The sequence below is a fragment of the Mauremys mutica genome, chromosome 1 (assembly GCF_020497125.1).
Source record: "Mauremys mutica isolate MM-2020 ecotype Southern chromosome 1, ASM2049712v1, whole genome shotgun sequence".
Taxonomy (NCBI): domain Eukaryota; kingdom Metazoa; phylum Chordata; order Testudines; family Geoemydidae; genus Mauremys; species Mauremys mutica.
In genome coordinates this window covers 211,889,481-212,033,659 of record NC_059072.1, presented here as the reverse complement: position 1 = coordinate 212,033,659, position 144,179 = coordinate 211,889,481, and the positions used below count along the sequence as shown (strand labels likewise).

Here is a 144,179-nt window from a genome sequence, read left to right as displayed (position 1 = left end):
CCCTCCTGCACCCCAATCCCCTACCCCAGCCCAGTGCCTGCACTCCAGACCTCCTTCCCCCACCCAAACTCCCTCACAGAGCCTTAGACAGGTGCAGGGGTGGAGTTTAGGGGGGGGCGGGCTCTGGGCATTCTGGGCACCACCAAAATTTCTACAAACCTGCCGCCCCGATCTCTTCTATCGCCACCCAGGGTTAGATATTTTTACCTCATCACTTTTTGATTAAAAGACTTGTGTCATTCCTGATAATGCAATTTGGACAGTGGAGAAGAAGGTGTTTCTTCTTGATCCCTTTGGTTGTAGTCACTACTCATCTTTGGCCTTGTCTACACTACAAGACTATTTCGAATCTACTTAAGTCAAATTTGTGGATTCGACCTTATGAAGTCGAATTTGTGTATCCACAGTAAATACACTAATTCGAATTTCTGAGTCCACAGTAACGGGGCTGGTGTCGACTTTGGAAGCGGTGCACTGTGGGAAGCTATCCCACAGTTCCCGCAGTCCCCGCTGCCCATTGGAATGCTGGGTAGAGCTCCCAATGCCTCCTGGGGGAAAAATGTGTCGAGGGTGCTTTTGGGTAACTGTTGTCATTGAACCGTCAATCACGCCCTCCCTCCCTGAAAGCTCCGGCGGGAAATCTGTTCGCGCCCTTCTCTTGTCAGTTACAGCGCGTACGCCACAGCACTGCGAGCATGGAGCCCGCTGCGATCATCGCTGCACTTATGGCCGTTGTCAACTCCTCGCACCTTATCGTCCACCTCTTCCACAGTCAGCTGCTGAGAAATCGGGCGAGGAGGCTCCGGCAGCGCGGTGAGGAGAGTGGCGCAGACCTCTCACAAAGCAGGGTACGCCGCGCCGTGGAGATCATGGTGGCAATGGGTCAAGTTCATGGTGTGGAACGGCGATTCTGGGCCTGGGAAACAAGCACGGACTGGTGGGACCGCATAGTGCTGCAGGTCTGGGATGAATCACAGTGGCTGCGAAACTTCAGGATGCGTAAGGGCACTTTCCTTGAACTCTGTGACTTGCTGTCCCCTGCCCTGAAGCGCCAGGACACCCGGATGCGAGCAGCCCTGAGTGTGCAGAAGCGAGTGGCCATAGCCCTCTGGAAACTTGCAACGCCAGACAGCTACCGGTCAGTAGCGAACCACTTTGGCGTGGGCAAATCTACCGTGGGGGTTGCTGTGATTGAAGTAGCCCACGCAATCGTTGAGCAACTACTCTCAAAGGTAGTGACTCTCGGAAACGTCCAGGACATCATAGATGGCTTCGCCGCGATGGGATTCCCAAACTGCGGTGGGGCTATAGATGGGACTCACATCCCTATCCTGGCACCAGCCCACCAGGCTAGCGAGTACATTAACCGAAAGGGCTACTTTTCAATGGTGCTGCAAGCACTGGTAGACCATAGGGGACGGTTTACCAACATCTTCGTTGGGTGGGCAGGCAAGGTTCATGACGCGCGTGTGTTCAGGAACTCTGGTCTGTTTAAACACCTCCAGGCAGGTACTTTCTTCCCGGAACACAAACTAACGGTTGGGGATGTGCAGATGCCTACAGTGATCCTCGGGGACCCAGCCTACCCGCTAATGCCCTGGCTCATGAAGCCCTATACAGGCGCCTTGGACAGAGAGAAGGAACTCTTCAACTACCGGCTGAGCAAGTGCAGAATGGTGGTGGAGTGTGCTTTCGGACGTCTCAAGGGGAGATGGCGGAGCTTACTGACTCGCTCGGACATCAGCGAAAAGAATATCCCCGTAGTTATTGCTGCTTGCTGTGTGCTACACAATCTCTGTGAGAGCAAGGGCGAGACCTTTTTGTCCGGATGGGAGGTTGAGGCAAATCGCCTGGCTGCAGTTTACGCTCAGCCAGACACCCGTGCCGAGAGAATATCCCAGCGGGAAGCGCTGTGTATCCGGGAGGCTTTGAAAGCAAGTTTCCTCGGAGAGCAGGGTAACCTATGACTCTCCACTTGCTTTCAAGAGAAACTGACCCTGGGCCTGTGTCTCTATGTGTTGAGTGAGATCTGCGGTTACATACCCCGTTCTCCAAGTTTCCCCCACTTCCAAAGCACGTTTTAAAGCAAATTAATTGTTACACTCATTATTAATAAATGTTTGTTTTACTTTGCATTTCTGTTCAGGTGTTGAAACATGGACGCATACTGTGCTGGGCACGGTGTGCACTGATGTACAGACCGTTTGTTCCATAGAGGAATGACATCCTCCTGCTCCTACATAGGTCTCTGGGGTGGGGGACGGTTGCAAGTGGTTGTGCATGGAGGGGAGGGATTGCAGGAAGGGGTGGGTTTGCAGGAAGGGGCGAGTGGTGCCGCCTTTGGATAGGGGTTTGGATGACGGCAGTGGGCTGCGGGTTTGGGCGTAGGAAGGGGTGAGGGGTGTGGGGGAAGGGTGAGTATCTGTCCGTGGATGAGGGCTCTTGTTGGGGCTCAGGGCAGCGGAGAGGCTCGTTGCTACGGTGGAAGTGCATGGTAAGGGCAGCGTGCCTTAACATTAAGGGGGTGGCAGGCGCTAGGACCCTGGACAAGCATACACATCACAGAATGACCCGGGGCAGCATACACCACACAGAGTGACCCTGGTGCCTACTGACTGCAGTGTGTGTGTGCCCTGCAGTTGATCATGCCCCCAAGTCTGTACCCTGGTAATGTAGGCTATACCGTGCAATTATAAATCCCCTCCCCCCCCATACACAAAAAAATCCTCTGACACGAAAGACATGACCGAAACAGTGAATAACAGCAAACAGCTTTTAATAATCTAATACACAGTGGGGGGATGAAACTTGGATTTGGGACTGGGTGAGCCTGTAAGGGAAGCACTTCTACAAATGTATAGCGTGAGAGGTGTGGGGTACATTAGCGCTATGCAGTGGTGCAGTGACAGTTCTCACGGCCCCTACCGCCCCTCCGTCTTGTACTTTTGGGTGAGGGGGGGGCAGGACTTCTTGGCGGGGGAGGGCGGTTGCAGATACACTGCAGGGGGGCTCTGTCCTCCTGCCTGTGGTCCTGCAGAACATCAACAAGGCGCTGGAGTGTGTCCGTTTGCTCCCTCATTAGCCCAAGCAGCGTTTGAGTCGCCTGCTGGTCTTCCTGCCGCCACCTGTCCTCCCGTTCACTGTGTGTGCGATGCTGTTGACATAGGGTCTCCCTCCACTGTCTCTGCTCTGCCGCCTCGGCTCTGGAGCAGGCCATCAGTTCCGCGAACATCTCGTCCCTAGTCTTTTTCTTTCGCCGCCTAATCTGCGCCAGCCTCTGCGAGGGGGATGCCGGGGCAGTCCGGGAAAGAGCCGAAGCTGTGTGATGGGAAAAGTAACTGATTTCCTTGAACAGATACATGTTTGCGAACAGTGAACACAGTCTAGTCAGTTTCTCTGAACAAGACCATACAGGGCAACAAGTCTCACGAGATCTCAGGACAAGTTCGAGATTTCGGAATATGCTCTCATTGGCTGCGGCATTGCACAGGAGAGCGGACAAGTGGGGAGAGACAGCTGAATCCGTCTAGCAGACAGTCCTGGTAAGCCTTACAGTACATTCTGCTTATCAGTTAATGGATAGCTGTGCCCTCCTGCTAAAGGCAATCTGGAAATCATATACTCTGACCCTTTTCCAGCCACTCCCGCCAGTGCACGGGAAAGATCAATGTATGCTTTTCCTATGTGGCCTACAACACGTGGCTGTTAAGCGAGGGTCATTGTTATGCAAAGTAAAAGTCAACCATTCACAACAGTAACAATACACTAATTGCCCTAATTAGATGCAGCATTTCATGAACGAGATCACCCTGATGCGGGTCCCTCGGAGTCACAAAGAGCGGATGCTAAGGGAAGCCCTGCAGAGACCAGGACCATATGCGGCCATGCTTGTGGAGGCGATAATTCCCATCTACATAAGGATGTCCTGGCGCGGAAGAGTGTGCTTCCACGGAGCACCCAACAAGGCACCTCTCCCCAGGAACCTCCTGCGGAGGCTTTTCGAGGACCTAAATGAGACCTTTCTTGAATTGTCCCTGGAGGATTATTGTTCAGTCCCTATATGTGTGGACCTACTTTTCATATAGTTTTTCATTGAAAATTTTATATATAGTATTTCTATTTTTTTATACCTGTTTTATAAAAAATAAATGTTTACATGTTTAGAGCACTTACCGCCTGATCCTTCCCCTGATTCAGAGTCCGGGTTAACGGCCGGGGAGGGTTGGTAGGGGATCTCTGTGAGGGTGATGAAGAGATCCTGGCTGTCAGGGAAAGCGGTTTTGTGTTCGCTGTCGCCTGCGCCGTCCTCCACAGACCCTTCCTCATCTTCCCCATCGGCGAACATCGAGGAGGAACTGTCCAGGTTCACTATGCCATCCACTGAGTCCACGGTCACTGGTGGGGCAGTGGTGGCAGACCCACCTAGAATGGCATGCAGTGCCTCGTAGAAGCGGCATGTCTGGGGCTGGGCTCCGGAGCGTCCGTTTGCCGCTCTGACTTTTTGATAGCCTTGCCTCAGGTTCTTGACTTTCACGCGGCACTGCATCGCATCCCGGCTGTATCCTTTCTGTGTCATGGCTTGGGAGACCTTCTCGAAGGTCTTTGCATTCCGCTTGCTGGAGCGCAGCTCCGACAGCACAGACTCCTCGCCCCACACAGCGATCAGATCTAGGACTTCCCGGTCTGTCCATGCTGGGGACCTCTTTCTATTCTTGGATTGGCCGGACTCCTCTGCTGGACAGCTCTGCATCGTTGCAGGTGCTGCGGAGCTCGCCCCGATGTCCAGCCAGGACGTCAGATTCAAAGTGCCCAGACAGGAAAATGAATTCAAATTTTCCCGGGTCATTTCCTGTGTGGCTGGTCAGAGAATCCAAGCTCGGACTGCTGTCCAGAGCATCAACAGAGTGGTGCAGTGTGGGATAGCTCCCGGAGCTACTAAGTTCGATTTGCATCCACACCTAGCCTAATTCGAGCTAGCCATGTCGAATTTAGCGTTACTCCACCTGTCGGGGTGGAGTACCAAATTCGAACTAAAGAGCCCTCTAGTTCGAATTAAATGGCTTCCTGGTGTGGACGGTTGAGCGGTTAGTTCGAATTAACGCTGCTAAATTCGAATTAAAGTCCTAGTGTAGACCAGGCCTTTGTTTCTCCGTAGTTTCCATCTCTAGTTTATGTTCACTGGTTCTGTATTTGGTGAGAATGTCTTGTACCTTTGCACATTTTATTGCAATGGGGTAGTCTGCTAATGTGGGATCTGTAGCAGTCTAGGTTGTTGTTTTTTATTTGGTCTTCCTAGTATTTGTTTCTTGGTTGTTTAGATGTCTAGTGTCTTGGTCATTTTTCAGTTGACAGCAGAGTTGCTTGCTGCATTGGTCAGAAAGTTGGTGTTGTTGAGTCCAGGAAGTGATATATGAATGGATCGTGCTTTCATGTGGGTTTAAGTTTTCATTCTCTGGTGCTTTGTGGTGGAGTGAGCATGCGCTGCTTTGGCTGAGAAGACACTAAACATTCAGGCTTCATCTACCCGAGAGATCTGCGCTGAGATTTTGTTCTGTGCCTCCAGGATGTACAGCACAGAATGCAGAGCCCAGGGGGTTGGTGGGTTTCAGGCCACCCTTGCACCCCTCTAATTCTGGACTGCTAATTCTGGGCCAGTAAAGCTCCCTCTTTTCCACACAACAACCCCCCTGACATAAATTATATAAGTTGATTTAGCTGCCCCTGCTGCTAGCTCAGAGTTACATTCTGAGCCAGCAAAGCTGCTTTGATAAAGAGACGGATCTGTGAGGGATAGAAATAGGAGGCGGAGAAATTTCTGGAGAGGGCTTTCTAGGGGAAATTGCTATTCAGCTGACTAAATCCCTCTAATCTCCCAAGGGGCTGGGGTCAGTGGGGCCTCTCCCAAGCACACATCTCCCTGACCCCCACCCCGACTCCAAAACACACACGTTGTTTGGAGAGCATCTTGCATAGGTGATAGTATGAACCAGTTCATAGATATACGGTAGGCATTTTATCTTTGAGTTGTTTAGCGGGAGTCCTGGATGTGGAAATTGTTCCAAAAGGGTTGATAGGTCAGTGGCATATATATTGGAAAGAGTATGGTTGGGGTTACATCCTTGTTTGCTCTCTCTTAGACAGCTGCTTATTTTTAATGATGCCCTATGTTTTTCCACCAAAGCCATATTGTGGTAACTTAAGGGTCAGTCCTGAGGGTCAAATTGAGTCAAAAGCAGTTTCTTTGTCTATCTATGAAGTTGGCAAGTATCTTTGTTTGTTTGTTTTACGTTTGTTCCTGATCAAATGTAAGGTAAACATGTGACCAGTGGTTCATTTCTCAGGGAGAAATCCAATTTGACTGGCAGGAATACATTGTTGTTAGTCAGATAGTGCATTATTAGCATGCATGCTAGTGAGATGGTTTGGTGGTTAGCATGCCTGCCACACACTTCAGAGACCTGAGTTTGTGTCCCTGCGGTGCTGCAGACTTTGTGTGTGACCTGGGGTCAGTTTGTTAGTTCCCCGTCTGTAAAACAGCAATAAATATTTCTTCCCTACTTTCCAGGGGTATTGTAAGGATGAATACGTTCGATTGTGGTGCTTACATATTACAGCAATGGGTGCCTACGGTAATAACTACCTAATAAAAGGACAATCTATTTTAAGGATGCTACAGGTGTAAATGCAAACACAGATTCCTCTATAGCTATATGGACTGAGGACATTTTTTGTGTATTTAGTTCATCCGACCATTATCTCAGAGAAATGTCTGGACTGGAGTACCATCCTGAGAACATGATAGCATGATCAGGTCATCTGAATGAAACAGGCAGATACCCCCTCCCACAAACCACATATGAACTCTTCATACCCCCCATATTCCATGTGCACCCACGGGCATGTCAGTACATCCTATATGCACCACATGCACACACCCAATATTTATCAGAAAGCACTATCATGTATGTAACCCAAATCTTCCCACACACAACACAAGCACCCTATATGCACCCCATACAATCTCCATATACCCCTTTCAACATGCTCCTTTTACATCCCATACATGTGCACCCCACATAAAGAACATATGCATGCTTCATACATGCACATACATTACATCCCCTCTAGCTGCTAACCCACAGAGAACAGCCCCGTACTGTTCTCAGCTAATGGCATTACTTCTTCAACTCAACTAGTAGAGGACTGTACTTTGGTGTTGAAAGTTCCCTTCTGCTGACCACTGAAGGGAAAAATTAAATATGTGTTCCCTATAAACCCCAGCACATCCATACCCTATACCTTCTATAGGTACATGCATACTGTACACTCCCTCTCTAGTACATAGGGAGTTTCCCTCTCTGCCATTTGAAGAAAATCCTCCATCTAATTTATATATTTTATTTTTAAATCAAGAAGACAATGTATCTGTTGAGATGAGTTCCTGTCTGCATCCTATAGAACTTGCCCATACCGGTATTGCCCTGGCCTCTTCTTTTGTCATTCAGTGTTGAACGCATTCTAAGACAATATGCATTTCCTCACCTTTTGGGGGCGAAGCCAGACTTTAAGGCACCTGCTCCCCTACATGGTGTTAACTTCGCTTGTGCCAATCAGAGACAAACACCCCCGTCCCCTATGACACTTCTATGATGTCATAGTGGGTACTTTATGGCCTGCCTGCCATGTGCAGGCAGGGAGAGGAGAAAGAAAAACGAATCCTGTGTATACCCGTGTATCCTGTGTATACCCGTGTATCCTGTGTATGCCCGTAACCGAGCCTGATCACCTCGAAGCCTCTCTCTCAGCTCACGTGTTTCAAACAGAGCTTCTACGTTTGCCGGTCGTTATGCGTTGGTTTGTATTTGTAAGTATCAGTTATTACTAAATGCTGCATCTTTGTTTATAAATATTGTTAGTAGATATTTTAGTCATTGTGTGTTTTAAGTTTCATTAACTCTATTAGCTAATCATACGCTGCTCCCTTACCCCTTGTAATTATCCCCAATAAAACTTTAAATTGATTAAGTTTAGTGTGTGTGTGTGTGTCTGCAGTTTGCATCGTGACCCACACTCTCCTTGCATCCCTTACCAATATAGTCTGTTGCCACGTGCAGCCTGGTAAATAACAGGCCTGCATTTTCTTTCGCCCCTGCGAGCCCGTGGCAATCCACAGTATCCTCTTCGCTGAGGTTCAGGGACAGGAAAAGGAATACAGTGAGAAGATGTGGGAGGCAGGGCTGGGAAAGATATTTCTGGGGTTGGGCATGTGGATTCTGGGGGCCATTGATGTCAGCTGGGAAGCGAGAGAGACAAAAGTTCAAAACACTTCCCTGCAGCTGGGAACACCATGGCCTGCTTCCAAAAGGGGCTTCACATCTGGGAAGAAACTGCCTGCGGGAATTGAGTTTGCTAGAGTTGCCTCTCTAATTAATAAGTGATTTGACTTGGAGATTGGAAATAATAGTTGAAATGATGGCATAAGCACAGGGCATTGGGGCTGCTGCTGCACTATTAAGAAAGGCCTTTCCTGCAAAATCTAATGACACTATATGGCAGTTTGAGGAATGTGAAGTTGTTTGCCCAGGAGACCAGCAATGTGATAATATTGGCATATAACCTTCTAGTATTTGAGTAATTAGTTGCTTAGCTACTTTGGATAGGTCATTATTTTGCAAACTGGAAACATTTGCAAGTGGTGATATTTTCCTCCTCTATGGTGAAAGAGCTAAACCTGTTCTGGCAGCGTTCAACTCCTAGAAATATATATGCATAAATTGTTTCTAATGAGACCATCTGCCTTTTATAGCCCCTTTGGAACTAAATAGTACCCAAAGACCACTCTGTCTTTTAGATAGCTGTGGTCAGAAAGCCTGCTCATGCCAGTAAAAGTATATAGGATTTTACAGATAAAGTAGCTATTTTTATTCCTACAATTCTAGAAGGTTTGTATGTGTCATACTACTCATGTTTATTAAAATTATTAGAAATCACTGGCCCAGATCTCTTTAGAGACAGTATCTAGTTACTACTCTGCTAAATTAGGTAGTATCTCAAAGCTAGCACACATTCTGATAGTTCAGTTATGGGGGGGGAGCTTTTTTAAGGCTTCTTTATTATCTCAATATGTCTCTTTATAAATGAAATGCTTTGTTTTAAAGGGACACTCCATTTAAAAATCATGGCCCAAATTTTCAAAGTGGGCTCCTAAAATTAGGTGCTTAAATTTAGGCACCAAAATAAAAGTAGCCTGATTTTAGGAGGTGCTGCCTATCTGCAGTTCCCATAGAAGTCTATGCCATTCCTCTGCAGTCAGTTGGGAGCTGCAGGTGCTCAATAGCTCTGAAAATCAGAGGTGCCTAAATATGGCTTTAGGCACCTAACTTTAGGGAACCAAGTCTGAAAATTTTGAACATGATTTAAAAAAAACGCTTTTCTTGACTTGTGTTCAGAACTGTCTACCTGTGAATACAGACATAATTTCAAAGCTTACCACTCACATTGTTTGTCTAGTTTCTGCATTTCCCTTGGCTTGAACAATTAAAATAAATTAGTCAGTTTTACTTTTGTTTATGGTTAATTTTTAGTGAGTTTCACATACAAGTTCTTACTCAGTAACAGAGATGTAATGTTACAAAGAAGGGTATTTATTTGTAAAAAGCTTCCACTGGATATTTTTGTTTTTTAAATTGTGTAAATGTTTGTATTGATCTTAGCGTTTACAAAAGGTTATTTTTATAAAACTTAAATTTTGGTCTAAATTATACTTGTACAATGTCTCTCTCTTTCAACATGCTTTGCAGTTTTCCTTGGAGAAGATATCCATTGTATGTTGGCTGTATCCTAGAGAGATGATCTGGTAAGTAGAAAGTAAACATGTTGCACATTTTTTTCAGAAGCTCTGAGAGAAGTTAACGAAGCCTGCCAAGGGCAAAACACCGTACTTTCACTTAGACACATAAAACAGTGCATTATCCTGGTAACTTGAATAAACATGGCATCTAGTTTATTTGTATCAGAATGCAAGTATCTTTGATTGGTTGGTTAGATGTCGTACACTGTGTCTGGTATTTTTCTTAAATCTCCTTTCCTCCCATTTCCCCACATTGTATTACCATTGCTTCTGCTCCACTGGTGGTAACAAAATTGGAAGCATCAGTGGCTGGATTACTGTAATTCGCTGCATCTGAAGCTGAATGGGAAGACAATGCACTGGCTCCAACTGATACAGAATGCAGCTGCCCACCTCCTCCCTGGCCTAGGCCCACTGTGAGCAGGTCAGGCCTGTGCTCAAATCCCTCCACTGGCTCCCCATCAGCTTCTGATGCCAGTTTAAGGCCTTGGTCCCAATCTTCAAAAGCTATTAATGGCTAAAACCCCAGCTACATTAAAAACGGAATTTCAAGCAACAAACCACTGAGACAGTTGTGTTCCTCTAGGACAAGATCACAAAGCCCAGGACACAGCACGTGAGAGCTGGAGACAAAGCATTCTCTGTTGTGGGGATCTGGCTATTAAACAAACTTCCACAAGAGATTAGGCAAATCCAGAGTCTGACCATCTTTAGAAAATGCTGCAAAACCTTCCTCTGAAAAACCTTTTCACCATTGCAAGTATGACACTCACACCATTGATAGGCCCTTTTACCCAGACACTGTCTCACCAAAAAAAAAAAAAAAATTACCCTTGAAACAAATACATCAACCAACCCACAAATAAATACATAAGTAAAAACCAGGCAGAGTTTGTTTGTTTTTACCCCAAAAAGAGAAGTTCCAAAGACTCCATGAAGTCCACTAAGGACTTCACTATTGCTATCCATTTTATATATAAAGAGCCCAAATACTATGGTGATGGGTGCAATCTAAAACCCTAAGATAGATAGGTAGTATAGATAGATCAGCATCTAACTGCTCAGATCATGTATAGATGACCCAGTGGTCATTTGTGGCCTGTCTACACTAGTGCTACCACCAATGAAACTGTAATTAAAGGGACATTTTTAGAAAAATGGTAGCATAGACAAAGCCATAAAGTCCACTTCTGGATTATCTCTATTAAAAGAGAGATGCAGACACTGCTAGGTATGGAAATGCACAAAACTGGGTTTTACGTGGATGATTAGTAGGTCATCTTCCTTGAGTAAGTCGGATAGTTCCGTGATACTCTGTGTTGTATTAAATATTACCTGCCAGGTCATGTTAATTAACATTCCATCTGTCATAACGCAGCAGGATGGCGAACGGAGGGTGGAAAGATAAACACTTTTCATATTCACTGCCTGCTGCTAATTAGGGTAGTTTATAAAAAAAAAAGGGGGGGGGGTCTTGGTGCTGGGGTGGAGAGAAGGAGCTTAGCAGTAACTGAGCTTCCGTGAGCGAGTCGGGTATTTCTAGCACACCTATGATTAATTCAAAACTTTAGACACTGAGCCTGGTGTAGTCTAGTCTTACTTATGGAAGGGTGGTAGCCATTCTACAGTTGAGGCTGAAGGTAGCTTCCCATCATAAGTCTGAATTTTCAGTCCTTCCCCCACCTCAGAAAGAAATGGCTCTCCTTGAAATTTCACTTGCCATATTTCATTCCAGAGTAGAATTTTACTGGACAGTCTGGTAAAAGCCAAATAAAGGAGTTTTAAAGTTAGTGTTTAAAATATTACCTCACCAACTTTTTTTGGCTGATATTAACTCTAGAACAGCTTGGCCTAGATGTGGGGGGGGGAGGGGGAAGGAGAGCGAATGCTAATGAAGGTTTGTGATTCCCAGTTCACATAGACATATCTGCTATAGCTTGACTGGAGCTAGTGTGCTGAAAGTAGTGTAGCTGGCATAGCGTGGGCAGCAGGTAAATACTTGGACAGCTAGCCCGAGCCGCTACCCTGGCTACACTGCTATTTTTAGCACACTAGCTCTAGCAGAGCTGGCATGGGTACACCCATGAGAGCTAAGAATCACAGCTCCCAGCTCAAATGGAGACATCCCCAAAATTATATTTGAGTGATGCTACAAGGTAGACTGAGAGTGAGTGACAAAAGATTGGCAGTGGGAAACAGGCTGGATCCCTTTAGCTCAGAGGTGGGCTAACTACAGCCCACAGGCCACATCCAACCCACGGGACCGTCCTGCCTGGCCCCCGAGCTCCTGGCCCAGGAAGCTAGCCCCCGGCCCTTCCCCTGCTGTCCCCCCTTCCCTGCAGCCTCAGCTCGCTCACTCCACTGCCGGTGCAATGCTCTGGGTGGCGGGGCTGTGAGCTCCTGGGGCAGTGCAGCTGCAGAGCTGAGGCCTGACCTGGTGCTCTGTGCTGTGTGGTGGCAGCGATGGTGTGGCCCAGCTCCAGCCAGGTGGCGTGGCTGTAGCACCACCAGCCACCGGTGCTCCAGGAAGCATGGTAAGAGGGCAGGGAGCAGGGGGGTTGGATAGAGGTCAGGGGAGTTCGGGGGTGGTGGTCAGGGGGAGGGGATATGGATATGGGTCGGGGTGGTTGGGGGGGAACAGTGGGATTGATTGGAGGCAGGGGTCCCGGGGGGGCAGTCAGGAAGGAGGGGGGTTGGATGGGGCAGCAGGGGGCAGTCAGGGGCAGAGGTTCCATGGGCAGTCAGGGGACAGGGAGAAGGAGTGGTCGGATGGGGCGGGGTCCCGGGAGGGCCGTCAAGAATGAGAGGAGGGGTTGGATGGGGTGGCGGAGGTCCGGGGGGGGTCAGGGGACAGGGAGCGGGGCTGTGTGGATGGGACCAGGCTCCCAGAGGGGCCGTCAGGGAACGGGGGGGTTGGATGGGGCAGGAGTCCGGGGGAGCAGATAGGAGGTGGGGGCTGGGCCACGACCCCCTCCCCTAACCAGCCCTCCATACAGTTTATGAAACGGATACGTCCCTCAGGCCAAAATGTTTGCCCGCCCCTGCCTTAGCTGTTCATTTCCAGACAACAGGATTTTTTAACGGTGCGGTATTGTTTTAAAAATGGAGCATATTGATTGTGGTTGTAATTGCTAACTGAATTCCATCAAAACACATTTTCAATGTAATTATTTTTTTAAAGTATTTTTTGTTTCTGAACACACTGTAAATATCAGCATGGTTGGCCTGCTGCAGAAATGTACCTTAATGTGTTTGGAGGCCATCCATACACATGCACAATGCCACAAATATTGCCGTCTGGTTTGGAAACCAGAACTGCTGGGATCAGAGAGAGACTTCTCTTGCAGCTTTTGCCATGGTTCCAGATTGACTTTGCTACAACACAAAACGGCAGTAATTTTGTTTTGCACCTTTTATTTTTAAATTAGAGAGGGGAGGAATTCACGCTTTGATCAAGAAAAGAGGCTAACTCTCAAAATAAATCAACCTGTGCAAATTGTTTCATTTACATTTAGCACATTATGGGCAAAGTAACTGTTATAGACACTGATGAAATAAGGGCACCCAGAAGCTGGGAGGAAAAATTAAAAATAAAAGCTCATGAGAAAACCCCAGTAAATAGCTTTGAAGGCCCAAAGGTGTTAGCTCGAGACAGTTGGAACTAGGTTTTCCTTTACAGAAAATGGGCTAGCTGCAGTCTTCTACCCCCTCCACATCTATCATCAGTAATTGTGTAGTTAAGACAGGGGTGGGAAAACTATGGCCTGGGGGCCGCGTCTGACCCTCCGGCGCTCCATCCGGGGAGTGGGGTCAGGGGCTTGCCCCACTCCGCGTGTGCTGTGGCTCCACGTGGCTCCTGGAAGCAGCAGCATGTCCCCACTCCGGCTCCTACGTATAGGGACAGCCAGGGGGCTCCGCACGCTGCCCCCGCCCCAAGCGTCGCCCCTGCAGCTCCCGGTGGGCTGGAACCACGGCCAATGGGAGCTACAGGGGTGGCACCTGTGGACGGGGCAGCACACATTGCTGCCTGGCTGCCCCTCTGTGTAGGAGCCAGATGGGAGGCATACCGCTGCTTCTGGGAGCTGCTTGAGGTCCGCACTGCCTGGAGCCTACACCCCTGAGCCCCTCCTGTGCCTCAACCTCCTACCCCAGCCCTGATCCTCCTCCTGCCCTCCAAACTCCTCAGTCCCAGCCCAGAGCACCCTCCTGCACCCCCCACACCCTCTCATCCCCAGCCCCACTCCAGAGCCTGCACTCCTAGCCGCAGCCCTCACCTCCCGCACTCCAACCCCCTGCCCCAGCCTGGAGCCCCCTCCCACACCCTGAACTCCTAATTTCTGATCCTACACCGGAGCCCACACCCCCAGCCAGAGCCCTCACCCCTTCCTGCACCCCAACCCCCAATTTTGTGAGCATTCATGGCCCACCATACAATTTCCATACCCAGATGTGGCCCTTAGGCCAAAAAGTTTGCCCACCCCTGAGTTAAGACAAAGGCAGACTGAGGTTGCAAACAGTCAGGTGGTATTTATTAAGAGTAACAATAACAGGCTAGGACTCCCTGCAAATTAAGATAACACAACAACAGCTCGGTTGTTAACATCAATGATGTAAATGGGAATGAACCCCACAGCCCCAAATCCTATACACAATGAGGAACACAGGACTAAACAAGAAGGACTATACCATATCTTGCAGACATTGGACAGGAGAACAGGAACACAGACGAGAACCAGGATCTGAGGGACAGGTGGCAGGAACAGGAACACAACAGGAACCGGACCTCAGGAACTTCAGTGACAGGTAAGTAGATCTTCAGTATGTTGTCTTCTGTCTTCTATTCTTGATCTTGTCATCCTGCATGCTGAATGTGAATGCCATCTCACGTGATGATGGAATATGTGAGTGGAGGTAAGTTAAGGGAACCTTGGTAGATGTTACTGGTTCACCTCAGTCCTAATCCCTCAGGGCTCTAGCTAATAGCAGGACTGGTGCACTGTGGGAGGGCTTCTATGCCTCACTGGGATGACCTACTTCCATATCATCCAGAGACACAGAGCGCCTCTCAGAGGGGGACACTCCCTTATATGCATTCTCTGTTGCTAGACTGATTCTACTGCCACGAGACACTATCTTTCCCGCCTTTTCCTTGTTTTGGCGCCAAACTCCAAAAACAGCACCAAAAGTTGAAGGAGAAGGGACGCCAAGATGGAGGACAGGTTGTCCTTTTACCAGTCCAAAATGGCAACTATGTACACTTAATAAATGGAACCTTTCCTACCCAACAAAGGGTCCACTGAAATCATCTAGTCTGAGCTCCGGCCTAACATAGGACATAGGACTTCCCTGAAATAATTGCTTTTTGCACATAGCTTGGACGTGGGGCTAGCCCATGCAGTGTTGTCATAAATGTACAGCATATGAAAAGTCAAAAAGTGTGACTGGGGGAGATGTGATGATGCTGCAGCTTTATCATTCATTCATTCTAACTGGGATTTGTGCATGTTAAGAGGGGCTTTACCTTTTAAAGACAGCTAAAGCAGGTGAACATAAGATCATAAATACAGGGTGAAATCCTAGCCCCATTAAAGTTAATGGCAACATTCCCACTGAGTTCAGTGGGGCCAGGATTTCACTCAAGGGAACATTATCTATGGACAAGAGACACTTGCCATCAGAGAAAGTGTTTAGCACCCTTTTCAAAAAGAAGGAAGAAATGTGAGAGCTCCCTCAAGACAAACCATTTCATCCACTTCAGTAGGTTTAGGCACTGAACAGTGGAATCCAAATTTGAGGGGTAATTGCTATCTCTTGGTATTTCAGAGGTATACACAGCAAGTATTAATTTGACTTCCTACCATCTCTACTGCCTACCAGAAAATATTTACTGAAGTGTCTGTAATATCGTATATTCTGGGAAGTGAATAATATAAACGTTTTTTAGAAAATATTTCTCTCTTATATGGTGCTACAGACAGGTTGGCAGTCTTACACTGAAGGAAGTATAATGAATACTTCTGAGTAACAGGATGGCTGTGGCTGTATACTTCTGGCAGGTAATATGATGCAAGATTACAATTCTACACTTCAGCAAGCACTGGACGCTCATTGTCTTAGTGAGTCCCATACAGTGTCATCTGAATACCAGAAGGTGAATTCCTGAAATTAAACAGACATCATGGAATGTTAAAATTGTCTTCATCTAACACCTTTTGTATTACGTCCTATTTTCCAGGCAGCAGATAAACCAAAATGGCCTATGTACTTAGATAGTCATCAAGTTGTGGACAGATAAAGCAAAGCAATCACAATCTGGCTAGCAGCATTAATGGGTGAGTGTCCTTAGAATCAGCTTTTTTAAATCTTTCACTAATAATTTTTACTTATATTCAATCAAATACACAATGTAAGAGCATTGTGTATAGGGTGCTTCATTTCCCCTCCTTCACCCAAGCCTCTTTTGCATATGTGCAATACATATGTGTCAACTTTTCCAAAAAGAAAATTATGTTGCTCTCTAGCATCCCTGGTCGGTTCAAAGCTGGAGAGTGTGTGTCATGACCCCTCACCTGCCAATGCTGGCAACATTTGCAGATTTATTTTTAAATTCTAAAAACAGCCAAACCCCCATTAAATCATAGCATCAAAATATTGCATAAAATAAACCCTTTATAAAATAAAGTAGCTTGCAACTATTCTTCACTTTTATCTCCATCATGATATTGTCACTGTTTTCAGTGTTTCTCCTACAAATTCTTCAAGAATTTTTCATCCTCTTTAAGATGTTTGTCTTTATTCAAAGACTTTTCTTTTTTGATTTGTCCCTTCTCCCCTAACTATTTTTTTCTTTGGTGTTTTCTCTGTTTTACCCTTTCCCTTCTAATGGAGTTTCTCCTTCCCCAGACCAGTGTTCCCTCCAGACTCCCATGAGCACTCTGGACCTCTTGTGATGGAGGCCAGAGTGTGATCACCTTCTACAAGCAGATAGTATTTTGAAGAGTGAATGGTTGACATTGGATTTGAGAGTGTCATCCTCCAAATGCTGATCAGTGCAGCCCTTAGTATGGAAGTACTTACCCTGACGTCTCATAATTTGCGATTGCCTTACAGCTTCCATGTTTGGTAGGAGATGTGTCCTTAGCTTTTTCTCTTGCTCCAACTGCACTGTCCCTCTGAAGCTAGCAGTCTACCAAAATAGACTGGGCACCAAGCTTGAACTGACATTATTGACTGCTACTTGTCCAGAGGCAGGTCACTGGCTTCTCCCTGGTTCTAAGGTGGATCTTTCTTTTTCTCCATGTTCCTTTTACCATTGTAGATATAGAGAATTCACAATTGCTTTCCCCATTGTGTTAATAAAAGAGCACCAAATCTGTTCATTTAATAATTCACCATTATCTGAACAGATTCCAGTTGGCTCTTTAGACTCTCAGTTTCCCTTGGGACTTTGTGGATAGCAAAGAATCTATAAAACACATTATTTAAAAACATACATGCTCACACCCACCATCAGCATTGGTAACTGTCCCATAACTGCTCTTTTGCTTGTTTTGCTCAGACTGCCTGTCAGCACCCCTGCTTCTGAAGCCGTGTAGCTGGTGCAACTACCCCTTTAAGAGCTGCAGCCTCTTACAGCTGCCTCCTCTTTGAGGCTATACTCTGCCTCCTCCAGACCTTTGATTCTTTCTCTGCAGGATGTCAGCTGTCCTCCTTGTCGCCTCTCTTCAGTGGGGTGGCCTCCTTTGCTCTCACAGTGATAAGAGGTTTTGGTTTTTTTCTCTCTAATATACCCTCTAAGAGGCTGTTACTGCTCTCTGCATTTTTCTGATTTATACCTGCATTTATTTTATTTCTCTTCAGATCACACTGCCTTTCTTTCTTCACACAAAGCCGTCCAAAAGAGCTCAGCTATAATACAATTACAACTAATAATATTCTGCTGGCTAAATGAAGCAGTGTTCAGTCTATCCCTTACATCACAGGAACTAACTGGTATTTAGCATAGGCAAAAAATGCTAGTCTAAGATTTACTTGTGACTTTATTTGTTTAAGTGGCTTCCTTAATTCATTATTTCCAGGGAATTGTCAAACTAAGGAAGTGCATGCCCTGTCTGACACTAATTCTGACTCCATTAGCAAACACTTGTTGTCACGTGTTACATTGACAGGTAAATCCTAGAATGAATGTCTTCTAGCTGACCCTTGAGCCCTGTGGTTGTACTGTGATTGGTTCTGTTTCAGAAACAATGGACCATCAGGCTTGGAATGCCTCACTTTCCCAGTCTGAACAGTGGCAGCACTTTTTGCTCAAGAACAGAGTATGGCAGCAGCAGATTCACATGGCCATGATGTAGTTATGGTGGTGCACAGAATGGACTTCCATCTTGGCAAGGGTCAGTATGGGAGGATTTAGATTTCATAAATCCGTCAAAATTGCATCTTCCAGCCAGGGGCGGCTCTAGGGATTTTGCCGCCCCAAGCACGGCAGGCAGACTGCCTCCGGCGGTTTGCCTGCAGAAGGTCCACTGGTCCTGCGGCTTCTTGCCTGGAGCCGCCCCTGCTTCCAGCCTAGGTCATGCTAGGCCTTGTACTCTGCTTCCCTGGGCCTCTTCTGCACATGGGGCATGACCCCACCACTGCAGTCATCTTGTTCAGGATCATCTAAATATCTCCTCATTTGTGACAATATCAAACCAACGGATGGTGAGAATACACCATAACTGTTGACAGTGAACATTGTTTAGTTTACTCTCCTCAGCTGTTTTTAATGGCCATGTTTCTGCTCTGCTCCATATAACAGAGTTGTCATCACTACTGCACTGAACTCTCATATCTTATGAGCACTCATATCTTAGTTGTCACATAGACATCCCGCCACCCAGAGGCCTTTGAAGAGTCTGAAATATTATTGATGCAAGACCAATCTGATGTGTGACTTCAGATATAGAACCTCCTGCTGTCAGCTGACTACCCAGATAAATAAAACTATTCATCCACTCAGTGTCATTGCCAGCTACATGCAGTGTTGGCAGGTCATTCATTTCCATTTTGTAGGGGGCATGCATAGCTTTGGTTTGATCACCATTGATCTTAAGTCCCATAGATTCTGCAGTTTTCGTAGCTCTTCCAGCTGTAGTTGGTCTCTTCAAGTAAGGCAATACCATACACATACACAAGATCCTCAAAATTATAAATGTCCACCTCCTACTTTGGCCTCAATCAGATTTGTCATCAAATAGTCTATTAGAACATTAAATAATGTAAGTGAAAGAATGCATCCCAGGCATACTCCTGATTCTACTGAGAACCCGTCTGTAATACATCCCTTGACCCATACCCAGCTAAGTGTACTGTGAGAGAGTTCCTCTCCACTACTCACATTAAGTCCTCTGGCACACCAGACTGGCATAGCAGTTTCCAAAGTCCTGGTCAATGCACTGTATCAAAAGTGGCTGCAAAGTGTATAAAAGCTTCTTTTTGTTGGTCTAGTCATTTCTCAGTAACATTCTGCAGAGCATACATAGCATGGACTGTAGATCGACTTGTGTGGAAACCACACTGGTTATCTCTCAGTTTTGGGTTGAGACACTATTTCAGTCAGTTCAGTAGTATGAGCATAAACACCTTCCTTGGGACTGACAGCAGCACTATTCATCTATAATTTTTTTTTGAAAGGGATGATGCAGTCCCTTATCCAATCTTCTGGAATGTGACCTGTTTCCCATATTTTTAAGACAGCTCTATGAAGCCAGTGAACTAAATTCAGGCCTCCACTCTTTAGCAATTCTGATGACATTTTGTCACTACCAGGCGCTTTATCATTTTATAACTGTTTGACTGCAAGCATCACTTCCTCTGATGTTATTGGTCTATTTTCTGCTGGATTCATTTTTGGATTAAGTGGTAAATTTACATCTTGGTGGGGATCTGTTCATTAATTCACAAAAGTGTTCATCCAGTACTTAAGTTGTGCATCAACAGCCTGGCAGTATTCTTCATTTTTGTCCTTAACTGGCAGAAACCGTAAGAATGGATGCCCAATTAGCACCTTCAGAGTCTCAAATACACATTTCTGGTCATGTCTTTCAGAGACTTCTTCCACCATACTATTTCACCATTGATTATGATCATTCTGACAGGTCCTCTTGGCTGCTTGTTCAAGACATTTATTTTCTTCTACTGACTCAAATCTGAGCTTATTGTGCATCCATTGTGCACACACTTCTTTTTCATCTCCAGTTAGATGGTATAATCTGTAATCCAACGTTGCTTTTTCAGTTTTCTTAGTCCCAGCTGTCCTCCAGCAATCTCTGCAATAGAATCCTGAAATAAAGTCCACTCTTCCTCTGGCGTGGACAGCTAGTCATCTACTTTAGAATATTTGTTGGAACTCTCTACTGCATAACTATTAGCAATCATTTAATCATGAAGCATATCAGCACTGAAGTGTTTCTATGCAACGGATACCCATCTCTGGAACTTTATTAAACAGAACATCACTGTTGCTATTAGGAGTCTATCAGATTCCAGAGCAAGGTCAGTACTACTAAACACATGTACATCCGGGATTACTTTAATCAAGGGCTTCCAAACTAGAATGTGATCCAAGGTTGCATTTTGTCACCCAATGGATATCCGAATGTATTCTTATGGCAATTCTTGTGCTGGAACCAGGCAGCCATTAAAAATAGTCCGTGTGTGGAAGCAAATTCTGTAGATGCACACTACTATGTGATCTCAAACTCACAGACTTTAAGGTCAGAAGGGACCATCATGATCATCTAGTCTGACCTCCTGCACATTGCAGGCCACACAACCTCACCCAGCCCACTACTATAATAGACCCCTAACCTCTGGCTGAGTTACTGAAGAGCTCAAATAATGATCTAAAGACTTCGAGTTACAGACAATCCACCATTTACACTAGTTTAAACCTGCAAGTGACCCGTGCCCCATGCTCTCTTCTGCTCAGCTCTGTGATCCCAGTACCAGTTCATATCTAGTTCTGTTATGGACAGTTCTTGAATTCACATCTCCTTAAGGTTTAGATGACAATATGAAGTTAGGGTGACATTCTAGTTACGCCACCTAACATGACACAAAAAGTATCTTTTCCAGCATCAAGCCTTGCATCATGTGGCACATATCTGCTAATAACTACCTTGCTGTGGATTGCCACGGACTCGCAGGGGCGAAAGAAAAATGCAGGCCTGTTATTTACCAGGCTGCATGTGGCAACAGACTATATTGGTAAGGGATGCAAGGAGAGTGTGGGTCACGATGCAAACTGCAGACACACACACTCTAAAATTAATCAATTTAAAAGTTTTATTGGGGATAATTACAAGGGGTAAGGGAGCAGCGTATGATTAGCTAATAGAGTTAATGAAACTTAAAACACACAATGACTAAAATATCTACTAACAATATTTATAAACAAAGATGCAGCATTTAGTAATAACTGATACTTACAAATACAAACCAACGCATAACAACCGGCAAACGTAGAAGCTCTGTTTGAAACACGTGAGCTGAGAGAGAGGCTTCGAGGTGATCAGGCTCAGTTACGGGTATACACAGGATACACGGGTATACACAGGATTCGTTTTTCTTTCTCCTCTCCCTGCCTGCACATGGCAGGCAGGCCATAAAGTACCCACTATGACATCATAGAAGTGTCATAGGGGACGGGGCCCAAAACCTGTTTGTGTTCGTTTCTGATTGGCACAAGCAAAGTTTACACCATGTAGGGGAGCAGGTGCCTTAAAGTCTGGCTTTGCCCCCAAAAGGTGAGGAAATGCATATTGTCTTAGAATGCGTTCAACACTGAATGACAAAAGAAGAGGCCAGGGCAATACCGGTATGGGCAAGTTCTACAGGATGCAGACAGGAACTCATCTCAACACTTGCGTCCTATTTTCAACCTGAAAATGGCAGCTATTATGCATGGAGAATAAGCCTGACAAGCCAGTTGTGCAGGTTGCACCCTCAGGGACAAAACCAGAGCAACTGCAATGTGTCCATCAGCTGTATCACAGGCATGCAGTAATCAAAAGTTCTGACCACTATGAGTCAGAGTTGTGCTCTCAATGTTCAAATTCCACCATGTCTCCTGCACACCACAGTCATTGTTCCACCGCTCTTAATGATTGAACATTCCACAATCCCATTTTCAGATACTGACGTTGCTGAAGACGTAAACATACACTCTTTATATCAGATGTTTTCCCTCCTCCCCCACCATCATCATATAGTCCAACTCCTCTACATATCACAGAACAGATGAATCTTGGAGCTTAGTTCTGCTGTGAGTAGCAGATAAAACTGCTAAAGCAGATGAAGCAGGTGAAACCACTTAAGTTTTATGTCCATTTTTTCCAACATTGTCTGGGCTTGGAACCGGCACTAGAAATACGGAACTCAGTGGTTTGGTTCCAGACCAGAGTAGAGCTACTGGAAAACAGCCATTACGTCTGTGCAGGCTACTAACCATTTGTAGTGCTCACATGGATTTTGTGCAGGAGTAATACAGCAGTGAGCCACAGACCCACTGAGATTCTTCTAAAACCAAGCGCCATTAGAAACAATCCACTTTTATGCCTAAAAGTTAAATATTTTGAAATGTGTACAAAAGCTTTTGTGGCCTGCAGCTGATATGCGAAATAGCCCTGGATTTTATCGTGCATATATTCATATCTTCATATTAAAGGATACATTCAAAATAATGAAAATTAGACTTGACTTTATACGCATTCTATAACAAAATAAATTGAGGGGAATGTGTTAACTTTTGTTTAATTTAACTTTGCCAACTTTCAAGTCAAATCTCAAGCACCCATAAGGTTTTAGAAAATGTTTAATCTAGCTCAGACAATTTCCTGTACTCCCTTACTGGACCACCCCATTTTCTGAAATGCTGCCAAATCGTCTTACTTACTCGATGGCTCCAGCTTGCTATTCTTTCACAATTTCTTGTGTACTCTAACCTCCACCCCTAAACTGTTGTGTGCTCCTTAATATAGTCCAGAAAGAGGAACCTCCTAGAATTCTCTGTAAAAGCCTGATTAAACAAACCACTAGCAATAGCCACCAGTTCTCACACAGGCTGTATCTGCTAAAGAATTGCACCAGCATAATAGCCTCATTAAACTCATGCAAGTGTGTCAGGTTAGTGTGTCTACACCAGCCATCCGGTTTCGGGTAAACACAATGCAGCATGGCTACTCAAAGCTCTCCCTGCCAACACTGTGGGCCTGTGAATTGTTGCATCTATCCCATAATGCTTGGCAAAGCTCCCTTGAGCACATGCATAGTGTCTGGTTCAGTAGTCCCTATTTGCACCTGTTCACATTCGTGGTTTGTTCCAATGGATGCTTTGAATGGTTCTGTCCTGTACCAGGAGCTACACATGTGCTGTGAGGGACAGAGGCCACACCCGTCTGCCTCACGCTTTTAGTGCAGATACTCTGGTGAAGAACCACTTGTCTGGCCCCTGAGCCACTGCAGGCCTGAGATACATAATGAGGAGCACCACTCCTTTTGGGTGGCAGGAGTCAAGGAGGGAAGGGGCCTGGTTTCATTCATTTTGCTCTTTTAGTCAGTAATTCTTAGCCTTGTGTTTGATTTTCTGTTGTTTGTTTTGCAGCTAAATTAAAAGCTTCCTTCTTCCCCTCCTCCCCCATCCTTCCTATTAGCCCAGGTAGTTCCACTTAACTCCCCAGGTGTGCTACCGCCCATTTGTCATCCCAAGTCCCCTCTGCATTACATGTGGGCTAGAAGAAAGAGGGAGAGTTCTGGAAGGCAGCACTCCCTCCAAATGTGGGGCTGGCTCACTCCTCTTTTTGGAGCTTAGAAGGAATCACAGGAAGGACAGTTAATTCAGCTGCAAACCAAACCAAAAACTTGAAAACACACCATTACAATGAAAAGAATTACTGAAGAGATGAATTAAAAGAATGAAATCAAGCCCCTTACCTCTGCAATCCCTCCCACCCAAACCTGGTAGCCTCCCTTCATCATAGCAGGCCTCCAGGCTCAGAGCCAGTCCAGCAGGGAGGCCAGTGACCCTCTACCAAGGCATCTGCAGAGGATGTAACTCCTGCCCAGCATGGCACATTCACAGCTCCTCATGCAGAACAGAAATAAGCACTGAACCAGTGCAATATGCAGCAGTTCATTCACCCCAATGCAGGCAGGAAATGGGGCATTTCTATAGTGAGATGCAGCCAGAGGAGGACAATGGCAAGGTGGGGTCCTAATGGTGAGTGCCCTGCAGGGGCAAGGAGGTCTCTGGCAGCAGTGTGGATTTGCAGGTCTCATATTCAAATACTCAAAATCCATAGATTTCCCTTTGGAGCTGAGAGCGCATGCACTGTTAGATGACCACACCCCTGCCTCTTCCATTCATCTGCAAATCTCTCCCCTGAAAGGGCTGGTAGGTTGGATTTCCAAAGCCTTGTGGGTTTTTTAAAATGTTTGTTTTTTCATTCTGCACAAAATTTGCATGAAAGGGGATTAGCAGGTCTATACTTTATAAATTGGCTTAGCAGAATTCAAGTTTATGTTTTCATAATTTTGACTAGGGTGACCAGATGTCCCGATTTTATAGGGACAGTCCCAATTTTTGGGTCTTTTTCTTATATAGGCTCCTATTACCCCCCACCCCCATCCCAATTTTTCACATTTGCTGTCTGGTCATCTAATTTTGACAGATAATATTGCTGTTTATTTGTAAACATTTTTTAAATTTTTAGCAATTTAAATTTTCACAGTTGCACAAAATTGTTCATTTTTTAAATTTTTTATTGATTTACATTTTCATAATTGTGAGAAATTATGAAGGAGGTCAGACAATAATTATTTAATGACAGTAGCTGTTGAGATTTAAAAAGTTAAAGCTTGGTAACCATTAAAACACAAATTGTCAACATTCCATGTCAAAAGATACAAAGTAAACATCCTTACTTCAAACTCTAATAAGCGTCGTTTTTCTTATTTTTGCTCATCTCTAAATTTTGATCATTATTGACTGAACTATTTTTTCACTGGTTTGTATGTGTATGAAATATATGTTTATTAATATTTACAAGTAAAAAATAATCCTGCCAAGCCTATTTGTAATGCATGTTTGGATGAAGGATATGATATAAGATATTACTGTATTATTACTAATCAAGCTATCAGATATCTTTAAAAGAAATTAGCATATTTAATAAATAAGGAACCCACCTTCCTCCTTTAATTGATTAAGGTGCACTATTCACGAGTTTTCCACATTGATACTACAGAATCATATTCTAAGTTATTTAATGCCCATCCCTAATTTGTAAATAATTCTGATTTTAATTACATTGATTTTTTATTTAGATATTTGTATTTGATCAGTCAATAGTGTTGCAAAACTGAGGGCATGGTAAATAAGAAACTTTATCCACTGTATGTGTTCCTAATGCTCCCATCCCTAGGAGCCACATGTGAACATTCTTCTTTTAGCTCCATAGGATCCAGAAAATAAAATAAATTAATGGAGATATATCTAGCTCCTGGAACTGGAAGGGATCCCAAAAGGTCATTGAGTCCAGCCCCCTGCCTTCACTAGCAGGACCAAGTACTGATTTTGCCCCAGATCCCTAAGTGGCCCCCTCAAGGGCTGTACTCACAACCCTGGGTTTAGCAGGCCAATGCTCAAACCACTGAGCTATCCCTCCCCTCTAATGCCATCCCCAGTTCCCACTTTTGATTTCAGAAAACACTCTGAAATGTATGTTAGTGAAGAGCTAATTTGGACCTGTTTACAATAGCATTATTACAAACTTTTATTTTCACAGGTCTTGTGTATCATGCCAGCCCAAAGAGATACGTGTAAAATGCACTGTTAAAATGAATACCTGGAATCTGTAGCTGTTGCCTTGAAGTTACCCGGGATACATCATTAAACCTGTAGCGCTGGGGCTGGGGTTTGCAGACTCTGACTGCTATGGTTAGTAACTTTGAGAGGCTACATTTTAAGGTTAGTACCAGGAAATCAACTCTCCTGGTGTCATGGGGTTAAACAAATACCTGATAAGTAAATTTATTTGACAGGTTTATTTCTTTTACAGAGAGGTCTGGCACTGGAGGAGTCCTCACTGTGTATTTTAAAAGTATATCTTACATGTTCTCTCACAGAAATTGACTGAGATGCTGAATCACTTTGGGGGTTTGAGTGAATAGTGACAAAAATGGTGAATTAAGATAAGTAATAAACTAGCCCTTTTTTGTGATTAAATAATAACTATTGGAAAGGGACTATCTGTTGCACTGTGGCAGCAGTGCCTAACACACTTTGGGTGTTTCTGAAGAGACAGTAATAATATTGCAAATGTTGTACTGCAAAACACAATAGCCTTGTTAAAAAGCAACTTGCCCCCTCAAAACTCCACTGAATTTATATATGTATACCTGAAAAGGGCAGAATAGTGTATTTTAGCCCTGAACACTCATCTCAGAAGTAAGCCCATCCTGGAACTGGACTTTTTTGGGGCTCAGTCTTGTTTCGTTTTCATTGAAACACCTTATACATTCTGGAAATAATGAAAATATGAACATTTCAACGGCCTGGTGCCCAAATGGGTAGATTTTATTTACTTCAAACAGCAGTTGTGTGCTATGAAATAATCTTGGGCCTGGTCTACACTGCGAGGTGGGGGGGTCGACCTAAGATACGCAACTTCAGCTACGAGAATAGCGTAGCTGAAGTCGACGTATCTTAGTTCGACTTACCTCACGTCCTCATGGCGCGGGGTCGATTGCCGTGGCTCCCCCGTCAACTCCGCTTCCACCTCTTAGGGTGACCAGACAGCAAATGTGAAAAATCGGGACGGGGTGGGGGGTAATAGGAGCCTATATAAGAAAAAGACCCAAAAATCGGGACTGTCCCTATAAAATCAGGACATCTGGTCACCTTACCCCCTCTCGCCAAGCTGAAGTTCAGCAGTCAATGGCAGAGCAATCGGGGATCGATTTATCACGTCTACACTACACACAACTACACACAATAAATCAATCCCTGATAGATCGATCGCTACCCGCCGATCGGGCAGGTAGTCTAGATGTACCTTTTGTGACAGATAAACTGTTTTGTCTACATCAAGATAAGATCTGGTCTGAATCACCAGTGTCTCCCAAATAACACACCCTTTCCTCTTCTGTACTTTCCAGCACCAACAATCACTGCTTGCCTCGAGGAAGATAATGTGCCTTTATAATGCATTGTATTGATATCTATTTATTGACTTTGCTAATCAAACTTACTTTTAAGGCTTTGAAAGCAATCATAATCAAAGGCCCTTTGTTCTCTGGACACAGCTGCCATTTCAATCACTGTAGAGACTGCACACCTTGCACCACTGGAGCTCTGACAATTTACACCAGCTGAGTCTCAGGTCCTTGCAGCACTCAGAGTCTAGAGTCACTTGTGACATGGTTCTGTTTTGATCCCTTGGTGTTGACAATGGCCATCCCCTGGTAAATTGCCTTTAATGGTGAGGAAGACTACGTGAAGCCAGCTAGTGTCTGATGTCACTGGTGAAGTGGCTGTGCTTAACTCTAGCCCTAGAGTTAAGGATGTGAATTCTGAAATGCTTCTAACAACATCCAGGGTATCTCAATGCCCTGGGGTAAGGCTGAACTGTAATTGTAGTGCTCCACCATGATGAGTAGGTTAATGAGATCAACTGACAACTTGCCAACTCCACCTACATAAAGAACTCAAATAAGACCCCACACCGCAATTTACTAGAAATTTAGGGATATCATCAAATCCTTCCCCAAACAACCGGAAGAGAAACTCTACAAACTCATCCCCCACGAACCCGCCCAGGGACTTTCTACATGCTTCCCATGATACACAAACAAGGGAACCCAGGATGACCCATCGTATCTGGCCATGACACTCTTACTGAAGGAGTATCAGGACTCGTAGAAATCATCCTCAAACCACTCACCACACAAAGGGCCATTTTCCCCAGGACACAACTGACTTCCTCCACAAACTCCTCAACATTAACAACCTTCCTCAGAACACCAGCCTCACCTCCCTATACACCTACATCCCTCACAATGATGGCATAGCTGCCAGCTTCAAATATTTACAAGACAATGGACAATCCTCAGATATCAACCCCAAACACATCATCAAACTCATCCATTTCATCCTCACCCATAACAATTTTACATTCAACAACAAACACTTTTTCCAAACCATGAGAACCGTCATGGGTACTAAGATGGCTCCCCAACATGCCAACCTCTTTATGGGCCACCTTGAAGAAGAATCTCTGGACAAATGCATTACAAAACCAATGAGATACCTGAGATACATTGATGATATTTTTAGCTTCTGGATGGACGGCTTAAACTCCTTCATAGATTTCCACCACAATCAGCTCCCACAATGGAACCCTACAAACAGTTATATAAAAGAAACCCACAGATCACCACATCTACCTGGCTAGATTCAGTAACCACCCTATGCACACCAAGAAATCTGTGATCTACAGCCAGGCACTCAGATACCATACCACAGAATATGCTTCCAGGAGAAAGTCTGGGATATACACCTTAACACATGTAAAACCACCTTCACCAAACAAGGACATGCAACCAGAGAAGTAGATCACACCATGGAATGGGACACCCAAATACTCTGCTTCAACACAGAAATAAAACTTTTTCCGATTGCACACCTCTAGTTGTCACCTATCACCCCACCCTGGAACCCACACGGGGTATCATCAAACAACTACATACCCAATAGGGGGGCTGCATCCTGAAATAAATCTTTCCTGAATCCCCTCCTCTGGCCTTCAAACAATCCCTCTCCACCCCCCAACCTTTCCAAGCTCATCCTCAGAAGCAAGCTCCGCACCACCCAGGATGCACCAACTCAAAGGTGCACCAGATCCTGCCAGAACAACAGATGCAAAACCTGCAGACATCTCTCCACTGCTACAACACCTCCCACAACACACCTTTCAGGATCCATGAGTCCTACACATGCCTGTCACAACATGTGGTGTACCGCATCCAGTGCACTAAATGTTCCAATAACAACTATTTGGGTAAAACCATATAATCACAACGCTCTTGAATGAACTCACAGTAAAATGATAAAAGACAAAAAAACCTCTTGCCTGTCTTTGAACACTAGTCACAAAGCAATCATGCTACATCTGACCCATTAGTCCTCATCCTCAAAGGAAACCTGCACAACATTTTCGGAAGATAAGTCTGGGAGTTTAAATTCATAACTCTGCTAGACACTAGAAATCATGGGCTGCACATAGACACTGGATTTATGGCTTATTACAACACTCCATCGCCCACTAACCCCTGCTTTTTGTCCTAGAATTGCAGTGGTGTTAAGGGGGCCCTTCTACCTTGAATGGGCCCTTAGGCTATGTGTTAACTACGTATGCTAAACAATCTGCTACACCTTGCATTTAGCTGTGACACTCAGTCTTGAAGAAGAGTTGCGTGTGGCTCAAAAGTTTGTCTCTCTCACCAACAGAAGGTGATCCAGTAAAACATATTACCTCCCGTCTCTTTGTCTCTCTAATATCCTGGGACTGACACAGCTCCGACGGCACTGCATACTGTAATCACATAAGGCAGTGTCAATCATCTGCTGCAACCTTGTGGCTGTATCTACAAACTCATCACTGGCATTGTGACTGAGAAGAATAAATAAAATATGAATAACGCTGTCATAACTATAAAGGGAAGGGTAACAACCCTCCTGTATACAATTCTATAAAAATCCCTCCTGGCCAGGGGCACCAAAATCCTTTTACCTATAAAGGGTTAAGAAGCTCAGGTAACCTGTCTGACACCTGACCCAAAGGACAAATAAGGGGACAAGATACTTTCAAATCTTGGGTGGGGGGGCGGGGGGAAGGCTTTTAGTTTGTGCTCTTTGTTTTGGTGTGTGTTCACTCTTGGGACTAAGAGGGACCGGACATTAATCCTGTTCTCCAAATCTTTCTGCATAAGTCTCTCATATTTCAAACTTGTAAGTAACAGCCAGGCAAGGCGTGTTAGGTTTATCTTTGTTTTCTCAACTTGTAAATATTCCTTTGCTAGAGAGAGGTTTATCCCTGTTTTGCTGTAACTTTGAAACTAAGGCTAGAGGGGGTTCCTCTGGGCTCTTTGAATCTGATTACCCTGTAAAGTTATTTCCATCCTGATTTTACAGAGATGAACTTTACCTTTTCTTTTAATAAAATTCTTCTTTTAAAAACCTGATTTTTCGTTGTTTTAAGATCCAAAGGTTTTAGATCTGTGTTCATCAGGTCTAATTGGTGAGGGTATACTCTCAAGCCTATCCAGGAAAAGGGGTGTAAGGACTTGGCGGGGAGGAATTAGTCTCAAAACTTCCCAGGAAAGGGGGGATTGGGGACTTGGGAAATATTTGGGGGAAGGCAGAGTTCCAAGTCGCTCTCCTCTAAGATTTGGAACACGCTTGGTGATGGCATCTTACTGTTAATCTAAGCTGGTAAATAAACTTAGGGGGTCTTTCATGCAGGTCCCCACATCTGTACCCTAAAGTTCAGAGTGGGGAAGGAACCTTGACAAACTCAAAGCCTCACTTTAGGTTCAATTTTTGTACTTTACTGTGCAATGTCCTGTGGTAATATGGCCAGGAGCAATATGGGAGGAGTGAAGTGGTACGTGTAGATGTGTGCTTGGACCTAGCCATTGCTGGGCCAAGTGTTAAGAGGCAGGATTTTTGGGGCTAAACACAAAAGTATTTGGAACTGATCATCTCAAGGGGGGGGGGGTCATGTGATGTCTCAAACCGTTTAAAGCCAGGTGTGTGTCTTTGTAGTGTTATAGCAATTACCAGCCACAGCTCTCAAAGCCAACCATTGCTATCCCCATTGTACAGAAGGGGTATCGGCGGAACAGAAAGGTTACATGATTTGCCCAAGAACACACAACAAATCCATGGCAAAGTTAGGCTTAGCAACTAACTCCCAACACCATGCTCTACCAAGAAAAACATAGTTGCCCTTTATGCAGGCTATTTAAGGGCTATTCAAGACTAAGGCAGACTATTTAAGCCCGCATCTTTTGAGCATTCTAGCTATGGAGTTACATTTGCATAGTTTATTTGCCAAGGGTCATTAATGTTGATGAGTTGTTAAATAATCTGCCCTTTTCATTTCAGAGGCTGTCAGGACAGGCCTTCATGTAAATTGTACATCAGCAACGGTTTTACGGCACACAGGCATAGGGCTTTCATTATAGAGCCTTTTCCCTGAAATGTCTACAGCTACAAATACTGAACTGTAGCTCTGACATCATGAGTGGCTGCTCCCTGTGTTGACTAGCTCTACATCTACATCCGCAGTACATTAAAATGGCTCCAACCAAGGAGCCCAGGATTCAGCCCTTAGAACCACTGATACTGAACAGGCCTGAGGAACAGCTCTGTGTCAGCTCAAAAGCTTGTCTCTCACCAACAGAAGTTGGTCCAATAAAAGATATTACCTCAACCACCTTGTCTTTCTAATAAACAGGCTGGAATTCCTGCCTCTGCTGGAGAAAAACCTAGCCGATAAGATAAAGATAAAACCATCTGCACTTGAAAACAAAATTATTCTCTTTTAGAGAAAGAGCATGGAGATGTAAAGGTTGAAAATGTTCCTTAAAACTGCCCCACCTTGCACCATGCCCCCAGGGATACAACCACTGAGGGAATGCCTACACTACAGCAGCATGCTAGACACTTCCTACATAGATGAAAGATTTTTTTTCCCATCAGCATAGTTAATCCCCGTCTCTGAAAGGTGGTAGCTAGATCAATGAAAGAATTCTTCCAGGGCCCTGGCCTCATCTACACTGCAGGTTAGGTTAACCCAAATACAGTGAGTAGTGTGCACAATTTTTCACAGCCCTGAGTGATGTAGCTAAGTAAATCTAATTTTTAAGTGTAGGGTAGGCCTGAGATTACAGTTCTAGTATATGTTCTTCATGGAGAGTGAAACTACATCCCACCAGGGCCATAAAGTCCTTGGGTATCTTGAGATTAGCCAGCAATAGACTGGGCTTGGTTTCATGTCCAAAAGAGACTTCACTTCAGCCTTTGACCCGTGTCTGGTACGGAAATGGTGGGGGCTAAGTCAGAGGGTATCAGAAAAAGGAAGAGCTATAGGGCCCGCTTTCCAGTCAAATAGTTGGCTAGCTCTGTAAAATCATCTGGAAATTCTAGAGAGAGAAAAACAACATGTGAAGATTGATTACTGCAAAGTTCTGCTCAATGTGTTCCCATGTGCCTAGTAATACTCATTACCTTATCAAATTCACAAAGCCAGAAAGCAACTCAAATATAGGCTCAATGAGGTATTTAAGAGGGATTTCAGCATGCACTGGGGCAGTGAAGAAACCGTCCCATCACCCTCATTTCTCACCCTCAGTGGAGTCAATTTTTGTTCTTCTTTCTCTGCTTCTAAAATGCCGGCCATGCTCAGGGGGAAAGAAAGCTTGTGTTTCTCTGTGTTTAAATAGGCCCACAGAAAAAGAAAGTGTAAGTATGCTGAAAGTGACTAACACAGATTACTAGCTGATGAACCACAATACAACTATTCAATACATAGCCCTTCATACGCATCCCATCTCCTCTCCCCTAGAATGTGTCAGTAGAGTTCAAGTGGCTATTGAATTTCTGAGTTTTTAAATTGATTTTCTGCAGAGCATAAAATAATAATGGTGCGTTAATAGCATATTCTTTGCACATGGGCATTTTCCCTTATTTCGCTCACCCTCCCTTGGCATGTTATCAGTGGTCAGGGATGAAACACAATTACCCAGTGTCCTGTGAGTTAGAAGGGGCGCTGCAGCTAGCACCATTTCCCCAGTCCTGACTGGTGTATAGGCCTAAGATCCTACCTTTGGCTGAACCTTACATTTCCGAATGGCCAGCCACTCTAAAAAGCTTCACTTTATTTTACACTGAATACATTGCCACACCACACTGGTGGTCTAGTCCTACCCCCCACTCTTCCTATGGGGGACTGACTTAACAGAACACTAGTAAATGTCAACAGATTCCATGTGGGGAGTGCCTGACTGCAGAGATAAGGGTGAGTGGTGCAGGTCCCTGCTTAGCTGTGATTGAAACGTTTCCCCATGACAGCAAAGGACAGGCTATGGTGAAGTGAGAGTAAGATGAAACTGCGGAAACAAACAGTGCATGCTGAGCCAGTCAGTTCAGTGGTGAGTAGCTTCTCATCAGCAGCTCTGCGTGCTGCAGTCAAGCTCCTGGATGTGTGTGTAACTGTCTTTTTCCATTTTAAAAACAGACACCGCACTGAACATGTAACATCTGTGAGAACCCTGAAAAATGTTTGACAAGCGAGATGGACGTGTTACGCTCGTCTTCCTCTGCCCTCCCAGCACTGGTGGACATTTTAACCACCCTAGACAGGACAAAAACAGTACCAAACTTTTGACTGTAATTTCAGTTTGCCTGTCTGAAACATACAGTACAGTAGCAACTAATCTGCCTATTGCCCACCCCACTGTTGAAGAAATTCTGCTGTACTCTTGCTGACGTTGCCAGTATAGCAGTCATTAGCCAAAGTTAAAATGTATAAATTGATTCTTGTATTAAATAGATATTCCTGTTCAATTATTGACAATTTTGTGACTGGCTTAGTATTTCAATTATTCTGATTTTATAGATGCATATTTACTTAAAAAAAAAACCCACACAACTGCATCTATTAACATATTTAAGAGAAAATAAACCATCCAGGCTGCTGTAATGTACTGTGTAGCATTACTTTGGGTGCTTCCTAAGCTAGGAAAATCTTATTTGTTTAATAATAATTTCCTCATGAATATGTAAATCTGCATCAGTGCAATACTTCACTTCTGTCACTATTAATGAGTTGCAAATTAATGTGACAACAAAAGGAAAATCTATTTAGTGGCAGAACTGTACTTCATATCTGGTGAAAGAGAGCAGCCAATTCCCATCACTTCAGTCTTATGGAGTGTGTGTGTGTGGTGGGGAAAGTTAACATCTAGACCAGGGGCGGGCAAACTTTTTGGCCTGAGGGCCGCAGCCGGTTTCGGAAATTGTATGGAGGGCCCGTTAGGGGAGGCTGTGCCTCCTCAAACAGCCAGGCATGGCCCAGCCTCTGCCTCTGCCCCTGCCCCACCCCCACTGCTACTCACCCCCTGATGTCCCCCCCTGGACTCCTGCCCCATCAACCCCCCCCCATTCCTAGATGGCCCCCACAGGACCCCTGCCCCATCCAACCACCCCTTCTCCCTGACCACCCCCAGAACCCCTGCCCCTGACTGCCCCCCACTGCCCCATCCAACCCCCCGTCTCCTTCCTGACTGCACTCCAGGACCCGTGCACCCATTCAACCCCCCCATTCCCCACCCTCTGACCGCCCCGACCCCAATCCACACCCCCACTCCCTGACCACCACCCCAAACTCCCCTGCCCTCTATCCAACCCCACCTGCTCCCTGCCCCCTTACCGCGCTACCTGGAGCACCGGTGGCTGGCAGTGCTACAGCCACACCACCCTGCTGGAGCCAATCACACCACCATGCAGCACAGAGCACTGGGCCAGGCCACGGCTCTGCAGCTGCGCTGCCCGACCACGCAGCGCACTGAGGCTGCAGGGAAGGGGGAACAGCCGGGGAGGGGCCAGGGGCCAGCCTCCCAGGCCAGGAGCTCAGGAGCCGGGCAGGAGGGTCTCATGGGTAAGATGTGGCCCACGGGCCGTAGTTTGCCCACCTCTGATCTAGACTAATGCCCTACTACACTATTTACCCAGCTGTGAGTTAACACTCATATAGCACTTTTCACCATTTCCAGAGCCCTTTACAAAGCATTATCATTCCCATTTTACAGATCAGGGAAACTGAGGCACAGGCATTGCTGGGAGGAGAACAGGGAAATGTACCATGTAGAATGAGGTAAGAATTGCAGCTGTATAAAGCATCAGAAGCAGCAAAAGGTTTCTGAGAGCTCTTAGTGAAATCAAAGTTGAAAGGCAGTGCTTCTTGTACCAGTTCATCATGGTTGTCACTTGCAAGAAGATACAATCGCTCCACTCTGCAGTCAAAGTGAACCAGTACAAAGCAAACAAAAGATTGGAATACAAAACTAGCATGATTAACCTAGGAGTGAACATTATACACACACACATACATGCTGAGAAGCATTACATGCAACAATTCTTTTAGATCTCTGGGGGTGTTTTTCATCCCTTAATGAGTCAACCCAATCTCATGGTGTGTGTCCTGTCCCATTCCTCCCCAAAATAGGTGTATCTCCAGAATATGTAGAAATGAAATAGTGTAAATACAAATCTGTTCCAATAAAATATCAAAAAATTATACAATCATATTTGTGGCATCAAATCTTTTACCAAAAATTCCCCTTTTCTGCCTGTGAATCAACATTGACGTAAAAATATAGTGCTCACAGACATAATTTTAAACTTAGACACTATTTTTAAAACTACTTTATATTGTACAAGTTAAAAATAGTAATGCCTTCAGTTTTCTTTTATAAACCGAAATAATCTTAGCCCTGGTCTACACTACGAGTTTAGGTCAAATTTAGCAGCGTTACATCAATTTAACCCTGCACCCATCCACATGACAAAGCTGTTTTTTTCAACTTAAAGGGCTCGTAAAATCAATTTCTGTACTGAATTTGGGGTAGCGTAGTCACAATTCGAGAGTATTGGCCTCCGGGAGCCATCCCAGAGTGCTCCATTGTGACCGCTCTAGACAGCGCTCTCAGCTCAGATGCACTGGCCAGATAGACAGGAAAAGGCCTGCAAACTTTTGAATCTCATTTCCTGTTTGGCCAGCGTGGCGATCTGCAGGTGAGTGCAGATCTCATTAGCAGAGGTGACCATGATGGAGTCCCAGAATCGCAAAAGAGCCCCAGCATGGACTGAACGGGAGGTACGGGATCTGATCTCTGTATGGGGAGACGAATCTGTGTTATCAGAACTCCGTTCCTAAAGACGAAATGCCCAAACATTTGAAAAAATCTCCAAGGGCATGAAGGACAGAGGCTGTAACAGGGACCTGCAGCTGTGCCACGTGAAACTTAAGGAGCTGAGACAAACCTATCAAAAAACCAGAGAGGCAAACGACCGCTCTGGTTCAGAGCCCCAGACATGCTGCTTCTATGATGAGCTGCATGCAATTCTAGGTGGTGCAGCCACCACTACCCCACCCCTGTGCTTTGACTCCATCAATAGAGTAGCACACAACAGGGATGCAGGTTTTGGGGATGAGGAAGATGAGGAGGAGGTGGTTGAAGATAGCTCACAGGAAGCAAGCGGAGAAACCATTTTCCCCGACAGCCAGGAACTGTTTCTCACCCTGGACCTGGAGTCAATACCCCCCGAACCCACCCAAGGCTGCCTCCTGGACCCGCCAGGTGGAGAAGGAACCTCTGGTGAGTGTACCTTTGTAAATATTATACATAGTTTAAAAGCAAACGTGTTTAATGACTAATTTGCCCTGGCATTCGCGGTCAGTACAGCTACTGGAAAAGTCTGTTAATGTGTCTGGGGATGGAGCAGAAATCCTCCAGGGACATCTCCATAAAGCTCTCCTGGATGTACTCCCAAAGCCTTTGCAAAACATTTCTGGGGAGGGCAGCCTATTCCTTCCTTCATGGTAGCACACTTTACCACGCCAGGCCAGTAGCATGTAGTCTGGAATCATTGCATAACAGCATATGGTCCCAGTGTTTGCTGGGATTCAAACAACAACATCTGTTCTTTATCTCTCTGTGTTATCCTCAGGAGAGTGATATCATTTATGGTCACCTGGTTGAAATAGGGTAGTTTTATTAAGGGGACATTCAGAGGTGCCCATTCCTGCTGGACTGTTTGCCTGTGGATGAACAAAAATGTTCCCCGCTGTTAGCCACGCGGTGGGAGGAGTGATGAAGCAATCAACCCAGATAATTGGGTGGGGGGGGGGAGGGGTTAGTTGGGTTTGTGCTGCACGTTAACTCAAAAAACGCAGCCCCTCCTCCTTTTAAATGGCCAACCCAATAGCTTCTTGGTATGGGAAATGAGGGTGCTGCTGTTTGAAACCATTCCCACATGTTATGAAGGTTAAAGAAGCCAAAAGACTGTGTCTTACCATGGCTGCCTGCAAGCCAAATTCTGTTGCCTGGCCCTGCATGAAAGATCTCTCACACCAAACCAGCATACCCTCAATAAGAGGCAAAATGCGACCGTGTACTGAAAGCACATGTGCTATGTAATGGTAAAAGCAATGTTTACCATTAAAGAGTCTACCCATTGTTCTCTAAAATGTGTCTTTTTAACTACCACTCTCCCTTTTTTTTCCTCCACCAACTGCAAATGTTTCAACGCTTACACTATCTTCTCCTTCCCAGAGGCTAGCGAAGATTAGAAGATGAAAAAAACCACACTTGCGATGAAATGTTCTCTGAGCTCATGCAGTCCTCTCACTGAAAGAGCCCAGCTGAATGCGTGGAGGCAGACAATGTCAGAGTCCAGGAAAGCACAATATGAGCGCAAGGACAGGTGGTGGGCTGAAGATGATAGGTGGCATCAGCTTGGTGACAGAAGGCAAGAGGCAATGCTGAGACTACTGGAGGAACAAACTGATATGCTCTGGCGTATGGTTGAGGTTCAGGAAAGGAAGCAGGAGCGCAGACCACCACTACATCCCCTGTCTAACCAACCGCCCTCCTCCCCAAGTTCCATAGCCTCCTCACCCAGATGCACAAGAACGCGGTGGGGGGGCCTCTGGACACCCAACCACTCCACCCCAGAGGACTGCCAAAGCAACAGAAAGCTGTCATTCAATACGTTTTAAAGTGCAGTGTGGCCTTGTCCTTCCCTCTTGCCCCACCCCTCCTGGGCTACCTTGGCAGTTATCCCCCTATTTGTGTGATGAATTAATAAAGAATGCATGAATGTGAACCAACAATGACTTTATTGCCTCTGCAAGTGGTGATCAAAGGGGGGAGGGGAGGATGGTTGGCTTACAGAGAAGTAGAGTGAATCAAGGGTTGGGGGGTTCATCAAGGAGAAATCAATAGAACTTTTACACTGTAGCCTGACCAGTCATGAAACTGGTTTTCAAAGCTTCTCTGATGCGCACCGCACCCTCCTGTACTCTGCTAACCACCCTGGTGTCTGGCTGCGCGTAATTAGCGGCCAGGCGATTTGCCTCAACCTCCCACCCCGCCATAAATGTCTCCCCCTTACTTTCACAGATATTGTGGAGCATACAGCAAGCAGTAATAACAATGGGAATATTGGTTTCACTGAGGTCTATCCGAGTCAGTAAACTGCGCCAGCGCGCCTTTAAACATCCAAAGGCACATTCTACCACCATTCTGCATTTATTCAGCCTATAGTTGAATAGTTCCTGCCTGTGTACAGCTTCCTGAGCCATGGCATTAAGGGGTAGGCTGGGTCCCCAAGGATAACTATAGGCATTTCAACATCCCCAACGGTTATTTTCTGGTCTGGGAAAAAAGTCCCTTGCTGCAGCTTTTGAAACAGACCAGAGTTCCTGAAGATTCGAGCGTCATGTACCTTTCCTGGCCATCCCACGTTGATGTTGGTGAAACATCCCTTGTGATCCACCAGTGCTTGCAGCACCATTGAAAAGTACCCCTTTCGGTTTATGTACTCGCTACCTTGGTGCTCTGGTGCCAAGATAGGTATATGGGTTCCATCTATCGCCCCACCACAGTTAGGGAATCCCATTTCAGCAAAGCCATCCACTATGACCTGCACATTTCCCAGAGTCACTATCCTTGATGGCAGCAGCTCTTTGATTGTGTTGGCTACTTGGATCACAGCAGCCCCCACAGTAAATTTGCCCACTCCAAATTGATTCCCGACTGACCGGTAGCTGTCTGGCGTTGCAAGCTTCCACAAGGCTATCGCCACTCGCTTGTGAACTGCGATGGCTGCTCTCATCTTGGTATTCTTGCACTTCAGGGCAGGGGAAAGCAAGTCACAAAGTTCCATGAAAGTGCCCTTACACATGTGAAAGTTTTGCAGCCACTGGGAATCATCCCAGACATGCAACACTATGCGGTCCCAGCAGTCTGTGCTTGTTTCCTGGGCCCAGAATCGGTGTTCCACGGCATGAACCTGCCCCATTAACACCATGATGGCCACATTGCTGGGGATCGTACTTTGAGAGAAGTCTGTGTCCATGTCCTCATCACAGCACTGCCATCGCCTCCTCACCTGGTTTTGCTTCTGCAGGTTCTGGTTCTGCATATAGTGCAGGATAATGTGCGTGGTGTTTACAGTGCTCATAATTGCGGTGGTGATCTGAGCGAGCTCCATGCTTGCCATGCTATGGTGTCTGCACTGAAAAAAGGTGCGAAACGATTGTCTGCCATTGCTTTGATGGAGGGAGGGGCGACTTGACTTACAGGGAATTAAAATCAACAAAGGCGGTGGGTTTACATCAAGGAGAAACACACACAACCGTCACACAGAATGGCCCCCTCAACGATTGAACTCAAAACCCTAGGCTTAGCAGGCCAATACTCAAACCACTGAGCTATCTTTCCCCCCCACTATTCATGGAGGGAGGGAGGGAGGAGCAAATTAATACAAAACAAATCTGGTCTCTTTCTTGTTTTGATCCACTCCATCTCTCTCATACATCTTAGGCTGGCAGCAGACTGTGCAGTACGACTGCTAGCCATCGTTGTCTCCTGGCTGCTCACCAGAAGACAGTGCAGTACGACTGCAGGCAGGACTGAATCTCCATGAGACAAAGCTTAAAAAGAGAATGACCTGGAGTCACTCCCATTTATGTCCAGGCGCCCCTGACCAACCTCACCGAGGTTGGCTACAAAAGCACCCAGGAGATGACGACGGCGGCTACCAGTCTTAATGCACCGTCTGCTGCCAAAAGGCAATGAGTTGTGTAGCAATGCAGTGCCATGTCTGCCAGCACCCAGGAGGCATATGGTGATGGTGAGCTGAGCGGGCTCCATGCTTGCCGTGGTATGGCGTCTGCATGAGTAACCCAGGAAATAAGGCTCGAAACAATTTTTTGCCGTTGCTTTCACGGAGCGATGGGGAACAGAGGGCCTGACAACATGTACCCAGAACCACCTGCGACAATGTTTTTGCCCCATCAGGCATTGGGATCTCAACCTAGAATTCCAATGGGCAGTGGAGACTGTGGGATAGCTACCCACAGTGCAATGCTCTGGAAGTCGACGCTAGCCTTGGTACTATGGATGCACTCCGCCAAGTTAGTTGTCTTAATGGTGTTAAGTGGGGACACACACACTCGACTGTACTAAATCAATTTCTAAAAAATCAACTTCTATAAATTTGACCTAATTTCGTAGCGTAGACACATTAGTGTTTAAAGACCGTTTCAACAAGTATTACAGAATCCGTAAGGGACTGCAGCTACTGCTGCCTGTATTTACCTTACTCTGACTTACTGATCAGTTAATGTTAATGCTTAGTCCACAGATCGGTTCTCAAGTACAACTTGTGCTTGGCACAGAAATGAAAGGGGGGAGGGGAGTAGCCATCTTCATGCTTTCTCTATTATGGGATCAGCATGGCCTCTAGCTGCTGTTAGAGCAGATTCATGGCTGCTCTACTTTACCCTCTGCTTCCTGTGGCCCTGAGTTCTACACTGGGAGCTACTATAGGATTGCTTCAATAGCTGTGTGGCGGGGGTACTCCCTTACATGGAGTGCACTCCCCAAGGGCCATTTTCACCACCTTTAAGCCACCAGATACCTCTCTCAGATTCTTTTGTGCCAGTTACTATGTCTATAGCTAGAAGTATTACTTTCAAAGCTCTTTGGAACAGGGCTTCAGCCAGGCCGCAGGATTCTAGAGCGTGTATGGATGAAAAAAAAAACAAACAAAAAAAACCAACGAGCCAGCAGAAAGAAGGGCACCCTTTTCGGGGAGAAAGATCTCAAATGGAAGACTGAATTTGTACTCAGGGACCTAAAGAAATATTCAGCCCTGTTGGGAGCTAAAGGGGGCAAAAGGTAGGTTTAAGCATCACAGACCTGAGGTTTGTGCATCACTCTAAGGAACCATTTCCAGGATCAGGCTTACTCCTCACCTAGCCTGGAGCAGGGTGTTTTCTAGACTTCCTCAGCCATCACCAAGTAAACACCAACCAAAATAAACTGTACATTGAGAGATCTGAGAGAGCAAAAGTAGCCACAGGCACCACCACAGTTCCCATCTGGTTTGTAAGCAGCTGAATCTGACTAATTACTGATGGGAATTGAGGGAAACTGTTGTGGACAATGCCAGATTCCAAGCAACATGATTCCAGACAAGCAGGTGGGCAGATTCAGAACTAGAGCGCAGCTCCACTGCCTCCGAAAGATGTTGATCGAAGACAACTGGGCCAGCAAGGTCACCACAGCACATTCTGGCAGGTGTTTGGAAAGGAAGTAGTCCTACATGCTGCATCATAAAAGAGAACAACTATTTTTTTTCAAAACCACATCAGGGGATAAGTGTTATAAGGAATTCCCCTACCATTGCTGTATTTATATAGCATAGACAGGTCCTTAATGTGCACACAAACTTTGTTACAACAGAGCAGGTTTCTAACTGTATTTGAAAATAAAGTCCTGATGTGGACAAGGCGTGGGTGTATACTGAGCATTGTGAAAGGACCCCATTGGCTGATGCTGAAGGTTCTGACTAGGCAGATATTTATTCTGAGCACATTTCAGACCATTCCAAAGGAGGTGGTTCAGAAAAGGAAATATACTTCCATTTCCTGTTTACCCACTGAACATGAAACCCACAGATTTCCCTCCTTTGCGCTCCATGCCCAGAGATGTGGTCTCTGCCAATACACCATAAAGTGGTATACAGCTGATGAATACCCAGAAATCACCAGCCAATCAGCAAGCAGCTGACCAGAGAAAACCGGTCCAAGAAACATTTGTTTTTAATACTTACACACAACATAATTTCTATGCTCAAACCCTCATTTCCACGCAAGAGTAGAAATGTAACCAGCAACTAAGAACAAGAACTTGCCACTTTCAGCTGTTAGCAGACAGCCGAGCAAAGCAAAATGCCTGTTTCCAAAATCCAACTTCAGACTATGCATTCAAAAGAGGAGCTCTAAGACGTGTACTTTTTTTTTTTTTTAAATAAGCAGGGGAACTTGCATTTTAAGTATAAGTTGATTTTGTGCAAAGTGAGTGCATTTCTGCTAGATATCCTATGACCTTCTAGAGCAGGGGTCGGCAACCTTTCAGAAGTGGTGTGCCGAGTCTTCTTTTATTCACTCTAATGTAAGGTTTTGCGTGCCAGTAATACCTTAACATTTTTAGAAGGTCTCTTTCTATAAGTCTGTAATATATAACTAAACTATTGTTGTATGTAAAGTAAATAAGGTTTTTAAAATGTTTAAGAAGCTTCATTTAAAATTAAATTAAAATGCAGAGCCCCCCGCACCGGTGGCCAGGACCCGGGCAGTGTGAGTGCCACTGAAAATCAGGTTGCGTGCCGCCTTAGGCACGCGTGCCATAGGTTGCCTACCCCTGTTCTAGAGGCATCTTGGCTTCCGCCACCCACAACATGTGGGTGTTGGGCCTATTTCTGATCTCACATTGTCATAACTCCTCTGACGGGGGGTAGTCTAGATTTAAATTGGTGCCCAGATCAGAACCAGCCCATTATGAGTAACACCACTCCTAGTTGGGGGGAAGGAGTCAATGGGGGAAGGTGCCAGAAGAGGCTTTAACCCTAATGCTTCACGTATTCTCGGCCCTTTTAGGAGTCAGCCAACCTCTAGCATCAGTTAGTGCATCTCTGAGGTTGCACTAACTTCACTGCTTCTCAGGGAGCCAGCCACAACCTCTGCATGCCACTAGTCGTGCTTCCCTGTACATCTGGGGCTGACGCTGAGCTCTGTGGCGATTGGGGAGAACACTCAAGGGTACAGGAGGTATTCTCAGGAATCCATTTCTGACCTCCTTTTCAGTCCTCATGCATTTAGAGAAATTTAGATATTCTTTTTCAGGAAAAACACTGAGTTATAACTTGCAGATGGCACAATATGAATCTTTGCTTTATTTCCCCAAATCTTAATACAATGGAGGAAGTGTCACAGTGCAGTAGTACAAAAAAAAGAAGCCAATCCAAGAAAAAATAAAAACCTTACTGTGTCTATAGACAGTCAGATGTTTGTATGACAGCCCTCAACAGTTCCTTTAGATGTCAGTCCTGGAGGCGTTTTACTTGGTTTGGCTAACTGCACTGCTTCTAATCCTATCTAAGCACATTATGGTAGTACTGGTCAGAGATCACATCCAATAGATTGCAAAACAGACGTATGAGGAGGTTTAAGTGTTTGATTTTCACACAGGGCTGACTTTAATATTAGAGATGGATCTGAAACAAAACTCAGGATCTGGTTCACAGTGGGAACCTGTTCCTCTAACATACCAAACTTGAACACTGAATCAAAAGACCAAGACAATTAGGAAGGTTTAGATCTACATTTGCAGGCCAAAACCCCTGATTTTGAAGGATTTGGGTTTCAGGATATTTTGGTAAGGCACTTCATAAAGGTATGAAGTTTAGAACCAGGAATTTGGTTCAAGGCTGTCTCTAATGTAACAGGAGAGCGCACATGAAAAGCCCACAGTGTGCCCACATACCCGATGCCTCTATACAGAAATTATCTAACAGAACATCTATCCTTTCTGTCCCCCCGCCCCCTTAGGAACCACTGAGAAAAAAAATTCAATCAGTCCAACTTTAAAGATGACAAGTGGGAAAAACGTATTAAATGGATTAACCGTTCTTTAACTAAAATGTACCCCAGAAAGTCTTGAGACTACTGGTTTTGAAATGTCTGACCCTGTAAAAGGCTCATGAGATATTTTTCTTTTGACCTTGCTAGTAGAAGGCTAATATAGATTCCACATCATATTTTATAAATTGCTTCCCAGCACCTGCGCCATTCCTGCTTGGCTCCAGTAAATGAGATCAGATCCTCCTTTTACAAACTTGAATAAGTCAGTTTGTTTTATAATCGTGCAGAGAATAAAACTCATTTCAACATCTTAATTTTCTCAACAGTTTTATTGCCTTTAAGAAAATTTTTGTAAAATATAAATACAAAGGCAGGAGAATTTACTTACAAAGTTAAAACACAGATCTCAAACGTAAACACACAATTCAGAAAATTTTAGTTTATGTACAGTTTCAAGCAACTTCAACATATGTTAGTTTTTCAATATTTTACAAGATACAGAAAAAATAGTTCAAGGTCTTCTTTAAATAAAGAGCATAAAATGTTTAAACATATATAAACAATCCGGTTTGATGTGTGAAAACTAAATTTCACAGTTTTTAAATTAGGATATAAAAGTTCATACAATTAGTTGGTGTATATGGATATGGTTTTAATTTATATTACAAGCTACTGAATTATATTCAATAGCGCTTACCTGGCCAAGCAGGTAATTCTGTAAACAAAAATAATATCATGAAGTGCCTTACCAAATTCTATCTCCCAAACAAGCCACATGACTTTGATCACATCACCTATAAAAGTATGTTCTGTGTAATCAGTGCTTTGTATGAAACAAAGTCAATGTGTGGATGTGTTATATTTTTTAAATGTGTTCCAAGTAAAAACAAAAGTATCCCAAAGCCTGTGTGCATTTAAAGAAACATTATATAACAATTTTGTAAAAACTGATTAAACTTCTTAAAAAAAAAAAGTTCCAAAGTCCATCAAACTGGAATTCAAATCTCTTATATAAAGGAAAGATATTTTAATATTTAATAGTGTCCTTTCTTTACAGAAACAATTGCATTTTTAACACATATACATAAAGAATTAACTTTATATGGTACTATACATTAAATGGCCTGGTGGCTCACCAATGGATATCAGAGAAATTATCATCATCCGGATGCAACCACTCAAGTGAAGATCCAAGTAAAGTCTGAAGTTCACTCGTAAACTCTACTAAGTCCAAGAGTTCCTTGCTTTCTGGATTAAAAGCTTCAAGGTCCTTAGCACAAGAGAACAACTGACTCAAAGACGTCTGTTTGTAAAACTCTGCCTCAGTGATCGTGACAACTTCTACATTAGGGAAATTGCAACGGAATATGCGGGATGACATTTTCAGCCTCTTTACTATGTCCGACAGCAATACCCAGTTTCGTGGTCTGCAGAACAAAAGAAAAGGGGGGGGGGGCTTAAATAATTGACATGAAGTTATAATCATCCTGGTTATGTAAGCAGTAGCTTACATTGTGTGTCAAATCCTGCTCACCATACTCCTGCAAACACTTTCACTGGCATCAATGAGAGTAGCTGTGGGATTAGAATTTAGCCATGTCCAGATGCATGTAGATAGACATATACGCATACTAATGTCATCCATGGCTTTTGGATGACAGGCTGGTTGTATGATATACCAACATAGGCCCTGACCCTGTAAATTGAGGTACATAATTTTACATAGGTGAATAGTCACACTGACCACTACTCACGTGTGTAAATGTTTACACGATGAAGCCTTGCTTTTTATTTAGCAGTCAAGAATTAGCTTACAGTTAAACAATCAGTATCTTGGGCAGGTATGAATTATAAAGATGCAATTAATGAGAAAAAACACTGGATTTTTCAGATTAATATTAAATACTAAATATTAAATTCAATTTTCATGTGTGTCAAATTTTGATTAATGGGCATTTAACCACAGTCAAAAAAGCTAATCCAACATGGCTTATAAACTCTTCAGAGATAATAGGTTATGAAGAAACACTGTAGTTTTAAGTTATGCAACTGCTGCAACTATGAACAGTTGTTTACTGAGCTAATTCACACTTAGGAGAGACTACACAACTGAAACAGCCCAGGTATCTGCTTGTGATTAACAGTGTTCCAATATCAGTATACAACCAACATGCTATAAGCCATTTCTCAATATGTTTGATTCAATGCATTATTCATGGGTCAAATCCAGCTTTGCATCTGAGCGTTAAAACTGTAGTAACGCTGCCATGTCACTCATAAAGTGTCTATTAAGTGATAAAGAGATGCAAATTCACAAGGAAAAATTTCAAGATAAAATGTTAAATTACTTAATATTAATCTGTCAGAAGCAAATGTGTTATTTTGGGACCGTCAAGATCCTTTTTTGGGTGGTGGGAGGACGTTTGATATGTCTTGGGTTAAAACAGTAATTCACTCTTTTCTGGGATGTAAAACCAGCTGTCTATGCTAACAGCATTTTGTAAAGCACTTTATACTGTGGCAAATACAGTTAGCACACGCAGAATGTTTAGACTGCAATATCTTTGCGTACCCTTACACTTTTGGAACTCCACCCTAGAGCTGACATATGACTTTCTTCCCTACCACCTCGCACAGTAGCACACTGTGTATGAATAATTGTACAGAAATACAACATACAGTTTAAATTGTGCTATTCTAAAAGCAGCATTCAGGCACTGACTCCTGCTACCCCAAACAGATTATTTCATAAAGTTATATCAGTTCTTACCCCTGAGAAAGAGACACTTGGATGTTGTAACATGGCAAGAGAGGCCCATCTGAAAATTCAAATTCAAAGACATCGCTAAAGCCATCTTCATCCTCATCACTTGGACCAGGGGGATTTGCCAGGATGTCAAATCCAGATTCATCTTTTGGATCTAGTTGGAGGGTGGAGGAAAAAGAAAAAGAAAAAAAGGCAGGTCCAATCAGCATTAGGAACATATTGCAAGTCTTTCTTTATCATCCTGTAACTGATGCAGTAAATAAAACTAGACACTTCCCTTCAAAACTTCCTCTGGCATATAGCAAAAGAAACCCCCCCACATGATAGATAATGTTTTGAAACGCCTTCACATACAAAAAATAAAGGATAACATTTGCTCACCGCACACAGAGCTGCCATAGAAATCCCAGTACAAACCAGGGTCATCAACACTTCGACCTTGCAGGTCAGTTAAATACTCTAGAGAGGGGAAACAACAACAAAAACAAACTAATCAGAATGGAAAGCTGTATGATACACTGCCTGCTAAGCTTGCCAGAGTCCCAATATGCATATTTCATATCTCCTATCTAAAATCCAAAACATATTCTTGATGCACATACTATGAAGAATACCATTCTTGTGAATATTCCTGGAATACATTTTTCTCATCTCCCCCTAGCCCCGGTGGGTCCCTTCCACCCACTCAAAAACATCAACAAAACCCAATTCTTTGCAGTGACAGATTTTGACCCATGGATTCCTGAGCTTGAAGCTGCAGCATCTTAATTTTCTGAGAGATGCAATCCTGACCCTTGAAAAAGTTCAAACTTTTCATGTTCAAACTTTTCATCTGCCACAATTCTAGAAGATAAAGGAATGTGGGAGGTAAGTAGCAGACATGAGGAGAAGGGAAAAGGTTTTCACACTAAGGGCTGGTCTTCACTAGGGATCCAGGCTGCTGCGATCGATGCAGTGGGGGCTCGATTTAGCAAGCCTAGTGAAGACCCACTAAATCGATGGCAGAGCACTCTCTGGACGACTCCAGTACTTCAGCTCCCTGAGTAAGGTAAGTCGATGGGAGAGCATCTCCCATTGCCACAGTGCAGTGAAAACACCGGAGTAAGATGACCTCGGCTACGTCAATTCCAGCTACGTTATTCACATCGCTGGAGTAGCGTAATTTAGATCGACTTACCTTGGTAGCGAAGACAAGCCCTAAGGTTCCATCACCCAGAGGCAATATTTAGTTTGTTTCTAGCCTTAATTTTGGGGCATTTACCAGAATAAGATTGAAGTACATAAGGATTAATTTGGGAACGTCAACCCATTGGACTCCAATACAGTCCTAAAGCAACTAACCATTCCACAAACAGTACCATTTTGTATTTATACACAAGTACTTAAACTCCTTCGTTACAAACAATAAAAGGATAGGATATTTTTCAGTTGTGAGCCAATGAAGTGACAAAAGGATTTTCAATTGTGTTTACATTAAACAGGGAAAGTGAACTTATTAAAATGATTCCACACTCACCCACCACATTTACATGTTCAACTTCTTCATATCATAGCTTTTTAAAAAATAAAATGGTAGGCTGAACTTTTATAAAGGTAAAAACTAAGAGGGGGAATTAAAAAAATTCTCTAAAACTTGACACTAAAAGGAAAAAATCTGTATCACCTCAATAGCTGTAACTATTATACTTAACATACTGCTATTATATTTGGTAATTTTATTTTAGTTTCAAGCAAAATGTTATGTACTAATAGAAACTACACTGATCAATGTCCAATTAGCTGGTCTCCAAACAATAAAATCTGATGGCAGCATATCATACATCCCACATAGCTTATAAGGAGACAGTATCCATAGACATGCTTCTAATTTCTACTACTCTGTGTTTTCTTGGCTGGCAAAATATAAAGTCACTTAAGTGTATTCTAGTAATTGTTATTTACATTGAACAATAAAACTTTGGCTGTTTGGCACCTAGGAGGCAGAGACAGGAAATGTCACATTACATTCACAATAGCAGACAGAGTATAGAGTTACTCACCTGTTAGAAATGTTTCCATCAGTTCACTGTGTGTCATTTTCACAATAGTTCTACCTGAGTAGGTAGCAAGTGTTGGATCAGCGCCATAAGAAAGTAACAAGCGGACAATTTCTAAGTGATCGTTTTCTACTGCATCATGGATAGGCCTAGAAAAACAATGTCTTAGTGTTAAAATTTTAGAAACAGTGTGCCAAGTTTACCCCCCCCCCCCCCCGTTACCCCAGCGTAACTAAGGAGTGACTCCACTGACTTCAGTTTGGGGTTATATATATAGTATACACACACTTAATATATACACAAGACAAATTTAAAAAAAAAAACATAGAACTATCAAGAGATCTACCAATCACTGCCTTGTACAGTTTGCTTGTGCATCATTGTTTCATCTTTCCCCACACTTCGTCTTTTCAGAGCGAAAGCAATTTTGAAAAGGCACTTTTGCTATATGCCTGTACACTGCCTAGCACCTCTCAGTTGCTACTATAATAATTATACTGATATAATGGAGCGCAGAAATCGAACAAATTTGTATCACCACAATATACTTCACTATAGGCAAACCACAATAACATTCCAAATTTCAGCCAACTTAACTTAATTGGATGGGCTGGGAAGGACACACTTACATATCTACCCAGAGGATAACTGAAAGTCAAAGTTACCCAAAGGTTCTAACTTGTGTACATAGGAGCCATCTGTGAAAACTTGCCATGAATTAATATGGCATAGTATATTTATTTAAGTGGTAGTTTATATATTCACACCATGATTAATAAATTCTACTTGCAGAATACTATTAATCTAAAAATAAAAAATGCTCCATTAAGATTAATACATAGTTAAGTTATTAAATAAAGTTAGAAGTTTTACAGCAACAAACATTAAGGGTATGTCTACACTATGGGATTATTCCGATTTTACATAAACCGGTTTTGTAAAACAGATTGTATAAAGTCGAGTACACGTGGCCACACTAAGCACATTAATTCGGCGGTGTGCGTCCAGGTACCGAGGCTAGCGTCGATTTCCGGAGCGTTGCACTGTGGGTAGCTATCCCGTAGCTATCCCATAGTTCCCGCAGTCTCCCCCGCCCATTAGAATTCTGGGTTGAGATCCCAATGCAAAAAGAGTGTCACGGGTGATTCTGGGTAAATGTCGTCACTCAATCTTTCCTCCGTGAAAGCAACAGCAGACAATCATTTCGCGCCCTTTTTCCCTGGATTGCCCTGGCAGACGCCATAGCATGGCAACCATGGAGCCCGTTTTGCCTTTTGTCACTGTCACCGTATGTGTACTGGATGCTGCTGACAGACGCGGTACTGCAGTGCTACACAGCAGCATTCATTTGCCTTTGCAAGGTAGCAGAGATGGTTACCATCCCTATTGCACTGTCTGCCATGCCATTGTAAATTGGCGATGAGATGACGGTTATCAGTTGTTCTGTACCGTCTGCTGCTGTCATGGGTGCTCCTGGCTGGCCTAGCTGAGGTCGGCCGGGGGCGCATGGACAAAAATGGGAATGACTCCCCGGGTCATTCCCTTCCTATGTTTTGTCTAAAAATAGAGTCAGTCCTGCCTAGAATATGAGGCAAGTGTACTAGAGAACCAGAGAGCACAGCCGCTCCGTGTCAGAGCCCCAGAGATCCCACAGAAATGATGAGCTGCATGCCATTCTAGGGGGTGCCCCTGCAACAACCCCACCTGTTGTTTCCCTCCTCCCCCAACCCTCCTGGGCTACCGTGGCAGTGTCCCCCCATTTGTGTGATGAAGTAATAAAGAATGCAGGAATAAGAAACACTGATTTTTTAGTGAGATAAAATGAGGGGGAGGAAGCCTCCAGCTGCTATGATAGTCCAGGCAGTACAGAATCTTTTCTTTAGACATGAAAGGGGGGGGGGGGAGACTGATGGAGCTCAGCCCCCAGTTGCTATGATGAAGATGGTTACCAGCCGTTTTGTACCATCTGCCGGGAATGACCGGGAGTCATTCCCATTTTTACCCAGGGGCCCCCGACCGACCTCACTGAGGCCAGCCAGGAGCACTCATGGGCTGATGATGACGATGGATAGCAGTCATATTGTACCGTCTGCCACCGGGAAGGGGATGCTGGTGTTCAGCGCTGCAGCACCCCGTCTACCAGTAGCATGCAGTAGACATAGGGTGACATTGAAAAAAGGTGAGAAACGTTTTTTTCCCCCCTTTTCTATTGGGGGGGGTGTAAATTGACAACATACACCCTGAAACACCCGGGGAAAATGTTTTTGACCTTTCAGGCATTGGGAGCTCAGCCAAGAATGCAAATGCTTTTCGGTGGCAGATGGTACAATATGACTCCCCATACAGCGATCAGATCCAGTATCTCCCGTACGGTCCATGCTGGAGCTCTTTTTGGATTTGGGACTGCATCGCCACCCATGCTGATCAGAGCTCCACGCTGGGCAAACAGGAAATGAAATTCAAAAGTTCGCGGGGCTTTTCCTGTCTACCTGGCCAGTGCATCTGAGTTCAGATTGCTTTCCAGAGCGGTCACAATGGTGCACTGTGGGATACCGCCCGGAGGCCAAGACCGTCCATTTGCGGCCACACTAACCCTAATTTGACATGGCAATATCGATTTCAGCGCTACTCCTCTCGTCGGGGAGGAGTACAGAAATTGGTTTAAAGAGCCCTTTATATCGATATAAAGGGCCTCGTTGTGTGGATGGGTGCAGGGTTAAATCGGTTTAACGCTGCTAAATTCGGTTTAAACGCGTAGTGTAGACCAGGCCTAAGAATGTGAAAAAACCTAAAAATACCCTTTGAGCCTACAGATGCAGTAATTATTATGCATGCATATAATTCTAAGTTAAGACCTCTCTTAAATTGTAATTAATTTCTGTCTTTAAAAATATTGAGTACATGTAACTGGAGTTATTTTAAGTCAACATACTACACCATAGCATCTAATGAGAAACATGTCTTAAAATCCCAGCTTTTAGAAGGAAGCAGGTAGAGGAGGCATGTGGATCCAGAAGAGGTGTTTACATTCAACAGACTCTAGAGCAGAGTAAATTCGCTTTCTCCAAAAAGTAAGAGTCCTTTTATAGACTTCCACTTTTAGACTCCCAGGTAGGAGCATTGTTACGACTAAACATGACACAGAAGAGAACTTAAGCTTTCAAACTCAAGTATTTTCAGACAAGAAAAAGTAAGATACTGTTTATAATTAGTATTGCATATAATCATTACTTTCCAAAACCTTCAGAAGATTATAGTAATTAAAAAAAATGTGAAACCAGGAAAAATAGCAAACATTCTTAACTCTGACTCTGCATCCCGACCTGCTGTGCACCCCTCACTAGTAACTGAGTGTGAAATTCACCCCCATGCAGAGGGCCAACGAAAGTGCTGAGGGCCATTTACATCCTCAAAATGGGGCTCTGGTGATGCACAGGTCTTGTGCTAACCATCCACACAGGGGTGAAGTCCTTCCTGAATTAATACAGTCATCTTATGATGAAGTTTCTAAGTAACTTCAGGAGAGGACGTGGCTATATCATAATAGTGTAGCATCAGAAGTGCTGGAAAAGGAAGGTAAAGTGGTGACTTCCAGCAACTCCATCGTTTTTCTGGTGGATGAAGTTAATTGAGTTGTCCATCTTAGGGCTTGGCTACACTGGAGAGTTGCAGCGCTGGTGGTGGGTTTACAGCCCTGCAACTTAGTCACCGTCCACACTTGCAAGGCACATACAGCGCTGCATCTCCCTGGCTGCAGCGCTGGCTGTACTCCTGCTCTGCCTGGGGTATAAGGATTGCAGCGCTGGTGATGCAGCACTGCTCCGCAAGTGTGGCCACCAAAAGCGCTGTAATTGGCCTCCGAGGTATTCGGAGGTATCCCAGAATGCCTGTTCAGCCACTCTGCTGTTTTGTTGTGAACTCCGGGCTCCCGGAGCTGCTTATCTAAAAAGCAAACACAGCTACTGTTTGCTCCAGCAGAGGCAGGCAGGGGGATTCTTTTGGAATGTTCACAGCTAGTGTTTGCTTGAGGAGAGAAGCAACATGGTGGGCGGGGGGAGGGGGAGTCCATTTTGGAGCAGTTGCTTATCTGGTCTGAAGGCTATTTGCATTTAGTGAATAAGAGAGGGGTGGGGGAAGGGTCCAAACTTTTAAAATGATTGAAGGTTGGTGCTGTGTATCTTCCAATCCTTAGAACTTGCAAGGCAGGGAGCTCACACAGTGTCAGCTCCAAAAATCCACTCTCTCTTCTGTCTCCCCCACTCTCCCTGTCACACTCCACCCCACCCCACTCTTTTGAAAAGCACATTGCAGCCACTTGAACGCTGGGATAGCTGCCCATAATGCACCACTCCCAACAGCGCTGCAAATGCTGCAAATGTGGCCACACTGCAGCGCTTTCCCTAAACAGCTGTACGAAGACAGCTGTAACTCCCAGCGCTGCACATCTGCAAGTGTAGCCAAGCCCTTAGAGTGTAACTACCAAAACTGTGTGCGCTTTTTATTCAATTCTACATTATACAATGTCTTATACTGCCCTCATCACGGTAGCATCCAAGTACCTTCCAGAAGCACACGATGCAATGTGACTAACATCCGTCACATGTGATTCATTCTCGGTCTCATTCCCCAGATGGAAAATTGTGTTAGTGTGGTGTCTTACTTTTATAAATGTTATGTACACTATTCTGTGTGTTGATATTAGACAAGTAAGCGGAAGATATGCACCTTAGACTTGGTGTAGAAGCTGGTGAGGTTTGAGGTGGTTCTTGGTTCCTATGGAAACTTGTCCCACTTTTTTTTTTTTTTTTTCAGGCCTCTTAGAAAATTCTGCCTCTACTATACAAACAAATTGTGCCGGAGGAATGGAGTTGTCAACTCTGGTCCTCATCCCACAGCTTTATGAGATCTTTTAAGCTATCCTGGTCCCAAACCAATGAATGCCTTGAAAATGTGGATAAGACCATTAAGTTGATATGGTATTTTATGTCATATCATAGATTTTTAAAGTCAGATGGGACCATTATGATCACCAACTATGACCTGCATAGCACAGGCCATAGAACATCACCCAGTAATTCCTACTTCAAGCCCGTAGTGTAGTGAGCAGAGAACCAGTTCAATATGCTTCTGGTGGCCCATGCAGCTGAGGCTACTATGGGGAAGAAGAAATTTTGGAGTTGCTTGCTTCTACGCTCCTCTGGCACAACGAAACTCTGTACAATAAGGGCAAAGCTTGTCTGTGCTGGAGAGAACTTTCTCAAGGGCTGGTCTGAGACAGTGGAGTGAGCTCCCCCAGAAAGCAAGTATCACCGGCATGTGCCGCTGGCAAGCCGCGCAGGGCTTGAATCCCGGTGCCCCGGGCATAAGCCCGCACCAGGAGCGGAAGAAGAGGGCTAACCCCTCTAATTCCCTACTATATTACACTATACAACTATATTTACAACTACAACAACTAACTTAACTAACTACCAACAACTATGTACACTAGAGCTATGGAGAACGCTAGGGCTGTGGAGGCAAGGGAGCACTCCACTGTTCCTACTGGCCGTCACGGGCGGGAAGAAGGAACTGAGGAGCGGACGGGCCGGCTGGGGTATATATCCAGCGCCATAGCGGCGCCACTCCAGGGGGCGCCCAGCCGGCCCACCGGAGTTGCTAGGGTAAAAATGTTCCGGAGAGCCGTGCACGCACGGCACGCACACCTAAATGGAATGCATAGGAGCAATCACTCGAAGAAGAACTCACCACTTTCCACTCCAAGCACAAGGCACATTTCTTTGACCTTGCCTTCTCCAACACAAACACATAGCAACAGGCATTAAAAAGAAACAACCAAGTGTAAAACCCTACCAAAACAAGACACTCCACTACCCATGCTTTTCCTGCTGGGGAGGATGAGAGAACAAACAACATGTGACAGATGTATAGCCAAGTGGCTTAATGTACTACTATAAGGCATTCCAATACTCTGGTGACGAGCATGGTATAAGAACGTATATAGAAGAGAAGCTGAAGTCTGAGTCACTGGCCCATATGTGATTGTTGAGCTATTGTGTATATCTATATTGATAATAGCAGAAGGGACAACCTCTGAACTATGATGAAAATGCACACAAGGTCTGATACCTGCAGGGGAGTAAAGCGGATACTTGTTGCCTGGGGGGTGGGATGAACCCTGATAGCAGGTCAGAGTCAGGCTGTTTGCAGACATTAAGTACAAATTTTCTATTTGTATAAAATTAGTGAAATTTATTGGAGCCTTAAACTTTGAATTCTTTGTCTTTCAGTGGCTTTTATCATTATGATTTTCTAACAATGATTTTATTGAAGTGATATTTATTTACAGTCTTAACTACATTTTAAAGAAGTGATTTGTCTGAGATGTCCCTGAAAGCCTGTCTACATAAGGAACATTGTCCAAAAGTTGCACTAGTGTCACTAAATTAATGTAGTGGCCCTGAGAGGGCCTACACAGGGGAAGCAGTATCACAGATCTGCTGTATCTTCTATGGGAGCATGCCGCTCCTGCTCCATGGATCACCTAGATTGTGAAGAGGTCTGTCTGAGCAGAGGAGAGGTCTGACTGAGCAGAGGAGAGATCAGAACACCTGCTGCATTCATTGTCACTCCTCTGGGGGCAGGCTTGGCTCAGGCCACTAGAGATGGGCTCAGAGGGCCAGCCCTGCTCCTCTATCGCCTCCTTAGTTACCGGCCTGTGATGACTGCAGCTTGCTGTGCAAAGCAGCTGCCTAACTTCCCCCACACCAGCAAGTGACCTGCAGGAACTGTTTCCCTTACTTTAGTGCTGCAGGAAGCCTGCACAGGAAGCAGCTGCACTTCAGCACCTCAGAGCCCTATCTTTTTTACGCACACCCCCCCCAGTGGCAAATAGAACTGTTTGAGCTTCCTAACCCTCCCTGCTTGCCACCGAGAAGCGCCTCTTTTTTGTCTCCCTCAGCTGTCTGCAGTTGGGTGAGAGAGTGTGCCCAAGTGAGGGAGGTGAGGATGCTGCTTTAAAAAAAAAAAAGTAGCAGGAGTGACAAGTTAAGGTGGCTTGAGGAAAAAAAAAAGGGGGAGATAAAAGACCATGAAGAAGGGGAGGGCACAACACAGGGAAAGGAAGAGAGAGTGAGAGAGACAGGAGGAGGAAATGAGAAAAGGAAAGAGAACAACACTCAGAACAAGAGGAAAATATACCCAGAGACAGGGTAGAAAAAGGAAAATTAAGAGGCGGAAAGATGGGTGAATAAAATATGGACAGTTGTAACACTGTCAGCATATGGGGTTAGCAAATGAAGCCCCTACCAAAACAGTGTAAAGGCACAAGCAGGTACTAATATTTATACTGATGAAGGGGAGATATAAGGAGATTTCCTGTTTCTAGTGGAGTTTATTGCCCTCTCTGTAAGCTGCTAAAGGCCTTCTGCCAGGGATGACAACTTTTACCTCTGGTCCATAAAGATACACCAGACTACATGAAATAATAGTTATTTTTAAAAAAGTTCCCTTGGAATCCCCATACAGGGCTTTATTCACTACCTCCAAGTATTTATTTTATGGGAATTTCAAAAAGAATTGCTACCTATACCTACGAGTACAATTAAAGTGGTACAACCTGTGTGTAGACAAGCCCTTACAAAAGCAGGAGGCCCCTCCTTGGGAACAGGGGTGGGCTGCCAAAGCAGTAGCATCCTACACAAAGCATGGATTCAAATTCTCTACCATGTATCACCTCTTCTTATCTCTTCTTAAAGGGAAATTTGCAAGCAGGGGCTTATAATTCCATCACTGGGTTCTGGCAATATGCAAGCCATTCAAATTTTGTGCTCAGTCTTTATGACACCATCAGAATTCCCTTGCTGCACTGATAGCTCTGTAATTTAGTAGTTTGTTATTTTATTAGGCACTGTAGTGTCTCTGTGCCAGATTTTTATTTAAATACATACGTTTATATAAGGGGCTGCCCTATAGAGCATATGAGAGGTGCAACCTGCTTGGAGGGTGGCTACTCCAGTTGAAGTTCCTCTAGTAAAATTAGCTGTTACAGGAGATCATCTTGTCAAGATTAACACAGGAAAAAGCATAGGAAGACACCAGTTTTGGCATGGTCCTCTTAGGAAGAGGACTGACTAAATTCCGCTGCTAAAACAACAACAAAAAACTAGCTGTGAAGAGCGAATCTAATGTCCTAAAGAACTGACCACAGAATCTGTGATAAGAGATAGAGCCTGGTAATAGAGATGTATGGTTGCAATGTGCATCAAACTTCAACATCCGAAGCCTAAAACTTTTAGGTTTAAAACAGCCTGCATCTCAGCTGAAGAATATCTGCTCCTCATGAAAAAATGGAAAAGTGCACATAGGTTCTTACAAATAAGAAGGATGAGATAAGGCCAAACATGCCAACAATAGTACTTGCAAATATCAGATGGCTGTCTTACATCCATTGTTGAGCAAATATATTCCTATCTGGGAAAGAAAATGTTCATCAGAACCCCTTACGCATAGTCTCTCTACTACTATTATTTACAGGGAATACAGTTAAGAGTGTAGTTGAGACATAACTTAAAGATCTCAACGTTTTCTACAATAATCTTTGATTAGCCAATAGTTTAGCAACAAAATAGACATGTATTACACACTACAGCAAAGACAAGTATTCTAGTGAACATTCACATAGCACTGGATTTCTAAAACCACATTTAACATCCAAAATCACTGTATTCAATACAGGCTAGATTCTGCCACCTTTGTTTTCACTGAATGATACTTTAATTCACAAGCAGTATCACTGATTTAAATTACTACTCAGTCGGAGTATGAGTAACATGACTGTGCCCTCTCATGACACCAAAACGCAGTTGCACCATCTAATTTCTTCTGTTACTCAGATTTTTTTAGTTCAGCAATATTTCAAAGGATTTGGACCCTTCAAAAATATATAGATAAGTAATAAACAAGAACACCCAAGTATTACTCAGGAAACTTTCTTCCATTCATGTTCTTTGCCTTATTTTCTATCTTAAATATGTATATCTAAAAATGCCAGAGACAAGAAGAGACCACCCAGTGACTTATCAAACCTAAGTTATTTTTAAAAGTGCACATCACTATAGTACCCAGGCACTGAACATGAGGGAAATTATATGCATGACAATTGTCCATAGCAGACTTTACAGTGATTTCATAAAACCCTCAGATTTCAGGAAGACACAAAGAAAATATCATATCGTTCAGACTCCAGCAATAACCTCAGCTGTCACATCTTTTCATTGACAGAGGCAACCAACAGAGCTGACCAAAGGTAGAAGGCAATAACTAATTCAGATCCTACATTTGGTTAACAGGGATCAGTTTGAAAGCCAAGACAGGCAGACCAGAGAAACAGATAGAGCACGTAGATGTGTCACTGTGGGTTGGCCTTAACAAACTCACTTCAACAATGTGATGGAACTCTGAGAATCATTGGTTGGCAACAACAGCGTTCCCCATCAGAGGGCAATGATGCATATTTAGTTCAGTAAAAAATAAGGCAGTCAACATTTTGTATTTGACTCTTGTTCCTGGTCTGATAAGTGAAGAACATACTCAGCAGCAGAAGAGATGAAAAACACAAGGTGGCGGAGAACTTTTTTTTTTTTTTTTGCGCACATACAAGCTTACAGGGAAAAATACAGTTAAGGCTCCAAAGGAGAAATGGTATTTATCTTATACTCAGATACAAGCTTGGCTATACGAGCCAAAGAGGAGGAGATGATGATCCTCCTCAAGGAATCCTTCACAGAAGCCTGCGCTCTGTATCCTGCTGAACTCCAAGAAACAACCTAAGCAGATCTGATTTGGAATACACTATCCTACTCAGAAGCCTTTGAAAAAGCTAAGAGAATCTCTGCCACCAGGAAGCAAAGGGAACCACAAGATGATTTCTGAGGGCAACGCCTATGAGTGAGCTGTTAAACAGACAAGATGATGATAAATTGTATTTTAAGACACATTTTTTCCAAAACACGGCAAAGAAATATGATTGGCTCCTGAGTGCATATGTAGTAATATTTCTTCCCTGACATAACTGGAATAATCTCCATTTGTGAATTTGAACTTATACATACTAACAACTGTTTGGAAACTTTCTTAAGACATTTTTCTATACGGATTATCCTGGCAAGTGAGCTAAAAACCATTTAGAATTCTTTTTTATGGCAACCTTACTTATGCGTGACTGATTTAGGGAGTCACAGAGATGATAGGAAACAGTTTGGTGGAGGGTTTTTTGTTTGCATCTTTAAGATCTCCCCCTTTCTCTCTCCTTTGTATTTTTAAGAGGTGGGTCATGGGAAAGGAATTTTTACTATTCAGCCCTAGATTCAATGTTTCTCCAGAAACATCTTTCCAAACTGATGGGCTGGTAATGACAGACCATCATGGACTTCTAATGGACCATCTCTAGCAGGACTCTTGGAGCTTTGTTTTTCTGAATCCTCCCTCCAACAATTTCAAGTTGATATGCAAAAACTTTTGTTTTTAAAGAGACAGATTCACAGTTATGCTAATTTTATATCCTGGCTAGAAGGTGAGATCTGATAAAATATTCAAGTTAACTAACTGCAGTAGCACCTTACCCCCTAGATTTTTAAAAGTAGAAGACTAAATATTGCAGATTATGTATTCCTTATGCCACCCGATCTTAAACCAAACTTTGCACCCTCGATAATCTGTATGTTATTCCCTGATAATCAGAAACTTCTATGCTTAAACTCTGTACTGTTCACTTTTTTTTTAACATCTTAATAAAATTTTTCAAATCTGATAAAATAACCTGTCCCCAAGAAATCATGCTCCTTAATACATTTAAGAAAAGTTGTCATCAGATCAGTTCCTCCAAAACAGTAGAGGATGAACCATTTATGATTAAATTAGATAAAGAACTTTCTTAGCACAAAGAGATATACATTCAAAGCTTGAGAAATCATGCATGGTAACTTCCTCAACCCCACATTAGAGAAAGAGGCTCAACATCTACTCAAAACAGGAACTAAATGCATACGGGGATTCTGAGGAAGGCAAAATATGGAACCATCAACTCAAAACACCAAAGGAACAGACCTCCTTTAAAAAAGAGTCGTGTTTACTAAATTAAACGCAATTTGTTTTAAATTAAAAATAAATCAAAACTAGAGTATCAACACACACAAATACAGCTAACTCAAGAGGGGCTCTCTTGGGCACAAATTTTAATGGAGGAAAAACACAACTTTAGCAAAAATAAAGGATGTGGAACGTATAAAGAGGATCATAGCCTTCAGGTATTGTTTCCTCTGGCTGTTCAATAAGAAACTTCATAAAGCTCCAGAAAAGCAAGTATACTATTTCCTAGAAAAATATCAGTATATCAAACACTATTAAAATTCACAGGTAGAACAGGCAGTAAATCAAACTCAAGCCACAATACAAAAATGTGTTTCCCACAGTGCAAAAGAAAGTGATATGAGAGTGAAGATTCTCTCGTCAGTTTTGGACAACAGAAAAAAAAATGAACTGGCAGTTAGAGGCTATATGTGCTACAGAAACATGGCAACTATTTCAGAGGAGTTCTAAATTTTCCTGTGTATAAACTTTAGCTAACTCCAGAACTTACAAGACCAAAAAGAGTGAGAGATCTAGAAAGGACACCAACTTTTGGAGAAATGTATTTCCTTTAATCATTCTTTCAAAACAGCTAATACCATGTATGTGACATTAATCCCACCATGTGTTATTTCGTTCATGTGCCACAAAGCACTAGTTATTTTATCTTAGTAACTATAACATTGCTAACCTGGTTCCATCCTGAGCGCTGCAGTTAACATCAGCCCCATACTCTAGGAGATGTCGCACAATGCTCAGCCAGCCTCTGGCGCAGGCCTCATGGAGGGCACAATAACCTGCATTGTCACGATGATTTACATCACAGACCTTGTTTTCCAAACAATACAAAACCACTTCCTGAAAATAGAGAAGGGGGGAGAGAATAGATAGGTCATGTTATTTGTTGCTGTGGAGATGTGCATACCTTTAACATGTTTGTGTTATCTCTCTTTGAATGGGCTGTCTCAGGTTTGAAAGAAAAGTAAGTGTGTGTGTGGTGGCGGGGAGGGTGCAGAGGGGAAAGAATCATGTGGCTCTCATCCCCATAGAAGTATCATTTTGAAAGTCAAAGTGCTATTTTTTCACAATCAAGGCAGCATTGTATTGCGCAGCACTAAGATCTCTATGCACACTAGTGGGATTTTCTGCATTAAATAATGGTAGAAAACACAGAGAAAGGATGTACCCATTTCACACTAAATTATGGCCTGTTTCCTCAGAATTTGCTTGGTGTAAACTGTTAGAAAGGCTATTAATCTTACCCCCCATGTATTAAAATATTAATACGAAAATGTTCCAAGCACAGCAGTAATGCATTCAATGTTAGCTTGATAAAAAAAAGTTTTTAAAGACATGAAGGACAATGGTTTCTGTTAGAAAACTAATCATAAGAAAATCCTAGCCCCAATGAAGTCAATGGAGCCAGAATTTCACTCACCGTGATTTTCTTCATTCACAACTAGAGCCAGATGCTCGTTTCCAATAAATAACCTATCGTTGTGGGAAGCCATGTGGATTTAACACAATTCATCTTGCAGTCAAATGTACCATGGTTGAAGGCCTAGGCCATCCTCAGCTCTGTGCTTTCATGCAACCTTGAAACAATGACTGCTCCATCACTCAACCAAAAATTTGGGATTGGTGCAAGTTTCATTTATTTTTGTGGGATGCACAAACAAATGATGCAATACGTAAAATAGCTCATGTGCTCTAAGATTAGCTGCAATCCATTAATTTTGTATTCTCTACTTTTAAAGGTCAAGCAGTGAACTATCTGCATGTTTATTTGGAAGCAATGTGGGGTTGTTTCCTTTCTCAGACAGAAAGAAATAAAATGCTGGGTGCAATGCATATATTCTTTCAGTTTCAAAATCTACCGGAAAGCCTACAATAATCTGTGCTCTTGGTATACCTGACCTGAGAATTGGTATCTAGGATACAGCATGAAGCTGTTCTTTTAGCAGGCCCTCACTAACCAGACTAAAGTGGATAGCAGCAAGCTAATGAGCTGTCTATCCCAGCCCAGGAAAGAAACCCAGTCACATGACATTGGGATCAAGTGCATCAGCCACTTACTGCTGGTGCACCGATCAATTTACCTCGATTCCAGCAGTCTGGTGTCTCACCAACCAAAAGCTTTATTGTTCCTATTAATAATTCTGAAGGCCAAAATCAAAGAACTATGGTTTTACCTGAATTCCCCCATGTCTACCTGAAAGGGTCTGTATAATTAATTCTGGCACATGAATTTGCTTTAAAACATAAAAAATGTTGATTGAAAATTTTCAGACTAACGGATTTTTACTTTGGTAGTAATTTTTCACTGTAACAGGTAAAGATTTAATAATGTTGGTTTCAAATATAATACTGCTCAACTGTGTATAGTTAAACACAATGGGCCAAATTATGCACTCAGATTTGCATGTGCTTATTTGAAAGTGGAATATGACACAATCCTCTTTAAAAGATGGGTACCATGTAGCCCACTTACTGGACTAAGTATAAAGCCCTTATTGGTTGCAAGCTAGCTGCCTTTTTGCTAACTGCACTTCCTATAATATTGAGCTGTAGTTTTAAAATGAAGTTACTCTTTAAAACAATTTTTAAGCCTCCAAATTTAGTTTTTATTAATTTTATTTTTATTTTTGTAAAAAGGAAAGGAGACTTTCTAGGACAAAACATTTACTGGACCAAAAGCTAATATTGTTGGACAAGTTCATTTTAAGAGGCAACAAGAAGAAGGTTATTAACCACAAAATGTAAGCATGAAGACCATAAAACTACATTGTTAATTAATTATATGCCTCATTAACATTTTTTTTAACATGATTTACTCAATTCGTAGAAAATTTAACCATCACTGCTGAAATGTATGAACATGTGGCAGCACAAACATTTTGGATTCATAAGCCTCCCCCTCTTTAACCTTAGAGAAAGGTTGCGAGCTCGCATGGGTCAATTTAGATATATTCACGTGGCCCATTTAAAGCAGTGATCGGAACATCACATGCTTAATAAATCCAAAGAACCAGCTAGCTTGCCACCAGCAAAAGCTACACCATAGCTGTTTTCACTGCCTGCAGTTTCTTTAGCTAACTAGTAAACAGTAATGGTAAGGAAACCACCACACATTTAAAAAGCTTTAGGTTTTAATTCCATCCTAATTATAAAGTGTAAGTAAGATGCACACCACAACTTTAACATATTTAAAATAATGAGGGCAGATCTCTCTCCTCCGCCTCCCCCCTCTTAAATGGAAATCTCTCCCTTTTCCACATGAAAATGCAGGTCAGCTTTCTCTGTGCACCATGCTTTCTCACCCTGGACCCACGGACTATATGGATTATCCTCCACGCAATCCAGTGTGGAAACCATGGGATAAGATAATACTTATCTGAAGTCTGTATTCCCTTTTCTGCTGAGCCACTCTGCACCATGGAGGTAGCCTCCTCCTGACCTAATGGAAGGAAACCCAGGGGAAGCAGCCAGTGCAGCTCCAATGCAGCCTTGTGGAAAGGGGACTTGGGGAGAGCAACATGTGGCTGGGAGGTGGCACAGAAGCACAAGGCTCTGGGAAGATGGCCCTATCCTCAGGGCATCATGGGGATCCCTGGATTGTGCAGGCCAAACCTCTTGCATGATCCATAATGAGACAAACCCCATCCTCTGTCTCCACTGAAACAATGGGTAGAGTCCCTGAGGGGAATTTCAGTCCTCTTCTCCCAGGCTCCTCCTGCATTTATTGCCCTCCCCTCATCAGCTACCAGGTGTCTCCCTAATGCCACTGCCTTTCCTGACATGATGTAATCCTGATTTGGCTTAGGGCGAAGACTGTTGAAAACTTTCAGGTACAAACACTAATTAAAAGCACCAAGCAGAATGAAAAGTAGCAGCTGAGCTCAAATCAAATTCAGTATGCAAGCCTTTAGTGTGTGGTTTTATGCTCCCTGTAGGTGGGCGGGGGGGAGTGTGTGTTTAAAATTGTACTTAAATAAATATTTAAATAATGGACCCGTACAGAATGTATTTGTAATACTAATATCCTAGTTAACTGAGGGCCTGATCCAAACCGCCTTGAAGTCAATGGAAAGACTCCCATCAACATGCTTTGGATCAGGCCCTAAAGACATACAGGGCCAAAGTCTACTCCATCTTACTTGTTTATTTAGCCCTATTGGCTGCAGCCAGGCTACATATCTGCATAGATGCATGCCAGATTTATCACTAGATACTTTAGCCTCGTTTCAGCTTTTACGCCCACTCACAAACACAAACAAATGCTCCAATCTAGGGAAAGTGACACTGTCAAAGTCATCTACACTGTACTACACAAGAATTAGAATTGAAAATGTTCAAACATGGTCAAGGAGGTAAAGTAAGGCTTCATTTAAAGACAAGTCAATGGACATCCTGGGTAGGGGGCCTGCAGAGATTCTATAGCTTCCAGTGCTCCTCTGCCCTATTGCGGAAAGAGACCCCTTTACTACCAAACATAAACCACTTTCTGAAATTCCAGGCATGTTCTTTATACTAGCCACCTACAACGGGGTCTGATGGCAGGATTACAAATCATCATTCAGAATGGCAAGGTTTTGGGAGAGAGGGGAGAGAAAAGCACATTTTTACCTGGTAAGAAAGCATAGAGGGAGAGAATAGTTTTATCAAAGACTTGTAAGCTGTGTCAAATACATTGCCTTCATTTAAAACATTACATCAGTGTTGTACCCTCCTTCAGGATTATTTGGATTTGTCTACACTGCAGTAAAAAAAAAACCTATAGCATGGCCGCGGCTGGCCTGGGTCAGGTGAATAGGGCTTGCGAAGCTCAGGCTGTGGGGCTATAAAATTGGACTTTTGGGTTTGGGCTGAAGCCTGGACTCAGAGACCCTAACGAAGGGAAGAAGGTCTCAGTGCCTGGGCTCCAGCCTGAGTCCAAATGTCTGCACTGCTATTTTTAGCCCTGCAACCCAAGCCCAGGTCAGCTGACCCAGGCTCTGAGATCCAGTGCCATGGGTTTATCATCGCAGTGTAGACATACCATTATAACTCCAAGGAGTCCTCCCCACTTTCAATGTCATGTTCGTGTGCAGAACTGGCAAGGGAATGAGTAACAACAACTGAGAGCCTCTATCTACAAGGACACTGAATAGGGAGTTCCAGTAATTTCTCTGGATGAAGCTAAACTCCCATTTTCCAAAGAGTCTCTCCTACTGTTTCACTAGATACAAAGAGCAAATTACAGTTAGATGCAACATAAGCATAATGGGGTTCTTCTTAGACCTATGCTATGCATCATTCAACTACATGTCTACTGAAAGCTCCCTGCATGCACATATAATTTATTTCAGCAAATGCAGCCCCAGAGCAAGGACTACAATAGGAGGACCTGGTCCTAGGTGGAGAGGAAGCTGAAAAGGGCCTCACTGTCTTGCTTTGCACAGAGCTCTGCAAATCACAGAGCTAGTCCTGCCTAGAGAGACAGATGAAGTGTCTTTTAAATTTATATTTGGAGTTATTTGCTGGTGACTCTCAGAATGCTACACTGAGCTCTCTCAGTATACTTGGATATCTGCTCTCTAGATCAGGGGTGGGCAAACTACAGCCCACAGGCCGGATCCGGCCCGCCAGCTGTTTTAATCTGGCCCTCGAGCTTCAGCTGGGGAGTGGGGCCTGGGGCTTGCCCCCCTCCGGCGCTCCACATGGCTTCCAGAAGCAGCAGCATGTCCCCTCTCCGGCTGCTACACATAGCAGGAGCTAGGGGGCTCTGCTCCGCTCCGCTCCCCACGCTACCCCCACCCCAGGCGCCACCCCCGCAGCTCCCATTGGCCAGGAACTGGTTCTACCTAGATTTATGCATGTGCTTAACCTTATGCACTGTGTGTAGTCCCATTGGCATCAATGAGACTACTCGGAGTGCACATGAGCAGCACACAGCAGTCTGACCTGGGAACTGTGGGTCAGATACTTAGCTACTGTGAAGGAGCAAGAGGGAGAAAGACTCTGGAGCATTAAAAACATTTAAATTTCAGGTCCCATGGGAACAGAAATAATGCAAATTATAAAGATTCCCACAGCAACTGCATAGTAATATAACTCCTAGCTAAAGTAAGAAAACCCAGAACTAGAATGTGTGTTTGTCTAGGCCAGGGGTTCTCAAACTGGGGGTTGCGACCCCTCAGGGGGTCATGAGGTTATTATATGGGGGGTTGTGAGCTATCAGCCCCCCCCCCCCCGGCCTCGCTTTGCATCCAGCATTTATAATGGTGTTAAATATATTTAAAAGTTTTTTTGATTTATGGGGGGCGGGGTCACACTCAGAGGCTTGCTATATGAAAGAGGTCACCAGTACAAAAGTTTGAGAATCACTGGTCTAGGCTAAACAAAAGATTTTCCAGACTAATTCAGCCTTCCAAAGTTGGAACAGGCTTCTGCCTAAACTAGGGTTCCAAACAAGACAAAATCTTTATGGGCTGGAGCAAATCTTTCAAGCTGGACAGGCCTCTGCTGAAACCTGACTTCCAGGCTGACTCAATCTTCAAAACTGGAGCAGGCCTCTGTCTAACCCCAGCTCCGGGGCCAAACTGTCTCTTTCAAAGTTAGGGCAAGTTTTATAGCTCCTTATCCCTGCTCTGACTAATACCATCAAAATCAGTAATCACACTCATGATGAACCACTTTTGTCACAGCAATACTTCGTAGGATTGGGACCCTAATATGATATTACAAAATATCCCCTCCCCCAATAAATAAAACCATGTTTGTGAGACAGCAGAGCTGGTGGATTCAGCAACTACTGATTTTTGTAGAAGCCAGGTCTGTTTGTTTAGAGCAGTATTGATGCTGAGAAGGGTCAAACTCTAAAAACATTTAGAACACTTTCTGCAATATATCCAAACACGCAAGTGGACACACCAAACATTACGTTCAGGCTCAAATATCAAAACTGTCCATTTTCTTTTGTAAATTACATGTCCTTAATATAAAAGGAAAGCAAAACCACAGCTCATTAAAGCTCTCCATACACCACACGGAACGTTAATTTGTGATTTTATACAGTGTCAGACAATATAGTGGTGGGATTTCAACCCCTTATAAAACCTTCCTATGTAGGAGTCCAGGTCTCAAGGCACTGCACGCCCTCCACTCCCAACAGCTATAACAGGAGTTCAGGGTGCACAGCACCACAGATTTAGGCCGGTATTGAACACTCTATAACCAAGAGAGTTATCAAGTTTTTTGCCCCTCACCACTGTAAACATTCAAATTAAATGACGCTTTAATTAAAATAATAAAAAAAAATAACCCCCCGAAGATGAGAAATGCATAAACTACAAATCTGTTTGTAGCTACCTCATCAGTGCACCAGGATTACATAAACTAGAATTACAAAGTGACTTTAATCTTGTGTACAAATAAGATTTAAAAAAAAAAAAAAAGGCAAACAGCTCCCGCATCTCAATTCAGAATATTTAAAGGGATTCTTGCCTCATATCCCAGACGAGCTGCCCTTTGCAGAAGAGTTTCGCCAGCATTCTTATTGACAATAAGTCTTCGTGCTTCAGGCGGCATGGGACGACTTGGGGTGGTCTCCTGAGGGGTGCTTGCAATCTGCAACTGCGAGGGCTGAGAGACAGGTAATAATGAGGAAGTTTGCTGCAGGCAATCATACAGCTTCTGCTCATATGATTTGGCTGGTGAAGAGTCACAGTCGGAAGTAGGCTCTGGTCGCTTTCTGAATCTTCTTGTTACTGTGACCTGTCAAAATCATTATTGGATTTCCCCCTCTTTTTAACAATACACTGATGGGAATATATTTTGCCAGTTAAGAATTACATTTCTGTTCTCATTACAAAAATCTACTACTGTTACTAAGTTTACAACTCCTCAGTCTTTATGTCTGCACTAGGTTTTATCTCAGATAGACTAAGAGAACAAATTCAAAATATGCAAATAGTAAAAAGGAGGAGGAGTTTGAATAAAATTACAGTCTACCTTCGCTAGAACGTCCTTCATAATAACGACCCTTTGGCTATAAACAACCCCGATGCCTAGATCCCACCTTGACCCCCACTGCTGTGGCGAGGGCTGACAGCATAGCTGGAGGAGCTGTCAGCCCCAGGGCTGGAGGACCTGTCAGCCGCCCTCCTGCCCCTGAGGCAGGACTCTTTCGCTATAACAAACCCCTAGCTCTAATGAACAAATGGTTTGGATCCCAATGGGTTCGTTACAGCGAGGGAGTCCTGTATTTGCTACATAGCACAATAATGTGTCAGCTTGAGTAGGCTGGCTCTGCTGTATACTCTGTGAGGTTAGTGGATGATTAAATCTAAATAAAGATACCTTATCTTCAGCATTTTCAATATCTGTGGTGTCATCCCCTGTCAGGGATGACCTCCTTCTCCTCTCCTGTAGTGCCAAGTGTTTTGTTTTACACTGACGTTTCCCTGATGGCTTCTCACACTCAGAATATCTCTGCAGTAGGGATGTAGCTTGGAAATCCTCCTCTTCATCTGTGCACAGCACATCTGTATTCCGGCTCTCTTTAATTTTCTGCTGTTTGGCAGCCAACCTCGAGGCTGGAGTACAGCTTGGCTGAGTCTGCCTTTTGCTGTTTGCATTGGTGGATGAAAGGCTCTTCGCGGGCGGAGAGACCATGAATAGAGGCAATCCTAAATGGGAGGAAAGGCATTACATGTTGCATGGTGTGTTGAGAGGAAAACACATTGTTAACACTTAACACTAACTCCTTTCCTGTTTAAGAGATTCACCAATTACATTTTCAAGTCATTAATATTTTAAAAGTTCTACATTCAAAATGTAAATATGTGAACTCACAAGATGTTAAGTTTAAAGTAGTTGTAATTGTCTGATAAAACTACTATAGGAAATTCTCTATTACTATTGTGCCTAGGTCCTGCAGAGGCCTATCAGTGCACTGATATGCAACCTACACACTGGAACCTCTAGCCTCAATGGGCAAAACAAGGAGCAGAAAGTCTCAACTGTGAATTTCCTGGTTTGGTGGGTGTAAATGACAAAATTAGTTTCCTTACCTGTAATTGTCTTATCTGAATGGGAACTCACCTTCTTCTTCAGGCTGGGAACTCCTGGTTTTTTCCTGCCTTTTCCAAGTTTAAGTGGCAGGCAAGAGGTATATGGGAAGGGAAAGATATTTTGTGTTCTAGTTAAAGAACATAAGAACGGGCATACTTGGTCAGACCAGTGGTCCATCTAGCCCAGTATCCTGCCTTCTGACAGTGGCCAATACCAGATGCGTCAAAGGGAATGAACAGAACAATTATCAAGCGATCCAGCCCATCATCTAGTCCAAGCATCTAGCAGTCAGAGAGGATGGTTGGAGGTGAGCACTGAGGGAAGACTGAAAGGACTCTATCCTCAAAGACAACAAAGGATGGAGAAAGCACCAGGTCAATTTCTTAGTGCTTTCCAAATAATTCTGAAATAGGCTTGCTGTGACTTTCTGCCTACAAAGTAGATGGATTCCCAGTGGAGTGAGCAACTATATCTTGAAGACTACTTTGGTTAGATGCCTTGGAAAACTGGAGGTGAATTAAATAAACTATCTAGATACAAAACATTTTGATGCTTTATACCCCTTCTACATTTCCCAGAGCATTGGGCTTCCTCCAGGGTTTAGTTCTACAGAAGTAGAATTTCACAGCCCTGACCACATGTAAAGTGTGTAGTTTTTCTAGGATACAAGGGGGTCTAGGATAAAGTGAGGACAAAGAACATGATAATTTTAAATAGAAATCTGAATTTCTTTTAAGAAACAGAATTGGGGCTGACTTCTGAACCATCTTCTTTGGAAAAAAATTAAAGCAAAACTGTCTGATGAAAGGGGACAAAAAAGTTTCCCATCCTGATGGCTACAAAGAAGGGAAACTTCAGTCAGATTATATTGAACCACTTTCTGAGTCACTGGGGGAAGTGAGAGAGATTGCAGTTCTTCTTCCTAGATCCACAGGTTCTAAGACCAGAAATGACCATTGTGATCATCTAGTCTGACCAACTGTATAGCACCAGGCACAGAACTTCCCCAAATAATCCCTACAGCATCTTTTATAGAAAACACATCAAACCTTGACTTAAAAATTGTCCGTGATGGAGAAGCCACCACAACCCTTGGAAAATTGTTCCAATGGTTAATTGCTCTCATGGTTAAAAACTTACACCTTATTTCCAGTCTGAATTTGCCTAGCTTCAACTTCCAGCCATAACTTTCTCTGCTAGACTGAACAGCCCATTATTAAATGTTTGTTCCCCATGCAGGTACTTACAGACTGTAATCAAGTCACTCTATAACCTTCTCTCCATCTTGTCTGATCTTTCTGGCCACTCTGAATTTGAGGGGAAAGAGTGGATAGGAATATCCTCAGACACCCATACAAGGGAATAAACTAGGCATTGACCCTATGTTGGCGCCAATGCTGGGAGCAGATTTTGGTTTTCTTTTTGGTGGACTGAGTTACAAATGGGTCTGCTTGTGGAGGGAACCACCTCTGTGTAATCTGACTGAATGGCCACTGGTTTAGCATCCATCTTAGAACTGCTGAGCCAGGCAGACTATTGTACTTGCTGTGGATGTACATGACTGAGGGGCAGATGCTGGTATTCCAGATACAAAAGAATCCTTCTGTTCTCTCTATTCAGGCTTTTGTTTTTTGTCTTGCCTAGGTGGCAGTGATAAACCATAGTGGTTCTGTGGTTATCCTCCATATGAGTGGCTGCAATTCCCAGAGGGACTCTTGGGACAAGGTCTATTTCATTCCTCACTGCTTGCAACTCCAGGAGGCTAAAGCTGAGCTGGGATTCCTGGGAAGACCACTTGCTCTCAGCCACATGAGGACCCATCTGCGCTCCCTATCCTGAGAAGCCAGCATTGGTCACCATGCAGATTGCTAATAGCTCTGGCACAGGTCTGCCCCTGAAGAGACAATGGAGTGGACACCATCATTAAAAGGGACTCGTGCCTGGAAGGACTGTCAATAGACAGTTCATATCCTAAGTCTGGAAGCTCCAGTGCCTGATGAGGAAGGGGGAATTGCCCCATAGGCCACCTGGTGCCAACCAGCTGAGAGTACTGGTGTGCTGTTGACTGGAAGGCACTGGGGAATTGCTTGATGTGGGGTAAAATTTGGTCAAATTTTTCCTCTGGCAAAACCATGAGGCCCAGGTTGATTTTGAACAGGGCTCCCAAATGGAAAAGTCTTGAGATCGGATAAGGGAGCTCTTCTGGTCATTCTCTATGAATCTAAGATGTTCCAGGACCAAATTTGGCAAGCATGTTGTCACTTCATATGACTGAGCAGTCACCAGCAGTTGTGCATGTAGTGGCAGATCTAGATGCTCCTGTTGTCTCAGTCCAGCTCCCTAGATGGCCATCACTATTACAAATCCCCAAAGAGAGGATGACATGTCCAAGGACACTGCCTGGAGCTGATAAGTTTGTTCCCAATTGCCCCAGCACTGCAACACATAGAAGCCACTGGGTCACAGGGACATATAAGATAAACTTGCTTGAGATCTATGAACCATGAGAAAAGTTGGGGGACTATTGGATCAGAAGAGCTAAGGCCGACTTCCTCCTCATGCAACTTCTGTGCATGGAGAGGCCTATCTAGATAACAATGGGGAAGAATTTCCAAGCCCTGGTAAATGGAGAAAAACAAATCAAAGAATTTACAGTTCAGTGAGGATGGAAGTAGCAGTTGCAGCAAAATGACTTGAAAGCCCTTAAGTGTCTCTCGAGAACGGGTTGGCCGGGGATAATTTAAAACAGGTATAAGGTGCTATTAAGGGCTTATTCTTGTTTCACATTGTCAAAGGGTGCCAGGATGCCTCTGGAAATAGCCTCGGAATCTAAAACCACATATTTCTTCGAGCCAACATGTTAAAGAGAAGAGAAGATCTGGCAATATCATATCAGGCATTGCAAAGGAAAGCTAGCATCAACGTTACAGAATCCAGCTGTCTGGCCTCCCCTCTTTTGAGTTCTACAAGACCTCTTCTTCTGAGAGCACAAGAAGGAGCAGAAGATGAACAGGTCTGTCTGAGCCAGTGCCACACATACCATGGTAGCTCGCAAAGTAATAGAAAAGAGTCTTTGACTCTTCTAAGACAGCTGTCGACCTTCAGGTCCACTAAAACCTGCCCCATCGATTTACCATCAAGATCTTTTTCTTTCCCGCCTGCAAACAATCCTGACTGAGATGAAGGATGGACAAGAGGTCCCTTCCAACCCTGATATTCTATGAATTGTAGTTCTATAATCTTTGGGACAATTTGGTAACTTTATCCAATTGGACTGGATACCATTTTAGAAACCTTATTGACTGGACTTCCCACCTGGCCTCAGCAATTCTCAAGAGATTCTGGTATGGGGCAAGTGGAGCAGCTTTACCTATGCCTCATCTTGACGGGATTCTGACTGAGGCTTGGTTGAGTTGCAGGTTTGGCTATGTTGAGGGTGAAATGTATCAAATCAACCAAGTCTGTTAGTGAACAAGCAACCTGAGACATCTGATTCAGAGTGCTCAGAGCAGGTGGGAAGCTCCTCTTCATCCTCCAAGAACTGGGGCAAATATTAGAGCTTGTCTACATGTAAAACACTGCACCAACGCAGCTGCACCATTGCAGCACTTCTGTGAAGACTACCGACGACAATGGGAGGGATTCTCCCATCAGCATAGGTAATCCACCTCCTGAGAGGCAGTAAGTAGCTAGGTCAATGCCAGAATTCTCCCGTCGACATAGCGCTGTCTACACTGGAGGTTAGGCCAGTTTAACTACGTCGCTCAGGGGAGTGAAAAATCCAAACCCCCTGAGCAACATAGTTATATCGACCTAATTTCCTCATGTAACCCAGGCCTTAGTTACATTTAGGGGAGTCCTCAGAAAAAACAGACTAAATTTGTTTTGGGGAGGGCGGGGGGAGAAGGAGACTGCTTACAGCCTTTGATCTGCAAATCCTGAAAGGGAGAAGGAGAGCCTCATCCTCTCCTTCTGAGAATGGGATGGAGGGAGAAGGAAGAGCTATCTGAGAAGATGTGGAGGCTCTGTGAGCAGAAACAGCCACATGGTTTGGGTTTGCAGGATGCCAGTCAAGACAGCACAAAGCATGTTGAGGATATCTGAGTGCAGCTGAGATTTTAAGTTGCTTAGGTTTGTGGGAGTGATACCTCCTCAAGTGACTGAGGTAACTAATCACTTGAGGTCTGAGAGCCGGGGAAGGGGAGAGAGAAGACAGAAATGAAGCAGCAAGTGAATGGTGGGATGGAGGGGCAGCAAAACAGGGAAAGAGCCTTAGTGGTTGGCCCCTCCCTGGAATACTGTGGGCAGCTGGAGCTTGCCACTGTGACAGTTTGGGGGAGGTCCCAGGGAGCCCACCTCTTCCACCGATTGGCTCAACACTTGCTGGCTGCCATGGTGATGGAGCAGAAATAACAGAAGCGAGCAAGCCCCAGACTGGAGTAAGTGGGGAGACAGTCCTGCTTAGGAGAAGCCCCCAGAATGAAGTAATAGAAGCTCAGGTTGTGGGAGAAGACTGCCAGCATGTGGAGCTGAACACAGGAACAGCAGCCTTTGATGCGGCTGGGCCTTGCTCAGCTATTGAAGCAGTTGTGGGGGTGTTAAGGAATCACACTGCTAGTCAAGGGGAATCCCTAGAGTCACTCAACACCCCCAGCCCCTCCACACAACCTCCCAGGAGCCCTCTGAGATTAGGTCTACACTTAAAATGCTTCAGTGATACAGTGAGGAGCTTCTCCTGCCGGCGTACTTAATCCACCTCCCCGAGAGGCCGGTAGCTATGTTGACAGGAAAATCCCCCCGTCAACATAGCACTGTCTACACAGGGGTGAGGTCGATATAACTGTGTCACTCAGGGGTGTGGATTTTCCACACCGAGTGACGTAGTTATACCAATGTAAGTTTACAGCATAGACCCGGCCTGAGATGGAGAGTGAACTAGAGAAGCAGGAGAGAAAGACAGAAAGAACCCGGCAAAATATCCTGAAGAACAGAGCCCTCAGTGAGTCACTGAGGAAAGCTCTGCACGTGCACATGGAAGAACACTGGGGAGCAACATCGGGGCTCTTCATCAGGCGTGTCTGTAGAGAAAACAGACAGGCAGACTGCACTAAGGGAAAAAACAGGGCTAACCTCTTGACTGCCTCTAAGCCTTTGAGAAAGCAGAAAAACTCAGCAGTTCTTAACCTGATGGAACAGCAGATTCCCATGATAGAGAATCAAAGTCTTCATGCTACTCATACTGGACTTCTTGTTTGTTTTTAATTATACCCAAAAGGCACTAATCCATTTAGCTATACATGCAGTAAGTATTCTTACATGGACTAACAACCTGAGGGTTTTTTTTCTCTAAATCAGAACTATTCATGAATTATAAGAATGCCAAAACATCTGCAGACACAAAACTTCAATTTTAAAGTCATTTAAACCACAATTTAAAAACAAACAAAAAAAACCCACATACACACCCATCTGACAAATTTTAGCTAGTGATTTTTTTTTTTTTAAATAGTGGAGCTGTAAGTCCTTATACATGTGGACTTCTATAAAAACTGCTGACAATTCCTTAACAGTGGTGGCAGCATGCATCACTACTAATGCTATGCCAGCTGATGTTTCCCTAGTAGTCTCTGCATACCTTGTTCATTGTCACTTGTTTTGAGGGACTCTTCAGACCAACTTCTATTGCTTTTGACCTCTGACCTTTTCCTGGTGTGCCTTTCTTCTGTGCAGTCTTTGACCTTTGCAGTGGCCTCTGGCTGAACAGTCTCAGCTAAATCTTTCCTGCTTTGCCGGCCCAACTTGCCGGACGGGGATCTCTCTGGTGACACCTGCTGCTCCCATAGTTCCCTAAGATGCTGCAGGTGACGCTGCTTTTTGGGATGGAGCCCTGTTAATTCAATGCACACCTTCAGGTTGGTCACCTCATTACAATTGGGCTCTTCTAAGTGGTTAGAGGAATTGTTTGTCATTTCCCTCTCAGGCCAGTCATCTAATGGAAAAATAACTAAAAATTAATCAAAAAGCCCCCTCAACTTAAAACAAAAGCTACATTTCACTTGCGGGGCATATAGTCTCAGCTTTACCACCACACTATGCATTTTAAAAGGTTTGGTCATTAAGGGTCACATGCACTAGGGTCATTTCCAATGCTATGGCTACCATGTCCAGTGACTAGTGCTTTACCCTCAGATACCAAGATATTATTTTAAGTGAAATGACAGTGCTCAGACTGGTAACTATCAAGTTAATAAATGGAGACATTAATTCATAGGGATACTCCTTTCACAAGAAATTCCTTAAGGGACACCAAAGCAATGGGGTTACCTTTGGAGCTTCTCCTCTTTTTTGCCTTTGACACAGCTTCATCCTGCAGCTCATCCACAGAGTTTTCATTTTGGCTGCCCTCATTCTGTACTCTCTCGCCAGAGTGTTTACGCTTTCTATCCAGACGTGGGCACGGATGCTGACTGATATCTTCTGTTGACTGATCCCCTATATTTTCATAGAGAGGATGTCTCTCCAGATAATATTTCTCAGTTGGAGGGTCTCTTTTCTCTGAGGTTTCAAGAAAATGATCTTGGTTGTTTTCTGCACTATTAAAATCACCTAAAAATAATTAAAAAAACAAAACAAAAAAGTCTATTGTAAAATAACTCATTTCTGATCTCTTCAATGTCCATCTCCTAACAATATATCCTTATGATTTCTGAACCAAACAAGAAATAGTTTACTTTAGATCTAATTTTGCTACAGTCAGCTGTAAAACAGCAACTTTCATAGACTCATAGACTCTAGGACTGGAAGGGACCTCGAGAGGTCATCGAGTCCAGTCCCCTGCCCTCATGGCAGGACCAAATACTGTTTAGACCATCCCTGAGACACATTTATCTAACCTACTCTTAAATATCTCCAGAGATGGAGATTCCACAACCTCCCTAGGCCATTTATTCCAGTGTTTAACCAGTGGTGAGCTCCAGCCGGTTCGCGTGAACCGGTTGTTAAATTTAGAAGCCTTTTTAGAACCGATTGTTCCAGGACAACAGATTCTAAAAAGCTTTTAAATTTAACAAAGGCTCGGGCAGCTGTCTGCCCGGCCCCGGCCCCAGCTCACCTCCCCCTCTCCCCTGAACGCTCCGCCCTCCTTCTCCTCCCCTTCCCCTGCTTCCCGCGAATCAAATGATCGCGGGAAGCCTGAAAAAAGGAGCAGGCAGGTAAGCTGGGCGTGTGGGGGAGGGGGCGGGGCGGCTCCTCCTGGCCCTAGCCGAGCGTCCCAGCCCGGTCCCAGCCAAGCACCCCCGGCTCGGGCTGGTCCCGCCTGCGCGGCTCGGACCCGGCCCAGCTCGGGCACCGCGGCTGCGGTCCCGGAGTCGGGCCCCGCGGCTGCGGCGCCGGTGCCGGCTAGGCCCGGGGAGTCGGGCCCCGCGGCTGCGGCGCCGGTCCCGGTGCCGGCTAGGCCCGGGGAGTCGGGCCCCGCGGCTGCGGCTGCGGCGCCGGTCCCGGTGCCGGCTAGGCCCGGGGAGTCGGGCCCCGCGGCTGCGGCTGCGGCGCCGGTCCCGGTGCCGGCTAGGCCCGGGGAGTCGGGCCCCGCGGCTGCGGCTGCGGCGCCGGTCCCGGTGCCGGCTAGGCCCGGGGAGTCGGGCCCCGCAGCTGCGGCGCCGGTCCCAGTGTCGGCAGGGGTAAGAGGCCAGGGCCAGGACTGGGGCGGGGGAGGAGGGGTTGGATCGGGCAGAGGTTCTGGGGGGGGGGGGAGGAGACAGGGGATGGGGAAGGGAGGGTTGGGTAGGCGCCGCGTGGGAGTTCCTGGGGTCTGTTGGGATGGTGGTGGATGGAGTCGGGGCAGTCGGGACAGGGAGCGGGGCAAGTTTGGCAGGTGGTGGGGTCCTGGGGGGGAGTTAGGGTTGGGGGTCTTGGGAAGGAGTGGTCAGGGGACAAGGAGCAGGGCAGGGGGGGTTGTGGTTTCTGAGGGGGGGCAGGATGTGGGTGGGGGGTGTACTCACTGGGCGGTTCCCTACCGGGTCTTCGGTGGTGGGTCCTTCAGCCGCCGGAGCCGTGCCGCCGAAGACCCAGTAGGGAACCGGTTCCTAAGATTTTGGCAGCTCATCACTGTGTTTAACCACCCTGACAGTTAGGAACTTTCCCAGCAGTCAAGTTGAAAACCAAGCACATATTCAAATTTTTGGCCTTCAATTTTTAGATAACATCCAATCAGGCACTTCACCATACAAGTAGCCATAGAAATGCCACAGTATACTCACCTTTCTTTTTAATTCAGGGTTTTTCCATGACTTTAAAGAATCACCTTTAGATATCAAAAGCACATACTCAAAAGTAACCTTAAAAATCAGATAGCAATGCTAGCTTCATTTCTGCAATGGCTTTTATAAAATTAATTTCAGCAGCTCTGATACTTTAAGTCAATGCAAGACTAATCATGCCAAACTGCAGAGCCTGATTACAAGAATTCAACCCCGCTACAGTGTGTCCTTGGATGTACAAATGGGAAACAGAAGTGAATGCAGATTCTAGCACTCACTCTTTGATAGGAAAAACACTTCAAGAATAGCTGTGAAATGATAAAATGCTACCTGAATTTATGTGAAGGTTATATGCAGCCCTGTATACCTGTAACAATCTCCCAGTCACCATATAGCAAAGTTCCCTCATCTCTTCCTTCAAAAAAATCCAGCACTCACTTATTCCATGAAGCTTTCCAGCTACAGTGACCATATAAGCCTTGTAAAATTTACCTGACACTACTTGAGTAAGATTACTAGCCAAGGAGAAAAACGCCTGTGCTACCATGCCCCTTCAAACTTAAGAACCGTGATTCAGGATCAGCTTAAGCGCATGCTTAATGTCAGTGGGACTTAAGCATTGTACAGGAATTCTTTGAAAAGAGATTATTTCTTGAAACAGGACCTAAACAAACAAAATAGGTGCGTACTACTGCTTATGCACTATACATAAGTAACATGTCAATCAACTTTGAATTTTTATATTATATACACACACACTTTTATATATTAGAGTTTAGGTCTCTCATAAGTCTTACCCTTCTTGGCTCACTCTCTTTTGTTCTCGTATTGTTTACAGTCCATTTCCTCTTTTTGTCCCCCATCTCCCAACATTTCACATCCCTTTTGCTTCCAAATACATTGTTGTCTCTTCCTCAGCCCCTCTATTTTCAGTCTCTCTCTCATTTCTCCCCTCAAAACTGCTCTCATGTACACACACAAAGCCCACTTAGTTTCTAATTTATCCTATCAATCTCTTCTCTTCAACCACATCTGCTCACCCACTACCCTCTTCCTTACACTCACCATGGCCCCATTTACTCATCCCCACCCATCCCATCTACTTACTCATGCTTGCCCCTTCTTACACAGGGCCTGACACATTTTCCAGAAACCCAACTGTCTGTGAACTAGATTAACGGTCCTCACTCTCCTTTCGGCAATGCCCAGGCAAGAAGCAAAGCCAGGCCTCATTGACTGGGAAAGGCAGAGGGTAAATTGAGCTGGCTTGCCACTATTCCATTTGCCAGTACATCTCCTTGGTTCCTGCCTCCTCTGCTCCTGAACTTAAATATATTTTTAAATGAACGCTTAGCCCTTTAGTTCCTAGCCCTCATGATTGCAAAGACAACCTTCAAAATGTGAATCAGTTATAAACCAACTCAATCATGTCTACCTGAACCTGCAGACTGAATGAAATAATGATGTGTAGCGCACACTATTTGCTTAAATGGGTGCTGGTGCTGAAGTCTAATGTTGACATTTACATGGGCTTCATTATTTACTATTTTACTGCTGTTTAAAGCACACAAAGGAGGACTATCCTATTATGAAAATCTCAAAGGTATTCTACAAGCAGCATCTCATTGTGCAGGGATAGTCAATTTTTTTTTTTTTTGTCAAGGTCCAAATTTTTTGGTCAAGGTATAGTCAAGGTCCAGGCTCCAGAGAAAACAATAAAAAAAAAACCCAAAATGATGATAATAAATAAGTAGTAGTAAATTAAAGGATTTAATGGTCCGTTCAGTCTGGTGGTCTGGATTTCACCCACGGTCTGCCTATTGAGTACCCCGTCATAGTGTGTCATAAGTGAACAGAGCTTGAGAAAGTTTTTTTTCCCCCTGAGGAGTTTATGCTGGTTTTCCTACCAGAATGGTAGGAACCTGGACCCTGCTTGTGACATCATATTTTGTAGCCTCGATCTAATAGGTTCCTGACAAAGCCAAGCACCCAAATAGTCTGGTTGGAAGGAAGATGGGGGAGAGATAGTGTGTGTGATCCCCCAACCTCTACCTCAGAGCTAACTACTACAAGGATGGTATCAAGTCCTTTCGTACTTAGCCTTTGTCTATGTTCTGCGACACCACTGAGCAGCTCCAAAGCTACTGTCCCCTGCTGACCACAGTTTTTCCCAGCTGAAGCAAAGCTAAATTGACCTCATGTTTGTCAGTTTTACTGCTGCCCTTAGGGTTTCCTTTAGCAGCAGTGATAGTGAAGCTGCCTCTGGTCAGTTTCCACTTACTGCAACTTGGAAAAGCTCTAAGCCGCAGTTAGGGCACTTCAGCTGTCTGCAAGCTCCAGAAAAAACACTGCATAAAAAGTTTAAATTCCATTTAGACGGTTACCAACTCAACCAATAAAAGGACAAGAGGTAAAAGCCAGAAGCACTTTCTCAAGAAAGCACTATATCAAGTCCTATGGAATGCTCATGCCCAAACCATACCTCTCTGTGGCTGTTTGGTATTAAGTGAACCCCATTTTTTAGATTGTTCGTCATATACATAAAAAGAAAAAGACATATCAGTGTTAACAAAATACAAAGAGTGGAGCAGCTACCTTAGTTTATTATACTCTTTCTCCAAAAAGTTACTGTCCAAAATCAAAATGCACTTGTAAATATTAGACCTCTGCACATCTGGTAACAATGTACTAACAATATCCAGCCTTGTATATCAGCAGCACATCAGTATTAATCAGATTTGTTATGCACAAACTTAAAAAAAGTTGGACCGGCAACATTTTAAGTTATCACTTCAAAAATGTTTCTAAAAACAAAATAAAATCTGATAAAGTCATCTACACTCTTATTTTATATTTAACTCCATGAACAGACAAAGTCTGAGGGAATTTCATCACATTTCTAATAGTTACATTTTTTAAGGTGCTCACCAATACCACAAATTATGTAGCATTTTTCAGATTGAAAAATCACTGTTATGGAACGGTCTCCCTGTTGATAATGCACTTTGGAAAGAGAAAGAGGAGGAACACCATGATTATTTCCTAGAGATCCTTGTAAGGACCTGGAGAAGCAGCAGTCCTTATTGTGACCATCCAGAGACTGCAGATGGGATTTGCAGGGAACAGCCATTTAGCACCCCCTCGTTACTAATGAAACAAAGTGACATCAAATTAATTCAACTCCCTAATTCTTTTTTTTCCAATCAGGATCTGACCTAGAAACCCAGAATGCCCCACTATGCCGTGCAAAAGATAGCCCCAAGAATGAAGAAGTGGCGATGTTCAATTTAGTCTCATTATCATTAGTCCTTCATTCATAGAGTTTTTCTGGTGCATTGTTTCTAAAGAGAAGAGCAAAACAACTACCAATACCAGTCAATGTCTGTGGCAAATAGTTAATGGGAGTAGTTCCACTCATTCCTGTCCTCTCCCTGATTCTACCACATGGGCAGTAGGAAACTCAGTAATGCCCCCATGATGGCAGCATGACATCCTATTGCTGCCAAGCTAGCAGGCCAGTCCTTTACTGACCCATTTTAAAAGATTAGGAATATTAGATGCTCAATGTATATAAAACGTGTGACATTATAATCTGCCTATACCAATGTTGCAAAGTGAGGGAAGAGATATTCAGGCAGAACTGTAAAGTTATTAAAATATTTTGGAAAGCATCTTGACTATACTGTATTTGCAGACTACCAAAAATACACTTTTCTAAAAGTGCCTAAGTGAATGACAAATCCACAGGACAAACCAGAAACAAAAGTCTGAGCTGTCAGATGGCCCACAGTTTGGCACGGTCTTCTCAGGCATGTACCCTGCATCAAAGCATTATCGTTACGAGGTCTAGTTATGTCAAATGCTGAGAGGTTGTTGGTTTTTGTTTTTTGCTCAGAAAAACTGCAGTAGTTTCACAGAACACAACTCTATTCATATTTTACCACCAGATTCCACTCTGTCCTGAATCTGGCTTGGAAAGCCATCTGGATCAAAGACACAGGACTCCCAAAATCCAGGTATGAATATCAAACAGAAGTGCACTAGCACAAGGACAGTCTCCCTCTTTGGGCCCATACACAGAGTTTGGTCTTCCTCAGGCACTCACTCCTCCCCGGTACCTTTTACTCTGTTAAGAAAGCAAACAGCACACACACTTTGGAGTTTTCAAATCATTATCACTATTCAAATAATAAGCAGCAGAAAGAGACTGATAGAATAGTAAATGCTAGTTTTCATATCAACACATCACATAAGAAGGTTCACTCTAAAACAGAAAATGCTGCTACAGTGAAGGGCAACACGTTCCTGACATCATTTACTAACCTCAGTCCAGTCATACTAACTCAGCAACAAAAACCACCTTTTACTATCCTGTAAAACTGGAAACTGGAAAGAATGACCACTCTGCACGTACTGTTTTCTACTTGAAGCAGTATCCCCAGTGCACTGGTCACATTTTGTGAGGAAGAAATTATTATTAAAAACTTTTCTTCATTTTCTCCATCTTCCTTTTCCTGCCAACACAAATACTGTTTAACAACACATCTCCCATACGATATGAACAGGAAACACATACTTTAGATTTTAAACTGCAGTTCTTTCTTTATAGATAAAGTGGCAACTAGAACCAGCTTTTCCTCTCCTCTTCAGTGACTTCTCACTACAGGTATTTAAGTAAGATGCCTTTTAGTCCTCATCCCAACTCTTCACAGGACACTTTATCTGAACATGAACTAGCATTTGTCACCAAGATCACAACAAAAATAGAACATTTCAGCCAAGCCACTTGTCAGGGTAAAACAAGTAGTGTTCTGACTATCCCACAGGGGCGGGAAAGTTTGCATTTTCACTCTCTGGAAGTCTTTTCCCGGATGTCTTCCATCCTTGTTTCCTTCACCTAAATCCATTATATTCAGAATCCTGATGCTTTTTTGCACCACTGCCAGTCATAGCAAGGTAATTCTGACCAGGCCAAATGACAACAACAGAATGTTTGCCATTTTGATCTTTCATTACTCAGCATGCATACAAGCAAGAAACTGAAGGATTACCTATGCTGTGTGCTAAGGAACACAGACACCTAGCAAAGAGGCTGCAGATCAGTTGTTAACATCTGACTTTTAACCTCCTTGCAAATAAAGGCATTATACTTCTATGCACAGAATTGCCATAATCTCCTCCTCACACCCACATTGCCCAAAATCTCTGGTCTTTAACATACCAGTTTTTATTTTTCTCTATTAAGGATCAAACAGTATTTCTCTACTGTAATATTAGAGGAGCATAACTACCAGTTTGTCTATCAAGACATTCACAGCTTGTAGAATTTATTTACTCTTACATACTTTTGTATGATTTTAGTACTGCTCAAAAATTGTGGTTATCTACCAATATGCTTGCATCACATGACCTACTCTGAAGTAAATATATCTGTATGCTTAAATCACTTGATCACTGAACAATTCTATGACTCACGACACATGCATCCCATAATTTATCGTGTTTGTGCTATGGAAATGCTCCATAGAAGCATTGCCACAGCAACATTTACTAGTCACCTTAGCAACAAAGCAGCTTCACTACTGTTCTCATATTTCCCACTGAGTCCTAAACAAGATGGAAGAGTATTAAGACACTTACAATTTATCCCTCTATTTAACCAAGTTTGAATCTTTGTACCCTTCTGCAGAGAGAGAGAGAGAGTCTGCATTCTAAACACTGAAGAAATATTTTAGAAGTCATTAGACAATGTGGACCAGTTTATTAAGTTATCATAGGGTTTTTTGAGAGGGCAAGGCTTTACCCATGTGCCACTTGACTAAATCCCCAAGACAGCCCAGGAAAAAAAAATTGGGGTTATCAGATGGCTGTACTAATTCTCTTAGGTCTTGGCTACACTTGCAAATTTGCAGCGCTGCAGCAGGGTGTGAAAACACACCCTCTCCAGCGCTGCAAATTGCGGCGCTGCAAAGCGCCAGTGTGGTCAAAGCCCCAGCGCTGGGAGCACGGCTCCCAGCGCTGTACGTTATTCCCCACAGGGAGGTGGAGTACGGACCTCCCTGGCGCTTTGACTACACTTAGCGCTTCAAAGCAGTGCTTTGAAGTGCAAGTGTAGCCATAGCCTTAGAAAAAGAAAAGTGGCAAAAATATTTATAATACTATTATTATTGCTGTAAGAGGCAAGGGTTATAGAAGTAATGTCTGAAACAGCCACTACATCTTAAGGCAATGATCCTGTATTATGTTCTATGCACAAAGACTACTGAACCCTGCACAGAGCCCCACTGATATGACTGGAGCCTTGCAAGGTCACAGCAGTCAAGCTGCATACCACATGTTACAGGATCAGGCTTTAAATTGTATTTGTTTTTCTTTCAAATACACGTTAGCCAGCTAAAGGTTCACAGCAGGGTGCAAATTTAACATTTTACCAGAAATTACTGATTAATCAATTAATTTTGTTCATGAATTTCCTGCTAGCATCAGGAAGGTCTACTGCCTAATATTAGATAGCAATTTATGTATAAAACAAAATGTAGCATCTTTTCAGCATCAAGATCCAACATAGGAGGCAGAACATAAGCTGGGGGAAGTTCTGAAATACAGCTGTATAGAGTTCTATTCAATTTTAAACCTTTCACCAGAGATCAGCAATTGGGGGTGGGGGGAAAGGAATGAAAGTATTTACATGTTCTCCTGTGAGCATCGTTGTTGAAAGCCACAGCTGGTAAATTGAGGAGAACACTAGGCAAGGTTTATCACATCTTTGCCAGTTGTTATTCTGTTAGAGAGATGTGTCAGGATTCCCAGCAATTCAAGCTGCACCAGAGCACCAAAAAGACTATGCTAGAGGCATTCAAGAAGTGCAAAATTCATATCCCTGATTTAATCAGCTGCTATACCAAGGAGCAGAAGGTGAAACAGGGCAGTAAAAAGTTTTACTGAGGCCAAGTCTATACTATAGACTTACATCAGTATAACTAAGTCACTCGGGGGTATGAAAAATCCATACCTTTGAGTGACGCAGTTACACTGACCTAACCCCCGCTGTAGATAATGCTATGTTGTCAGGATGGCTTCTCCCATCAGTATAGCTACCGCCTCTTGCAGAGGTGCATTAACTACACCAATGGCAGAAACTCTCCTGTCAGCTAGTAACATCTTCACTGAAGCTCTACAACAGCGCAGCTGGGCCACTGCAGCACTTGAAGGGCATGTCTACACTACAAAAATGATGTTGACTTAAGTTACATTGACGTACAACCACTGCAGTAATTAAATCACTTTTGCATAGCCACATATGCTCGTGTCAGTGGCGCACCACCTCACCAGGAGCGCTTGCACCAATTGTACTGTCAGTGTGGGGCATTGTGGGATGGTTTCTGAAAGCCAGCAACAGTCCATGTAAGCAATGTAGTGACACTGCGTCGACCTACGTACGTCAACCTAAGTGCTACGCCTCTCACAGAGGTGAAGTTATTAAGTTGGCATCAGGGCCAGCTCTACTGTTTTTGCCGCCCCAAGCAGCGCGCCAAATTGCCGCTGCGGACGGCGGAGGCAGTCCGTGTGCCCTTAGGGCGGCATGAGCGTTTCCACGGCAGCGGCAATTCGGCGGCAGCTTCTGTCTTCAGCCGGAAGACAAGCCGCTGAATTGCCCCTGCGGGCAGCTGAACATAGAAGCTGCCGCCGAATTTCCGCCGCCACGGAAACGTGCATGCCGCCCTAAGGGCACACGAACTGCCTCCGCTGCCCGCAGCAGCAATTCGGCATGCTGCTTAGGGTGGCAGAAACACATGGACTGCCGCCCTTTGCAGATTGCCACCCCAAGCACCTGCTTGGAATGCTGGTGCCTGGAGCCGGCCCTGGTTGGCATAGTGGACGAGTTATATCATCAGGAGCAACATTTTAGTGTAGATGCTTAGAGAGTTAGGTTGATGCAAGGCAGCTTACGTCGACCTAACTCAGCAGTGTAGACAAAGACTAAGTGCAGACCTGCCTTGAGAACCGAATTAATATCTGCAAGTGTAGTCGCTGCAAAGCCCATCATGTGCAAGAGAAACTCCCTTACTAAAAGAAAGCTGCATTTTTAAAAGTTGATAGATTTAGCAATTTTAACAAGCCTATAAAACTTCCCATCAACTCATAGCTAATTAATTACGCACAAGAACATACTCACAAAAAGTCATAATACCCTTCCCACTCCCAACAATTCTTTATTAGTTCCAAATGCATTTCATCCAATGGAGTCTCATGAGCCAGAACACTGCTAAGTTATGGATTTGAGAAAAGTGCAAATTGTACTGTTTGGGGTTTGGTTTCATTTTTTGCTATTTTCTGCATAATCAAAAGTGTAATTTTAAGATTACATTATAATAGTGAGGGATAATCCTCAAACAAGTCCGAGAATCTGAAAACAAGTGCATCTGAGGAAACTTTTCTCTCTCCTTCCCTCACCCTCCAGACTATTCCCTGTTTTCTCTCTCAATCAACTTGATCTTCTTTTGGCAATAGCCTATTCTTCCCTTCACTTTACCCCTGTGAGCACTTAGGTGACCTGCCCTCCCTCCAACAGTGGCATCCAGGTGGCAGGACCCAGATGCTGCTGCTCTTACAACACTTTGATACTTCAGAAAGTGTGGGGGATTTCATGGAGGGCATTACAAGTGTGCAGTGCACTCTGAGGTGTGAGTAGTGCTGAGAACTGACGAAAGCTCTAGCAGTAGCACCCTGTAGAAAGTCTATCATGCTTAGGACCAGGCAATGGGATACTGTAGAACAACAAGCCTCTTTCCTCTTGGAAACTCACTCAATACACCTTGAAGGGAACAGAAGGCTGAGGGTTCTAGAAGCTAAGCTTGGTTGCCATTTTGATACTCGCTGTAGATTAACAATGAAATCTTTGCTGTTACTTTGCCAAGCTACCTTTTTGTTCACATATTTTTATTTTAGTGGCCACAGCACCATAGTAACTTGACTGAGGTGAGGAACTGAGCAGGTGCAGATCATCATCCTGTCCACCAAAATTATTAAACAAACAAAGACCAGGACAATAACTCACAATTATTAAATTGCTTAGATGACATTTTCTACCAGCCCTACTCTTAAATTCTTGACTATGAAGGGGCACATCAACCCAATAAATTATACATATACATAGACCATCCAGTGTTCTACTAAGATTTTTCTTGAATTGCAACTTTGAATTTTCTGCAAATACAGAATAAAACAGTGATCTGCTCCTTAATTACTTTGTTACAAGCTGTTGCAAGGAAAACAGTTTGGAGACTGATGGAACCCAGACTACTTGCTATGAATTAGAACTAATTTTACAAATATCCATTAAAAAAATTAATATGACTTAGGAAAAAAGTGCTTTGTGCCTTTTGCAATAGAGCTCAATGACAGTACTTCCACGCACTGTCCCATGCTACTGCAAAACCTCTTTCCCTTGGCCCAAACAACAATACATCAGCCACAGACAGTTTCACAGCATGGTGACTGCCCTTCAGGACTTCTGATGGTCTAACACATACATACCCTGCCACAGCAATAAGTGGAGGGGATGAGATAGTTACAAATGCATTTTCAATTTCACAGCTACAGTTTATTTATAAATAAGTAGATGTGGTAGATTATTTACTTGACTTCCCTTGCAACCCCTCCATTTTGCCTGCCTCCATATAGTGAAGGAAAGCTACATTATTGGAACTTAACAGTGCCACCCATTTTTAAACAGAACTTCACAAAGGGAACATGGGAAAGTTCTACTTAAAAACTAATGGTGCAATAAGACCCTGAGTTTTTAGTTTCAGCTGTTAAGGTACTAGTTCATCTACTGCAAAGTAGATCCGTGTAGGGTGATAAGTGCTATGACAATAACCTGCTATTTTCACAGAAGCGACACTGCCGAAAGGTGCAACTTTTCAAGAGACATTCATAGATCAAAAAAAAAATGCATGGAAAACAGCAGAGGTCACAACTCTATATCTGAAAATGTGACTGGATACTGTTATGTAAATTTGTATTAGTTACTGCTGTCACTATTAATCATTCTTATTTACAACATTCTGTAGTGATAAAAATTCTACTAGTTTCCATGTATTATGTAGTTTTAGGACAAACTGCTATAGTATACATACATACACACGCACATACACTTCAAAAAGGCATCTTAATGTGCTTACATCTATCATTGTCATTTTGATCAGCAATGGCATCTTCCAGAGTGACAGACTTTGGCTTCTTTTCATTATTTCCCTTCAAGTTTTCCCAGTCTGCCTGGTTGAATCTGCAGACCTCTGAGTCTTTGGTTGCTGTGTGGCCTTCTCTCTCTTTCATCTCCAACTCTGAGAAGCGCATCATTGCACGCTAGAAAGAGAATTGATATGAAAAAAATCTCACAATAAAAGCTACTCTATTTACCTTACCTTATATGAAAGTATTTCCAAAGAAAAATCTGCTCAAATCCAAAGTTTGAGATAGATATCTAACATATAAAGTTTAAAATATCTCAGTTGTATAAAAATATTCAAAATTTCTAGTATCTATATGTAAAAATCCACACAATTCTTTCATATATAAAGATATACTGTATATAAACAAAAACATTCTGTTTTGGAGGTATAAGAAACAAAACAAAAACATAAAAACAGAAACTGCACAATGAATAAAGACGACCATGGCCCACAAACTTCCCTTTGTGTATTTGGAAATGAAATTTAACTCAAAGGTTTATGTAAGATTCTAGTAATAAAAATTTGAAGAACTGACCTCACAGTAAGCAGCAGGTAGACATAAAATACTGTCCTCTTGTAATCCTTCCATCTATGTAATTAAAATGGGCACTCAATGGATCATTTAAATAATTTCATCCATTTTTATAAGCATAAACCAATTCTTTTCTTAACAATGCACAACAATTTGGTTTAATTCATCTTTTAATTAAAAGTAAAGTATCTTAAGGAAATTCCTACACAATATCTGTCATCGCTCAACATCAAATTCAATACTGCTTCTATTCCTTTACTACATTCTTGATTGGTGAAAAGGTTGCATAGAAGTTGCATAAAACCCACCAACACATGGCTGCTTCTCCTCTCCATCAAATGTCATGTATGGTATAGCAATCAGAACTTCTGGATACCCTTTGCTATCTTACAGTACAGGCCTACTTGAGAAGCTAAAGCAACCACTAGTCTAACATATCATGCATTCTTCAGCTCCCCTAACTGCAGAATAGTTAATACTTATGTTATCAGCACTTTATCAGTTCTCATTTAAAGCATTTTTTAAACTGACTAGTGAATACATATAGTTCACATCTATTACTATTCACATAACCTGGCTTCACAATTTTATAAACAAAAAATTATTGTTACCATTTCTGGCAACATTTAGTCCAAATAACATATTCCCCACCTGTGTAGGATATATCAAATTTAATACTTGACTGTGACTTTATAAACAAAAGCACAAAAAATGCTTTGGTAGTTAAACCTCACAGACTCACCTGCAGTGCCCGCTGCTCTCGGCTGAGTTGACTAGAATCTGCATACAGTTCAGTTGTAACGCACTTGAATCGATCACCTACATAGCCAGCAGAGTTTGCAATTCTTTTTGCCAATTTAGATGGCTTGGGTTTCAAAATTTTGCCATCTGTAGATTCTAGATCATCAGTTCCATCTTTGGTATATGTCTGATTAGACTCAATATTTGACTGTATATTTCCCATACAAAGTTGTTTTGCACCATCCTGTACTTTGCCAAAACACGTAGCTGGACCATCACTTCCATGAGTATTCTCTAAGAAAGCAGAGGAAGGCTGAACTGGTAATCTTTCTTTATTTTGGCTTCCTGATACATCCTCTCTCCTTAAATTGAACAGTGATGAATTCTGGGCCTGTTTAAAATTATAGGTTTCGTGGAAATCATTATTTCTTCCAAACTCTTCTCTCATTACAATAAAATCTCTGCGCTGAAACACTTGTTCTACCTTGCGCTTCGTGACATCACTAGTTTGATTACTGCTTTCAGTAGTAAAGCCAGCTTTTGCTACATTTGTTTCACTTTTCACATCTTGTTCATCTCGCAGAAAATCTGAAAAGATGTGTTTGTCACTTTTGGCCGCGTTCTTACTATGACTTGAACTTTGGTGTAATTTTGTGTTCTTATCAATAGGTACTTCATAATGTGTCTTTGTACTGGTTTCCAGCATCTCTGGCAATCTGTTTCTTGTACCAGGATCCTCATAGCGGAGCCTTTCATGTGATCTAGATCTTCTTTCTGATTTTTCATCCTTATTTATTTCCAAAGCTGAATGCTGTAACAACATAGGATGTACCATCCCCATCCCCAGGGCATCTTGATAGGTCATAAACTCTCCTCTAGCAGCTGGCAGGGTGTAGGGAATGCCAGGTTTTGGTGCCAGATGCCCAGGGAAAAGACTGCCATTGGGTAACAAAAGTGGATGAGGATACACAGGTCCTTTTCCATGTAAAGATAAAGGGCTTATAGCTATACCCTCTGGAACCGGAAATGGGAGATAACTTCTTGGATATGGCAATGGTGGAGATCGGAATGCCTCATTTGGAGGTAAAAACATGGAACTTGATGCAAGGGCATTCTCATTTGCTTTGAAACTAGATTCTTGATTATTGGATTTAGTCACTTTACTGTTATGTTTTGCAGATGTTGCTAAAGGTTGTCCTATATGCTGTATGACAGATGCAGTACTTTCCATAGCACTCCTGTTTGTCTTGGTGCAATCTACATTGGCGTTTGGGGCTGGTGAAGCAGATGCTGGCCGACCTCCACTTGACACAGACCCTGAAATATTACTGACTACTGCTTCTGTTCCACCCATCCTAGGGCAAGAAGAACTTCTCTGTTGTGGTATCACCCAGTCTAATGCTTTGTTTTTCAACTGCATGTTTTTACCACCGGTATCTTCGTTCGGACTTGGACCAGGAACAACCCAGGATGAGGGCGCAGTGCTAATTATTTCAGGTCTATAGAGAGGACAACCATTTCCCGAAGGAAAAAGAGTTTCTTTCTGAACATCGCTGCCAGGTAAAACTAATCCACTTCCACCTCGGCTATGAACTAAAACAGTTGGTGCCATTTTTTTAATAAGGTCAGATTTGGTTGTCTCTGCATCAACAACTTTTGATGACAAGTCTAACGGCTTGTCTATGACATCTTTGGCAGTTGTCTGTTTTTCTAGTGGCAGAGGTGACCGGCTGTCCTTTCTATCATGACCTGTTTTTCTTACATGTGTTGTAGCTTGCTGTGAAATTTCACCAGTGTCATGTGTTTTGGGAACTTTTCCATTAGATAGTCGTGAAGGAGGAAATTCATTACTTACACTCACATATGGCTTTGGGAGCGTAACTGAAGAAGGGGACGTCGAAATTCTGGAAAACTGTTTGTGATACTCAGAGTAGGTATCCCCAACTTGTGTGGGCAGATGAACTCTAGGAGATGGTCTCGGTGAATGAGATAACAAGATAGCAGGGTCTGTCGACATATTACCAGCAGCTGACTTTGCAGATGGGACTCTGGGCTGTTTGCTGTTCTGAATATGTGGATAGGCATGAGAGTCAACAGGATTTCCAGGACTGACGCCCATCTTCCAAGACAAGCTTTTATCTGGACAGTGTACTAGTGGGGGAATTGCTGGAGATGCTGAAGCAGCTGAGATCCTCATTGGTGAAGCTAAAGATGATGGAATGTGGGGAGTAACGTAGTGAGAAGGTGGCAGATATAAAAAACGTTCACCATTTGTACATACAGGTGAATATGTCAGATGTTGTGGTAAGCTGTATGTGGACTGCTGAGGTAGCAATGCCTTATACATGTTCAATGAATACTTATTTGGTGAGTCAAGAAAAGGATATAGAGCAGGTGTTGCACCCTCCATATAAGGATTTACCCAGGGAAGCCTTAGGTAACTAGCACCATTGACATTAAGAGGACTTTGTTTGTCACTTGAAGTTCTGTCCAAGCCTAGTGTTTCCCCTGTTGGAACAGAATTTTTTTGTATTCCAGGTGGTGTTTTATATATAGCACTGAAGCCATTTGGGGGTTTTCCAGAGACAGCTGCATTTTCTATTGCTTCAGAGGGATTCGATTTGAACTGCATCTCTGGATTTCTTTCAGGAGTAAATCCAAGACCAGCTATAGAACTTGTAGCATCCCGTCCTTTCTCTGAGCCAAGTCCACATAAACTGGAATAGACAATACTACTGGGAACTCTAAGTCCTTCCCGCATAAGTCCAGACCTGTCCATGCTCAGAGCTGCGAGACTGTCAATGCGATGTGCTGTAGTTGCATCCACCTTTGTAGAATAAGAAATGTATTATTTTTGCATGTTGTTAAAACAACATTACTCTAGACTATAAACACATCTTTAATTTCAAAGAGAAACAATACTAATACAAATACACTGTTCATTGTTAAAATGTATGTAGGTTGATTGAACTGGTGAACATGACTGCTGGAAATAAATCTAATTAATTAAGATGTTGGCTGCTTCATGTGTGTCTTGGAGAACCTGACAAGCTGTAAACGGGCACTATTTAGTAAAACAATTTTTAAAAATGAATAATTTGAGGAGATGTGTTGACCCTTTCACACTTGGAACCTAACTATGTTACTACTGCCTTTAAATAATCATCTCCTTAAATTTCCACTTCTCAGCAGAAACCCTTACTACAAGGCAGAAGACAGCAACTAGGTCATCCCAAAAATGCAATCCTTTCAGAGGCACAAGCCTTTTGAAATATCCAACAGGCATCACTTTTGCAAGTCTGTCTGCAAGGGAAAATCCAGGATAGGAGGCTACATGTGCGCCACACCCAAACTCACCACCCCTTTTCTACAACAGTAGTAGTGGGGGGAAAACAATCTGACTTGTTTGGAGATGGAGCTCAATAAATTTATTAACAGGATTATATAAGGGGGTTGACAATGATAGCAAGGGGATAGACTCGATAACCCAGGAGGTCTCTTCCAGTACTACATCTCTATGAAAAGTACATCAATGAAACCGTGCTGAAATTTTTTTTATTTCCACTTCCGACTTTTTAAACAGAGAGCCAAATAGCTGGTGTTTTGATTTATTTAGTGACTTTATAAACTAATCCTGCCAGAATCACAAATGTGCCACAACGCATTATTCCTAATGGCTTAGAAATAACAGTGCTGGTGGTGTACCACTCTGCATACAAAAGAATTAACAAGATAACAGAACAGACTGAAGGAAATTGTTTCTACCATGAGGACTTCTTCACACCTTTGAAAAATAAAAATCTTTTACTACAGCTTGAAGAAGGCCTCTTACCTGAAGCAACTTGTGTCTTAATTGTAGTCCTAGCTGCACTCAAGATATTTTAATAATTTCTTTAAGTGAAATGTCATCATACAAAAATGAAATAAAAAATAATCAGATGCTATTTCAGTCTAAAGCTATTAATCTCTTACCACGCTGTGATTCAGGTGATTTTCTTCCCTCAATTCCAGTCTGCTTTTCGGAGCATCACCATCATTTACTGGAATTTTCCTATTAAAAATGTAAGCTTACTATTTGAAAATATTCCTTGCATATAATATTAATAAAAGATTGTAAGGCTCTATATTTCAATTTCCCCATAACAATCCCATACGAAATTGTCTCCATCCTCTACATTAACTCACACACAAAAAATGATATTTAAATACTGCCTGAGAACAGATTCAAGGTAAAAGAGGTTTTGACATTAAGAAAATTTTAGTCCACTTCAAAATAACTTATCCCAAAGGCAAGTGGCTTCTTTGTTAGTTTTTTTAAAACTTCATATGTAGTGACAATTATGTAATTTAATGTACCATATTCACATACCATCTCTAAATGTTAGAGAAGGGAAAATTAAATACACACTAACATCATACAAGCGTCACCTAGTCCATGCTAAAGAGTAAGCTCCACATCTGTGTCATACCAGTTTTGCAGGGCTGGGACTTGTTATCACAGAAAGCACCAATAAAGAATATACCTTAGTGCCAACTTTCAAATCCCATGAATAAAACAGCTGACATGAAGCAGAATGAAAGTTTCATCATTACCCAGAAGAGAGAGTTTCAATCATCTGATATTTAAAGAACTAACAATAACTTGAAAAAAATTAAAATTACACGTCTGATTTTATAAATCTGTTAATGATACAAATACGCCTAATATTACTATACCTGGAAACAATTAGGAAAAACAATAGCAAAACTTTTTAACCCAGTTTGTTTACTTTGTGTTTGCACAGAGCTAGCACATAGTCACCTTTGCTGTTTTCCCCTGTATAGATCACAAACACCCTGCTTCTGGGGGGCGGGGGGGGGGGGGCGCGGTCAGTCAGCAACAAAGGAGAAAGTTGTTTAAAAAAACAGAGGAGGAGCGGGGAAGAAACAGGAAAATTTTATTGTAAAAAATATATATCACAAAAGTTGGCAGGGTTACTCAAAGTTAAGTGTAGTCTCTGAAAGTACTACTGAGGTTTATTGTTTTTAAATAAACTAGGTTTCAAGTTGGTGGTGTCCCTTTAGCCATAGAGTCCACTTGGAAAATATGTATTAAGAAGCATAACTAAGAGTCTTGAATTAATAGTATTAGGAGAAAAAAATAACATATGGGGTGACAATAAGGAATCCAGTACCTAGATAAAAAGGCCATTGTTTCGATTTTTAATCACTGGGCAAGCCATTTGTTTTAAGGCACTGAGAGACAAATCACACGGTACTGGCATGCCTAGCACTTAGAGTTTAAAGAATATGTATTTGGATTAATACTCCTGCATAAGAACGAAATAATAAATTAAGTGAAAAAGTGCATTTAAAGGCTGCTTAGGGGAGTAATCTTTTTTAAAGGGCGCTACTGCTTCACTGAACCAGGTTGCCTGTTAAACAGTAAATCACTAGCTGGTCTACTGCTGTCACGCACATGTCTCCCCCCCAATGCTGGCCTGATCTCGATGCAAGAAGGCAGCTATCTACTCAGGCATTAGGAAAGCGAATGAACTCTGAAATCTCACATCACAGAATCTCACCCTGGTTTAACTTGCCAGAAGCTTAAATATTTACCTGTCTTCATTAATTCCACACATGCGGACCCTTTCATTGCTCATCCAGCTATGAACGTTGCCATACAGGGGAGTTGCAGAAAGCATGACGTCGTCTTAAAAGCGCTGTTTTTTCTTCACGATTTTATATTCTATTAAAAAACAAAAGTTGAGAAGATTAGTCTAGGAGGAAGGGCAAACAGCACAGTGGAGCAGCCAGCCAGCCAGCCTCCCTCCCTCCGGGTAATTAATAATGAATGCAGGATTGGTGTAGGGAGTGAGCTGCCTAGGCTAAACATGCTAAGGGAGAGATACCCTGTAATAAAGGAGCAAATTGAGGGCATTTATAGGTCAGAGGAGATGGATCTTTTCCCTAGTGCACAGCCACAAAATTAAGAATCATTCCAGGCTATCGACAATTTAAAAAAAAAAGTTTCTCCAATGCATTTAATTTGAACTAAGAAACGATTGGACTGGCAAAGTCTACGCTGAGCCCCAAACATGTCTCATGCACCTTACGTACACTCAAATAAGGAGAGATTCTGCACACTAGGTAATGCGTTTTAAACTGGAAAAAAAATCTACATTAGGAATACACAATAGCAGAAAGCGCATTACAATAACAAGTATATACCTTCTCTATCACCCACCCTACTAACTGCTGAGAAAGCTTGTACAGTACGAGTTAAACTGAAGAGGTGCCTCTGTGAAACGGATCTAAAGGAAAACTCCCTTCTAAAGTTTGCACATGGGTTAAAAATAGCAAGTGGGTTGCTGAGCTCCCTACCCCTTGATTTGATTAAGCACCAAACCCTGATGGCTTTTGCATTGGAGCTGCTGCGAGTGCTTTCAGTAATTCAAATGACGCCTGCTTACTTCAGGGAAAGAAATCATTAGCGGGCTCGCTGGAGGAGTATTAGCAGTCCGAGAGGATAGGCGCTGTGTGGTGCAGAAGCAAAGGCAGGTGAAAGGTAACCGGATTGTCGCGGAGGGGGAAATGCCTTTTCTTCCTTTCTTATGCCATCGCCACCCCCATTAAATTCTAGTTTGCTGCATGAGTGAAGTGTCAGGACAAGCTGCGTTTTATTAACAGGATTATCGCGGCGCATGATTTATTCCAGTGCAGGATTTTAATTGCTCTTTGGAGGTTGAGTCGTTTCTTTTGACTGAGCTTCAGCCTGCATCCTGCTGTTAAATGCTGGGTTAATAAGTAGGGGGAGACTTTAATGCACAGGATATCCCTCAGCTCTTCCTCTCTTACAAAAATAGAGTCCTTCAAACGGGAGGCACGGCACTCTTTTTACACATGCATACAAGCCAGTAATGGATGGTTTCCCAAAGCATATATGCTTCTCGAGTAAACTCATTTCCTTTGTCAGAGTCCACGATATGCAAATGATTACTTTGCTATTTAAGGGGGAAGAATCCCAGATTGTGTGTTTAACACAACACTTCACACCCGTTCAGCGAGATTCAGGAAATAAAACGGCAGGAAAGCCCCGTGTTCTCAAACATCCCTTCCCCCCCCCCCCCCCTTAGAGAAGTCTATTGTGTAAAGCCCCATGGCTGGAACAAATGTATATTAATGCAATAACACGTTCCCCCTCCTCCCTCCAGAATAGTTAGCTTTCAATAATGAAGTCCACAAAAACTGCGCTGAGGACACAAAAATCTGTAGAGATTAAATAGCGTGCTATCACTCAAAAGGAGTTATTTCACTGGAAAGACGGTTTCTGGACAGATTTACTGGTTTCCAGATGCACGGCTCGTAATGTTTTCAATAGAGCAGCAGCATGGAGAGAGTGATTTAGGGTTTTACAGGCGGTTAGTAGCCGCCCCGTGCGCTGCCTCATCTGTAAGGAATGGACACAAAGTCCAAATAGATAGGGCTGTGTGTAAAGGGGCCCACTGCTCTCCCTTTTTTTTAAACGGAGGGCACGAAAGGCAGACAGATATTACTCATTAGCGGAACTGCTAATGCTCCTCGTTTCCTCGCTGGAAGTGTATCATTAACATCAGCTGCGGTGCCTGAATTAAAGCCTGTCAAGCCCCTGCCATTTGCAAATAATGAAATACTAAAAATTACGTTCGCGGCTTAAAGGTTCACTGGCTCGCTGGATCGGGCAACACGAGAGATCAAACTGAAAGTGCCCAATAAAAAGGCAGCCAACGCCCGAAGTATTTAACTAAAAAAAAAAAAAAAAAAACCTACGTTTCGACTGCAAGCCAAGAACCTCCCCTCCTCCGCCAGCTGCACGAAGTTTGCCTGAGGCCGAGGTGTCTGTGCCGGCAGGCTGCGTGCGGCTGGAAGCACAGACCTGCTACTGAGCGCTTGCAAAGAAAAATGTTGCAATCCCTTCTCCGAGGCAGCACTGCAGTCCCCTGAGCCTGCGAAGAAACGTCTTCTCCCCCCCCCCCCCCCCCACACACAGATACACAATCGTTTTGCGTGTGCAACTGAGCAGCTTCTCCAGGGCGTGCAATATTAATGCCCTCTAACAGAGCTACACTGATCCCAGTTATCCTTTCGGAGCGGAGGGGGGAGGCAGTGGCTTTGCGATCGCTTTCGGGGTCGCGCTGTGCTGTGGATACGTACGTGTGGCTGTATTTATAATCGCCGCCCTGATGAACTTTTTGTGAACTGTTTAAAAGTGGAGGTCTGTTGAACAAACAGCGGCGCCACTGCCAGCCATAATTTCATTGCAACAAGCAAGAGACGTTAACTCTTACGACTCCTTTTTTCCCCTCTGCGGACAAGGGGTCGCAAGATGAAAGAAGGTGACCCACAGCCCTGGGGGATGGCTCCCCTCAGCGTTACAAATAATCCACCTCCCCCAGCACCCCATTATCAGCAGGCAAATCCCTCTGTAAAACCTCTATCGCTTCCACCAACCCTGAAGCATTTAATACGCAAAGGGGGGGGGGCTCCTGCCTTCCATTTACAGCGGGTCTACCACCCTCCCCGCAGGGAGAGGGAGAAATCCGGCTCCTTTGGTATTTTCCTCCGCGGATCGCCCCGATCTCTAACCTGGAGCGTCCGCGGCCGTGCTCCGAACACAGCCCGGTGCGCCTCTGGGACTGCAGCCAGGGGCAGGAAAGGACGCGTTTAAACCCTTGCCCGCCCGCCCGCCTCGGATCCAGTTTCCCGAACCATCCACAGACCACACCACGGCCGGCTATTTGCAAGCGGGTTTCTCCAGCCCGGAGTCAGCCGGTGCGAGACCCCGCCGCCTCCGCACGAGAGAGTCAGCGCTGCAGTTGCTGGCTGCTGCCATGCCGCTCTCGCGTACGTACCAGCACGGACTGGAAAACCCGTTCCCCTCGGGGGCAGGAATTACCGAGCGCTGCTCCGCCAACTCCTCGCAAACTAGCCTGCTGCGGGAGGAGGGGTGCCCAGCAGAATTCTGCCTGGTATGAGCGAGCACGGAATTTCCTCCCGGAGGTGTCTGGCTGGGCGAGCCCTTTGGCGCTATATATAGCGCGTGATACACACACAATTTCAGAGCAGTGCCGGCGTGCGAGAACCACTTGCAAAGACTAACCAGGCTTCAAGCGTACCGCTGAGCTGCCCCTTTGCCTTCTTGCCCCCCTCCCCTCCCTGCCAGGCGTGCTCGCTTTGCATGGCAGCGCTGGTGCCCGGAACACCCAGTTCTCGGCGCTCTCCGCACGCAGCCAGAGCTCCGCGATGCAGAGACAGGCACAGACACACACAGCGCTGTTTGGGCATTTGATTAAAAAAGGGAAACGTTTGGGTCTCCCTCGCAACGTCAACAGACTTTTGGCAGCCATTGACGCCAGCAGCAGCAGCAAAGTTTTGTTAACACACTCCTGGCTTGGAAACTAGAAAAACCCGATGCCGGGGGCCAGGGGACGCCGCCGCTCATTCTTGCCTCTCGGGCAGGGAAGCCAGTGCAAAGTGGTAGCGCCTTGCCCCTCCCCCGCCTTCCCTGGAGTCACTATTGTGAGGACGTTTTCTCGATTAGGAACAAGTGGAAAAGGTGAAAGCAGGGTAAGGAAAGGAGAGGAAGCCCGGCTGGGGACAGGCAGCTGCAGAGAGCCAGGAAGGGGAGAGAATGCAACGGCGCACGAGTTCCCTTTTGGCGCCTTTACTCTTTCCACCTCCAGCTCCTTCTGGCAGCTCGCCAGTTTCCACTGCAAAAGCCACAGACCCACCCTCAGTGCGACTGCAAGCGGCTAGAAAGCTGCATGGGTTAAAGTTTGCGAGTAATGTAGTAAGCGAGTGGCACCGACAGAGCAAGAGGTAGTTAAACAAACAATCTGGCCCTCGGAAATGAAAATAGTGCAATAAATTACCCCGTCCTGATTGTCTCCAGGCCACTGGAAGGATCATTTCTAGGTTTGTGAAAATCCCTAAGAGAAGTGAAAAGCAATTGGGGATTCATAGCAATCGACTTCGATTAGACCAAACTGTTCAGCCGGACTTTGATTTATAGGGCAGAACTCCTACAGTATTTATAAGCTTAAACAGGGACACAGCTACTTATAAACGTGTTTAGCCACCTCGTTTCTCTTATACCCATGGCTAATATATTTACAAATTATACAATTACTGACGTTAGAAATTACTTTAAAGACACCATATTGCACAGTTTAGGATAACTAGTGTACAACTTTGGGATCGGCGGTCCAATATTAGACAGGCGGTTAAAGGGGAGGGGTTTTTTTTAAATAAAAAATACCCAAGGTATATTTTGCAAGATCTACACAGCATCACTGATTTGACACACATTTTGCAAGCCAGGGTACGAAGCAGCAGGCTAAGTAGCCGCCGCATGGATCTGCGGATTAGAAAAAGAAGTTTGACCTTTACCCGGGACGTGTGGCATTTCATTTAACCATAAAGCTAAGTACAATGTGCCTGCTAGGTCTCTAAACCGATTTAAAATACATATTGAGTCATGCACAACACTAGTGCATTTCGGTTTAAGAAAAACACACACACACACGAGGGTCGGTGACTATTTTAAGATTTTAAAACAACCTCTTTCCTCTGCGTGTTGACTCCTCTTTCCTGCCGAGGCTCCCACACAGTCACGTGTAGAGAGGCTATCAGGACTTTCTACCGTGTAAACAAAACGCGGCGGAGCCATCTGAGGGCAGCCAGAGCTGCTACTCGGCATCAGCTACATTGGGAAGAGGACGGGGACAGGGGTGCGCCCAGAGGGACTCCACCCACAGACAGACAGACAGACAGACGCTGCAGCCGCGGGAGGGGGAAGTGGGGAGGCAGAGATGACTGTGGCCTCTGTCTGCGGCTCTCCAGCTGCCAGCGATTGGAGTCGCGGGGGAGGGCCGCAAAGGGCAAGCCCCCGCCCCTGGGACAGACACGGCGGATCAAAGGGGGGAGGGGGAGGAAGGATTAGACATTGGGGGGCAGAGGAGGGTGTTTCCCACTGAGGCGAAGGCTACGAGGGGCTCCCGGGGGCGGGAGACGTGGGGAAGGCAGGCAGGCAATGAGGACTTCAATCGATCCCCATTCACGGCCAGGCACTGTCCCCCCCTGCCTGGCCCAGTGACGATTCCCTGCCCCATGAGGGAGCCCTCCGGCATGCACCCCTTCCTCCGCCTCTGTGCGTGATCAGGGGCGCGGGCCGGGGGACCCTTCACCGCCAGATGCGCCCGGGAGGAGGCAGAGCAGCAGCGCTTGGTTCACGTGCGTCTGCTCGCTCGGTCTCTCGCGCGTCCGAGCCTGCCACAGAAAGTAACTCCGCGGCGGCGGCGGCCCCACCGCCCCCCCACGCACCCAGCCAGCAGCAGCCTGCGCGACCAGGCGAAGCGGTGCCGGGCTCTCACCGCCATTTGCAAACAAAAGTTTTAAATTAATGATAAACCTGGGATCGGCGGAAGGGCGGCGGAGAGGAGGCCAACGAGGGAAAGTTAAAATGGCTGGCGATCCTTCAAATAACCCTGGCCGTCTCGCCCACGTAACGCGACAGAGTCCCAGCCTTCTCTGCCAGCGCTGGGGAACCACCGCACCTATTTTAGGGGGAACCCCGCGACAAAAGGGGCGGGGAAGGGAGCACCCGGCTCACTTTGGAGAGTTCACAGAGGTGCCGGTGTCTGCAGGTTATTAGATCTGGAGCGCGGTGAAGCACATGCTTGAGCCCCCCCACTGAAAAACATCGAGGAGGTGGGGGGGAGGGAGGACATTTTATTTGCTGAAGCGGAGACACGGCTAGCACCCCCAAGTTGGGGTTGTTTAGGGTGAAGAGGGGCCTTGACACAGGGGAGCGGACCCTCCACGGGCCACCCTGTGAGAGTGTTATAAGGGTCACCGCCGAAACGTGTACTTGGCAAGCGGTAAGTGGCGACACCAGTTCCATGGCGCTTCTGCGTCTCTCCCCCCGCCCCACATTTCCCTTGCGTGAATGGCGGAGCTGAAGCGGAAAAGGCTTCGGCTCCACGCGGAGGAGGGGAGGGTACTAGAGTATAAATCGCGAAGGGCAGCTTCGCATTTCATCCTGCCACTTCTCCAGCAGCGACATTAATAACGCCCCCTCCTCCTCCTCCTCCGGGGAGGAGATGACTGGGGAGAGAGGCTGCTAGGCGGACATGCCAGAGAAGGGAGCTCCTGCACCATACGCCACAGAGCCACTAGATCTGAACCCCTTTTATCGATGGCCCTTAGCCACCGCCTGGCCCCCCTTTCCAAGCGATAGTTTAGGCTCCCTGTGCTACCGACCCCCTCTTCTGCATCTCTCACTTCCTAGACCGTCCGCGCCATTTTAGAGAGACACAGAGGAGCGAGGGTTTCCGCTGCTGCTGCTGCCAGAGACAACAGGCAGCAGCCGAGCCTGAGCTGCGCAGGAGGAGCAGTAGGAGAAGAGAGATAGATACAGCCGGCCTGGCACAAATGTGCATTTCAGGTAATTAAGCTAACATTGCATCCGCCGAGCGCAGTCTCGGGGAGAATGGAGAGCGCGCAGGGCCGGGGCCCCCACCCCTTAACCCTTCAGAGTCCTTACAGCTCAGGAGCTTTCTATGCTGGGTTGATTTCGTATCGCTATTGTTTTGAAGAATAAAAAAACACCTTTAGCCACCTTTCCCTCCACACACACGACTGGCTTTGGCGAGGCTCGCTGCGCACATCTAACTCCGCTCCCTGTACAAACGCATTTTCCATCTCTCCCCCCCCCCCTTCCCCGCTTATTTTGCTGACAGGAAACTTCAGGTTGGAAAAAAAAATACCCCCACACATTGAATAGATAAGTCCGCCTGTTTCTGTGAGAGCCGAGCGAAATGGTGCACTCATTTCCGCAGCATTATCTGGCTATAAATACCACCGTTCTGGGCCCCTTCTCCCCACACAGCACCCCCTGCTAGAATGATTAATGGGACATACGCCCTTGGTTTTCCTCTGACCGCCCCTGATCCACGTTGCTTTCTCTCGTAGTCACCAGCTCAAGCTGTACCGTACGGTGGGGGAGGACCTCCCCCCCCTCCCTCCGCAGTATCCACGGGGGACTTTAGCAGATATTGATCAGGGACGAGTTGATTTTGCATAATTGTGGCTGACAGTGCCTGTGGTTCCCTCATTTACGGAGCAACAGCTTTGAGAGGCTGATTGATTAGGAACAGCCCCCTCCCCCCCCCGCTTTCCCCAGACAGACACACAACCCATCACCAAGAGGAGGCAGTTTGAAGGCGATTCTCTCCGGAGAGTAAAGCAGCTCCTCATTATACAGCAAATGGCCGGCGCGCCGACAGCGAGATATTAAACTTGGTCCCCTGTCTAGCATATCTAGCTTAACTAGCCTGGGGTCCGTCTGCTCCCTGCAGGACTTTGTCTGTGCAGCGAGGTTTGGGGGCGGGGGGGCGTAACTAACTGCACTCTTTTAGGCACAAGATAGACAGTTATATTCAGCGATCATTTAAGACATGCGCTTCGGAAGTTGGAGCGGCTTATAAACAACTCAGTCGGCGTATGCTTAGCAATACTTGGAGAGTACCGCCCCGCCTCAAAATATAAATAGTGTTTCCAGTGCGACTGTTTCCCTCTCCTGGGAAATACTTTCCGAGTACTTCTGAAAATCACGGAACATTTTAGACAACGGTTATAAACAAGGAGCTGCGCGCACAGCTATACGTTTTTACATAACTACTGGTCCCAAACCCTCACATCGTCTTCTCCAGACCGTGTAAAGAAATAGTTATCCTATAGAGAGCAGGTAGGGATGTACCGGTCATCTGATTTTACAACTCTTGTTCAAACAGCAGAAACGTACGTTTATCACGTGAATCCGAAAGTTACTGTAAAAGCAACGTCAGGCTTTCTATACAAAGTTTTGCGATGTTCCTCTGGGTTAATACCCCCCAGTTGTATGAAGACTCGCACAGACATCGGTCGTACAGGGAAAGACTAAGGACCATTGCAATCTCTGCTTTTTCATCTTAGAACTCAGCACCGAAACAAAGCACTGAAGCAACTGCTATGCAGATGGGCGGCTATGAATTTTTGCTGCTGCTTAGAGCTTTAATTACTCGCTCTTGATCCGTGGGACTACGACACTACACCGCCAAGGTTAAAATGCCCTGAACAGCTCTGAGCAGATGTGAGCGAGTTGGCAGACGCGCAAATGAGGTCTGCCTCTAAGCACGATAACAAGTGACTAATACATTGCATATCTCTGAAAGAAAATTATTTTTCTCTAATTTGCATTAGTTTTTTTTAAAAGCCAGTGACAGTCCCACCGCAGAGGCAGCACTATAATCCTGGAAATACTGCTCCGTGACTTTAAAAGATTTGGAAGAAGGAAGAGAGTGCCAGTATTTTGGCGATCTAGACTTGTTTATCTTTCCACCTTAGCTTCAAGGCGAAACTAGTTTCGCAAGCAACGTTCCTACAGAAATGACATACATCATATAAAAGATTAATTTATAGCATTGACGCTAAGATTATTGAATTACTATTGGAGTAACTTCCGCCGTCAACAGCACATTATTCATAAAGACCCAACAGTATATGGGGGGGAAAGACTGAAGATAGATAATAAAGGCAGTCACCCTTAAACCAAGATTATAGCCACTATGTGAAATTTTGTCTTTCTAAAGCGTTCCAGGCCAAACGAAAATACATTTTAGCGGTTACTTTGTGTGTAAAAACATAACAATTCTCTGTTGCGGTTAAAACTACCTAATTTGAAAATATAGGCCAGATCCTACAGTTCTTAATCATACAAAACTCCCTCTGACTTTTGGGAGACTTCCATAAAGGCTGCTGGCTAGGTTTGGATACATAAGGAAATCTTAAGGACAGACAGAATCAGGTAGTGAATTTCTCTTTAAGTTTTAAAGCCTTTGTTTTAAGAGATCTAGCCTGACCAATTACTTTCTCCTTTTTACTTTTTTTGGAGCTGTTTTTGACCCAGAATCTTACATACCGTCCTGACAACATACTGTCTAGTTGATCAGAGAAATGCCTACAAGTGATCTCAGGATAACAACTTTGTTTTACAGCAGCACCTGCATTAAAAACAAAGGATGCGATTCACCATACTGTTTTGAGAAATGCTGTCCAAGTTGGAGTCATCTCCCATTATCAGCTCAGTCCATGGGAAATTCAGAACATCATCTCATGTGTACAATCCCCTGCACCACAGGGCCTGCTTTTCTTCTCACGGAATTCAAGGGGAACGTTGCTATTGCCTTCAATAGGATCTGGCCTGGTATATGCAAATTTCAGCACTCTACCCACTTCCAGGAAAGGGAGCAGGGTTTAGTAGCCAACATTTTTTGGGGGGCCAAATTCCGAGCTGGTTTAGACTCCAAGCAGCCTGCTCTTGTCCCCGCGTTTGCCCTTGCTGACAGCCAGGGCAGAATCTGACCTTTAGACTCTCAAGCTTAAGAAAAGGAATTGAAGTCATATTATCTAGTCTCTTGTTTTAGAGAGACCCTCCACTCCAGGAAGAGCTTTTCCCCTACAGGTGTATTGCTCAACTCCGATATCAAGGGGGTCTGTCTGAAATTTAGCCCAGGTATGTGCACACAAGTTATGATGAGAAAAAAAAATCACACCTCTCTCGAACTATTACATTAAAAAGCAACACACACACACACCCCAGCCCAGCTCAGCTCATTAGTTCTTAATCCGCGCGGCCGCTATCTGTGCGAGCGCTCTGAAGTGCAACTGCTGCCTGCATAGTGAGAGCTTTGTTGTAGGTGCCGAAGAGGCGCAGGCTACTCGCGCTCCAACAGCTGTCACATTATTTGCACTAGCTGTAAACAGCCTTCACATCCCCCCCCCCCCTTACCGCATAGTTAAATCCAGACTAACAATCCACAGTTCGAGATCAAACCAACAACAGCAGCATTGTGTCTGCCTTCAGTGCTGTAGCATCAACTACTGCAGCTGGTTTAGTCCAAACAAGGAACCCCCTCTACCCTACTCCTACTGTGGAGAGAACCGTGTTTGTTTCATCCGATTTTTTCAAACAGAATCTTGCTGCTGTCCGATACAGTGGAGTTCCTTTTATTAATTTCCCCACCAGACGGTATTTCGGTTTTTCTCCAAACTCGAGACAGACCAGGCAGGCGCACACACTTTTCTCCTTGATAACAAAGTTGTGTCACAACTGCAATTGTTTTTTGCATTTCCCGTCAAAAGAAGCCCCAAAGTACAGCTGCAGCTTTGACTTTCTCGTGTAAAGTACGCCGTGCCCCTTACTATGTCTCGGTCATTGTAGCGCTTGGAAGCTGAAGGCCCCTTGTTCTGCTGCAGAAATGTCATGACTGAATGGATACCACTGACTGCCCCCCATACGGGTGGGGCGCGGGGGGGTGAGGACACGTTTCCTTTATTTTGTATTAAACTGACTTTCCATAATCGTCGGTATCGGAGCAAATTGCACACCAGCTCGTCTTTAATTAAGTATAAACCTCACTTTATGACTTAAAATATTTTTGTTATAAAGTTTCCCCATCATGAAGGCCTACAGTAAAGAACAAACCTCTTTTGCTGTATTACAATACCGAATCTACATAATGGACCATTCCAGATATCCCCAGTGAGCGAGTAAGGCAACTACGATTAGATTTTAAGATATCGAGTCAAATCTGTTTGCCTTTAGTTTGACATAGCAAATGAAACGGGCTGTGTCTCCTATTTACATGACTACCTTTGGGTTTCCTGCACCCTTTCACCTCCCTCTTGCTTTGAGCTCTGCACATATATTGATTATCCCACGATAGACATCCGTTATTGTCCCAAACACTTGAACAGAAGAAGTACTTTATTTTCTATCTGCATATGTCCAGTTAAAATAAACTGTCACCTCTACTGATTCCACTCAAGTCTTAAGAATGTTTCTAAACTGAATCTTAAATCATGCACGTGCAGTTTATCTTTTCCTACTTTAAAAATCTACTATTCTGATGCAAATCAGACTTTACTTGTGAAATACTCTGTACAATAATTAAACATCACGTTAGCTATAAGTTGCCTGCTTTTTCATTGATTACACTTGTGCTAGTATCTCTCCCATTCTGTGTAAATTTTCTATTGGGAAGGGAAAGGTGGAGATTTCGCTAGAACTGACAAAGTATATTTTCTCCCTTTAATTTATTCTTGGCTACAGTATGTATGATTAATTGGAATGTATATCTTTACAGAAATGTTTAACAGTAAGCCATTTTGCCTAAGAGTTTAAAAATAGATTAAATGTGATAAAGAGACTACGAGAACCGGCACTGAGATGCACAATATATAGCTCCCGGATGCACAATATATAGCTTTGTGACAGGCTGCAAGAAAAGACTGACGATTTTGTGTTTTGTTTTAAAGAGCATTTTCATCTCGGCCCAGCTATTGCTATAGGTTAACGTTTCTCAAGGCAGGCACAGTGGCTACTACTGACATGGTGGGTCTGCACTGAACTTCCCAGCCAGCTTCCCCTGTAAATTATTCCAGTAGGTATTTGCAGGTTGGTGGCATCGACTATTCATTGCCTGTACGGAGCTAAAAATCTGCTTGCCTGGTAAAACCCATTGCTAACAAAACAATGTCAGCAAAGGCTGCAACACATTCTTGTGAGAGACCAGCGATTCGTGCCTACTGAAGCTCTTTCAGCACAAAGGCTTTTAGAGGAAGAAGAGAGCGGGAGGGAGGGAGAGCTCTCGTGTTTCAGGGCTGCTGTCCCTTGGGAACCAAGAACCAAGTGTAGCTTCAATCAAATGCTCACTTCTCCTCCGGGAGCTCAGTCGGAAACCTGATCTCACTAGCTTATGCCTGCCTCCATGCATATAGGCTTGCTTTTCTTTCATACCAGCAATTTGTATAAAGAGGAGAGCCAATACAGTTTATTGAAAATGCGATCTCATAGTAAAGGGTTCTTTCTATAGCTAAAATAAAACAACCTTGAAATGTCTGCTCAGGAGGGCCCTCTCCTCTTTCCCAACCTCACTAACTTATGGGGAAAGTGATAGTTTACAACTTACATCTCACATATTTTCTTCTCTGACTGGATCATCTGACTTCATCTACCAAAAAGACACTTTTTAATGGGCCTTTTTAAGGTCAAGTCACATAGCCATTAAAATGTTTACCATTAAACACATTACAGCTGTTTGTTTTTTTTTAAAAGGCAGATGTACTTTGGGTCAGCTTTAGCTGAAGTCTACCTCAAACATGCCTATGCCAACCTTCCACTCAGGCCCCCTGGCCAAGCTGTGGGAGCTCAGACCTTGCCCATCTTCCGATAAAGACATAGCCCTTGTGGAGGACGTGCTAAAATGGCTGAAGCAAATGTTGGCCACACATAGGTAGGACACAATTCACTGGACCAGAAGAAGTGGAGAAATGAGGGGAAGACCACTTCCTGCTGCATAGTGCTGTTCTGATCTACCTAATTGCTTTGGCTGGAATTGGGAAGTGTTATTTCCCCAGATTTTATATCCACACATACTTTGGAAAGCCAAGGTACAGTATATGGGCCTTTTTTGAGTTCCAAATTGATACCTCTATAGTTAACTGTGCTAATGAAGCCCCTACATAAACCTGTAAAGTGTTTTGATTGATATATTCGGGGATGTATGTAAAAGGTACTGCTTCCTGAGGGGCCAATTAAATTTGACCCTAACAACGTATAATGGCTGGGAGTGACATGTTAAAAGTAGTTCCCACAATGAGAGCTAATAGGGATGAACGAGGTAGGGAGATTCGGAGTGCAGTTTTTGTGCAAGCACACACACATCTGTTTACCTTCTAAAATAGTTGTGAACTATGGTACCCAGATTATAGGTGATTTTAAATACCCTCCTAAATGTTCAATAGTGTGACTCTAAAAACATGTTACTGTCTGTCTTAGCAATAATATGTGCATTAAAAGGTCTCTATAAATTTAGATTCTATAGCACCAGTGGGTGGATTAAAGAACCCTGGTGGTACCTATCCAAAATCCTAAACTACCATCTGGAAGATGTTAGGGTCACAGCAGCATCAGATCTTCCAGTGAAAATGGGTTTGTCTCTCTCCCTTCTAATACCATTAAAAAGTTTTCTGAGAATTCAAAGCAACACTGAGAATCTGCCTCTCAATCCTTAATTCACTTCCATGTGTCTATATGCTGCAGCATAAAAAAACAGATTAACATCAACTAATATCCAACCTCAGCAGAGGGAGTGCAACTAACCAAATATAAAACTGGATGAATTTAATTCTTTCCTCCTTCCCGTTGGGTACACAAGAAACCCTCACACAGGTAGTGTTTTTCTTTGGGTATTAGTTCTAACACAAAACATGAACCTAGATGTAATTTTAATATTTTCTTAGTTATTTAGGTAAAATGTCTATAGGGTTTAATGCCTATACTACAGAACTAGTGAGTGGTTGGACTTGTACAAAAATATGATTCCTGATGATGTGTAAATGCAAATATCAATTACTTTGAAGTGCTCAATTGTCCCATTGCCTGGACTTTTAAAACTAAGAACATAAGCCTAAGTATTTTGTGGTATAAAGCTATTTTAAGGCCAGGGTCACTAGGTGATATATTCCAGAGTATTTTAAATGAACACTTAGGATAAGAGTTTAATCTATTTTTTAAATTTTAATCTATTTTAAAAGTTGAGACAGAACTCTTACAAGTAACTGCTAAATGGCAGTATTGACATACCTATGCCATACTAAAATACATTGAGACATCTGTAAAGTGAATGACAGCATAGAGCTTTATGTTATTGCAGTTTTTAATGGCATGAGAGTTCCACATGTTTGCTAAGCATAATTTAAGGGGAAAGTTTAATTTGTGGCCTACTGGATAGAGCACTGGAGTGGGACTCAGCAGACCTAGGCTCTAATCCTGTCTCTTCCATTAATCTGCTAGGTGAGTTTGGGCAAACCACTTCACTGCTCTCCCACCTCAGTTTCCGCAACTGTAAAATGGGGATAAGGATATTGACCTTTTTGTAAAGTGCTTTGAGATCTACTTATAAAACACACTATATAAGAGCTAGCTAGTATTAAAAGTGATCTTGCTGATCAATTAAGGTGATAATACATGCATGAAGTACTTACTGGTGTGAGTGCTGGTGTAGAGCGGAACTTCTAGCCTACTCTCTTTCCTAAGGGTTGCACTCAACTCTATACAAAGAATTTCCAGTGTAGTTGGTGGAGTCTGTACTTTCTACTTTAATTGTTCTACTCAAATAAAGCACGTGTGGGTTTACTGTCACACTAAGGAAACAAATCACAAAGGGACTTGGGGGGAGGGGATTAAAAAAAAAAGCAAGGATTTTAATATACAGGGTTTTTTTAAAAAGTAGCAATGCTTACATGACATAGAATTGGCATATATACTTTCTGTCAAAACCAGGTATTTACATTCCACTTTTTAAGAATATGTAATTTTTAAAGGGACTAGCAATGTAAACATCTTTCCTCTCCAAGTTTCAGATTCTTAAACTCTACCCTACACTTTAGCAGGTCTTTTAGTTTGCACCTAGACAATAAATTTAGTTTAATTTAGCTTCCGGTCTTTAATTTTAGCAGGTCTCCTCTCTGCATGCAAATCAATATGGCAATTACCATCTAAAAGCTCGCCCAGCCCCAGGTCAATGTAAATTGATCATTGTCCGCCTTCTACAAAATAACACCGGGAGTCTGTGGTGCATAATGAGATTATACTGGAAACTGTCTTTCAGATCACAAATTATATTTTATGCTGCCAGGGTCTTCTCCAAGCGGACTTCCTTGCATGCCTAATCACAGGGCACCAAATCTATTAATATATAAAGGTAAATTTCATACAGAAAAACAGCACCAAAATAACCCCTACATCATCTTAGTATGCGTTTGCTATTTAGAGAGAGAGAGGTAGTAATGCAAAAATCTTAACTTGTCCCACTGGTGAAAGATATATAGGAAAATCTTAATACTGGCTGAAGATTGTTTTGTTGTGCAGCAAAAAGAAAAAAATAGAACCACCTCCTGGAAATGAACAGAACTTCTCTAAGAGAACTGTTTTCTCTGAGCTGGTGGCCTTCTTGCTTTCTGTCCCTAACTAGTCAACTCATCCATTAAAAGGTGCTACACATGACAGAGAAACCCTTGTGAAACATTCATTAACTTCTGCTTGAAAGATCGTTCAGGCTTCTAGCTAAAGGTTCAAGTCCTGACAGCCGAAGAGGTCTGAGGGAAAGGTCGATTCAGAGTAATACTCCCTATCAGCCTCTTCGGTGAAAGGACACACGGATTACATGTAGCCAGTGCTGCTCACGGACAAGGGAACTCCCCCTATCTGCAGATGAGGCCTCCTCTGCCTCTCATTATACACACAGCGAGAGCTTTTCGACGTAGTTAAAAGGGGTTAGTCTGGCTCGCTGGAAGGAATCTACTTGATCTTTAAGTGGTTAGATTACTGCAAAAAGCAAGAAGCATAACATTCATCCTAGCTACCATTTATTTTTAAACAACATCAGTTTAAGGAGAAAGTGTAAAGCCTGTTGTTCATACCCTATGTACTGCTGTTTAAAGGCCCACACTAAAATGTGCTATAGATGTAGATGTAAGAGACAGTATCACATGTCATCCGTGTAATGAAGTGGCCTTTTGTGTACATCAGCCAACATTAAAAGGCCTGAGTAAAATAGGAATTAACTCCCTTGTCAATGGAATTACAGTATTTTTACACCCCCGCTGCCAGGCTCAAGATGAGGCCTTTAGACTGAATTCGTCCTTTAACCACTCCATTTTCAAAGTTGTAAGGTTCTCTGGGGGGGGAAAAAGTCACAGATTTTCATTCCTATTATTCAGACTTTAGTGTCGTATTGTTCAATTTTTTTTTAATGGTGGCCTTACATTTTTTATGTCCACAAATTAAGGACCAATGGGATTTAAACCTTGTGTATTGTTTTTCAATCCTAGGACTAACCAAAATTATCCATGGATGATTTTGCTGAATCTTCTAAATACTAGCTTAGAATGGCTATGAACCGTCCCGATTTTTTAAAGCCCCTCTTTATGAAGAAAGTGAAATGTTTTGGACAGGGTTGTTATGAAATTAGCCAAATCGCAAGGTCTACAGATAAGGATCGCATCCTGGTACTGAAGGATAGGGACTCAGTGCGCATAGCATTCTAGCCTGTGTCCACCAGCCTAGTATAGACCCCAGACATACATCGATAACCGCTCACACTGCAGTTTGGGCGCTCACTTCTCCAACGTTAAGTACTTCTTTAACATTAGAATAACCTCAAAATAGGTCTGTGTGGTTTATTACGAGGTTATTTCAGTTCAGTCTCCAAATTTTTACTTGGTTTTCATGGGCTCTTTTGGGGGGGGGGGAGAAGAGGGAAATTCTGTAGGGCCTATTGCTACTCGCCTCTATTAGATATGCAACCAATCTACCATTTCCGGTGTTGCTTCTATCTAATTAGAGATGTATTTAGATGTGAAGTGTAAATAAACGCTGAGCTGCCTGCTGCCCTGGCTCTGCGCTGACTCCTCGGGAATATTTCCAATAAGGCTGGAGCGCCCGGAGCCAGGGCTCAGACAAAGAGGAATGAGGATGGTCTGCGCTGCAGGCAAATCCAACACAAACCAGCTTTTATCTACGGCTCTGGAGCCTTTAACTCCTTTTAATCTGCACCGCATAGGCTTACACAACACGATCGCCTGTATTCCACTGACAATGTCTTGTGACAAAAGGAAAACCCATACGCCACTCAAAGTAACCCAAACAGGAACGGAAGCCTTAGTCCCTGGTTGCCTTTTCGTGCCACTAGGTATGACCCTCCCTGTGAAGTCCGCTGTGCTTCAAAACAACCCGAGGTAGGTTCGCCTGCCTTTCAGTGTATACATTAAACAACCCGAGGGCAGCCCGGTGCTATAAAACAAAGTCGACTCCCTCCCCCCGACCAGGTCATTAGGGCTCCGGGGTGGGAGGGGGAAGATGATCCGATGTGAAGAGCTCTCGCGGAAACTCGCTTTCCTTTCGGTATTCGCCCGGAGTGGTTGTGAATCTCCGCGGTGGGTTTTCCATCGTGACCCGGGGGAGGGGGGCGGAGGGACGAGATGGGGAAACACTAACTGCGCGCTCCGCTCGCTCGCGGGGCCCCTTGCACGCCAGACTCAGCCTGCGTGCGCCTCTCTGCGTTTGTCTGGCCCCGCACCAATCTGACACGGGGTTAACGCGCTCCTCGGAGTTTCTAAACAGAGGAAACTTCTGGGAACGAAATAATCTGGCACTCGCCTCGTAAACTCTTTTCCTGTTGTGGGAAACAGCTCTTAAAATGCAATTAGATGCACGGGGGTAAGCCCACGATCCACAGCGCTGCCCCCCTTTCCCTCCGGGCTCATTCCAATCGCTTCTCCGGTTCTATTAACCGCACCAGCCATCTAGATTTTCCTCATCTTTAAGGGTTAACAAAAAATATCGCGGTGACCTTTTCCTCTCGGTCTCCCCCACTCTCCCTTTCAGGCTCCGGTTCTTGAGCTCGCAGGGAGCCTGAACGGCTGTCTAGACCGATCTATCACAGACGGACAAACAATACCCGGAGAAGCCCTTTCCCGGTCCCTCAGCCTCCGCCACTCACCTTAGAAATGGCGAAGGAAATAAAGAAACAGTGTCCGCAACATAATCCTTCACTGTACATGTGTAGCCTTCAAAACAGCCCACCTTCATGCCTGACAAATAGGATTTTGTCTGCTCTTGTAGCGTTTGCTACGACACACACTTTTTCTATTCCACGATCATAATACTTAGCTCAAAGTGCCAGGGCCTTTCCCGCCCTTCGAGAAAGATAGGGTCAGCGCGGAAGGCAGAAGAACAGCCCCCTCCCCTTGTGAACAAACCTATTAACCGGAAAACTTAAATATTTCTTAATCACGCCCTTTTCACACCCATCTATAGTCAACCGAAGTGCTGCTCTGTCTCTAGCTCTCGCTAGGAGTTGCGTATTCAGGAGGGACGGTATTAGAGGTGGAGGTCCAATCCTGCAAAAAACTGGGGAATAGCTAATGAGCTGTGCAACTCATTGATCCAGAGCATACTTCCTAATTAACTCTCAGTCACCTATTTGTGACAGCAAGTCAAAGAGCTGAACTGGAGATAAACTGCAACCCCTGCCTGAAAAAAAAAATACCCCCCCACCACACACACACACCCGCCCGCCTTTCTAATCCCCTAAAAGCAGTTAAGGTGCCCGTTGCCTTGTCCTCCTCTCAGAAAAACCGACGACTTCCACTTAAAAACTGAAAGGAAAATTAATCCTTGTATACCAATGCAATTGCACCGAATCCTAGACAAATATATAAGCACCAACGTCTCAGTGAAGAAGCCACATTAATGGACTCGCGTGACAGAAGCAGCTAGACACGATTCTCCAAGGTTAACAGAATGTAAATGTTCTGCGATATGGGGGAAAATGCAATTCTGTTGGCAAAGCTGAATTAAACACCTAGTAACAATTGATTTCACTGGCTGGTGTCTGTTTCCAACGCCACGGCAAGAAATACTCAAGACTGCACTTAACACCACCTTATGGGGAGGTTTCCTTTTTATCTTTGTTCCCAGATCGTACTAGTAGGGTCGGCTACGCAGCCCTTTGCCAATCCCCACTTTATAGGGAGCGATGACCTCTTCACCACGGAAAAGTTAATAAAGCCTTGAAACAACCAGGCTCTGCTACCAGATTGTAGGCGGGCTAGGCTCTTTTCGTTTTTAATACAAAACACGAATGCAAAGCTGCAGGCTCCGCGGAGCACATGAAAGCAATGAGCGGACTTTCTGCAAAAGATTCATTAGAAGAAATTAATGCTGCAACAAGCTCTGAGGCTAGACCATTAAACACAATCCCACAGTTCGTCAGTGTTACACCAGTCATTGCCCCCCCCCCCCCCGCCCGCAACCTCGGATCCTACACACATCGCGGAAAGAAGAAAGAGAGAGAGAGAGAGAGAAAGAAAGAGGAACGTGAAACCTTCGCAAATATCGCCCCCGGACTCGCTTCACGAACATCAAATACATGACCCATATGCTGCACAGACCAGCCACGGAGTTGGCGAGGGCTTGCAGAAAATAGACCTGTCTGTCTTCCCCCGATCGGCCTTTGATAGCAAGTTCCTATCCTCCCTCTAGTTTTCTTTCCACTAAAAACTAGCTTTAAAATGAATAAACTTCTACATCAGACTGGACCCCACACCAGCAATGATCTTTGAACGGGTAACCACGGTGACTGGCTCCCTTTCCTCCCCCCCCCCCCCGCGGGCCCCAGCTTCAAAGAACAAAACCCCTTTGCATTCGCAAATCAACGAGAAAACCTCACGCAGCAGCAGCTCCTTTAAAAATAGTGTTAAAAGTCCACCCTTTACCTGGCTGTGGAACAAACAGCGCCCGAAAGCCCCAGCCTCTTCCCCACGAATGTGGCCAGTCTCGCTCGAGCTTCTCCCCCAGCTGCACTGGCGTGGAGGGGAAGCCGGACGCGAGGCCCTAGAATATGTGCCCTCCCTCTCCCCTGATCTAAAAGTGTCTCCCACCCCCTTCCCCCGGGAGCCAAGCCGTGGAGGCTGCCAGAGGTGGGGCTTCACCGCCCTTTCCAGATCGGAAAGCGAGACACGACGGGAACCCCCCACCTCCTCTTTCCGGCTGGGGAGCAGACAGAGCGCGACCGGCAGCTTCCCCTTCGCTTACCCCACCCTGCCTCCCCGGGGGCATCGCTACAGCCAACAGCCGCCAAACTTCCACTCCGCGGCACCCACGCCCGCGAGGCGCGCCCCAGGAGGCCCCCTCGCCCCCAGCGCCTGCCACCCCCGCGCCCCGCTCGCTGCCCCTTTCCTCGCCTTTGGCCCCGCCACACAGCGAGCCCTCGCCCCACGTCCCCCAGGGGAGCGCCAGGGCGGGCCGGGCCGCTCCCCAGAGCCCAGCCGCCCGCGGGCCGGGACGCTCGGGACTCCGCGCAGCACCGAGGTTTCGAGCAGCACTGACCTTGTGCTCCGGCCGGGAGAGCAGCAGCGCCGAGTGCGGCCGCTCAGGTCCCGGGGCTGTAGTCCCCTCCTCTCCCCGGAAGGGAGGCTCAGGCTGGTTGGATGCAAAAAGTTTGCTGCTCCCCTCCCCCTCTCGGGGCGTGTGTCCGCGCTGCGGCGCTGGGCTGGCGGCGCTCCGTGCCGCGCAGGGGGCAGCAGAGGCTGGCGGGGCAGGTGGCCGCCGCTGCCCGCGAGGCTCACTCGGGCTGCGGGCGCTGGGCTGGCAGCGCCATGTTGCTGGCTGCTCCGGGCCGAGTGTCCCCTGCCGGCGCCGGCTGCCCTCCTACATCGCGCTCCCGCCGCCGGGCCGGCGTCTCCAGTGGCCTGGCCGCGGCTTTGTGTGTGTGTGGCTGGGGATTTAATCCCCCTCCGCCGGGGAAGCCGCTCTTCCTCCCCTTGCCGCTGGGAGCCCGGGCTCCGTGTGCTGCACGCCGCGCTCCCCTCACATCCCCCCTTCCTCCTCCTGCTCCAGCCGCCGCCGCCTCCCCCCCGCGGGCGGGCGCTGCGCTCAGGGAGCCGCCGCCAGCAGCAGCAGCAGCGCCGCCGCCGCCGCCGCGCTCTCCCGGAGCAAGTTACCCCCCGCCCGCGTTTCCCTTCCCAGGCTTCTCTCGTCCCTTAATTGATTCTCTCCCAGCCCCCGGCCGGCCGCTCCCCCTTCCCGCCCCTGCGGGCTGGCACTCGGCCCCCTGCCCCCGCCCCGAAGCTGAGGGCGTCCCGGGGAGACTCCGCGCTCTCCTCAGCCAGCAGCGGCTGAGAGGAAAGTGGCTCCCCCGCCCGCGCCGCTGCTCCCCTCGCTCGCTACCCAGAAGGCCAGTGGAGAACCGCAATTACCATAAAGCTCCGCTCACTCCGCTCCGCCAAGCTGTCAAAGCCCGGCAGCGGCGGCAGCTCGCTCAGCCCGACCGCGCGCCGGCTGCCGCCGGGGAGAGCCCCGCTCCGCTCCCGCGCGTGGCGTGGGCTCTGGGGCCCCCTTGCCGCGGCTCCCCCCGCCGCACACCTTTCAGTCTCCTCTCTGCCCCCAGCGCCCGTCACTCAGCAGCCCCTGGCTCGCCGGCCTCCCGCTGCTCCCGACACCGAGCCTCTCGCCGCGGCCCCCTTCCCGAGTGGCAGGGTTGGGGGAGGGGCGGCTCTTTCTTCCCTGCTCCCACTTGCCAGCCTTACTCCGAATCGCCTGCGCTTGCTCAGGTGAGGGGGCGCCCAGCCCCCCAGGTGAAGCGCTCTTTTCCTTCCTTCAGCCGGCCCGGCCCCACTCGCAGCACCCCTTCCCCAGCCGGCGTGTCTCTTTGTTCCCTCCCGCCCGCTCCCCTCGGCGCTCCCGAAGGACACGGGTTCCTTAGCCAGCCCGCCGCTGCCCCATCAGACTCTTCATTCTCGGCCACCGCCCCCCACCCCTCTTTCCCCTCACAAGTGTATTTCCCCCTCCCCCCAGCGCCACAACACAGCCACTCGTTACATTCTCATTCACAATCATCCTCGAGTGGAAGCTTGCCTGGATCCCCCCGCTCCGAAACACACTTTCCACTTCGCCCCCCCTCCCCCGCCTTTCCGGTACTGCGTCCACCGGCCTTTTCCCAAAAATGTCTTTCTCCACATCGCAGCGCTCAGCTTCCCCTTCCCATCAACACCCCCCGCTCCCCTCCCACTGGACTGCTCTGCTTAGCCCCACATTCCCCTTCTTCTTCCGTTTCTCTGCGGCCCCCCTGATTATCAATCTTTTGCCTGATCCAAGTCTGAGACCCCTTAACACATTTTCATAGCGTGTGAAGTTTTGGAAATAGTGCGGCGGGGTGGCGCGTGAAGAACGCAGTTCGCCTTCCTGGATTTTCTACTGCTGATTTAAGATTTCTGCATGGGTTTGGGAGCCCTTCAATCGCTGGGTTGGTGGTTATCTACTGCATCTATTTACTTTGGCAGCGCAGCTTTCGGCTCAGGCAGCTCAGCTGGTAAATTTCATGTTCCTAACGCCCGACTTGACAGATACTCATACATTTGCTTGCTCTGCGTTAGCGGTATAGTTATATGAAGGGCTAGGTAATTTTTCATAGCGTTAGTAGCTGAAATTAACAGTAGAAGAGAGACTACAGCATAGCCCTACCCCCGCCCCATTTAAGGATGCTCAGGAACAATTCCTGCTCGCTTTACTTACACAAGTAATCTTTGGAGCCCGATACCGGTCCCATAGAAGTGACTTGGAGTTTTGCCATTGCATCTAATGGGAACAGGATCTGGCCTTTATTAGTACTGTTCGTTGTTAATTCTTTCCAGATAGAGCACGGTTAACATAGGCAATTTAGCCTATTATATTTTTCATCTCTAGGCGGAGGATTCAGTGTGAGAAATTTAATAAAGTGTTTACCTTAGTACTTTTACATACCTTTAACCTTGATTTTAAAAGGTGCCTATTCAATATGGGCACAAAAGGTATTGGTTCATATAGGTTTATTTTGGAATGACAGGAATTACTTATCTTTAAAGGTGGAAAAACAGAGGTTCCCTAAAGGAGACTGGACTAAAAAACAAATGAAGTTGTGAATCTTAGTTACCAACAGTGTTTTACCCGTCAGATAAAAAATAAAAAAGTTCTGACCATAGAGTTGGTATTCTGTGAGGTTTTATTCATACTGTTTTAGCTTTCGGTATGTATCTATTTAAAAAATATCGTCCCTTTCAAAGCAGAAGTGAAATATCAACTGTTTGAAACTCGAAACTCTAGACACACAACTGAATTGCCTTGCCCTGGAGCCTCTTAAAAACAGCTGATGCAAATGAAATGGGATTTTTAAGCAGTAGGTAGATACCTAGGCTTAAGGAAACAGTTGCAAGTGCCTTACAGATATACTGAGCATCTGAGATGTTTTCCGCTGTGATGATACTAAGAGTTCACGTTCAAACACTGAACAAAGTTTCTATATTTTATTCCAGGTTTATCGGGTTTACATCTGAAAACTATCCCACAGGTTTTTTTAATCTCTGATAACGAGCAGAAGGACACCTGGCCTATTACGTTGTAAAGCTATTTTTTTATAAAGACGTTTTAGGGTTAAACATTAAAAGTTATTAGACTGAACACACGTGGTTACAGACACAGAGCTGGAGGAAAGGCCTCTGGTATTTTTGTTCCCCCGGGGAAAAACCTAATTAAATTGCCTTTTTTTTTTTACTTGAAAAGTAGAACTATAGGTTCCCCTCTCCTTGTGGGTAAAGTCTGCTATTGGATTGAGTTAATTGTCTGTCAAAAATATTTTCTTTCTTTACATTTCCTAATTCACAGTGTATATAAATTCTACATGTTGTAATGAAACAGTTACCCCCGCCCTTAGTTTATAAAGGGCCCTGTTTCACACGTATTTTTAGAACTATTCCGTTCAAATTATCTTGAGAAAAGACCAAACTGATCACTCTTGGTTTTTTTAAACTACTTTCTTTAACTTTGTTCGTTGTTCAGAGGAACAGAAACGTGTTTGTTCTTCTGTCTGCTTTATTGTTGTTTTTTTCACGTCCCAAAGCTTTGCAATTGGAGAGTGGCAGATGTGATCTACACTTCTCTGTGAAGCCATTGGAGCTGCAGTTCAATCCCTCAACCGGGTTGGCTCGGTTCTTCTGAACACACAGGGCTGCATTTCCTTCAAGCCGATGAAGGCAACGCCTCGGTACATTCGGAGCATAGTGTTGCCTGCAGACTATCAGGCCGCCTCCCCCCTCCCACAAGCCCTTAAGGGAGCTGACCTGGAGGTCAGGCCGCTGTACACTGCACTCAGTGAAGGGAGGATTTCAATGAAAGCTTAGAGAGAGCGCCGCCGTACACAGACGCTGGGGTCCTTGCGCTGATGTTTTTATAAAGTATGGTGAGACTACGTTCACAAACACAACTGTTCCAACAACGTGAAGCACTTAACAACCTCCTAAAGACAAATCCATTGTTAACGGTAGAATGGGACTTCTAACATGAGGCCTGAAAAGGGGGATTATTTCATTCCCTCTTTAATTTACCTGCCATTCCATGGTTCACAATAGTACAAATAATACCTTATTCTGAAATCTGTGTGTACCTCTGTTATCACTCTACTTCTAGACTAGAAGGTGATGGTTAAATCCCATACCAGCACTCAAAGAAAACCTTATGTCTAGTGCACTAGACTGGGACTTTAATATCTCTGTGCCTCAGTTCTCCATCTGCAAAATTATAATACTTTCCCACCTTACAGAGGTACTGTGAGGATACATTAAATAATGCATATGTGGTGCTCAGAAACTATGATGATTAGTGCCATGAAAAAGCCTACAAATAACAGATCACTATCCTGAGCTTTGAATTGTCCTGCCAGTATGTGTCTTAAACCAAACCTTTATCCTTGCATATTGTAAATCTGTTTTTAAATGGAAGTGGAGAAATCTGAATAACAAAGCAAGACAACCTTCAGTCGGCCTTATGCAGGGTCTGTACAGTAGTTCTTTCAGGCCTGACACAAACGCCAGCATATTGTTACAAACTCCTACAAAATCCCATTGAAATCAAAGGGAGTTTGCATATTACAACTACTATAATTGTATTTTGTAGCACAAGGCAATTCTGTTCATAGTAGATCCATTTTTAGTTCCTTATGGCTAGCATCTGAGATTGTTTCCAAAGGGAAGTGACAAAAATATTGCTTCACACCATTCCCCCACCCAATTAAACAGTATTGATGTTTTTGACATCTCCCAGCTATGTTTTAAACCATCTTAACTAACAACAAAAGATTCACTTTTATAATTTGTGTTTCAGGTTTAGGTCTGATTACTTGGAACCTCACAGTTAAAAATCCTGAATAATAGCTATTATAATGGTAACGTGTATGGCTTGTACAGATCAGCATAATTCAATACACCAAATAGGAAAAATACGTTTAGGTTTTGTAAAAGTTGTGACACTCATCCACAACAGAGAGAAAATTCAAAGCTGAGGCTGTTTTTCTATCCTTAATTTATAATATTAAGGAAACAAACCCAGCAAAAAAGTTAAGGATAGTATGTCAGCCTTGTTTGTCTTTTTCCTGGCTAGTTTTGGTACATGGCACAAACCACAAAAAATTGTAACAACTAGTTTAAGAATTCCCACCTTCCTGAAATACTCTGTAGTCACCAGACTAGTACATCTAACCCTACATTCTCACTACTTAGACAGTTTTATGTATCATATACCTGATCAGCTCCTTGAATAGGTAAATTACATAAAAATATGTGCTTCCTGGAGAAAGAAGGCTGTCCCTTCGAGTTCTTCTTTTAGGAAGCATATTGGAAAAACCATGACTAATATCTCCAAAACAAAACCATATATAGCGAGTGAACAGTACCCACCTCTTGAACTTTAATATTTCAGCCATTTTGATTGTTTGCTTGGTTCAAAACACTAGAAATAGTTAGGGAAGGCACTTATGAGCAAGGAGTAGCTTTTTCTGCTGGCACACTGGAAAGCAGAGTTGTGTTATCAGACTCTGCCTGTCACTTCTGGGGTGCCGCAGAAGCAGCAGCATGCCCATCCTGAGGGGGAGGGTTCGCCTCCCAGTGCTCTGACAACCAATCAAGGAGCGATGTTGACAGGTTCTGAAAGGACTACTGTCTGAAATCCTGTCCAGTTTTCCTAGCAGGAAGATGCAGCTGCGAAGCAGGGCCCTGAAGGGGAGGGGGCTGAGAATTCTTAAAGGGGATAAAAAATATAATACACTATTTTGGTTTTGCAGCCCTTTTTATACTCTAGTTCGCAACGCAATGATCTAAATATTGGTAGCATACACGAACTGTACATGGAGACACTGAAACTACTACGGAGAGAATCTGAGCTCTAAACAGAGCAATTCAATCTCTGTGTGCCCTAATCGCTTGCTAAAATTCGTGTTTAAATTAAAGCCTTTTGCGTCTCAAGTCTGAGTCTGCAGCTAATTTTTGCAGTTGATTTATAAACCCTCCGTGATGGGGTTTTATACTAGAAACACTGATCAGACCCTTCAGTATGTACCAGGCATCTCTGTAATGCGCAATACACAGCGCCTGGAATCCCAGCCATTAGCGGCCTGCATGTGACACAGACAAACGACCAAATCTCCACCAAGCTCCAGAGTTTAAATATCATACAATGGAAGGGGGAAACGCCATTATTTTAAAGCGTGTTTTTGCAGACACTAGCTTGTATGTTAATAATTTGATACAATCGGTGAATCACCTCCAGCTACCTTTTCTTTTAAAGGGGTGAGGGGAGGAAAGCCATGAGATAATCCTGTTTTTGAACAACCAGTACAATTCTGCTATTGGTTTCATAAACGGTGAGTTTATTCTATCTATTTTAGAGGTGACTATAAGTTCACACTTTAGAATTAAACGTGAAAACGACTGAATGTATTGAGGCCTCCAGAGTCAGTCGAATGCACCAATGAATCGTCCTTGTGGGCTGACTGGTATTAAGTGACTGGATTTTCAGTTCAGCTGAAAGCCCAGCAGCAGCGGTTTTCCTAACTTGGATGCACACGTACGAGATGGAAATGTGCAGCCTTAAAGCACGATGGGGGGAAAGCATACGAGGGTTTCTGTGTTTGTACAGAGAACAACGTCTCCAAATTTGTAAACAGAATTATTTTAATGGAAGACACCGAGAGATTCCTTAGTCCTGTATTTAACACTTCGCAGTGTTTTTAGCAATTAAGGCAAGAGGGGGGTGGGTACAAAGATAAACCACGTTTTTCGCCCTGCAAGTGTGAAAGATAAGATAACAGTAAGCTGGGGCAAAACGTCCGCTTACAACCTCCCCCCCCCCAGCGATTTTGATCTGTCACCTCTTATCTCAAAAATGTTCATTTCGAAAGCAGCTTCAAAAAGCCAAAGGAAAATAAAAGTATTTTCAGTTTTAAAAAGGCATTCATAACCAAGTTCCCTTCCACCGGTTTCCTTCACAAAAACAAAGCAGTAGCTCAGTCAGTAAAGGTTTTCTTCTAAATGTGTCTGTTGGAAACCAGAATTATTCACGTAATTGATTAAATTAAATAAAACTAGGAATAATTAAGATTTACTGTGCATCAGAGCTCTTGTTCTCACTTAGTACACGGAGCTACAAGCCAGGCTTTTATTTTAGTAGTTAAGGAACTTGTCTTTGTTTTACTAACCACTCACTGAGTTGAAACTAAACAGGTAGCTGTATTTGGGAGGGTCACATAACAGTGTCAACATATGGTGATTGTTAATACAAAATAAGAGCCTCTACTGACTTTTTACAGGCCTTTTTAGAGTTAAAAATGGGGGAAATGCCATAGGACTGGCTGCAGATTGAACTAGTGCAGAAGTGGATTTTTAAAAAAAGTTCACAAAAGAGAGGGCTCTCTCAGATTTATACCTTTAGTTAAGTTCTACAATTTCACCCCATTGTATATACTATCTGCTTCTCATTGGAGCTAACAGAAGGCGGCTTCTTCCCATTCCCTGTTGTGGGTACGTCCCCAGAGACCGCAGCCCCTTTCTCTAGACCTACGGGCCCAGACACACAATTTATCCAGTGTAACTTTTGGAGACATTCAGCACCTGTGAACTTGGCAGACAGTGAGGAAAGAAGCAGGACATACAGCCCCCAGCCCCCACCACCAGACACACAGGCATAGGACCACCAGCCTGGGATAAGAAGTGACACTCCTCAGAGCAACCCCCATTCCCTCTTTCCACCAGGACAGAAGCAGGACATGTTTATCCCTTCACTCATCCCCTAGCACCAGATTTTGAATCCAGGAACACACACACACTGCACATCCAGCGCCAGGCATCTCCTCCACCTCCTCCCCTTCCCTCACATGCTGAGAACAGGGCCCAGACATGAAGACACCCTCTCCCATCACTCCAAGAAGCCAAGGCCACATGGCCTGGATCTGCTGAGTCTCAGCCTTCAGCAGCCCTTCTTCACTTCTCTCCCTCCAGTCCTGCCCCCAGGGTGCAGCTCCCAAACCCTGGCTCAGTCTAGACAGAGGGCGCAGCCCTCCGCCATAACATACGCTCCCCGCACCCCGTCCCTTCCTGGTTGGGAGGACACACACGGAAGCACACCGGCCCGGCCGGCTTAGCAGCTCTGCCGAGGCAGTTGCTGAGGGCGCAGAGCTGATCTCCATGCGGGGAGAGGGGAGTTCCCCAAGGCCAGGCGCGGCCCCAGTCTCCTCCTTCTCAGAAACCCGCCGCAGTTATTTTCTCGTAGCGAGTGGGTCAGCAGCTGATGACAAAAAACCACCTCCTTAAACCCTAGCCCTAGGCGATTAGTCATCCCCAGAGTTCCCCTAAGTCACAGCAACTTGGCAAGCCCCCAAGCCCAGCCGTTAGCAGGGTCTGCGTCTCCTGGCTCCCCAGGCACCCTCAGCTACTGAGTCTGGGGCGACTGCGACAGAGGAGGAGGACGAGGAGGAGGAGGGCTATTCAGGGGGACAGGAGTGGGTGTTGGGCTCCTTCCCAGGCGTTTCTCGCTCTCAAATGATTGCGAAGCGTTTTATCTTCACAGTCACATCAGCAGCTAACGAAGCTCGGCGGCTGCAACCCACACGACTCTTGTTCCCTGCATTTATCCTTCAATAAAAGCCGATTCCTTTATTAGAAACAGGAGACTTGTCTCCTACCCGCCCCTGTCAAATCCCAACCGGCAAGGCGCAGCCGACACCTCCCCCCCGCCAGCTCTCTCTCACACACAGCCCCTGGCCAGGGGCAGCCCACACTCCCCATCAACTCGCCAACCTCGGGCAGCCCACACTCCCCCCATCGAATCCCCCCCACCAGGGCCACCCCCTATCAAATCCCCCCTTGCCAGGGCCAGCCAACCCTCCCCCCATCAAATGCTCCCCCATCAAATCCCCCACACCGGGACCAGCCACCTTCTCCCATAAAATCCCCCCCACCAGGGCCAGCCAACCCTCCCCCTATCAAGTCCCCCCCTCACCAGTGCCAGACATCCCTGCCCCCACCAAATCCCCCCTCACCAAGGGCAGTGGCTGGCCCCATCTAATCCCCCCCACCAGACGCAACCCACACGACTTTCGTTCCCCGCATTTATCCTTCAATAAAAGTCCTTTCCTTTATTAGAAACAAGGAGCTGTCTCTCCCACCGCCTATCAAATACCCCTCGGCAGGCGCAATCAACACCCCCACACCACATCCCCCTCGCCACCAGGCGCAGCCCTCCCCTCCAAAAAATTCCCCAGCATGAGCGGCAGCCGCCCCCCCCCCCTCCTCCTCCTCCTCCTCACCAAGCGCAGCCAACACCTCCCTCCCCCTTCTCTCTGGCTCTCAAATCCCCCATCACTAAGCGCAGCCAACCCAACCCCCTCCTTCCCCCGGCTCAGCCAACCACCCATCAAATCCCCCTCGCCAGGCTCAGCCCCCCGCCCTCTTTAAATTCCCCACCCACCCCCAGGCAGCAGCAGGTCTGCGAGGCGGCCGCGCGCTTGGCTTGTGTGTGACTAGCAGGAGCCAGAGCTGCCGCTGCCCGAGCGGGCTGCGCGAGGCTTCCCCCGGCGAGCCCGTGCTCAGGGGGCCCGCGCCCCGCACCGCCCGGGCTGCCGCGCCTGGCTCCAGTGGAGGCAGGTGATTCTGCCAAGCACAACGCGGGGTTTGAGCGCGGGATAATAAAGCGCTATTCAGGGGGCTGTGGGCAGCGGTGCCCGGCCGCGCTGCCGGCTCAGGGGCGGTAGCTCTCGCCCAGGGAGACCCCCCCCCAGGGTCGGGCCCCGGAGGCGGAGAACTCGCAGCGCACCCCACCCTCGCCCCGCGGGGGAGGAGGCTGCAAAGGGCTGGCAGCAGCCGGCGCGGGGCCTTGGCTCCCCCTCCCCTAGGAGGGAGCGTCAAGCTCTAGGGTTGCAACGCCGGCTCCTCCTTTCCCTGCTGCCCGGCGGGCGGGCGGGGATCGCCCAGCTGCTTCCCCGCGATAAGGTGCAGGGTGTGAAAAGCGAGAGGAATCAGGGGCCTTGGCTCTCCGCCCCCGCTGTCGGAAGCGGTGACCGCGCAGCCCACCCCTGGGTGCGGCAGGGCTCGGGCTCGCCCCCGGGGCCAGCTGTGCGGAGCAGGGGGCGCGTGCCCACGCAGCAGCGCTGTTCCGCACAGGGAGGTCGGGGCCCGCGGGCCCCCAGCTGCCCCCCGGCCCGGGGCCTGGCTGGCCGCGCCGAGGCTGGGGCAGGCGTTGTTTTGCGATGTGGCTTTGCAGCCAGAGGCTGAGCGCCGGGATCACGCGGAGGGAAGGGGGGGGAGCGAGCTGCGGGCTGTGTGGGCGCGGGGCGGGGAGGGCGGCTCCGCCTGGCTGCCTGCTAATCGCACGTTTTCCGCTGCTAAAAAGAAACCGAGAGACACCGTGGCCGAGCCGAGCGCTGCCTGTGTGGCTGTGCCAGGAAAAGATGGCGCTGTCTCCCCTCCCCCGCCGCTCGCTCGGCTTCCTCTTCCTCCCCGCCAGGCCAGCTGAGCCGGGCAGGTTTCCGAGCCCCCTTGTTCAGCAGGACCCCATTAGCCTCCCAGCCGCGCGGCGCGGCCCCGTCTTTCCCAGCCCGGCCTTGGCGCGTCCCCCTTTCTCGGCAGGGTTCGCCTTTGTCTGGCGCGCTGCTCTCTGGCCGGGGAGACAGGTTTTTTTTGGGGGGGGACTCTCCCAGCAGCGCCTCCTATTTCCTTCCTCGCCCCACGGGCAACAGGGCGGGGGCCAGACCTCGCGGCCGGAACCTTTGGCGGGGGATCTGGCTGGGTTTGAGACACAACGTGACCTCGCTGGGCTCCAGCTGGCTCGCGCTGGGCGGCTGCTGCTGCTGCTGCCCTGGGCTTTGTATGTGACCGGGCTCCCCCTCCTCCCGTCTCCATGGTCTCCCAACACCTTTACTGACGGGGAAAAGAAGGGCTGTGCGTGGGTGCGCGCCTGGGGCAGTGGGCAGGAGGTGCGCCGCGCTGGTGGCCTGCTATGGCAAGAGGCACGCCAGGCCCGGAGGAGTTTTACCTGCCCGGAGTTGTTTTATGGGGCTGCACACAAAAGGCGGCCCTGGCGCTTTGCATTTGCCCCTGTTAAACCTGCTCTGCTGGGGGAACTCGCGGCAGGAGCGTGGCACCCTCCAGGGCAGACAGACTCGCCGATCTAACAGTTCCGGGATCTCTCTCCCCCTGTACGACACCCTCAGAGTTGCCCAAGTGCTAACTTTTTTTTTAAATCTGCAAATTAAATTCAGCGTTGCTCTCTCCGAGTCCTGTTCTGTTAATTGCACATGGCATTGGGGCGCCGCTCGCCAGGGATGCATGAAGGCCTCAGAGATTAGTTGCAGGCTCGTTCCAGCCCTTCCTAATCGGACTTTTCTTAAAACAGCCCTGAGTTGTGACTGATTTTCAAGGCGTTTTCACGGATAATATCTGCTCTAGGGACGTGGTGTTTTGAGTTAGCCGCTTGCCCAAGCTTATAGCTACGAATTATGTAGGGAGAGGTCAGGTCTGCAGGGGCTTTGTGTGTCTGCAAATCTATTTGTGTAATGATGATTTGCATTAAAGGAGCACATAGTCTCCCCCCCCCATGTAAAATGCGCAATCAGTGCTGGTGTTTCTAAGCAGAGGCTTTGTACCACAGTGTGATTTCACTGAAGGTGTCCACAGTATTTTGCCTTCTGTATAAGAAGAGAAATAAGACACCTTTATCAATTATTTCTGGCGCCATTATCATAGCTAATTCTGTGGTTTATCGTCGTTTAAATCTGGATAGCGTGATTACTTTCACATCCCCTCTTCCGACCAAAGGTTTTTTATTTTTATTTTTTTTTGTGTGCGTGATCAGTTGTGACTTGTAAAATTAGCCTGTCTAAATCGTCGGCAGCGAAAGGGTTTGCATGTGGCCTTTTCAAATGTTTCCTTTAACCGACGCCTACTTCATCTATTTGGTGATCAAGAAATGGTGTGTGGAGTGACTGAACCTAATAACTTGTCCACTTGTTCATTTCAGGGACATTGATTTCTGGTTCCAAGGCACTCTTAGCATTGGCTACAGCTGGGGGCATTTTACAGATGTCCTTTAGCCTAGATAAATATAAGCGAGAATGTGAACGTTATTAGCCAAATAAATAAATACATCATTTACTTATGCACGTTATTTTAGCATAATTTCCAAAGAGAAATTATACCCAAGTTGCAGAAGGAAAAGCAGCACTCGAGGATACTTTGTCCTATATGTTGGGTTTTTACTTCCTCCATTTTAAATTTTGCCAAGAGCCTGACTGGCAAACTCGGTTGTTAATCGAAGGCAAATTTCTACATCGTCTAATAAAGCGCGGGTTAGAAAAATCTCGAGACGTTTCACTAACCTGGTCTCTCATTCAAGATTGAACATTAACAAATCTCGACCCCCTGGGGCACACCCGGAGGCCTTGCCTTTCAGACCTTTGTCTGCTTTTGGCAAGGCAGACACCAAGCACTTTCCTCCTTAAAGGCATTTGGGCTAATACGATTACAGCAGAGCCAGTTTTAGATATTTTTTTAGATTAAAAATCATGCAGGCTGACCCTCGGAGCCATATTACTGAACCGATACACTTACAGGGGCAAGTGCGTTGTCTGTTGACTCAGTTAAATGTTCAAAATGCCATTTGCATTTGCTTCTCGGCATATCATAAAGGTTTGATCAAACTCTCTGCGCCTAAGGAAACAGTGGCAGTAAATAGGCAGAAGTTTACACTGCTAAGCAAGCACAGGGTAGGCAGGTTTTGCCTGTAAAGTGGAAGGCGAAAGAGTTGCCCAAACCTTCACTTAACTACGATCCACCCTGTTCAAAAGTCCCCAGAGAGCTGCAGTAAAAACATGATTTGGGAGAACTACCAAGCCGTCGCCACGGGGGTTCCTCAGCTGATTTGTAATCAGGAAAATGGGAGCTGCTCTCACGCTCACCATAATACACGGCGAACGCATTTCTGCGGGCTCCCAGAGTAAATATTGCATAGAAAACAGACTGTGTTGGAAAGCAGAAATCTTCCACTTCTTAGCACTTAGCAACCGAGGGAAGCGTTGTACGCTCTCCCCTTAGCCAGGCTCGATGTGATTTACTTTCTGGTTGTGAGGCAGATATTCACTTGTCAGTTCAAGGGCAGGACAGAAACGGTGCAAGCGGAGTTTTCTGGACAGAAATCTCTCGCTCATTTACAAGGCTCTGCTCTATCCCCCAAAGCCACTCTCCAACACCTTTGTTCTGCGCGCAGCTGCCTTTAGTTTCACCGTTCTACCCTTCTCCCTGCGGCTCACTCCCTCCTCAGACGGGTTCGGGGGGCTTGATTATAAATGACAGGGGAAATGACAAGAGCTGAAGCTACAGCGAGCAAACAGAAACGGGCTCTGCTCTCTGAGGGCCCAACCCCGTGTGTAGCCATGGCAGTTTTGCCTGGGTCATGAAAGCAGGATGGGGCTTTACACGCAGGCTGGATTTCCCAAGCAAGGATAAACACATTTAAGTCACCTGGCCTGACTATTCGGTGCCAGGGTTATATCTGTGTTACAGGGCTGCGTCTCAAAAAAAATCTATACAAGCGTGTAATGACTTATCTGTAGGGCCCTACCAAATATCTGTTCTGGGGTGATGAAAATAAGGTAAGCGCTACCCTTCTTCACAAAGCGATGCTCAAAGGCCAGTTATGGGACAAATTGCATTTAGGAGATTGTTACAGAAGAGATTAAAGAAAGCGGCAGTATGACGCTGACGTAGCAGAGATCCTTGGGCGAAGTATTTCTCTGTACTAAGGCGAACCTGCTATTTAAGCCATGTCTACAAGTCTTCCTGTGATTGTGTCAGCAAAGTGGTTGGTGAGGACTGGGAGGCTCTGAGCACTGGCTGGGAGGGGACTATATGTAAGCAATGTGTTTGCTACGTGACGCATATGTCACATAGTCAGAGCACAGAGTAATCCACAGAAGTATCAAATGGATAGTGACAGCCAAGGGTAGGGGGGTTCTCCAGTGTCCTTTCAGCACCGGTAGTCCTCGCTGGCTTGGCAGAGATGTATCTTGCAGCGGGGTGGTGTATAGCTACCTCTAACTCTGGGGCAGGAGGCTCTGACTGGCATTTGCCTCAGTCTTCGTTGAAAAGGGAGGACTCAGTTGGCAGCACAGAGTTGACACACTCAGACGTCTAGACTTCTGTTGCGTATTTCTAGAAACACGGAGCCTTAACGAATCGACTCTTTGGAGCCCCCCTTGTTGGACCCTGAAACTAAAGGTTCTCGCCTACTTCTTACACTATTGAGTTCTGAGAGAAACGTTTGACTAATTCTATTGTGCCCCAAGGGGCGACTCTTGGGGAAAATGATGCACCTTGTTTAAACTGCATTTGTTGCCGCATAAACACTAGATGTTCCTGACTACCCCGCCCTCTGCTATCAGCAGCTAATTCAAACTATGTGCATTTAACCTGGAGCCTTTTTCCTGAGCACCCTGATTATGGTTTGGCATTCCAAGTCATTAGCAACAAATGGAGCTGGTTCTTCAACAAGGCAATGGCCCTCAATGATCTAGCCTCTCTGCATTTTCTGGGGCCCTGACGCTATGCCCTGCAGAAGGCTTGCAGTTCTTCCAGTCAGGCCTGGAGTGCTTGGGAGTAGGAACAGCTAGCTAAGAGAGTCTATTTTTAATCCCTTTTGTCCCATGAGGTCAAAGTTATTTTTATAGCCACATCTCCAGATCTCCCTCTCTGGCCTCCAAGGAGGTCTTAGAACAAGTAAGGGAACATACACCACTAACCCCAGATGTTAAGTCCAGTTGAAGGCCTATGTCATGCCCAGGTTCTTAAGCAGCAGGCTTGTCTTCTTATTCTCCAAAATCCTGCAATTATGCAAATGTTCGGGATGTTTTCCCCTTTGATGTGAACTTCCTCAAAATTATCCCTTCTCATTACGGAGCATGAAAATGCCTCTTGGACATGTAAAATGAACTACAGAGCTCCTTTCATCCTCTTGTGTTGTATTCCTAACAATAGTCTCTCAAGCCCTGCACTCTTAAATTCTTTGAAATTGAATGAAATAAGCTTCCACAAGACTTCTCTGCCATGACTATGTTAGGGGCCACTCTGTGCAGCCGCTGGATGTTTTGTTTGGGGAAGGACTGAAGGATCGTGTCCTGACCTAGGTCATTGACTTGGATGTAAATTTTACTTCCTGCTTACTCCTCCAGTTCCCAAAGGGTGTGGACTCTCGCATTGTTATTCTGAGAGCAGCATAGATTTACGGTAGTATGTTATGACAAGTTGATCTGTGTTCTCAAATTATGTACAACTAATGGGTTTACGCCCCTATCCAGCTAGGAATTCACATTTGCTTGGGCTGTTTTCCATCACCATTGACCTCCCTATCTCTCCCGTGTGCAGTGAGTGTAAGTTGATACCCTCTTATCTACTAAGAGAAGCTCATGAACAAGTCACTAGAGAGCATGAAGCTGACCAGAAGTTGGTGGTCAGTCATATTAATTTTATCCAAAGTGGACAATTTGCTCCATCTGCCTGGCCCGGGGATTTTGCAACACTTCCCTGACATCATTCCCTTCTTCACTGTTTGCACATGAAACACTCCAGTGTGTGTTTAAGACATCAAATAACAGTCTCTGAGACACTTTTAACTCAGTGTTTTGTTGCACCAATTACCATCTCTTGTTCCATTTTTGATTAGGAAGATTAACAAGGCACTGAATGTACCTTATATTTAGTATCTCCACAGAACAATAGGTATGATTTACAAGACCCGGGAGAGTCATAGCAGGTTCTCTTCATATTAGGGACTAGACACCAAGCTGTGCCTTGAAAACTTACCTCCTTCCTCCCCCTTGAGAAAAATATTGTGGTTTAGTAAAGACAATTGGCTGGAGGTATTTTTATGAAACCTCATAAAGGTTAATACTGTTGCTTAAATAATCTCAAGACTATCTAGGTGTCTCTCTAAACCCCCTTACCCTTTCCCCTGCCATTCATTCAGACAAGCTGCAGGGCTCTTTAGGCTAAATACCAGTCCTGTTAGAGAATGGAGTTCTAGCTTTAAAACAGGTCAAATTGCCTTCTGCCTTTTTCTGCTTCTTTGTGATGTATAAAGAAGGGCTGAAAGGAGATTTTATGGGGCAAAGGGGTGGCACTCAGGGGTGTTGCCTGCTTATTTATTTATTTATTTATTTATTTTCCTTAGCATTTCAGCTCTTACGTAACCTGCAATATTATGGCAGTTAGAGAACTAGTGAAATTGTGGCATCACAAGACAAAGCTGCGCAACTGGAAGTGGTTTTTGTCAGACTGTTTTAGAATTCTTTGTCTTGTTTGTTAACCACTATTTAACTCCATTGCCCAATGAATGTTTGAAAGAGGAGTCTATTTTAAACAGATGTAATACCCTTGCCTATTTAAAATTAAGATCTGAGTGTTCACAATACACATATTTGAGACCTTTGGGAATATCAGGGATTAAGAGACTTGAAATAGCTGATTCACAGATATTAAGGCCAGGAAGGACCGTTATGATCATCTAGTCTGACATCTAGTCTGACATACTGCATAACACAGGCCAGTGAATTTCACCCAGTCATCAGGCCCATAACTTCTGCCTGAACTTTTAGGAAAGTATCCAATCTTGATTTAAAGCTTTTAAGCACCAGAGAATCCACCATATCCTTAGGTAAATTGTTCCGTACCCTCATTGTTAAAAATGTGCCTCTTATTTCTAGTCTGAATTCATATCATCAGTGTCTAACCAGTTTATCTAATTATGCCTTTCTCTGATGGAGTAAAGAGCTCTCTCCTATCAGAAATCTCCACCTCTAGATACTCGGAAATACCATGTCAAATCAGCTCATATCCTTCTCTTTGGGTAAACTAAATAGATTTAACTTCTTTAGTTTGTTACCCTAAAACAGGTTTTCCAGACCCCAAATCATTTTTGGAGCTCTCTTCTGAACCCATACTAATTTCTCAACATCCATTTTAACATGCAGACACCAGAACTGGACACAGTATTCCAGTAATGGTCTCATTAATGCTGGAAACAGAAACAAAGGCACCTCCTATCTCTACTCAATATTCCCCTTTTACACACCCAAAAATAGTGTTACTCTTAGCCACACTATCACACTAGAAGTTAATGTTAATTTGTTTTCCAGCATGGCCTCTAAAGTCTTTTCAGAGTCGCTGCTTTCCAAAATACTGTTCCTTCATGCTGGAACTGTAACCTACATTCTTTGTCCCTTGATGTATGGTGTTGCATGTGGCTGTATTAAAACATGTAGTTCAAAGTGAGTCCAGTTTACCAAATAATCCAGATCACTGTCTAGAACAGACCCATCCTTACAATAATTAATCACTCTGACAATTTTTGTATCATCTGCAAACTTTGCCAGCAATTATTTTATATTTCCTTTCTGATATTACTAAGGTTTAAAAAAAAACAGAAAACAAAGAAACAGAAAAAAAGCTTTGTTTTGAGAAATAAAGTAAAGATGTCATTCAGGCCTTCTTTCCCCAGGATAAAGAAGCAAATGAGTCCAAATCCATGTTTAAAATCCTTCACAGATCACCTTTAATAATTGTTCTCAGCACTATAGACTCTATTAAAAACACTGACTTTGTTTAGAAGTCACCCATCTGCATGCAGGATATTGTTTTCAGCATATTGGGCATCCGTTGATCAAACTAAGGAGCATTTGTTTTATGAGCTAGGCATTATTTTACACCGGTTGACCACCATAAACTTTCACAGTGGCTGCAGAAGTCTTACAGACATAGTGAAGTGCTTTTTCCTCAAAACTAGCTACTTACAGGGCTTTCAGATTAGTGCTAACCCATGAGATCTGTGAATCTATTGAAGCACAAAGAAGCCACTGCAGAACTCCTGCATTTTCTGCCTTTCCTCATCAGTAACACCTGAATCCAGCTGTAACTGTAAATTATAAACATGAGAAAAGAGGTGATAGTTGACATTACTCAACAAACCCTCGTTATGTTCATCCTTTTTATATTCTAGGTCATCTTCTTGAGCTCAGGGTGACCCTATCTAGGGGCTCAACTTGCTTGTCCAAGTATGTGAGAATATCAGTCAAAGGTTCCCGGAGGATAGATATCTTAACTTCACTGCACCTACTTCCCTACTCCCCTCTTTATTCTCAAGCTACACCTGCAGTTTAACTCAGACAGCTGAACAGGTCACCTCAATGGATGCCAAAAGATTAGATTCATCTACATCAAATAAATTATGACTGAACTCCAGCTACCTCTTATTATTTGTATCACAGTATTTCCTAGCCACTCTATCAGAGATCAAGGCCACATTGTTCTAGGTACTGTACAAAGGTACATTGACAGAGTCTCTGCCCTGAAGAGCTTTCTTATAAATTACCTGTCCTGAGTCTCATAAACAGGCTTCCCCTCTGCCCTCCTCCAAATGTTGCTTCTTTAGCATACACAGCTTGGGCATACATTAATATTATATTACCCTTTCTACCAAATATGACGGCAACTAAGTTTTGTTCTAGATTGGTTCTTTATATCTTTTTAGGAAAAGTACCCATTCAGGGAATGAGCATATACTCTTATATCGGTCATACACCATCCTAGAGAGATGATTACAATCAATACTAAGCTTATTGACCTAGGAATTGCAATCTAGACCAATCGTTCATATATTCACAATGGACCAATAATACATATATACCATGTCAGAGGTCATAGTACGAATTGGAGACATTGGCCAGATCAGCTGATGTGGTGTGGCTGTACCACTCACATGGTCTGGTAGTAAAGCTGGCCCAGGAAAACTCACCCTATGTAAGGGAGATCATCCAGTGGCACAGAACTAGGGTCTCCTCTGCAACTCATCTTCCCTGCTGCTTGTGTAAATGTGATGTGGCTACAGGAAAGGGGACATGGCACTGATATACCTGCATTATGCAAATCCCCAGATGCATCTTTGTCCCCATGTGACCTTTAAAACCTGGTGTAAAGTAGAGGAGCCTCAGGCTGCTGTAACACAGCACAAGGGGGATCATCCAGCACGGAACAGCCCCAGGATCAGGGCAGTGCAAATGTGAGGTTTAAGCCACCTTTTTGTACACACACCTGAAAAATGCTCTGTGCAGCATAACTGCCCCAGATGTTCTGGTCCCTTATAGTTGCACATGTAGGGGAAATTACTTTTGCAGTGACACATGGTACAGCTTTCAGCTCCTAACAGCAGCAATCATTCATTTGTATATTCAGATACTCACAGTTTATGACTGACATCATACAGGTTTGGCCTGTCTACATACAGCCCAAACTTTCCTAGCTAAGAGAAAGCTTGTGTCTATAGATATATTTGTCTACCCTGATCATGGACATCCTCTCACACAGTTGTTATCACTGCCCTCTAAAAGATTGTTATGCAGATCTCACATTCAAAGCAGGTTCTTAGTTTGCCCTTTCTATAGAAAGTGAACATGGAGTAGTCACCTTTGTTATAAAGCACCATTGGGTTGTAGGTAACTCACATGGGCTCCACGTTAATTTCAATGCATTAAAATACAATTTATAATTTTATAAAGCTAAAGAGCTAAATACAAGAAGACCTGCAGTTTTTGGTCACTGCTCAGGATCATTTCTATCCTTGCTAGTTTACCTATTGCTGCACATAGCCAAACTGCTCATTACAACATGTTCTTTCTTCCATTCAGCTATGAGGAAAGTTATTCTAATTTGATGTGCTGTTTCTGGGCCTGCTCCTGCTCCCATCTGACTCTCTGGAGATTTTGTCAGTTTCACATGTGTCTAAAGCCAATATTGACATACCCTTGTTTAAATATCTTACATCAGAGGGGCCCACAGGAACCTAGGCCAGGAAAACTGTTCCCCTACAAGTTATTGCTTCTTTTTTAAAAGCACTAGAGACCCAACAGTCTGGATGAGGCCTCACTCATCCAACCCAGATCTGTACTGTTCTCTGCAAGCTGTTGGCTGGCTGATGTAGGTGTCACTTAGCCAGTACAACTTCATAGAACTTTATCCTTCCCTGTGGGTGAAGCTCACCCCTGAAGGCTAACACTAGGCCTAGGCCTCACTTAAGTCCTGTTTTGAAGGTATAAGTGGGATTTAAGAGATGCATAGGTTATGCACTTGCTCTCTGAACACCTTGTCTTTATTTTAAAAAATGTTCAGTGTTTTCCTATTAAATATTATATAAATAAATAGCACTCCAATATATCTTAAAAATTAATTAAGATACACATCAACAAGTTCAAAGTTTTTCTATGCCTGTGGAAGCATTGGTCTTTGAACACCTGTATTGAGACTGGTTGTACTTTAAGTTGTTTTTCTTTAATTTAGGGCCAGACAATGTCCATGGGCATCAGAAGAAGATAATTTGTTCCTCAAAATGGTGTACATCTGATCTCCATGCTTCTTCCTTTCTGTCTTCTCCCTGTACTGTGAGATCAGACCACTTCAGCATGAGGGTAGGTGGGGCCTCAAGCTGAGATCAGACTTTAAAGTGGAGGAAAAAATGGGCTGGGCTGGGACAAGTGGGCAGAAGAATCAGGGAAAGGGGAAGGAGATAAGAAGCACATTGTTCCTCAGTGTGGGGATGGCTGCAGAGTTTCTGTCTTCATCTGAAACTCCTGACTGGATCTGGCATTAAAATGAAGGTAATAGCCCACAGTTCCCTGCACAGATCTCAGAAGAATCTCCAGGGAGATCTGAAAATGCCACCAGGGCATCATGGGACAGTAGTGGAGGACTATCTGAACCACTCTGTTCTGAACCATTGTAGTACAATCTGCACTGGCATTAAAGCAGTGCAGGAGGCTGATCTGGATCAGACTAACACAGCTACCCCTCTGATGCTGGATCAGATTGAACTGCCACCCTGTCGAAAGCAAGTTTAATCCAAAAGGTTTCTGGCATGCATATAAACCAGGTGGGTCTGATGTGTTTTACAAGTGTGCTAAAAGGATCATGTGGTTCTCGGCAAAGTAGACCTTGTGGTATAGGCTAGGGTAGTTGGACTGTTAAGGCCAGGGCAAGAATTTTGATTTTTTTTCTGCCTCTTAGTCCACCATTTTCTTTCTAAATGCTACTTCTTTATGAGAATTATAATATTTAAAAAGAAAATAGACAATTTTTATTGTGTTGGTGCAAACCTAATTATTTCTCATGATGTTGAATGTCCATGGCAAAATAACTGCTCTCTGCAGGAGGCCTGCACAAGGTGCATAGACCCTAGAGGTGAATTTCAGCCGTAGCCCTTTTCATTACTCAAATGTTCAGCTACTGTCTTATCAGTGAACACTGAGACTTGGAGTGGACACTGCCAAGAACAAGAAAGAGGGGCACTGTCTTCAACCATCTTGAAGAAGGTTCACTGCCAGATACATGCTCCTTTCCTTGTTTACTCTACCTACAGATTCTTCATGTGCTCCCTTGCTCATGGGTGTGTGTTCTCACACTCTAACATGCACACATCTATTTCCGTGTCAACATACACCTGTTGGTTTCAGTGTCATAGATGACATTACATTTTATCCCAGATACAGTTATTTTAACACCTTTTTTGTGTTTATGGCTCTATCTTAAACTGATGCACTTAGTCTCTCTCTCTCCCAGTCAGTGGCAGCAACATATGACCAAGGATCAACTGTTCTTGCAATCTGTTCAGTTACATTGCACACCTGGTCCTTGTGCTTTGGCTAAAGTCAGTTTTCTCTCCCATTACAGCTCTTTCTACAGCTCTGGCACAGACACATCTGTGGCACAAGTGCTAACCTGGGGGTGCAACAAGGGCCCTTGAGTCATTTGTCTCTTAGCCAGTGCCCTCTGTTCTGCTCTGCTGAGGATGATCCACTCTTGCTAGATGTTCTTAAGCAATGTATAGAGATATAGGGCTGGTTATAAATGTTTGCCTTTCTCTCTCGGCTTTAGTAGCTGTACTCAGAAGGCCCTTCTGTTTGTTCGTTTGCAAGGATTTGTCAAAGGCTGGTGCCCACAACCCATAAATACCCTCTGTTCTTTAAACTGGGCCCTTTGTTATTTCGGTAGCCTTCAATGAAGAGGCAGGGATTTCTCCCCTTCCTAGAAAAGGGCTCTGAAACTCAGGAAGGAGAGAATCCTCCTCGCAGCACGGTAACTGCTGGGGTGCCAGCCGGTAGAGAATGTTGTTGTCCATTCACAGCTAATGATCGCCTCGGGCACTTAGTGATGGAAAATCCGGGAAGGCTGCAGAACTTGCACAGCGCTGCCCAAAATAATTGTACGGACCCGTTCCACGTGTCAAATTTGTGCAAGAACGTTCTCTCGCCCCCTCTCCTACGCCGGGAGTGGTTTTAATACCTTTATGTGTTTCAGTAAAGCTAGGAATTTTAAACAGGATATTTGTAACAAGTGCGAAGCTAACCAGCGAGCTCCTCCAATGTGCTAGGCAGGCATGATAAGTCACTTTGCAAGGAACATATAATTCACACGTTCTGCGCCTTTTCCTGAACCTTAGCATATGGGAAGACAGAGGCGCACTAATAAAACTGTAATGGAAGGAAAGATGGGAGCGGGGACCGGGGAGGGACGTTAGCAGGAACCTTTGAGTCAGACAAAAAGGCCAGTGGCAACTCTCTGACGATGTTCAAGTTAAACCATAAGGCTAAATCTTGCCCGCGTTACGGCAGCCAGTGTGATTCTTTGCAGTAGTGGAGCCAGCCGAATTTGGCCCTGAGTCTATTTCCCTCGATATTTTTCTTCTGTCCACAGTTTCTTTAAGCCTCAGCAAGTTAACATTACAAATTGACATGCATCCGAGGAAGTGGGTATTCACCCATGAAAGCTCATGCTCCAATACCTCTGTTAGTCTATAAGGTGCCACAGGACTCTTTGCTGCTTTTACAGATCCAGACTAACACGCTACCCCTCTGATACATTACAAATGAAAAGACCCACCACCACCCTATAGCACTTCCCTGAAATGATCCAGTGGCCTAGATTTTTTTCCCCATCATAATCCATAAAAACATTAGATTTTCAGTGATGCCCTATCGAGATAATCAATCAACAACCAGAGAAGTCCGGTCTGTGGACATTATATCTGCTTGCCTGAGTTGCATAGCAATAAGCAGCTAAAGGAACATGCTGTTATCCTTTGATGTGTGACATTGTCTATGAGGAAAGCCAAACTACTGTCTGTGCATGGAATCTTTTCAAAGGAAGAGTTTTGATTGTACCAGTTCCTTGTTTAGGTAGCTAAGAGTAGGAAGTATACATAAAGTAGCAAGCTTGGGCTACCTCAAAGGTATTTATTTTAATTATCTTTTGGCTGCAACTTCCACCGTTCTTCTTTGTATTATCGCTGCTAAAGTTTACTTGCAGAATTAACTCTCATTATTTTTGTCTTTGTTCTCCAGTGTGCTTGTGTTACGTTTGTACCATGTGTCTTTTTCAGTAACCACCCCTCAGATCCCTGTATTTACTTTATCTCGAGTTAATTCTGAGTGGAAGAGGACAGTGTATACATTAACCCTCTGGGTGCTTGTCTTTTTTTCAGTCAGTGATCTCTGCAACCAGTTCAATACCCTGTAGTCGGATGGGGTCTGATTCTCCTCCCACAGAGATCTAAATCCGAGTGACATCATTCAAGGCAATGGAGTCACTCCAGTGTAGAAATTGGTGTGAAGAGACTCAGGCCTTCAATCTCACAGGAACCGGAATAGACCTCTTCTCCAGTTTGGCTAGTTTAAATTCTAAACGAGGTTGAGAACGTTTACAGATCTGAAACAGCTGCTGGTCTTGCTTTGGCTTGCCTGCTAAAATGTGCCGATCTCCTTTTAATCTGTTTTATATTCACAAATTAGGCACTTAGTTTAGGCAATAAATCATTAGGCAGTTTACCAGACTACCGTGAGACAAACAAGTGAAAAGGGAAAACAATCGCCTAAAAGTATATTAAAGGTAACTGGAAAGACGCGTTTGGAAAACCCTGCCTGCATTCCCGTGGGTATATAATGCACAGAGCAAATCCTGCACATTCTGACATCCTGCCAAGAAACACTTTCCCGCGTCCCTTGGACGGCGCTTGTCCTAAGAAAACTGCAAGCAAAGAAAATCTAGCTGAGCCAGACAGTTGTCCCCCGCTTAAAGCAGGCTCCATTCATTTAGAAGATCCCAGTCTCCTGCTTTGTTTGCCCAGGTATTGTCTCCCCAGGATTGTTATACCTGAAATGTGCTATCCAAGCAGCAGGCTGGAAATAATGACTCACTCGAAATGCGCGATGACCTTGCATTACACATTCACATCAGATCGGCCTATTTGTTTTTTTCTTCTCTGCAAAAGTGCAGCCTTTTCTCAATATTTCATGACATTGCTGCATCTTCCCCTCTGTGGTTTGCATCTGAGGCGCTTCCTGATGCCCGGGGACTCCTGTACAGCAATTGTCGAATCGATTAGCCCCGCTCTTAAAGGAGCCCGAGAGGAGACAGAAACTGAACAGCGAATTTCTCTCCGGAAAGAGCTCCTGTTAAGAGACCTCCTTTCAAGCCTGCTTGCCGGTATCGCAGCGCATCTTCTGGACTTCTCAAAGTTCCCTGTGTGGGAAAAGCTTTGAGGCAGAGACGCAGTGGTTTACTCCGGGAGCCAAGCTCACGTTTGGCTGCCTGGCCACAATACAAAGGCTGCCAGCGAATGTGCTGGGAGGAGGACTGGGCAGCAGCACAAGCTAGGAAAGGGATCAGATTTTCACCTCAGTACATGTTCTTCCATTATCCGATTCAAACCCGGGCTGTACAGACTGGGGCGCATCTTTTACATCGCAAGAGTATGTAGAAAGACGGGATCTCGAGCCGAAACGCAGCCTAGGATGGTGACTGACTGCGATTTCCCACAGGCTCCGTGATTTCCCAACCCCCCTTCAAAGTGGAGTCCGGGCAGCCTGCTTTACCTGGCCGAGGTGAAGAGCTGTAATGCTGTAGTTTACCTGAGCTACAATCCCGCCTGGGGAGAGATGTGCAGTAGGCCGGTCTCAGCCTAGCTCCATTTACACGTAACCCTGTGTTCTTCCCCCGGCGCTGATGGCAAATGTTAAGGGAAGGCGCCCAGCACCATTAGGTTTGTAAAGCTGAACATTGATTTCCGTTTGCAATCAAATATGTGCCTGAGCTGTCCGCCAAGCAGTAACTCCAGGGTCTGCGTGGAAGTGTGACTTACTCCTAATCAGGATAACTAACCTCTGCTAGTCCGGGAGTTGGTTTAAAGGCGCGAAAAAGTCTAATCCGGTGTACCTATCTGAGCCATCTGAAATTATAACGCCCCTCCTCCCGCCGCACAAGCCATGATAACAACCTCATGTAATACTTCTTAAATATTTACAACTAGTTCCACGGTAACGTTATCCATCTAGCTCAAGGACGGGTATTTCCAGAAATCTGTCAATAACCAGGGAGCCCTACCCTAAGGCCCGAGACAAAAGACCAGTGGCAATACTCTGTCTGCAAACGCGGAGGTTGCGGAAACTATTTCAACAGAGACTTTTTTTTCCCCTAAGGGCTCCGTGCCGGGTTAGCCTTTTAACACCGCATTTTCTAGTTCAATCCTGACTCCGGCACGCCAAGCCCTCTGAAGGCAAATACTGTACATCGTTCCCAGCCCCGACTGAAAAACATTAAAGGGAGGGATGGAGAGATCGGAGGGGTGGGGGGTCGGAACAACAGAGAGGGAGCGGGAGGGAGAGAATGCAGATTTAAAGGGACTCACATGAAAGAGAGCAACACAGACCTGTGACCGTCCGCCTTGTGAAATTTGATGAGATCTCTTTGCGAAGAGGCGCTGTCACAGGCTATTTATCTCTCGCCAGAGTGGAGGCTCCGGTTCCCACATCGCCTGTGAGTAACAATGGCAGCGATCAGCAGCTTTTCACGCGCTTCAATGAATGAATGGATTGCGGAAGATGCCTGTGCGCCGCTCAGATGGCTTGACTGATTCATCCCTTTCGTACAGCGCCCGCTCGCTACTGCCTCTCTGCCAAGGGGTCTGACCCGTTTGCCTGTACAACCCCCCCGGCCCAATTTTCGAATTTCTTTGACTTTGGAAGTCTGCCAGAAATGTCGGTGTGGCTGAAGCTTGACACAGCGATCGCAGCCCGGACTGATTTCCACCCTCACCCCGCTCCACCTCCCAGCCCGCGCCCCTAAGTTAACTTTAAACTAGTTTGGCTATTTTTCATTTTGAAAAGAAGAGGAAAGTGCAGGTCGTTGGAGCCTATTGTGGATGGGTGCGGTGTTTTTCATTGGAAACGACAGATATTGGGGCTTGGGCTGCTTTCCCGCCAGGCATTATTTCTTTAATCCGTGTGATTGTTGTCTGGGTGCACTGGAAAGCGAAGAGTTATACCGACTGTTTTGTAGTTGGGGGTATGCATGGACCAATGGACAACAAGGGGCTTAGAAGCCCTTACAAACTTTGTCGTCAATAATCCACAAACCAAAGATTCGACAATACACATGGAGCCATTGTTCTATAGCGATGGTCCTCGGCTCTAAAAATACGTGTAATAAGCTGTTAATTTACAGTAACTAGTTTTTCTTTTACATAACATTAACTAGTTGGTGCCTTTAAGGTCACCTGAGCATTCATTTCCTCTGGGAAATGAGATCTGACTTAAACCACTACATCAATAAAAGTAAGTTGCTATGGAGCCCCATCAGTCCCATTAAAGGCAGAAGGTACATAACAAGGTGGGTGAGGTAATATCTTGTACTGGACCAACTTTTGTTGGGGAAAGAGACAAGCTTCGGAGCTTACATGGTGAGGGCAGACAATGGAAGATCCGAGCAATACCTAGTCTCAGAGGACAGTAGAGGAAATCCTAAACCTTTACCCAATGGTTATTGGCTTGGACGGATTTAAATGAGGCCCTCCCCTTGTATATTCAGATAGCATGTTCATTTTATTCACCATCAAAACATCTGGGGTTCCCTTTCTGAGCCCAGCGTAACACTTTCAAACCTCCTGCCCATTTTCTGCTGAGTTTTATCATCCCGTGGGCCTTGTGGCTGGTTAAAGGAGTGTACAGCGATTAGGCCCCCCATGGTGGGAGTCTGGTGATCAAATGCTGTCTGTTTAATTAAACTGAATCCTCTGTCCACACAGATTGAGTTGTAGTTCACTTTGACACTCCTGTGACTGAGCCGCCTTTCCACGCCCTTTCTTGATGGAGGGGGAGAAGAGGAGTCGCAGATGAGAAAGAGACACATCAAGAACCGAATCCAGGCATAGGGGATCAGTTACAACTATGAAAGAAGGACGCCTCAGCACATTTTCTATTCTGCATTTCCAGCACAAGGAAAGCTAATTCCTCCGCTGAGGGCCTCAGTCAAGCATTTATTTGACACACACGATGCATGGAAGACCAAACACTATTCTCAGCGCAGCCATTAGTTTTCGGCTGGCAAAGGTTTTGATCCAGGTGAATGATGCTGATTTCCGAATGTTCATGTTCAAGAAAAAAAAAAAGAGAGGGGGGGGTAACTTTTTCAGACCGATCTCCCCGATACAACTCTCCTGCTGGAAGCTTTATGTAACGTATCCCCTTCCCCCCGGCACACACTTTGCCAGATACCCCCTCCTCCTCCTCCGCTTGTTTCCTTCCTCTCTGCCCCCTCCTCCACTCCCCGCTTTGTGTTTCCCTGCCGCTCGGCTCCGCGTGTGCTGGTGGCCACAGGGTGAAACTGACTAAAATCTAGAGCTCGGCAGCGCTCTGCGGCAGGCGCTAGCTTCACAGCTCGCAATTCTAGTCACTTTCACTAGCAGCGCCGAGCCAGCCAGCCAGCCAGCCAGCCGAGCAGCGGGGAAACACTACCTAGCGGGTGAGAGACATAACATGGAGAGGGGAGAGTCACCGAGACAACATGGAGGGGGGAGGAGGGAAGAGACCATATGGAGCAGGAGCGGGAGGGAGGCGACATGGAGAGAGCGAGAAAGAGAGCACAGGGACGGAACGGGGAGCGAGGCAACATGGAGGGAAGGGGGGGGGAGGGCTGAGCGACAGCACCGGGGGAGAGAGCGGAGCACGAATTGCCAGGGAGAGCGTCAGGTTCAGGAAAGTTTGAGAAGTAGTCTACGTGCCTCCTGATCTTGGGCGGATGGTGACTCCGGTTGCGCGGCGGTGGCTGCGGATAGAAAATGATCTGGGGGCCTCAGCCAGGCTCACTGTTCTCAGAAAGGAGGGGTGTTTTTGTCCCGTCCCCCCCCCCACACACACACCCTGCTGTTCCCCAAATACAGCCTTTCATCTCCCCCCTCCCCAGCCTCATGGAGAATTTTTTCACTTCCTGGCCTGTTTCCAACTGTTGTTTCCTGACAGAAACATAACGATCAAGTGAGAGTCTTGACTTGTGATTTGCACAATATCTTCTAACCCAGGAGTTCAACTTTACATCACATTTAATACAAATATTAAAACATCAATACATCAAGGGGATTGTTAATGAAATAGTGTGCAGGCACCAGATAGAAGTTCTGCCGGAAACGTGTCTAATTTAGTAAAGCTGAATGGAGTGTTGTTTTTTAATTATTCTGTTAAATCAAATCAAAATATATTGACATGTCCTTACAGCAGAACAGAAATCTGAATAACCTGACTTATCCTTGCACAGGAAAATGACATCAGAACAGGAATCAGAACCTACTAAAAAATCAGAATGCTATTCTAAATCGCAATGCAGGGATCAGGCAGTGTTTACATCATTTTACAAGAAAAGGAAGTGTAGAATCCTGCTACATTGGCATACATGGACACCAGAGGTAGAATCCAGATTTTATAAAAGATAGTAACATAAAATCTCTGTGTATGCTCTTTCTTAGCCTCTCATTCACAATCTCATCATCTGCCATTTAACTGCTGCAACATCCTAATCTCTGGCCTTGACAAACTCAATAATACCGCTTGCTCAAATCCATTCAAAATACTGCAAATGATCATTTCTTTAGCTCTAGCTTAGACCATGTCTGACCTCCCTTTGCCTCTCTCACTCTCACCTTTCTCCAGCCCATCAACCATAAACTATTTTCACTTTCAAAGTTTTCCATGGCCTATTCCCACCAAATATCGTCTCTCAGACCCTATGGAGATTTCCTCCAATACCCTCATGATAGCAGCCTTCATTGCCCACTTCTTCAAATTTCAAACAAGCATCTTTGTGCTTTTTCCAATGCTGCCCTTCTCCCTTGGAAAGAGCTTCCTCTAAACCTGTGCAAAGCTATCTCATCCTTTTCTTTCAAAGCCGTCCTTAAAATTCTCTTTTGCCAGTGACGCCAACAAAAAACTTGACAACAGTTTAGGCTACTGGTGAGCAGCGACTCCTGCCAACGATACTGACCAATATTGTCTCATTGTTTTCTTGTGCTCCCCCTGACTGTTTTATCCAGCTGTTGCCTCTTGTCTTCTCCTTAGTTTGTAAACTCTTTGGGGCAGGGACTTTCTTTTGGTTCTGTGCTTGTGCAGCGCCCAGCACAGTGGGGTTTTGTTCCCTGCCTGGGAATCCTAGGTACTACTCCCATACAAATAATAACAACTAGGGGAATACTGAAGTCATGGGCTCCTAGCACACTTTTAAATAATCCCTCTGAGAGCCCAGGATACACAAGTTAGCGCTCGCTTGATCAGAACATTATAACACTTTAAAAATAGCTGAATATTGAAATTTAAGGCATAATTTGGACAGCACAACTACAAAGCACTGTATATCTGGAAGTGTAAGGCA

General features: G+C 44.9%; 1 protein-coding gene and 2 long non-coding RNA genes across 8 annotated transcripts; 2 read left to right on the top strand and 1 right to left on the bottom strand.

Moving 5' to 3' along the window:
* Nucleotides 1-7,808: 7,808 nt before the first annotated feature.
* LOC123362280 lies at nucleotides 7,809-31,234 on the top strand. The gene is made up of 6 exons (XR_006576392.1): nucleotides 7,809-7,864; nucleotides 9,801-9,856; nucleotides 14,549-14,653; nucleotides 16,086-16,182; nucleotides 25,678-25,859; nucleotides 31,059-31,234. It is a non-coding gene; the product is annotated as an uncharacterized LOC123362280 (long non-coding RNA).
* A 12,747-nt stretch (nucleotides 31,235-43,981) lies between these two features.
* BCOR (BCL6 corepressor) lies at nucleotides 43,982-114,834 on the bottom strand. 5 transcript variants are annotated; one of them, XM_045002714.1, is made up of 15 exons: nucleotides 114,430-114,834; nucleotides 94,014-94,143; nucleotides 92,388-92,466; nucleotides 88,417-91,242; nucleotides 87,678-87,731; nucleotides 87,092-87,275; nucleotides 74,977-75,258; nucleotides 74,288-74,641; nucleotides 67,939-68,267; nucleotides 67,084-67,353; nucleotides 60,290-60,456; nucleotides 48,478-48,623; nucleotides 46,820-46,897; nucleotides 46,442-46,592; nucleotides 43,982-45,098 (listed from the first exon to the last, which is right to left on the bottom strand). In XM_045002714.1, the coding sequence occupies exons 2-15, from the start codon at nucleotides 94,097-94,099 to the stop codon at nucleotides 44,804-44,806; spliced, it is 5,301 nt and encodes a 1,766-aa protein (XP_044858649.1). In that variant the 5' UTR covers nucleotides 94,100-94,143; nucleotides 114,430-114,834; the 3' UTR covers nucleotides 43,982-44,803. The 5 variants fall into 5 exon arrangements, with proteins under 5 accessions (XP_044858649.1, XP_044858652.1, XP_044858653.1 ...); XM_045002717.1 differs by having other exon boundaries at nucleotides 74,288-74,539; XM_045002718.1 differs by having other exon boundaries at nucleotides 67,084-67,221; nucleotides 114,430-114,831.
* Nucleotides 75,808-91,087, top strand: LOC123362281. 2 transcript variants are annotated; one of them, XR_006576393.1, is made up of 5 exons: nucleotides 75,827-75,863; nucleotides 80,855-80,923; nucleotides 81,517-81,573; nucleotides 89,775-89,975; nucleotides 90,954-91,087. It is a non-coding gene; the product is annotated as an uncharacterized LOC123362281 (long non-coding RNA). The 2 variants fall into 2 exon arrangements; XR_006576394.1 differs by lacking the exon at nucleotides 81,517-81,573 and having other exon boundaries at nucleotides 75,808-75,863.
* Nucleotides 114,835-144,179: the final 29,345 nt, after the last annotated feature.

Coding starts and splice junctions, on each gene's coding strand:
- BCOR (XM_045002714.1), bottom strand. CDS start 94,099: ATGCTTTCTGCAACTCCCCTGTATGGCAACGTTCATAGCTGGATGAGC. Junction 87,732..88,416: donor GAGAGCAGCGGGCACTGCAG/GTGAGTCTGTGA, acceptor TTAATTACATAG/ATGGAAGGATTACAAGAGGA. Junction 48,624..60,289: donor AGCGCTCAGGATGGAACCAG/GTTAGCAATGTT, acceptor TTGTTTTTCTAG/GCCTATCCATGATGCAGTAG.